This window comes from Schistocerca nitens, chromosome 8, assembly GCF_023898315.1.
Source record: "Schistocerca nitens isolate TAMUIC-IGC-003100 chromosome 8, iqSchNite1.1, whole genome shotgun sequence".
Classification (NCBI taxonomy): Eukaryota; Metazoa; Arthropoda; class Insecta; order Orthoptera; family Acrididae; genus Schistocerca; species Schistocerca nitens.
The window spans coordinates 622,501,529-622,644,775 of NC_064621.1; the positions used below are offsets into that span (position 1 = coordinate 622,501,529).

General features: G+C 42.4%; 1 protein-coding gene and 1 non-coding gene across 2 annotated transcripts; both read left to right on the forward strand.

Annotated features, from left to right (window-relative positions):
- The first annotated feature begins 10,433 nt into the window (after positions 1-10,433).
- On the forward strand, positions 10,434-114,215 carry LOC126198818 (T-complex protein 1 subunit gamma). The gene is made up of 12 exons (XM_049935389.1): positions 10,434-10,565; positions 10,640-10,701; positions 11,378-11,554; positions 37,953-38,107; positions 38,188-38,374; positions 39,447-39,596; positions 39,708-39,866; positions 80,529-80,672; positions 81,203-81,400; positions 81,822-81,978; positions 113,584-113,696; positions 113,776-114,215. Exons 1-12 carry the CDS (start codon positions 10,529-10,531, stop codon positions 113,887-113,889), a joined length of 1,653 nt encoding a protein of 550 aa, XP_049791346.1. The 5' UTR covers positions 10,434-10,528; the 3' UTR covers positions 113,890-114,215.
- Positions 114,216-137,095: 22,880 nt separating this feature from the next.
- On the forward strand, positions 137,096-137,170 carry Trnas-cga (transfer RNA serine (anticodon CGA)). The gene has a single exon. It is a non-coding gene; the product is annotated as a tRNA-Ser (tRNA).
- Positions 137,171-143,247: the final 6,077 nt, after the last annotated feature.

Sequence of the window (143,247 nt, forward strand, 5' to 3'; positions counted from 1 at the left end):
AGTGATATGGGACCCCTGATACGTCTAAATACGGTTCTGACAGGTGAAATACATAAGCATCCTGTCTGATCACCTGTGTCCATTCATATCTGTTGTGCATTTCTACAGACGTGGGCAATTCCAGCAGGACAATGTGCCACCCCAGAATAGCTACAGAGTGGCTCCAGAAACCCTCTTCTGAGTTTAAACGCTTCCCCCAGCCACCAAACTCCCCAGACATGAACATTATTGAGCATATCTGGGATGCCTTCCAGTGTGCTGTTCAGAAGAGATCCTCACCCCCTCATACCCTTACGGATTTGTGGACAGCCCTGTAGGATTCATGGTGTCAATTCCTTTAGCACTACTACAAATATTACTCAAGTCCATGCCACATTGTGCTGCAGCACTTCTGCATGCTCACGGGGACCCTACATGATATTAAGTAGGTGTACCAGTTTCTTTAGCCCTTCAGAGTGTGTGTGTCTATATATATATATATATATATATATATATATATGACAGGGCTGAATGAAAGACAATGAATGAGTAGAGTTTAACAAATAGATTTATTTGTTCACAGAAACAGATGGCAGATATTTTGTTTTTCTTCCAAAAAATACGTCTAAATGATAAAATCTCTTTAACCACTGTAGGCTGTCAGTTTTATGCCCTTAACGCACAATGAATATAAATTACATTACTGGTCGGTTTCAGACTTAGGCCATTATCAAATGTATAATATTGGTGATGTGGGTGTCACATTTACAACTTGTTTGTCACATGTTAGGTGGGGAGAGATACATCCCCACATAATATGCAACAAACATTTGTGCTGATGGGATTGAAACCCTACTATGACCACACTATTCATTTGGGTGATAGAGAGAGAGAGAGAGAGAGAGAGAGAGAGAGAGAGAGAGAGAGAGAGAGAGAGAGAGAGAGAGAGTGTGTGGGGGGGGGGGGTGGGGGGGGTGTACTTTATTCCATTTGTGTGAGTGTATGTCATATGCTTGAGTTAAACAGCGTTCTGCACGTTTTGTGTATATTATGTGTAGAGCAGGTTAAGTTTTGCTACTGCTGCCAATACTAAAAGAGATCGCATCTAGGTTAGTGTTATGTCTCACAGGGGTGAGCTGTAAATAAATATTCCACACCTAAGTTTAGCTAAAAATGCAAAAGTCGTTCAGCTGTGTTGAGTATTCCGTGCTGTTGGAATAATAAAACATCAGCTGTTTGTACCTGTAATTTATTTTTGTCACATGGTTTTGTTTTTATGCATTATTGCGTGAAACAAATGAAATAGTGGAACATATTTTTTATAAAAAAATGTTTGTCATCTATTATGGTGAGCAAATAAACAGATTTGGAAAACTTTATTTGTCTTCTTTGATTTAACACTATCATATGTATGTATGTATATAGACTACAGTTTACGATGCACAGTTACATCTTCATTGAATGTGTCCTTTCTATAACAATGGACACATTTAAAAATTTTTTACTATAGACGGAGACAACTGCACAAAGTGTTGAATTTTTTTTACAATAGTCAGACTTTCTACAAGGAGGAATGAATTAAAACTATCAAAATATGAACCCCCATACTTAAACATTACACAAATGGAGTAGTGGACTTCGTGACAGCTCTGCAGAGAGAGTTACATGCGAGATGCCAGCTGGCAGTGCAGTGCATGCTGATTGCTGGGCTGTGGTGACTCAGCACAGACCCATCAGTTACTGCAGGGTAACAGCAGAGGAAGCAACAGTGGCACGAGATCAGTGAGCCCTCAACGGTGTTTGTTTAAATAAATAAGCAGCCAAGAGTATGCACTGACCATACAACTCTGCGTGAACATGGGGTGCGGCACGTTACTTTTTACCGCCCTGCCAATGTCCAGCAATGTTCATTTGTCTAGCTAAAAGCTGTAGTAGAAAATACTAGACCACTACTGTCTACTGCAGGTCGCAACATACATAGAATTATCCGGTAAACGGGATGTGGCTAGTACTGAAATAAAAGTTTTAACTTGGCAATGTAAATTTTCAGGTGTATTTTTACGATAAAGATCGCAGTTAATGCTGCCAAGTCCGTACTAAGTGGCTACACAATGTAAATTTCCCACGCACACCACAATCACACACGTAGCCAGTTTATGGTATTTACACCCTTTACCAAAGTTAAGAGTTCACTGGATCGTTTAGTTATGAAAATACTCGCTCAAATGTTGTGCACTCTGCTCTACACGTAATACCTGTTCCAGTCTTAGATCGCACAACACGCCACGCGGTTTTAACTAACAGTCAAAAGCAATAATTTTGATATTCCGTCCGAAATTCCACACGATTTCCACTATACCGTTCACTTAAATACGCTTTGTACTACTTCACGAACTCGTAATTAGCATTTTTCCGCGATTTCACAGTACTTTCGTCGGAGCTGCTTTCAATGAGATGTTACCAGTTCGAACCCTCAGCCCTGACTGACTTAGATCAAACCAAAGGCTTTGTTCCCAGCATAGATTGGCGCGAGCCTGCATTTTTCCGATTGGCTGATATCACAAACAGCAAATCAGGCTGCAGTATTATCCCGCACTAACCTGCGATTTACTTCAAGGACCAATCATAGTAAAACATTTCTTTCTATGACAATAAATTTAGAAAAGTATAAAATATAAAATTACTCCTTCTGAAATTACCGATTAATTTGTGTTCTACTCAGGATTTATTAGTACCATAAACTGACTGCACATTTAATTATAATAAATCCCCTGTATAGTTTAACTGGTACTTCATGAATAAACAAAACAATTTTCATTTACTTCTGTTCTTCTTCATTCATACAACACTCACACTGCTAATTACTACATATATAAAACAATTATAATTATGCAAATACATTAAATATTAGTCAAACATAACTTTACAACATTGGTTTGACTACGACTGCTAGCACTGTCCATCAACTGCTGATCTCTGCCGCCTACTAGTATAACTACGTGCAGCTCTGTAACTCAGATCCATGTCAGCCGGTGACATCTGTCGATGACTCATGCCTATAACGATATCGTCCTAACAAGTGACAGGAGCGATGCGAAGCTGCTACGCCTCAAACAGCAGCTTGTAGCAGGATTGCAGAAGTATCGCAAGTCTGGGCCAGTAAGCTGGTATTCTACACTGTTATACAAATAGCCGAACAGGTGTAAGCTGGATTGTGTCATGAGAGCCAGGAACAGTGTTCCAGCTCTGGCCCAGTATGCCAGAAGTCCTCTTGAACCTTTCTTTTATTTCTGTCATTGCTTCTTTGATGTATAGCTTGAACAGTAGGGACACAAGACTAAATCCCTGTCTTACACTCTTTTTTAATATAGGCACTCGTTCTTGGGCCTCCACTCTTACTGTTCCCTCATAGTTCGGTGTACATATTGTATATTACCTGTCTTTCCCTATAGCTTGCCCCTCTTTTTCTCGGTATTTCAAATTTCTTGCATCATTTGACATTGTTGAACGCTTTTTCCAGGTCGATAAATCCTGTGAAAGTGTCTCGATTTTTCTTCAGTCTTGCTTCCATTATCAGGGTACAAATTGTCAGGGAACAAAATAAAAACAATATGGGATATAGTGAAAGAGCAGACTGGTAGAACCAGAAAGGAACAGGAGCAAATAGCACTAAGGGTAGATGACACATTAGTAACTGATGGGCATAGTGTGGCAAATCTATTTAACAAGTACTTTATATCCGTTACTCTTAGAATGGGACTTTCAGGATCAGTAAATAATGCCCTTGAATATCTGAAACTAGCCTTCACAAATAGCTTAAAGTACATGAATATATCACTCACTTCACCAAAAGAAGTAACGTCCATAATAAAATCTTTAAAAACAAAGCATTCTAGTGGGTACGATGAAATATCAACAAAGTTAATGAAGGCATGTTCTTGTGAGTTTAGTACAATTCTAAGTTACTTGTGTAACCAGTCAATTATAACTGGGACCTTTCCTGACTGGCTAAAATATGCAGATGTTAAGCCTCTATTCAAGAAAGGGGATAAAGAGATACCATCAAACTACAGACCGATTTCACTTTTGCCAGCATTCTCAAAATTTTTAGAAAAAGTAATGTACAGGCAGCTGCTCAACCATCTGACCACAAATAACATATCAAGAACACAGTTTGAATTTCTGAAGGGTTCTGATATCGAGAAGGCTATTTACACCTACAGTGAAAATGTACTTAATTCATTAAATAACAAATTACAAGCAGCAGGTATTTTCTGTGATTTGTCAAAGGCATTTGATTGTGTGAACCACACCATCCTTTTAAGTAAATTAGAATTCTATGGTGTCACGGGCAGTGCTGCAAAATGGTTCAAGTCATACCTCACTAACAAGAAACAAAGGGTGTCAGTGCAAGGGACTAGTGAATTAAGTCATCAGTCATCATCAGAATGGGAAGAAATTACATGTGGTATCCCACGAGGATCCATCTTAGGGCCATTGCTTTTTCTTGTGTACATTAATGATCTCTCATCAGTTACACTGCCAGAAGCAGAGTTCGTTTTGTTTGCAGATGACACAAGTATTGCAATAAATAGTATGTCAAGTGTAGTTCTAGAAAGATCTGCTAATGATATTTTCATGGATATTAATAAATGGTTTAAAGCCAACTCACTGACATTAAACTTCGAAAAGACTCACTATATGCAATTCAGAACCTGTAAGAGGTTTCCACCCAGCATATGCATAAAATACGAAGAAGAGCAGATAGAAGAGGTTGACAGTCTTAAATTCCTGGGATTACAACTTGATAATAAATTCAGTTGGGAAGAGCACACCACAGAACTGCAGAAACGCCTTAACAAACCTGTATTTGAAATTCGAGTGTTAGCAGACATAGGCGACATAAAAATGAAAAAGCTTGCATACTTTGCCTACTTTCATTCAATAATGTCATATGGTATAATATTTTGGGGTAACTCTTCAAGTCAAACAAAAGTTTTCAGAGTCCAAAAGCGTGTAATACATATTATTTGTGGAGTAAATTCACAGACGTCCTGTAGAAACCTCTTCAAAGAACTGGGTATACTAACTACTGCCTCTCAGTATATTTACTCATTAATGAAATTTGTCCTAAATAATATATCTCTTTTTCCAACAAACAGCTCAGTTCATACATACAATACCAGGAACAAAAATGATCTGCACAAGGACTTAAAAGCACTTACTTTAGTTCAAAAAGGGGTCCATTACTCAGGAACACTCATCTTCAATAATTTGCCAGCAAACATAAAAAATTTAGTTACAAATAAATATCAGTTTAAAAGGAGCCTGAAAGACTTACTAGTGGCCAACTCCTTCTACTCCATTGACGAATTTTTTAATAGAAACAAATGATGTATTATATATATTCATACTATTAGTATTGTTATTTCAGCTAAAAAAAAATTACATGTTCCACATCCACGAGGATCCCCTCAGCACGGATCTATGGAACGAAAACTAATCTAATCTAATCTAATCTAATCAACTGTAACATCAGAACTGCCTCTCTGGTACCTTTACATTTCCTAAAGTCAAACTGATCGTTATCTAGCAATTCTCAATTTTGTTTTCCGTTCTTCTGTATATTAATCTTGTCAGCAATTTGGTTGTATGAGCTGTTAAGCTGATTGTGGGATAATTCTCACACTCATCTGCTCTTGTAATCTTTGGAATTGAGTGCGTGATGTTTTTTCCGAAAGTCTGATGGTATATCGCCAGTCTCATACAGCCTATACGCCAGTGTGAACAGTTGTTTTGTTGCCATTTCCCCCAGTGAGTTTAGAAGTTACAATGGAATGTTATTTATCCCTTCTGCCTTATTTGATCTTAAGTCTTCCAAAGCCTTTTTAAATGCTGACTCTGGAACTGGCTCTCCTGTCTCTTCCCTATGGCCACCTGTTTGTTCTATCACATCATCAGACAAGTGATGATACAACTGCTTTAATACCTGACAATACCCAACAATTGCAGCGTTCAAGACACGCAGTTGGGCAAATGCAGGACTCCATTTGAAATGGTAACTCAATAATATCTTGCAGTCGAGCTGTACACTGCCTGCTTTAAGTCCAAACAGATACCTCAGTTCCACATTAACATAAACTGTAATCATTCAGTCTATATTGTTTAACTTTTGGTAACGTTTGTACAATTAATTAAAGTATAGGTTGAATAGTTAAATATTACCAAAACTGATAAAAGGTTGTTTCCCTTCTACAACAGATTGTAAGCAACAACAAAAGATTTAAATTTTATGACTGATAATTTATTCATCTAGTTAAAACACTTAGAAAATTGAAATGGAGGCCCTACATTCAAGCTTGAAGTAAAAATAACAATAACAAATTGATTGCATATGAATGTATCCAGTTGATAGCAGATTCGCCTTAAAAAGTGAAAGATATGTGGTTTGTGAAATACCAAATCAAATTTTGCTAAACAGTTTATAACGTAATCGCCAGTTCACAAATAATTAAAGTTTAATATAGCAATTAATATATCTAAATGCACATAATCACGTTTATATTCTATGAGACTAATCAGCAACAATCGTAAAATGGTGTCAAAATAACTCAATGTCCAACACTGCATATCGCCAGTCACTCACAAAACGTTAGAGTCCGACTGCCTCACAAGTTCTAAGTTCAACTTAGTCTGTAAATTTTCCAAGTTTGAACGAAAGTTGAAGTATTCACTTACCCAATTCTCGCACAAAAACTATCACTTTACAAGTTTTGAACCATGGTAACATGTTTCCAAAATACATGTTACCTCAACGACCACCTGTTGCAGGATGATCAGGAGCAATCATTCGAGCATCTTTATAATCCACTGACAAGCCCACCAGATTTTACAACGATCACGAATTACACAAAATGGACCACCTTTTAAAATATATACAATTCACGAATACAACATATATGTTAAAAGATGTATCTTTATCAGATGGTCCTTCTTAAACTATACACAATGTCCTAAGTCTAATTGTTTATCCAAAACTAATGAAATATGAAATTTGTGCACACACTCAAAAATAATAACAAGAAAATGTCTTTGATACATGACTGATAATAAAGATAGCTTGCTCAACAGAAGTATCTTTCTGCACTCTCTTCACTAGTGGCATCAGATATTACATTCAAAGCACCTCTTTCAAATGACATAGTGTTCATTTAAGGCCCAATTAAAATTTCATCAATAAAACAAAGAATCACTTAATAAACTATATGTATCAATGTGTTTACATAAAAAAGGTCCAAGAAATGTCACTCTACGTTCACTTACTGTGTAAGAGTGGAGAATACGATGTTCTGACACATTTGCACAGTTAAAAATAAACTTCTTCAATAAATAAGTTAGATACAGAAGAGTGATCTTCACTCATGTTAGCTAGTGTCCTCGGCTATCATTTAATACTTTGATTGTGAAGAGCACTCGAAGCATTCAAGAGTTAATAGGTTATTAAAATTTGTTTAATATTATTCAGGGTATCCCTTTCAAACCTCTCACACCTCAAAGACCAAGAAGTAAAAACTGCAGCAGATATGATAATGATATTGAACCATATGCTAGATCACCTCAAAGAACTGATTTAATAATCATCTGTAAACCATCTGTAGTATGAAGAATATTCAGTCTGTATTCAGTTTCTTGCCATGTTCTTCGTAACATCCTCAGTTACTTTTGCAGTAGCGGCAGTGATATGACGTCTTAACGAAGGAATATTGTCCACATTGTTCACATACATAGGATTCTTCGCTAATCCCCACAAGAAGAAATCCAGTGTGGTAATTTCACGGGAATGTGGTGGCCAGGCACCTGTATCCTCCCCATCCATTCCAGCAATTGGGAAATTTTGGTTCCAGGAACTTGCAAACATCTGTTGACCAATGTGGCCGAGCTCCATCTTGTTGAAAGATAATGTTCGGCTGCAAGTCTTGTACCTAAGAGTATACAAATTGCTGCAACATATCCAGATACACTCACCCATTCACTGTGTTTGAAGAATGGTGCAACAGTCGTGTCGTGTATTAGCCTACACCAGACATTCGGTTTAGGACTATCACAAACATGTTCAATGATAGTATGCAGATGTTTCAAGCCCCTAATCTGAATATTATCCTGACAATAAACATATTTCTAGGAAGCTAGCATTCATGTCAGTAAACTGCAGCAAATCCATAACACATTGTTATTGGTGTGGTTTGTCATTTGGCTGCAGTTTTTGTAGAATTTGCACTTTGTAAAGATACACATGAATACGCTGATGTGCTACACAGTCTTGCACAGGGTAGATAAAGGTGCCTAGATGCCTGGGCTTCTATGAAACACTTGTCTGATGTCCATTGTATCTTTCAAAACACTATGACATGCATTGTCATAATGCTTCAGAGCATTTCTAGTAGAGAGAAACTTACAATACTGTTCCCTAATTGTTTTCATTCAGATGAATCACGTCCATACAACCTACAATAATTTCTTTGCACAGCAATTGGTGACCTTGCTTCCGAAAACCACAGTGCTGCTTGTGCACCCTGTTGTGGAACAGCCATTTTCACTTCATTCGATCATTCTGAACTCTGGCAACAATAGATGGCCCATCTGATGTGAGAATATAATTTTTAGATAATGTAGCATATGGTGCAGTTTAATTATAATATGTGCTGTAATTTTTTTCCTGGGGCTTTGAAATGTGGGAGGTTTGAAAGGGACACTCTGTGTACATTCAGTACAGTGTAATTTTTATAATACAATTGGTATTAAAGTGTCAATACATGCACCTCAGTCCTGTGATTGGCCTACTGTGCTTGAATTTGTGATGCAATGAAACCATGGATTACCACATAATTTCAAAGTATTATTTAATAGTCATAGTCTGCCATTTTGCGAAATCCGCCATGTTTGGTGCCTTCGCCTCCTCCACATGCTGGCTCCCAATTCAACTGCCTTACTGCAGCCACAGGGCTAGGCCACTGAGGCCACTGCTCACTTGCCGGCAGCCCCTAAGTCTTGGCCGGTGGCTACCGTGGCGGCTTGCCTCACCTCGACCCCCTCAGCTATACAGATACGATACATAATTTCAATAATTTTACCCAGATTACAGCTCATCAGCATATGTTTCATCTTACAAATTGTTCATTGCAATATCTTGCTACTGAATTAGCACATGAATTACTGTCTACATCCCCACTTCTACAGTGTAGTCTATATTCGCAGTATCTACTAACTGAAGGGCCATATTCAAATACAGAGATAAGTGAAAAGGCAGAATACAGAACTGCGGTCAGCAACACCTTTATAAAACAACAAGTGTCTGTCGTTGTTGTTACATCGGTTACTGCTGCTGCAATGGCAGGTTATCAAGATTTAAGTGAATTTGAACATGATGTTATAGTCGGCTCCTAAGGTGTGGTACTTCACAATACAGTGTACATCTGCTGGAGCCATTAAGGTTCTGCTGAGCTATTTTTTCGACAATCTACATAACCTGTCACCATACTGTCTGCCCCGTTACCAAGTTTTTTGTAGAGCGTTTTGTGTAGCCCATTTAAGGCCAACTGCTGGAAGTGGACCCTTAGTAGCGACAACTGTCAGCACAGCAAGGTCGGGCGTCATGTCTTCCTGCAACATGGAACATATGAATTCCTAAAGGAAAGCAACATCACGTTCACCTGTGTCTAGTGGGACTACTGCCAGATACAGAGAGACACACTGAGTGGAAGGATTTCAATTCATGCAGGTTACAGTCAAAACGACACAGCTCTTGCCTTCCTACAGATGTGGATCACATGTTTTGGCTGCCCCAAATTGATAACCAATGAGAAGGGCCTTCAGTTTGCGTCCCACCTATTCACTGAGATTTGCAAATTGTGCAGTGTCCAATGGTTTAGAACTATGGCAACCACGCTGAAAATAAAGGACTCATAGAACGTTGGTACCACACTCTTAAGGCTATTCTCATGTTCCATTCCAAGTAGTAGACAGAAGCCCTGCTATGGGTATTTCTCGGTATCTGTATTGCTTAGAAAAATCACGTGACCCGAACGCGGTAGTGGCGTCCTCATTTTAGTTGCTCATGTACAAAAGGCTGACTCAGTAGCTGACTCGCGCCCCAGATATGCGGCGGTTTCCAGACTATACGCTATGATTTATGTGTGCATATGTGATTTCCACCCAAATGTCTGAGCAATTTTGCTCGAACCCGCGGCTCCAATTTCCAGATTTGTGCAGATCTAATACGTTTTGCCTGCCTATATGTGCTCTATCGATTTTTTTGGACGAAAAATAAATAAAATGGACCGAAAATGTCGAAAATCAACAATTACAGTAAAAAATTGTTTTTCTGTGGAAATATTAAACACTGTTCATTCTTCAGATTGTTGGTCTAAAGAAGTGGTGTATCTTTGGTTGTTCAGTGATGTACTATCATTGCGATCTATCTTTGTTACGCACGCCTGCTGAGACAGTTGAGTCTTTGCTGTGTAACTTAACCACAAAAAAGGAGTGAAACATGTTTGGGGCAGGAGCGGCACCGATCTTAGTTCTAAGTAAGCATTTTTATTGCAGTACTTCAAAATTTCTTGTTTATTGTTCTGTATTAACTCATTGTTGTGATCCGCAGGCCAAAATACGAAGAGGGATGCCGGCAGAAAGGTTCAGGTGGAGAACATAGGAGCTGGAAAGGTAAAAAGACAAGACACCACGAGGATTTTATGATACTTTAGAAGTGATACATTGTGTTTCATGAAATTATGTATGTTCAGACACGATGATGAGTTTTTCTCACTAGTCGCTGTTTAACGAGAACTAACTGAAGAATCAAACAAGTCATACTCGTAGTAGGGAGAGTGTGATCATATAGTTATCTGCGCGAAGAATATAGTGGTGTATCAAATATCCGACGCTTTGAATTACGCCTCTCAGTCCGCGTTTTGTGAAATATCCCCAGGTGAAGAAGTCAGTGTAGACAGCGATATTGTGTCATACGATCCTTACAACTTTCTGTGATTGTGAATTGTGTTAACGGCTTTGATTTCACGCAACACCCAATAATGTAACATCTCGGCACGCAGTGTGAAATCGGCCATGATTCGCAGTATAAAACTATACGTTTATGCAGTAAAGGTGCAGGAAGTTTCTATGTTTGACACACCCATTTTAGCGGTCAGATAATTCATCTTCCATTGAACTTAATCCACAGTTTATGATGCAAGGCTGGACTCATTTTCGTCGGAACTCACTTATGTGAAGTCAGACCTAAGTCGATGATAAGGAACGTCATAGAATGTGTGTGTGTGTGTGTGTGTGTGTGTGTTGATCATCAAAGAGTTACTAACTAATTACGTTTATTTTATTGCAGGCAATAGCTGATGTTATAAGAACATGTCTTGGGCCGCAAGCAATGTTGAAAATGTTAATGGATCCAATGGGAGGAATTGTTATGACTAATGATGGCAATGCCATTTTGAGAGAGATAACGGTGCAACATCCAGCTGGCAAGTCTATGATAGAAATAGCACGTACACAGGATGAAGAGGTATTTCTGCTATAGTATCTTATATGTACTACTGGCTTCATAGGCCACATATATACAGTGTGTAAATTTTCTTCTTTGGAATAAGATCTTTAAGCAAAAATGATAAATTTATATTTAAATTATGTAGCATTTGTAACAAGCTTAACTCGTGTTGTGTGGGTTAGGTTTCTGGGTTATACTGTGACTTAAACAAATAATATTTTTAAAAAATATACAGCATTCTGCTACACCAATAAAACCACAGAAATGAAATAGTTCCCTTGACCTACATAGGTCTATCACAGCCGTTGATACCAAAGCACCAACACCTTCAACTTCAAAAAGTGCAACCAAAACCTCAAAAACCCAAATACTCTATATTCACTAAATCAATTAAAACACAACCGACCAACTGTAAATATACAACACATGAAACATCACAATGACTATAGAATGATACAGAAATTACTTACCAACAAAAGCCTCTGGTATGGCCGCCGCCACACAGACACAGACCTCATTTTGTTCCCACAAACGTGACACCTAACATTCAGCAATAAGACTGAACACCTGCAGAAACTGTATGACAAGACATCATATCATCGCCCATTTCAGAACATAGTGATGCAGTCATGAGCTTCACTGTCATATCATACTTAACAAAAACGCAATTTAAAAATTAGACTTCTTTCCACGCAACAGATAACAAACTAATCAGACTTAACAAAAATGCCAAACACATAAACAAAAATAACCTTGATAATGCGCTACCTAAATTCAAAACCACGTTAGCATGATGGCAACCAAAGCTAAAATGAATGCATATCACACGTTAAATTCAGCATGTCAACATACACCACCGGAGGGCACCATCAAATACAGCAACATGACATCTACAAACACAACCAACTCAAAGACTCCCTGCTGTAGTGATGTCACATACCGAAACACGATTACGCCACGGGTCAAAGCAGATTGGTGGAATCACACACTTCCATTGACCTGTACATATAAACTATGGCAACATTGATGTAGTACAGTCACACACGTCATAATTGCCAAAGTACCAAGAACCTAGTGGGAATATGGAGTCTTTTGGTGTGAGTTTTCTTATCATTAATATCTTAAAACTTGTTAACAATTTTGAAAATATAAGATTGCAGGAAGGGAGAGGTTTTCAGCAGGGACTAAAATGCAGTTACAGAATATGCAACACATTACAAAAATTGATTGTTGGGACAGAATTGTTGCCATCCCAAATTCACAAATCACTTTCCTACATAAACCAGACTTAAAGCTACACTACAGAGCGTGCCGACATTTCAATCCTCACTCTAGAAAAATTGTACAAATATCAATGTCACTTCTCATAGAATGGTAGTATTGTGAACATTGTTACACCTCCTGTTTGGCAATCACATTTAGGTTTCCTGCGATTTCACTGTAGCCTGTAGTTCAAAGAAAGTTCGTATCTTTGCAAAATATACGGCTCATATCCTTCACCAACTCAGCTTCAACTTGGTGACGCTTTGGCAAGATGGTAAACTCTAATCATCCTTCCTTGTAACAATGGTAGTATAAACGTGTCTTTGTTTAGTGACAATGTTTAAGGGCTAATCTTGTTTCTGCCATTTTTATGATTGAGGTCTACAAAATCTGTAGGGTCGACAGAAGCGTCCGATCCCACGCGTCTGCTTTGACCCGTGACATACGGGTGTTGTCGTGTGTGACGTCATGACGGCGCGGAGTTTGGCTTGTGAGTGTGGCGTGTTTGTAGATGTCTTCGTGTTGTGGTTTGTTGTGCCCTCTGTTAGTATGTACAGGGTTTTCGTTTGTGTAGTATAATGGGCTCTATTTGCTTTTGCTCATTATCCAGAATTGTTCGACTGTCGGCTGTGTTTGTAGTGGAATTCGTTTCAGTAAGTTAACGATTTTGTGTGAAGGTTAATTTAGTGTTGTTCGCTGTAGATCGTGTGCTAATTTTAGTAAAATTAATTGGTTGTTGTTTTTGTTCAGGAATGGATACGACGGATAAAATTAACAGTGCGCAGGTCAAGGGAAGTGTTCGATCCCAATGTGTGGCTGTGTATGTTGATATTGGTATCGGGAGATGTTTTTGTGCTATATAGGCCAAGGGAAGTGTTTGATCCTAATTTATGGGATCGGGAGCTGCTGTTGAACTATATAGGTCAAGGGAAGTGTCCGATTCCAGATGATATTGTGTTTAGTGGTATTTGGGGAATTTGTGATTTCGGTTTTTTCGTCATTTTGTGTGGTTTTGTATGGGGGTGGGTGTCTAAATTTGTTTATATTTAGTTTGCCCCCCCCCCCCCCCACCCAAAAATACCCCTTTTCCCGCACTTGTGCCGTTAGTGTCATCAAGCTTTTCGTGGAAATGTGTGTGTTTGTTTTTCGATGTATTTTCGTCCTCATAATGTGTACGTACCGACTTTATATGTGCCATGTTGGAATCGTGGTTTATGGTCGTTTCCACCATATTTGTGACGTCATGGGTCAAAGCAGACGGGCGGGATCGGACGCTTCCGTATTTCCAATCTGCAATTACTCATGATTTACTAATTATTTCATTGTTTTAATGGCTGTGATGAACATTCCCTTCGAAAATGGTCTGTATTGTGTATCAAATCTCGTTTCACTTTCCAAATTTATCTTTTTAGGGTTTTGGTCGAAAAAACTAATTGGACAAGCTACCAGAATATCGTCATTCAGTTATAAGTGGCTCTGTAAAGTACCTGTTTCCAACAGATTGGTAGTAAGTGATATTACCCATACACCTCAGTTGTCCAATGCTGCACATCAATTCGGATGAGGTTATCGGATGCAATGAGTGAGAGTAAGAAGTAATAATTTAAGGAAGCAACTGGAGGGTAGGAAGTGTTGGGGAAACAGGTTAGGAATTTGGGCACAGTGAGAAGACCTGGCTCAGACGGGAGATGTGTGTGTGGCTCATAATGATGTGGAAAAGTGAAAGCAAGGGGGAACAAGATAGAAAAGTGAAAATAGGAGGTTGTGGGGTATGGGTGTAGCTTTAACAGATGGATTGAATAAGAGTGAAGTGGTGAGGAGGGGAGAATGGAAGGATGGACGTGTGTGTGGTGAAGATTGAGAGACAGAGCTCAGGAGGATTGCAGTACAGAAGGGTATGATGTAAGGAAAATTCCCATCTACATATGTCAGAGAAGCAGGTAAATGGGACAGAGGAGCCATATGGAACAGATTTTGAAGCATCCATTGGAATGAAACATGTTGTACTTCACCTCATGCTCTGTCACTGATTGGTTGAATTTCCTTGTGGTCAGGCAGTAGTGGTGGCTACTCATTTGCTGGACAGCTGCTTGGTGCTTGTGCCCACATAAAAGCCTGTACAGAAGTTACAGCAGAGTTGATATGGTGCTACTGCTTTCACATGTGGCTCTGTTGCTAACAGGCTATGATATCTGGGTAGTTGCACAGGATACATCACACTCTTTTGGGTCTTCCATGGAGGTACTAGCCCAGTAGCAAGGTGTTTTGTGTAGGCATGGCATAAGGACGGCACATGGTGTTCCGCAGATTGGGTGACTACAAAATATTAATTTTGAGAGATGGAAAGGATTTTGGGGTCAACAGAAACATCCGATCTCACGCGTCGGCTTTGACCCGTGACGTAAGGGTGTTGTGGTGTGTGACGTCATTACGGCGCGGAGTTTGGTTTGTGAGTGTGGCGTGTTTGTAGATGTCGTGTTGTTGTTTGTTGTGCCCTCTGGTGGTATGTTCATGGTTTTCGTTTGTTTGGTGTGTTGGGCTCAGTTTGCTGTTGCGTAGTGGTGAATGCTGCGTGCGTCTTTTTGAAGCGGAATTTGTATCAGTGAGTTAACGGTTTTGTGTGATGGTTAATGTAATGATGATTGCTGTACATCGGGTGTGTTTGTTATTAAGTGTGTTCGGTTGTGGTTTTTTGTTCAGGAATGGATATGAAAGACCGGATTAATAGTGCTCGGTTGAGGGCTATGATGGGGGAGACAGCTTTAGAGCTGATCAAATTTCTTCAGCTATTTGGCTTAATTGCCGAAGTCGTGAAGTGCGGTGTGTGCCGCGAACCAATGAAATTGGTTAAAGTTCCGGCCTCTCGGACCAGGGATGGTTACATGTGGCGCTGTCGCAAAGATGACATATGGCGTTCTATACGGCGCGGTACCTGGTTCGAGAAGTCTAGATTGGGCATGCGTGAGATTGTGCTTGTTACATATTATTTTTGTTATAGGTCCCCACAGAGTTTTTGTGCGCATGAGACTGGTGTGAGTGAGAGGACTGTTTTAGATTGGTATTCCTTTTGTCGTGAAGTGTGTTCGGAATTTATTAAGTACAGGGGTAAGTTGGGGGGGCATGGGGTGGTTGTGGAGGTGGACGAGTCACAGTTTGGGAAAAGGAAGTATGGGAGGGGGAAGTCTGTGGCTGGTCTTTGGGTGTGGGGGGCTGTTGTTCCGGGGGATGGGGGTTCCGAATGTGTTTTTAGGGTTGTGGAAGGGAGGTCGAAGGCTGAATTAGTGGGGTTAATTGAGGAATATATAGAGCCGGGGTCCACAATAGTTTCTGATGCTTTTTCTTCTTATAGGGGGTTGGGTGAGAGGGGAGTTAATCATTTAGTAGTGAACCATAGTTCAGAGTTTAAGAATTATGATACAGGGGCTTGTACTAATACAATAGAGGGGATGTGGGGGGCGGTTAAGTCAGTTATTGGGAGGGGGAAGAGGCGCTCTTCCAACCTTCAGTCTCATTTAGATGAGTACTGTTGGCGGAAGAGTGTCCCAGAGGGCTATTGTATTGTTTGTGTTTTTTTAAGGGCTGTGGGTAAAATGTATAGGCCGAAAGTGGTTAGTTAGGGGGGGCTGGGTGGGTGGGTGGCTGTGGTTCAGGGTGGGGTGGGTGGTTTATTTTGTTGTATAGTGTTTGTTAAGGTGGGGGGGGAGGGGGAGTGTGTGTGTTTTTTGTTTCAGTTGTGGAGGATCTTGTTGAAGTTTTTGTTGAGTTGTAGTGTGTGATTGAGATGTTTTTTATTTTGTATTTGGTTTTTGTTTGTGGGTTTTTTATTTTGGGGTTGTGGGGGTGGAGGGGGAGGGGGTTGAGGTGTGGATGGGTTGGGTTTTTCTTTTGGTTCAGTATTTTTTCGTTGGTTTTTGTGTGTGTGTGTGTGTGTGTGTGTGTGTGTGTGTGTGTGTGAGATTGTGGTGGCCAATCTAGTTTGTGGGGCTGGAACTTTCTTTTGGTAAGTTCTCTTTTTTTTGTTTTTGGCGTATGTGTTGTGTATTGGGGTATAGGGAAGTGTTTCAATGAAATTTGTGGCTGTGAAGGTTGGTATTGGTATTCGTATTGGGAGATGTTTTTGAGTTACATAGGTCAACGGTAGTGGTCGATCATAAGTTATGGGATTTGTATCTGCTGTTGAGCTATATAGTTGGAGGGAAGTGTTCAATCTCAATGTTTGCTGGAGTATATTGATTTTTGTAATGGGAGATGGGATCGGGAGTTGCTGTTGAGCTATATAGGTCAAGGGAAGTGTTCGATCCCAATTTATGGGATCGGGAGCTGCTGTAGATATATGTAGGTTAAGGGAAGTGTTTGTTTGCTATGTTTTGCGGTGTATTTTGATTTTTGTATTGGTGGATGGGATCGGGAGATGCTGTTGAGCTATATAGGTCAAGGGAAGTGTTCGATCCCAATTTATGGGATCGGGAGCTGCTGTAGATATATGTAGGTTAATGGAAGTGTTTGTTCGCTGTGTTTTGCAGTGTATTTTGATTTTTGTATTGGCGGATGGGATCGGGAGATGCTGTTGAGCTATATAGGTCAAGGGAAGTGTTCGATCCCAATGTATGGGATCGGGTGCTACTGTAGATCTATGTAGGTCAAGGGAAGTGTCCGATTCCAGATAAGAACGTGTTTTGTGGTATTTGGTGAGTTTTGTGATGTCGATTTTTTTCGTCATCTTACGTGGTTTTGTATGGTGGTGGGTGGCTAAATTTGTTTATATTTAGTTTCTCCCCACCCAAAAACCCCCAGTTTCCCACGCTTGTCCCGTTAGAGTCACTAGGCTTTTTGTGAAACCTGTGTGTGTGTTGTTTTTCTATGTATTTTCGTCTTTATGATATGTATGCAATGTGTTTATATCCGCCATATTGGAATTGTCGTTTTTGGTCGTTTCCGCCATATTTGTGACGTCATGGGTCAAAGCAGACGGGCGGGATCGGACGCTTCCGTATTTCCGGATTTTGGGTACAATGTTTTTCATTTCAGGGGCAATGAGAGGTAGTAAACTCCCAGCAAAACATGTAGTTAATTTATTACAAATCAGAGTGATATTGGGTAATAGTGGGTGCTCTTTTGCCGCTGTATTTTGGGAGTGACTGGAAAGTCTCAGATATTTGTCGATACGGCACAGTAGACATGTTTGTAGACTAGGTTTTGAGGGTAGTGCTACTCTGTGAAGGCTCAGTGGGGCCTTGGGCATACTGATCAAGATATTGCTCATCACCGCATATGTGCTATCCATGGGCAGCTAGACTTTATGAGAAAGCCTTTTTGGTGTTGAAGGGTCAGCAGCTATCAAAGTGGCGGAGGTTTTCGTGGATCCTTTGGAGAAGTGGTCAGTCTCCAAGAGTGTGGCGTATTGAGTTAAAAACCACCTGAATTGGATATGTTAGAAGCTGTGGAAGGTTTCTCCCAGATATCCAGTAAACATGTTGATATATGAGTGTGCGAGATGAATGCCCATGGGCATCCCGCATATCTGTTTATATGTCTTTCCTTCAAAGAAGAAGAAGTTAGAAGAGGAGATGTATTAGAAAGGCTAATGTATGGGTGGAAGTGGTGGGACAGTATGGCTGGAAACTTGATGCAAGTAAGTCTGAATGGTGGTGACACCAAGGAATAATATAAGAGTAGTGATGGATGTAAGTATTAGAGAGAAGTGTGCTGTTCAAGACTTTCCTGGCGTGATAAATGCTTCATTGGTTCATGGGTGTCTTATCAGATAATGTTGCTGCAATGGCTTGCCAATATATATGCTGACTTGCTAGAAACATGCAAGCACTAAGGGGTGGGGCTATAACGTCATTTTAGACAAATCATAGAACACGGTGACATCCAGTAGCCCTCCCTCGGCTGGGGAAACAGCCCCAGTCTTCGCATTCACAATGAGGGAAAAGTGTGGCAGTGTGTTGGTGCCCAGTTCAAGTGTGCGGACTTTTGATACTCTGTCTGTGGTGACGCAAACTCTTTCGTATCCGGCCAACGATGCCTTAGTACCGTCAATGTTGGTTCCTATGCCTTGCTGAGTTGAAATCCTGTGTGTCTATTGATCAGGTTGTCACTTTTTTGGATTTAGATTGCTTCTTTAATGATGAAGTCCCAGTACGTGGAAGCGGATAAAAGGATCTTTGTCTCTTCGTTATTCATGCTTTGTCCTGTGTCAATTTCTGCATCTACATGGATACTCTGCAAATCACATTTAAGTGCCTGGCAGAGGGTTCATCGAACCACCTTCACAATTCTCTATTGTTCCAATCTCGTATAGGGCATGGAAAAACAAACACCTATATCTTTCCATGCAAGCTCTGATTTCCCTTATTTTATTATGAAGATCATTTCTCCCTATGTAAGTCAGTGCCAACAAAATATTTTCACATTCGGAGGAAAAATTTTGTGATTGAAATTTCGTGAGAAGACTCCTCCGCAGCAAATAATGCCTTTCTTTTAATGATGTCCACTCCCAAATCCTACATCATTTCAGTGACACTCTGTCCCCTATTTTGTGGTAATATAAAATGGCTGCCCTTCTTTGAACTTTTCAATATACCCCGTCAATCCAATCTGGTAAGGATTCCACACTGCGCAGCAGTTTTTTACCGTATGTTGGTGGCGTGTCCTTTAAGATTGGCAGGTTGTTCAAAAAACGTCAAATGAAATGTGTCTTCTGCCTCCAGCACAAGTGTAAACTGTGCTGGGTTTTGTAAGTAAAACCTAGGTCTAAAGAGACTGGGGATATATTAAATCCCGTGCCAGTGTGGGAAATCATATACTGGCCAGATGTGTGACACTGTTATGGATAGATGTCAGCCAGAAAAGTCTGCTGTGGCTGAACGCTGTCTTGACACAGGACACAGCGTAAACTAAGGAGAGACAGAGATCATTTCATCCGCTTCCATGTACTAGGCGTCATCATTAAAGAAGCAGTCGAAATCCGTATAGGTAACGACCTGCTCCATAGAGACACAGGATTTTAACTCGGCAAGGCATGGGAACTAGTATTGGTGGTACTAAGACATTGTCGGCTGCAGACAAAGGAAACAGAGTCAACACAGACAGAGAATCAAAGTCCACACACTTAAGCTGGGTGCCAGCGCACTGCCTGCTCGCACGCTGGGCAGCTATTTGCGTCCGCACTTTTCCTGCATCGCAAGTGCAAAGGCTGTGGCCCGCTTCACCAACAGGGGGCACTGGATGTTGCTGTGCTCTATGATTCATCTACGATGACTTTATAGCCCCACCCCTTGGCGCCTGCACTTTTCTAGTGAGTCAGCATGTATATTGGCAAGCCATTGCAGCAACACGTCAGTAAGCCTCTGAAGATGATGATCAGCTGTCCCATTGAAATATTGTGCTGCTTCAACGTTATATGACGCAACACCAGTGAACCAATGGAGCAATTAGAGAACAATGTTTCAAGTACCTTAGGAGCACAGTAGAAGACAGGAGGGGGAATGGTTAAGGGATTAGTGAAAGGAGGAGGTAAGCCCTTGGATTCCAGCGGAATGTTAGGAGCCTGTTATGGAGTAAAGATGTGCCACCCTCACATATGCATAAGAAACATTCTAATGAAGTGCAGGTAGACAGGATGTGGGCTTGAGAGATAAAATTTCAAAGCAGCAGCATTGGACTTACTATGAAGGATAGAATAAGTAATGAGGTGCTGTGAGAAATAGTGAAAGAGAAGCCTTTGTAAGAGCGCATAGAAAAGACAAGACTGAGATGGTACGGGCATGTGAAAAGAACAGGCAGGAGTTGGTTGGATATGATGTTAGACATCAGAGCTTGATAAAGACCAAGAGATAGTATTGTTGGACTGAAGGAATGTTGGAAGAAGAGAGGAGGAGACAGGAACAGAGTGAAAAGAGAAATTAGATGGGAGTACAGAAAAACTTGGATGGTCTCACATTCCAGACAGACACACCGAGGGGCTGCAAAATGTAAATGATGACAATGACGAAGACAATGTCGACTCACACTTCCCCCCGCCCCCTTCACGTGCAGCTTCATGCCCTTCTTGGGCCGCTTCAGTAGTATTGTCATCCAGTTTGTCTCAATAGGGCGAGTTTGAAATGAGTGACGACATGATGCCTGTCATTTCAGCCTGTCCTAGGGGTGACATATTCAGTGTCCAGAAATGTCATAGTATGCCATCATAAAACAAGTTCCATAATTTTTCAACAGATTGACATCAGAGATACATGGCTATACTTTTTTTTATCTGTCTATTCTGTGACCCTTCTTGAAAACAGGAAAGACCTGCACTATTTTCCAGTCATAGGAATTCTTTCCTCCTCAGTTACCTACGGCACACTGCTGCTTATTTCACATCAGATTAAAAAAATATGAGGATTTTCTGGCAAGGCAGCAGATATAGAATTTGACTTTGGAATTCAATTAACACTTCATAAGATGGACTCTTTTTGCTTTTACAGCATCTTTAACATAGCTGTCGAACCACAGAGGGCCTTTCCCATCCGTCACACCTTTACTCAGCTCCTACCTGTCAAGGATATTGTACAGTACTCTTGTACCTTGTCCAGTTTGCTTAACATTTTCACTGCTGAATGTGAGTTTTACATGTTGAACCTTCAGGTAATCAGCAATGTGTTTTTTTGTCACTTGCTATGCAGAAATAGCTTCTTATTTTTCTGTACAATCCTATTCATAGCTGTATTCAGTGATGCTATAACTGCTTTATGACACTGATCCCATTTCTGTGCTAATGAACATGAAAAGTTTCAGGCTGTTGGTGACATGGAGATCTTATATGTTATATTCATAATGCTGTTAAGGTAACATCTGGTTTCAGCCACTTTTCTGTCCCTAGTGCTAGGGGGCATTATTACTGTTCACAAGTGAGACTAGTTCAGGGACCTTTCCATACATGCTCCTCCAGTTAACTGAATACCATGTTAACATTTAATTTCTCCTATATGCCATGACAAATTCTGCTCTAACTAATGCTGATTGTATTCTTCCTGCCTGAAATTAGAACCTATATTATAAGGCCTTTGGACGGATTTCTCTGTATTATTTCCAAAATTAGCGATAACACTTTGCAATAAAGATTTTAGTTAGAAGTAGAAAACAAGTTCCTTTAAGCAATTTATTATGGCTGTGAATCATTGCATCAGTAAGATTATAAAATTGTTTGGAAATACTGTTGTACAGTAGCAATTTCAGCTCCATTCTCCCAATGGGATGGCAGCACCTTGTGAAAGCAGTCTTGTGCAAGACATCTCCCTCCCCCTGTTTGCCTTGTGGGATAATCACTATGATCATAAAATTATTCCAGTAAATTATTATGAACAATGTCCTTCGAGAAATCATCCAAGTGAGTGACAGTTCTTCTTCCACTAGTATCATTTCCTCAGAAATGAAAATTGTACTTCAGGATCACAAGTTTACATTCTCTGTACTGTTGCACATATTCTCTGCAATGTTCTGAGTGAAACACCGCACACCTGTTTTGTTACAATCTGCAATGCTCATAAGATTTAATCACTGGTAGAATTGCCTTTAAAGTTGCAAAGACATTTGTTTGTCTTGTATATGACTCCATTTGCTTGGCTCCATGTGTGTTATAACTTGAATCATATTAACACACAAACAAGAGTAGCAGCAATATGCGTTGAAAATCAGCTCTCTTTAAAAACATACAACACTTCCATACAATGAATGATCAGTAGCAGAGAAGTTTCGAAATCGTGTCAGTGGTAGCATGAAGTGCAGTGTTGTCACATGGAACTTTTCAGTGTTAGATGCATTTGTAGTAGTTGCTTTGTATGATGCTATCTGGGTGGCAGCTGTAATTGAAATGACAATATAGCAACAGTGTGTGCTAAAAGTCATGTACCAAGCTGGTCTGGGCCAAAGGCTTCTCATTGCCAATTACAAATGAAGGGAAGGCAGTGGGTGGGCTGTCTGATATTTACCTCAAAATTACCAGTTTCACTGCTGTGTAGAGCAGAAAGTTTTGAATCCAGTCACATAATTAGTTTAATATTCTGTAAGCTCATATTTTGCTCACTAAGTAACACTGTGAAACTGTATTGGATACCTTTCACAAGTCAAGAAATGTATTGTCAAACTATTTGATGTTATGTATGGTCATCTGAAGAGAGCAAACCGACTGCCACAAGAACTTTGTTGGCAGAATCGGTGTTGATTCCTGTAGAGGAGACTTTTAGTCTCCATAAAGATCATTGCTGTAACTACCAAATTTGTGTGTGTGTGTCACTTCATAGTTTGCGCATGAAGTTTGTGCTTAGTTCAGCCACTAGAGGCCACCTGGCCTGCTAGTATGAAAGCAGTTGCATGCACAGCCTGTCGGCTGTGCCCCCAGTTAGAAGTAATGACTATATAGGTCGGAGCGCAAGGCTCTGTCAGCCACTTGTGTGTTGTCTGTTGTTTGTACTTTGTCTCTCATGTGTTTATGCTTTTTCATGTAATAAATTTACAGTGTTCTTGGATTAGAGCAGTCAAGATATGTGAACCATCAGATGACACTTCTTGAAAACAGGTTTTACATGGGTCTTTTCCAGTTGCTTGGTACCCTTTGTTTCTCCAGCAGCTTACAAGAAACTGCAGCCAGAAGGACATAAAATTCTCTCACTTAACCTGTATAAAATCATTTAGGTGTCTCAGCAATGTAGAAAAAGATAGATTGCTACTTATCATAAAGCTGACATGTTAAGTTCAGGGTGTATATTCCCGGGAGATCCGGGAAAAACCCGGGAATATTTTCATCCGGGAGAATTGTTTAGAATTCCGGGAATTTTTCATTGTTTTAGTTTTCAGTTAATTTTTTGTGATTTTGACTGGTAAGAACCAATACTCTAAGGATATTATTGTATCCCACTACTGCAGAATAATACTACAGCAACAAAACTTGAATGGGAGGGGAAAAAAGAAAATAAAACTTGAGTTGCAAAGGAAATCCGCCGTATACAACAACAAAACAGTGCTCATACAAGTGTCTGCCAACAGTAAAGTGTTTCAAAGGCTTTAGGAACACTATGCAATGCTTTATAACAACAAATTGCCTCTGATGAGTGTGACATGACAACTGTTTAAATTAGATCTGTTTGAACAGTTGCGGGCGGGCTTGTGCGCATTCGCAGTTGAGTCGCGTATGAGTAGTACTTCTCCCGCTTCTAGTTATGGAAGTGTGGCTGGGCGCCACTACTTAATATTGCCCCGGTTCGGAAATATCGTAGATACAGGGCTGATACACAGAGCAGTCAGAGTTGTAGTGGGGAGGTGGGTCGTCTCCACGTGACCTGTGTTTACGTTCAGTGATTTTGTTGTTTCCTCTTCGTTTATTGCTCTCACATTAAATATTTAAAAAAAGGATTTTTGTGGCCGGGAGCTATCAAATGAATTAAAATACCTTCGCATAATTACGGCAGGCTAAAATATGTTAATAGTTTCAGATTTTATTTCCACCTTTGACAGTCAAGCATTAATCGCCTTACAGAACAATGAAGTTATTTTTATCGGTTTGCTAAAGAGATTTGGCTTTTATTAATCCTTTCTACTGAGGCAGTCAATTTATTTGAAACGAAGTGTTTAATTTCTCACTATTGGCTAGTTTCAACAGTTCGCTGCATTTCAGGTGCACGTATGGCATTATGCTATATTAAAGAACCAAACATGAGTACTGATACTCCAAGGAAATTTACATACAGATGTGCATTTTAAGCCGAATTATGCGAAATCCCAACGCTCTTGAAGTATCCTTTGAAGTCTTGTTTCTTTTATGACATAATGTAAGATCTTCTAATGTTTTACACATACAAACGTATGGGCTTCCTGCGTCATCGTAACTGTGCAAGCGCCGTGACGCCAGTTATCTGGCGCTTTTCTTGCAACTGCTGAAACGAACCTATTTCTAATAGGTCGCGGGAAAATATTGTGAATGGTGGTTTCAAAAGCGTTACATTCAAAGCAGATTTACTTTTACGCAACATGAACTATGTGCGAGAATGTACAATGAATTTCTTAAATCACAAAACGTTTGACTCTCATTTAAAAATCAACTCTTTGAGGACGACCATTTAGAAGAATTTCGAGCCCAGAAGATGAGACATTTGCGTTGTTGTTAAAAATTTTACTGGCACATTTGTGTGATGTATCTTTAAGTGTAACACGCGCAGAAAGATTAACATTATATGTGGAAGCTTAGCTTCCCTTCCAAATTATCAATTGTCGAGACCAATATTATATGTGGATGCTATGTGTATTATTTTACACCATTAACTTTTCTTATTTGTGTATTCGCGCTACTTAAGAGTGATCTTGCTATTGGCTGACTACATCACGTGTCCTATGGCTGTCATCAACTGGCGAGATCACATGAATGAGCTATGACGCTTACAAAAGCGCATCGCAATCTCGATTTCAATGCTTCGGAAAGTGACATGTGTTGTTTGGTGGAATTCAAATTTATACCTTCATAATACGAAAATATGCAGCGTACATGTTGCTGCACATCAAAGGTCTCTCAAAACTTGTTTTTCCCCCTGAGTTTCGCTTTCTAAAGTTCCGGGAAATTCTACGTCGGTATATAAAACCATAAACATTCAAAGTATTGATGACTTTTACAGTGCCGAGGAAGAGTATACTGTCACTTAACACGGAAAAAGTGTATTTTCACCCGGGAGAAAGTGTATTTTTAACTGGGAAATCCGGGAATGTTTTTTCCTTGTCCACGTATACACCCTGTAAGTTGCAGACAGGCACAATTAAGACACTTAAATATAACCTTTCGGTCACAGCCTTTTTCAGCAAACGAAAGAGACACACACACCATTCGTTCACACAAGCAAGCGCACATCATGCACACAACCGCGAGATCCAGCAGCTAGGGCCAGGCGTTCTGGTTTGTATGTTGTGATTTCTGAGGTTGTGGTTACCCTGAGAACACAGCTGTTTTTATCTGAATACATATCGGATTTATCTTCTGTGTTGATGTTACAATTTCTTGCTTTCAAGCTTATCGTCTGACCACCACTCTTATTGACTGCATAGAACTGGAAGCTAATTCAACCCCTTTCATTGCTGTCACACATCATGGCAAGCATTGACAACATTTCAACACGAAACACCTGAGCACACCACTCCCCTTATCAAGACTCACAGTCTGCTGTAGAAATGAATACTGTTGTTGAGTATTTGTCCAATTTTAAAGTCAGTTCAATTTCAGTTACAAATTGAGTCAGACAAACTCCAATTTAAATGTGGTAGAAGTTCCTAAAATGCCAAAGTACGCAGTTTCGAGTCCCGTGGTTGGCAACATGATATAATTTGCTTCCAGTTCACTGTTCCCCTCCCTGCACTCATCGATTTCTCAGCCAAGCTGATATCACTGTTCCCCCACCAATCCTTCCATAGCGCTGTGCTTGAGCAAGTGTGATACATGGAATGCAGTATCTTCTAGGTTGAAATTCATGTAACAGCTGCAACTAATACATAAATTAAAGATTGGAGTCACAATTCAGTCCAATTTTCCAACTTTCATTTGTCCCGCTGCCTACTAATGTCTGTTGGTATTACCCCCATAAAAGGGCTTGCTGCTGTAACTTCTTCTCGCAATAACAGTTAGTTTAATATGATTTATTTTGTGTGTTTGATATTTCGTTCTAGATTAATTTTCCTTCATGTTTCATCTTAATGCCACCATCATGTGCTCCAGTATTCTGGATATGTTAACTGCAACTGAATCTCTCATTTGCAACCGACTTAGTAAATCACTACTATCTCATAATCAAACAAAGTATTGATCTAGGTTCCAAATCGAGTAATATTTTTTGAAAGACAGCATTTCTGCTTATCAACGTTACCTTTACTTAAAAAGCAGGATTAATGTTTGTATGTGGTAATTAAACATGTATGAGAACTTTATTGCAAATCTGTTCAAATACAACAAGAGCTTGTAAGTCGATAGAATTTAGTGCTGTTTCCTCTTTTTTTTTTCCAAAACTGTCAAATTTTAAGCAGTACAATAGATTGTTGTAGTGGCTAGTTCATAGTTTCTTGCATATCCTTTACTCTAGCACTGTGTGAGTCAAATGTCATGTTATCGTTCAAGCAATATCAATACTGTATCGAGCACTTTGGCGTAACAGGAAATCTTGAGTCTGTTCGTACACAAGTATCATTTGCTCAGCTCATTCCAACTGAATTCTTCAGAATAAATCTGCATGTGCCACAATAGCCAAAGCTTCATCTACAAATGTAAAATGGCCCCTATGTACCCTATTAAACAACATAAAAATATTAACCTAAGTAGCAGTAGTTTAATCTACGAATATGACGACAACCCAGTATTTTTTGAATGATGAATTTGGGAAAAAAACTCATTTTTTTTATTGGGTAAATACAGTATGTTTTCTGCCACATTTGCTGAACTGACTGTTGGAAGTCTGCTTCTTCAACAATGTATACATAATGTACGAATAAATCACAGGAAAATAATAATTTCTGAAACTCCTGGAGGTGGATACATTGTTGTTGTTACAGTGCTTTGGAAGCTTGTTGAAAAGAGCACACAGTAGTGTAGAACAAAACTATTTGTAGGTTTGACTGGGAAGAACTGTAATATGAACCACACTCTCGTCATATCCGTATGCTTTCAGTTCATTCACTGAAGACACAACCATTGGTTGAGAGGTGAATGAAGACAGTACCACAGTAGGCGAACAAGTGAGGTCATAGACCAGTGAAACAATTTATGATAAGCTACAACAAAGTCCAAATACAGCCTAGGGGTAAACAATGTAGCACTGGTCATTGCTACACTGGAGAGCTTGCTGTCAACTTCGATTGGTTGACAAGTGAGGCTGTGACGGTCCACAGTAGCCCATAAAGCTTTCACAGGTGTTTTGCCACATGCCTCAATACTGGCAGATGTATCCTCTCACACTGTGCCTTGCGATCTTGATGGACTGTGCATATTTACATAGATTGATCAGTTGATATGTCAAGTGGGATTACAAGACTGGCTATTGAGAAACCATTTTCAGTAAATAGTTTACAAAAATCCACTGTGATGATCATTCTAGTCATTTGCTGTTGGGATTACTCTTCAACTGTCTATTTCTTTGTTCTTAAACTTAATGACTAGCTATATTTTGCAACTCTTCTTTTAAAACTTTCTTAGTTATCCAGTTGTAAGATTCACTGGCTGCACCTGGTGGCAGTTGGGTGGCATGGTGCTACCATAGCAGCTTGTAGCTGATTCTGAATTGTAGTCTATCCATATTTATAAGTTGGTGGTTGTCTCTTCATAATTTACATTGTGTTACCAGCTGGTTGTCAATATTAAATATCTTTATCCTATGGTTCCTTGTGGCCATTTCACAGTTTTGCAATTTAGTGGGAATGTAAGGATACCATTCACATAGCTGTGATAATTCCTACATTACTCCCCACCTAGTTCTGGGAGAGATCTGATATTTCTCACTTTGTTTATACAATTCAAATAGTTTCTTGATAGTAATCCAGCATTTAAATGAAACACACAACACATTTGTAATTGTCTCGTGTCTAGTGATAGTGTTTTACAGTGTATTTGAAACTTACTGTAATACTGCTTATTGCAGGTTGCCTGTCTGCCAAGATGACAGAACTGCTTCAGTGTCTTGCTTTCCTTTATTGATTGCACACCTCATAAATCTTCTTCTACTTTTATTTTAACGTCTCGGTAGTGGCAGAGATTTTCTCAATTTGTCATATTTCCTTCACAGCTTAGCCACTTTCCAGTGTGTGGTAGAGTACCTCAATTTTCCCCATTCCATTTATGAGTGGGTGTGGCTAAAACTCATGAGCTTTTAATTCACAGTAAGTTATGTTTATTTATATTGAGTGCCAACAGCTAGTCTCTGCGCCAGTGGTATATCTCAGCAGGTCTTCCTGGATTTCACTAGTCTTCTCGCATTGCAACCTTCCTATGTGCAACTACATCATCTGTGAACAGATTCACAGCACTTCCAACATTATCCACTGGATCGTAAAGAGAATTTGAAAGCAGTAACGACTTTATAACTCTCACTATGGATAGTCTCAAAATTACCTTTGCATCCATCCACTTTGTTCCATTAAGAGTGATATTGTGAGTTCTGTCTTCAGAAAAGTTCTGAATCGAGTAAAAAATGTGATCTATTACTTGGGAAAGCTTTTATTTTGTTCACTACATGGCAGCATGGAGTGCCTTTCAGAAGTCAAGGAACAGTGGATCCACCAGGTTGTCATTATATATGGTGCTCTGTCCTGTAGGCTAAGATGACAAGCAGAGTTTCACGAGATCTCTGTTTGTGAAATCTGCGTCTATTTTTAAGAGATATTTTCATTCTCCAAAAACCTTCATGTTTGAGCATAAAAAAAGTTCTGTGATTTTGAAAGAGATTGATGTTAGCAAGGAAGGCCTAGAGTTATGTTTATTTGTCCAACAACCATCTGTGAAACAAGCAGTTGTTAAAAGTGGAGCAAGGTCTTTTGCATTATCTCTGTCCATCTTGTCCAGGCACCTTTCAACTGTTGAGAGAAGTGATTGTGTGGAATAGAAAATTAACCAAAATTGCTCAGTATCTGCCATTTCAGCATCCATGTGGTGATTGGTAGGAGGAACCATATTCAGATCTTTCACGGAGAAACATTTTCAGAAACCAAATTCACTTATTTCTACCTTCATTCTGTCATCTTCTACGCAAGTGCCAATTTTGTCCCTATGGTGACTGAGAAAATAGCACTTAGTTCTGGACAATATGTTCCTGCTCTGCCTTTAGTTTTGTGGGAGCAGAATTTATTTTGTCATGTATTGTTCCATAACGCTGCACTTATCGTATCTAATTTATTCCATGAAATGTGTAAATTGCCTATTTGCTGCCATGGTAACGTGATATAGTCAAAGTGAGTGTATTCTATATGTAATATTTCCCACCAAAATCAATGCTGGTAACTAGCTGTGCTACGATCAACGCATTGTATCAAAACAGTCTCGAGGCATTCAGTGAACCAGGTGCATACATGCGAAAACCAACACTGAACTGAATGGTCTTAATTAGTGTAAATTCATTGGCAAAATAAAAAGAATTAATTCTGTAATTTTTGAAACTGAAATGCTTGTTTGGTGGGTGGAAATTTTATAGCAAATTGACTATCACCGAACTTGCTTGATTTCCAGCAGTGAATCTGGATTTTTCCATTGTTGAGCAACTTTTTATCTTACCCCAAGTTCTTTTTAGGTTCAGAATCCACATTCACTTTTGTCTTTAGGTTGTGGTGCTCAAAACAAAATTACAGATACAGTTTATGAATCTGGAGATTGCACAAAATCTATCATGTCTATAGTCCTAACTTCTCTTTGTTGTTGATATAGTTCAAGTAGCAAGTTGTTCATTTTAATGTGGTGTTTAAATAATATACACAACACAGATTTATAATTCTCATCTGGTGTATTCGATACTTAAAATGTTACTTCTTATTGCCTCTCACCCACTCACCAAAATGGCAGGAAAAAGCTTTACTCTTACTCTAAGAGCTACTTGCAGGCTGGGTGAGAGGTGAACATCACTTACCAGCAATGTCTTAATGAGAATACTGTCATTATTTTATAGTGCTTAGTGAGTGCACTCTTAAACAAACACAATCACTGGCGTCTCAAAATGATGTATGAAAACGTCAGTGAATTCTACATCGACATTTTGGAAGACACTGTATGGTGCACGAGTACCCTGTACCTCTGCTAGTCATTTCCTTTTCTGTTCCACTCGCAAATAGACAGAGGGAAAAAAAAGACTGCACATATGCTTCAGTATGAGCCCTAATTTCACATATCTTATCTTCGTGACATGCAATGTATGTTGGCGGCAGTAGAATGATTCAGCAGTTAGCTTCAAATGCCTGTTTTCTAAATTTTCTCAATAGGGTTCCTTGAAAAGAACATCACCTTCCCTCCTAGGATTCACATTTAAGTTCGCAAAGCTTCTCCATAACATGTTGTTCGAACTTACCGGTAGCGAATCTAGCAGTCCGTCTCTGAATTGCTGCGTAACGAATCTCTGAATTGCTGCGATATCCTCCTATCCGACCTAGTACTGATCCCAAACACTTGAACAGTATTCAAGAATATGTCGCATCAGCACCCTATCCCCCCAGGGGGTCCACTACTCTTTTGTGGACACGTGCGTAGCGAGCACGGGACCCCGAGCTAATGTGGCCCTCCTTCCTTTCCGGGCTGCATACCTTCCCTTTCTGCATCCTTCCCCTTCCCCCATCTTCGCCCCCCCCCCCCCATCACCTCTGGCTCTTTCCTTCCTTTTCTCACCCTCTGGGAGTATGGTTTGTGCCTACGTCCGGAGACAGACGCTCGAAACTGTTCCAAATTCCTTGCTTTCTACACTTGCAAGTCCTCGTCCTTCCTCTGTCCTTCTCTTTTCCTTCCCTCTTCTCTTTGCCCTTTTCTCCGCTGCGGCGTTTGAGACCCCCTCTTCTTTCCTTTCCCTTTCTCTTTTTTCCTCCCTGTGCGTGTCTGAAGGCCGACCCACGCACTTCCATGCGTAGCCGGTGACGGGGTAACGCGTAATTCCCCGCCCCGGGTAGACAGGTAGGACGCGTACGTACCCCCTGGTAACGGCCAGGCCCAGGGAGGGGTGATTACCCGAGCTGATACCTTCCGAAAGTGCTGATTGGTCCCTCCGTCTGTTTCTCGGGAGGTGTGACCTGAGGTGTGAACAATCACCTAAGGCGGGTGTGCCCTCAGTGAGGGCCCCCACAAGGGAGGAGCGAGCCATCGGAGACGCCGGTAATCATGGGGGATTCTTCCGCAATGGTTTCCTCACCTTCCACTATGTCTGCTCACAAACGTAAGTTCACTGAGTCTCAGCCACAGACAGTTCTTCCATCGTTGCCACAGTTCCTTGTTGTTTCTCGGTCTGACGAAGGTCACGACTTCTCCACGGTCAACCCTTTCATTATTCAGAAAGGTGTCGACGCAATTGCAGGTCCTGTAAAGTCATGTTCCAGATTACGGAATGGCACCCTGTTGTTAGAAACACACAGTGCCCTCCAGGCACAAAAATTGCTGCGTACTTCTCTGCTCCACACCTTCCCTGTCCGGGTGGAACTGCACCGTACCTTAAATTCCTCGCGTGGAGTCGTTTATACACGCTTCCTCGATGGATTGTCTGACGAAGAAATTCAGCACTACCTGTCTGACCAGGGCATAACGGCTGTTCATAGAGTTATGAAAAGGGTTGACACAAACATCATTCCAACCCGCACTGTCTTCTTGACATTTGACAAAGTTCAACTCCCATCGAAAATCAAAGCAGGCTATGAGATAATTTCCGTTCGCCCTTACGTCCCAAACCCTACGCGTTGCTATCGATGTCAGCGGTTCAATCACACCAGCCAGTCCTGTTCCAACCCGGCCAAATGTGTTACGTGTGGCAAGGATGCCCATGAGGGTGCTTGTCCACCTCCATCCCCTCGCTGCATCAACTGTATGGGTGACCACGCTGCTTCCTCTCGAGATTGCCCCGTTTTTAAGGACGAAAAGCTCATCCAGGAAATAAGAGTGAAGGAAAAGGTGTCGACCTTTGCTGCTCGAAAGTTATTCGCCAGTTGACAGCCCACCGTGCCTCAGACAGGAAAATACAGCACTGTCCTTGCTTCTCCTCGGCCAACAAAGGAGGCGGCCACGCAGGCTTGCGACCTTACCTTTAGTACCACGGTCGTCAGATCGGCCAGCGCAAGGATCGCCCGTTCAACCTCACCACCTTCGCCTGCCCACTCTATGGCTCACCCTTCGTCGGGTTCTGCTAAATCTCGAGCCCAAAAGTCAGACGCCAAGTCTTCGAAAAAAGAGCATACTCGTGAAGAGTTTTTACGTACCGCAACTTCACAACCATCGGTTCCTCCTTCATCTAAACATCATACTTCCAAGAAGGCTACAAAGAAACACAGTTCCTCTCCTTCTCCGCCAAGGCGTGTCCAATCTACAGCACCACCTGGCGGAAATCGCCCTCGGCCGTCTTCTGTGTCGCCGAGGCGCACTGCTGGTGGCCGGTCAACCGGCCAATCGCTGGTGGCAGGAGCTGCTCCTGACCAACCTATGGATCAGGATCTTCTGCCTTCGGCTGAATGCCATTCCATGCTGTCGGTCGCAAGCTCTGAGCAGTCGTTGAGTTGACAGCACCCTTGGTCACATTCCTCCATTTTCCGTTCACCCTATGTCCATTATCCACTGGAATATCCGCGGCATTCGAGCCAATCGGGATGAATTGTCGATCCTCTTACGATCCTACTCGCCGGTCATCTTCTGTCTTCAGGAAACAAAGCTGCGTCCCCATGACCACTTTGTTCTCCCTCATTTTCAGTCCGTCCGATATGACCTCCCCTCTGTTGAAGGCACTCCAGCCCATGGATGACTCATGATTCTTCTCCATGATACTCTCCATTATCGCCCAATCCCCTTAAACAGTTCCTTCCAAGCTGTCGCCGTCCGTCTTTCCCTTTCTGGATACACGTTCTCTCTTTGTACTGTATACATTCCATCGTCCACACCAATGGCACGAGCTGATCTCCTTCATCTTCTTGGTCAGCTTCCTCCCCCCTATTTGCTGGTTGGGGACTTCAATGCCCACCACCCGCTTTGGGGATCTCCACATCCTTGTCCACGTGGCTCACTATCGCTAGACGTCTTCCACCAAGCGGATCTAGTTTGCCTCAACACTGGGGTCCCCACATTTTTGTCTGCCTCCACGACAAATTTATCTCATTTGGACCTTGCGGTCGGTAGTGTTCCGCTAGCTCGGCACTTCGAATGGTTCGCCCTTGATGATACACACTCGAGTGACCACTTTCCATGTGTCCTTAGACTGCAGCCTCAACTGCCATATATGCGCTCGCGACGCTGGAAGTTTGCCCAAGCCGAGTGGACACTTTTTTCGTCTCTAGCGACATTCGATGACCGTCGCTTTGCCAGCGTCGACGATGAGGTCACACATATTACCGACGTAATTCTTACAGCTGCGGAACGTTCAATACCACGCACCTCCGAATTGCCCCGGCGCCCCCCAGTTCCTTGGTGGAACGATGCATGCCGTGACGCAATACGTGAGCGGCGACGTGCTCTTCGCATTTTCCGTCACCATCCTACTTTGGCCAACTGTATCCGCTATAAGCAGCTCCGTGCGCGATGCCGTCACGTCATCCGCGATAGCAAGAAGGCAAGCTGGAAATTCTTTATTAGCTCATTTAACACCTTCACTCCCTCCTCGGAAGTTTGGAGTCGGCTTCGACGGTTCTCAGGCGCGCCTAGTTTCTCCCCGGTCTCTGGGCTCACTGTCGCGCATGATACCTTAGTGGACCCCGTCGCAATTTCTAACTCATTGGGTCAGCACTTTGCTGAGATTTCGAGCTCTTCAAATTACCCGCCAGCGTTTCTCCCGAAGAAACGTGCAGCGGAAGTGCGACATCTTGCTTTCTCCTCTCAAAATCACGAAAGCTACAATACTGTTTTCTCCATGCGGGAACTCCAACATGCCCTCTCTTCTTCTCGCTCCTCCGCCCCAGGACCGGATGGTATCCATGTCCAAATGTTTCTGCATTTATCAACCCATAGTCTGCGTTACCTCCTTCCCCTTTATAATCGAATTTGGACCGACAGTACCTTTCCCAGACCATGGCGGGAAGCTATTGTCGTTCCCGTTCCGAAACCTGGAAAGGACAAACATCTCCCCTCTAGCTATCGCCCCATTTCTCTCACGAGTAGTGTCTGTAAGGTTTTGGAGCGTATGGTGAATTACCGTTTAGCTTGGTGGCTGGAATCCCGCAGTCTTTTAACACCAGCCCAATGCGGATTCCGAAAGCATCGTTCTGCAGTTGACCATCTTGTTGCTCTCTCCACTTATATCATGAACAATTTTCTCCGGAAACGCCAAACAGTAGCTATATTTTTTGATCTGGAGAGAGCATACGATACCTGTTGGAGGACAGGCATCCTCCGCACACTGTTCTCTTGGGGCTTTCGAGGCCGGCTGCCCCTTTTTCTTCGCGAATTTATGGCAGAGCGCACATTTAGGGTGCGGGTGAACACTACTCTCTCCCGTACTTTCTCCCAAGAAAACGGGGTACCCCAGGGCTCCGTGCTGAGTATTGTACTGTTTGCCATTGCCATAAATCCAATTATGGATTGTCTCCTTCCTGATGTCTCGGGCTCCCTCTTTGTGGACGATTTTGTGATCTACTACAGCTCTCAACGGACCAGCCTTCTTGAACGACGTCTTCAAGGATGTCTCGATCGCCTCCACTCGTGGAGTATCGAAACCGGCTTCCGTTTCTCACCCAGTAAGACCGTTTGTGTTAATTTTTGGCGACGTAAGGAGTTTCTTCCGCCCTCCTTACATCTAGGTCCTGTCAACCTTCCGTTTTCAGACGTCGCTAAATTCTTGGGTCTTATGTTTGACAGAAAACTGTGCTGGTCCTCCCACGTTTCCTATCTTTCGGCTCGCTGTCTGCGCTCCCTTAACACCCTCCGTGTCCTGAATGGTACCTCCTGGGGAGCGGACCGAGTGGTCCTTCTCCGCCTCTATCGCGCCTTAGTGCGCTCGAAATTGGACTATGGAAGCATAGTCTACTCCTCTGCTCGGCCGTCTATTCTTCGGCGTCTCGACTCTATCCACCACCGTGGATTACGTTTAGTGTCTGGAGCTTTTTACACTAGCCCTGTGGAAAGCCTTTATGCTGAGACTGCTGAACCTCCGCTGTCCAATCGGCGAGCACTCCTTCTGAGTCGTTATGCTAGCCATCTGTCTTCCATGCCTGCTAATCCAGCCCATGACATTTTTTTCGACGCCTCCTTTGATGTAGGGTATGCAGGCCGCTCCTCCTCCCTACTACCCCCGGGAGTCCGCTTCCGTCAACTGCTCCATTCTCTTTCCTTCCGCTTTCCTAAAACCTTCTTGACAACTTGGGGTACAACACCGCCTTGGCTCCGTCCCCGGATCTGCCTGCTCCGTGATCTTTGTCGATTTCCCAAGGATGGTACCCCTACACTTGTTTATCGTCGGGCATTTGCTGCTCTCTGTGCGCAGATGACAGACGCCACATTTATTTACACCGACGGCTCGAAAACATCGTTAGGTGTAGGGAGTGCCTATATTGTTGGCGACACCCCAAATCACTTTCGGCTTCCCGACCAGTGTTCGGTTTATACTGCGGAGCTTTACGCTGTTCTCCAGGCTGTCCACTACATCCGCCGCCATCAGCGGATACAGTACGTAATCTGCTCAGATTGTCTCAGCTCTCTCCTCAGTCTCCAAGCTCTTTACCCTGTGCACCCTCTGGTCCACCGGATTCAGGACTGTCTGCGCTTGCTCCACCTGGGGGGCATCTCGGTGGCGTTCCTCTGGCTCCCGGGACACGCTGGTATCTGTGGGAATGAGGCAGCCTATATAGCGGCCAAGGCTGCAGTCTCTCTTCCTCGGCCAGCTATTCAGTCGCTTCCCTTCACCGATCTACGGAGCGGTTTATGTCGCAAAGTTGCTCATTTATGGCATGCGCATTGGTCAACACTTCCCCGTAATAAATTGCGGGAAGTGAAAGCCCTTCCTTGCGCTTGGACCTCTTCCTCCCGAACGCGTCGTCGGGAGGAGGTAATTTTAGCTAGGCTCCGGATAGGGCACTGCCTTTTTAGCCATCGACATCTTTTAAGCGGCGATCCTCCCCCACTCTGTCCCCACTGCTCTCAGCTGTGGACGGTAAGACACCTTTTAATTGAATGCCCCTATTTTAATCCGTTACGCTCCCGTCTACAGCTATCGCCTGCTCTATCGTCGATTTTAGCAGATGACACGCGCTCAGCCAACCGCGTTCTCCAGTTTATTAGTGACTGTGAAATGACGTCAGTCATTTGAAGCTTTTTGTGGGGACAACCAACCCCTTTCTGTAGTGGATTTTTAAGCATTCCTTCTGCTTTTAGTTTCTCCAATTTTATGACTTTGTTCCCATTGCTGCTGGTTTTCAATTTCGGTTTTTTACTGTTTCCTAAGTCACGGGCTGGGCGCTAATGACCATAGAAGTTTTGCGCCCTAAAAAAAAACACCAGCACCCTATATGCTGTCTCCTTTACAGGTGAACCACTCTTGCTTAAAACTTGCCCAATAAACTGGTCGACCATTCGTCTTCCCTACTACAGTTCTCACATGCTTGTTCCATTTCATATCACTTGCCACATTATGCCCAGATATTTAAATGACATGACTGTTCACAAGCAGGATACTACTAATGCTAAATCTGAACATTACAGGTTTGAATTTCCTACCCGTCAGCATTCCATTTCATATTGCTTTGCAACATTATGCCCAGTCATGTAAACAGCATGACTGTTTACAAGCAGGGTACTACTAATGCTGTATCCAAACATTACGGGTTTGTTTTTCCGACTCATCTGCATTAACTGATGTTCTTCTACATTAAGAGCTAGCTACCATTCATCACACCAACTAGAAATTTACTCTGTCATCTTGTATATTCATACAGTCATGCAACTTCAACATCTTCCTGTACACCACAGCATTATCAGCAGACACCCACAGATTGCTGCCCACCCTGTCCACCAATTAATTTGTGTATATAGACAACAATAGTAGTCCTGTCACACTTCCCTGGAGCAGCAGAACAGAAGGCTACATGTGATATCACATGCTTCTAGTTTGCAGTTGTGCTGTTCATATACTGTCTGCTGTTTTCAGTTGATTGTTATAGTTAATAGCTACTTATTGCGAATATTTCCATACAGGCGAGAACATGTAAATGCAGTGAATCATTAATTTATAGAGCTACTGGTTTCGTATTGCAAAGTTTTGATAGTGTCCACAGAGTGTGGGAGATGAGTGCATCAATAATTGAGTGCGTTGTCGTGTTGTAAATAGAAATTGATCAAAAGGAGAAAAAATATTATATTAGTAAGTAAGCTGATTAACAAAAGAAATGAGTCTGCAAACCATGTCAGGTGTTACGTGTTTCAGATGTTTTTAGAACAACTTTTTTGTCTTTATTTTTATTATATGTTCCGTAATTAATTCTTTAAGTTTCATTTGTTAAGGTTGGAGATGGAACCACATCAGTCATTGTTCTGGCAGGTGAAATGCTTGGTGTAGCTGAACAGTTTTTAGAACAGCAGATGCATCCAACAATTATTATTAGAGCATATAGGCAAGCATTGGAGGATGCCGTGTCAATACTGCAAGAACGCATAAGGTTGGTTAGTAATATCTCTTTAAAATGATGGATGAAAAGTTATTTGGCTTATTTTTAATTTATCTTATTTGTGTTTATAGTGTCCCAGTTGATACAAATGACCGCAAGAAAATGTTGGATGTCATAAAGGCGTGTGTTGGGACAAAATTTATTGGTCGGTGGTCTGATTTGGCATGTTCTATAGCATTGCAGGCTGTAGAGACAATAACACTGGAAGAAAATGGTCGCCGAGAAGTTGACATAAAGCGTTATGCAAAAGTAGAGAAGGTAATATGTCTAATACTTTCCAGATGTAGTTAAATAGGTATGCATTGGACATCTTTGATAGATTGTTGTTAAGCCTCTGTGTCCTCTCTCTCCAGCATTACACCCTCTCCCCATGACTTTTTGGGGTGTAGTTGGTAATGGGAGAATATCTGTGTGGAAATTGTGAAAAATGTAAGGAAGTGAGAGTTTAAAGTTTTTATGAGGTCTAGTGGCATGTTTAGATAACTCACTCAGGTGAACACTGCTTGTCTAAGATGGGTTCCACTTCAAGTGGGTCAACAGAAAGGTCCGATCTTACTCGTCGGCTTTGACCCGTGACGTAAGCGTGTTGTGGTGTGTGACGTCATTACGGCGCGGAAAACCTAATACATGGTTTGATGTACTCTTGTTTAAAGAACATGTATACGTAATATGAAGCAATTTGATGAACATATTGATCTGTAGCGTAGCCCACTTGAGGTTAGGTTGGGAGTTTTTTTTTTTTTTTGGAATGCGGCCGCGGCAGTGGCCGCCTATGATTCGAAAATATTGATTTGACACTAATGAAGCCTGTGGGGGGATGGGGGGGCACTGCAGACTCCCCCCACCGCATAACGACATATTTAGTTTCTCCCCACCCAAAAACCCCCAATTTCCCACGCTTGTCCCGTTACAGTCATTAGGCTTTTTGTGAAACTTGTGTATTTCAGTGTTTACAATACGTATTCGATGTTTTTATATCCGCCATATTGGAATTGTTGTTTATGGTCGTTTCCGCGGTATTTGTGACGTCATGGGTCAAAGCCAACGGGTAAGATCGGACACTTCTGTATTTCCCTTCAAGTACATCATAAAGTTTGTTTGCCCTAAATAATCACTGTGTATGGAAATAATTCCAAGTGTTTAACATAGGGAGTATACCACTAGAACGTCATAAATTTGTCAATTGTTGTCAAAAAAACTTTTAGAGAAAAAGCTCTATTTTCTTAAACATTGAGGGGGGGGGGTAAATTTTAGTGAGTAATATGTTACATTCATTATCATCATCGAAAGGATTTTCTGCAATAATAAATTTAAATTTTGTATCCTGTAGATTCCAGGTGGAAGTATTGAAGAGTCTCTTGTTCTTCGAGGTGTTATGGTGAATAAAGATGTTACTCACCCAAAAATGCGACGCTATATAAAAAACCCCAGGATTGTGTTACTTGACTGTGGTTTGGAATACAAAAAGGGTGAAAGTCAGGTAAGAGCCATTATATTACTCACAAATATGTTCAGATCTTTACAAAGGTTATTTCTCTGGTGTAGTTATATCTCTGTTAAATGTAAAGCTACATGATTGTGAATCTTACAGACAAGTGTTGAAATCATGAAGGAAACTGATTTCACAAGAATTTTGCAACTGGAAGAAGAGTATGTGCAGAAGTTTTGTAATGATATTATCGCAGTAAAACCAGATCTGATATTCACAGAAAAAGGAATCTCTGATCTTGCTCAGCATTATCTTTTGAAGGTAAGAGAAGCCGATTTGCCTCATTTCTGAAGAATAATCTGACATATAACAACTAAGGGCAAATAGTTTTAAATATCAGATAGCATCAGCTGAAGGTGAATAGGGTGTAAAATGTTAAAGCTTTACGGCATTAAGGTCTATTTGCATGCCACTGTAAGATGTATTTTGGATTTTAATGTGATCGAATGATATAATGTGAAAAGGATAGATTGCTACTCGCCATACAGGCCTAGTGGAGATGTTGAGTTGCAGACAGGCTCAACAGAAAAATTGCAAAACAAGTAAGCTTACAGCTGAAAGATCTTCTGAATTACACCACACCACACAACACAACACACAGTGTCTGGTAGCTGGAGACAGTGGTTTTGTTTTGTGTGTGTGTGTGTGTGTGTGTGTGTGTGTGTAAAATTCAGAAGAGCAGCTTTTCGCCGAAAGCTTACTTGTTTAGCAGTCTTTAGTTGTGCCTGTATGCAACTATACACCTCCATTGTGTGGCGAGTAGCAATTTATACTTTTCATAATATTGTCATTATTCCATCCTGGATTTTCCATTGTTTGACTGATATAGTAAATTAATATAATGCTGGACGTTCTTGGTGCTCAACCTGAGCCATTTGTTAACTATTACTGTGCGTGTGGTGTGTCATGGACTCAGCATTGAAAGAATTGGGGGGAGGGGGGTGCATTCACTGCCCAACCACCATCCACATTTCTACAAGACAGACATAGGGTGCATATATCTTGCATGGTGGCATGCCAAATAGAGGAAATAAGATTTGGATTGTATGACATGGGGGGGGGGGGGCAACACATAATACATAATCTATAGTAAATTACAGAATTCTCACTGGTTAGTGACATTAGCTGATGCATGTGGAAGCTCATTTCATCTCAGTTAATGTCCCCCACATGATAATGCCACTACTAAATGCCTCACTAGTGCTCTGTTGGCTTGGAAGTTGCATTGTTTCATGTGGTTATCAACACACTTGTACCCTGCCATTAGTGTACCAACAGTTCAGACAACCTTTTTCCATGCTAGAGCATTTGGTGGTGGTGGTGGTGGTGGTGGTGGTGGTGTAGTACCAGTACTAATCTCTGTGGCCTGTTGTGTACAGTGAACAGAGGAACACGTATAGACCATTGGCTTTAGTATTTCATAGCAGAGAAGTGGCCATCGGCATGGTGTTCCTGATGACAGTTGAGTCTGTCAGCTGCAATTTTGCCCAGATCGAAGTACTCCTGATACACCCTTGAAATAGAGGCACATGAAAATTCAAGTGAACACCTGATCTCTGAGAATGAGTGTGCCTAGTGATCGTGATCTAATCTTTGTCAAAGGCTCTGATATTGTCTCTCTTAATTATTGTGCAGTGATATTGATTGTCTGAGATCATTATTGATACTTGCACAATGTATTGAAGAAGACTGCAGCACTTTAAAAATATTGACACTCATTTTCAATGCATTGTGTAGTACGTTGTGCTATGTAAGGGTGGTATTGCACAATGTGTGTCAGTTCCTGCTAAGACCGAGGGAAATTCAGTTCACTCCAAATGAATTCTCACAAACAACTGAAAAAAGTAAATTACTAAGGAAACTAAAGCTTGGAATATAAACACTATCAGGGAAAGGGTAGCCTGCTACTCATTGGAAAGACTATAACAGTCTTCTTGTTGTGCTTGTCTGCAACCCAATGGGTCATCTTTACGGTGAGTAGCAATTTATCCTTTTCCTAATATTGTTAAAAGTAAATTAAAGACAGTTAGGACATGGTCTGGAAAATGTATATGGAAGCACCAGGTAGTAACTTGAAGAAAAGGAGTTCTCAGTCAATCAGAAAACACCAAATACCTCATTATCCATAGTATCAAAGATAACTGAAGATCATGATTGAAACAAACATTTGGAATTATGTCAAAAATTATATTAAGAAGTATCCTTTATTTATTGGCGGTGACCAGTTTTTGTTTCTGCATGTGTACTCTACAAACCATCATGAAGTACATGCCAGATTGTCACGTCCCTTTGTACCTGCTTTTAGGGTTCTTTCCATTCCTTTCACAAATTCAACATGGGAAGAATGTTTCTTTGAATGCCTCTGTGCGTTCTGTAATTATTCTAATTTTATCCTCACGATCCCCACCTCTGTGTCGCTGCGGCTCCGTTTTCACTGTGGTGCACATTTTATTGGAGTGTCCGCTTTTAGCTGTGCTCAGGCAGACGTTCGCACTGCCTGACACGCTCCCTGCCCTTTTATCTGATGACCCTGCTATGGCTGGCTTAGTTTTATGTTTTATTCGGGCAGGGGGTTTTTATCATTTAATCTGAGTGTTTGTGTTTTATTTTATTGTTTTGTGTTGATTCTGGCTTTTGGCCTACGGTTTTAAACTCGGTTTTTAATGTGTTCTTGGTGGTTGGCTTTTCCTTTTTTTGTTCCTATGGTCGGCCAACCACCGTCACACTCTGTGTGATTTAATTCGTTTTGCCTGGTCTTTATCTCCGTTTCTCTTGTTCTGTGTCGTCTGTGTTCTGTTCTGTTAATCGTTTTTATTCTCTGTGGGTGTTTTTAGGATTTGGAAAAAGGGACCGATGACCGTAGCAGTCTGGTCCCTTTAATCCCACAAACCAACCTATCCTCATGATCCCTATGTGAGTGATACATAGGGGGTTGTAGTATATTCCTAGAGTCGTCATTTAAAGCCTGTTCTTGAAACTTTAAGAGATTTTCTCGGGAGAGTTTTACATGCATCTTCAAACGTGTGCCAGTTCAGTTTCTTCAGTATCTCTGTGACACTCTTCCATGGATCAAACAAACCTGTGACCATTCTTGTTGCCCTTCTCTGTATATGTTCAGTATCCCCCATTAGCCATATTTTATATTGATCCCACACACCTGAACAATACTCGAGAACTGGTCGCACAAGTGATTCATAAGCAATCCCCTTTATAGATTGATTGCATTTTCTGAGTATTCTACCAATAAACCAAAGTCTACCACCTACTTTACTCACCTGAGCCTATGTGATTTTTTGTCAAGTGCACATTTTTACATTTCTGAACATTCAATGCATGTTGTCAATCTTTGCATCACTTTGAAATCTTATCAAGATATGATAGTGTGTTTACACAGCTTCTTTCAGACAGTACTTCACTACAGATAACTGAATTATCTGCAAAAGTCTGAGGTTACTATTAATATTATCTGCAAGGTCATATATAAAATGAGTAGCAAGGATCCAAACACACATCACTAGGGCATACCCAAAGTTCCTTCAACATTTGACGATGACTCTCGATTGAAGATAACGTGCTGCATCCTTCATACCAAAAAGTCCTCAGTACAGTCAGAAATTTCACTTGATACCTCATATTATCACACTTTTGACAGTAAGCGTAGATAAGGTACGAGTCAAATGCTTTTCGGAAATCTTCCTGCCTTGATCCAAAGCTTTCAGTATGTTATGTAAGAAAAGTGGGAGTTTATATATCTAAAAAGAAAGATGATGAGACTTACCAAACAAAAGCGCTGGCAGGTCGATAGACACACAAACAAACACAAATATACACACAAAATTCAAGCTTTCGCAACAAACTGTTGCCTCATCAGGAAAGAGGGAAGGAGAGGGAAAGACGAAAGGATGTGGGTTTTAAGGGAGAGGGTAAGGAGTCATTCCAATCCCGGGAGCGGAAAGACTTACCTTAGGGGGAAAAAAGGACAGGTATACACTCGCACACACACACATATCCATCCACACATACAGACACAAGCAGACATATTTAAAGACAAAGAGTTTGGGCAGAGATGTCAGTCGAGGTGGAAGAGTAGAGGCAAAGAAGTTGTTGAGAGACAGGTGAGGTATGAGTGGCGGCAACTTGAAATTAGCGGAGATTGAGGCCTGGCGGATAACGAGAAGAGAGGATATACTGAAGGGCAAGTTCCCATCTCCGGAGTTCGGATAGGTTGGTGTTGGTGGGAAGTATCCAGATAACCCGGACGGTGTAACACTGTGCCAAGATGTGCTGGCTGTGCACCAAGGCATGTTTAGCCACAGGGTGATCCTCATTACCAACAAACACTGTCTGCCTGTGTCCATTCATGCGAATGGACAGTTTGTTGCTGGTCATTCCCACATAGAATGCATCACAGTGTAGGCAGGTCAGTTGGTAAATCACGTGGGTGCTTTCACACGTGGCTCTGCCTTTGATCGTGTACACCTTCCGGGTTACAGGACTGGAGTAGGTGGTGGTGGGGGGGTGCATGGGACAGGTTTTGCACCGGGGGCGGTTACAAGGATAGGAGCCAGAGGGTAGGGAAGGTGGTTTGGGGATTTCATAGGGATGAACTAACAGGTTACGAAGGTTAGGTGGACGGCGGAAAGACACTCTTGGCGGAGTGGGGAGGATTTCATGAAGGATGGATCTCATTTCAGGGCAGGATTTGAGGAAGTCGTATCCCTGCTGGAGAGCCACATTCAGAGTCTGGTCCAGTCCCGGAAAGTATCCTGTCACAAGTGGGGCACTTTTGTGGTTCTTCTGTGGGGGATTCTGGGTTTGAGGGGATGAGGAAGTGGCTCTGGTTATTTGCTTCTGTACCAGGCCGGGAGGGTAGTTGCGGGATGAGAAAGCTGTTGTCAGGTTGTTGGTGTAATGTTTCAGGGATTCCGGACTGGAGCAGATTCGTTTGCCACGAAGACCTAGGCTGTAGGGAAGGGACCGTTTGATGTGGAATGGGTGGCAGCTGTCATAATGGAGGTACTGTTGCTTGTTGGTGGGTTTGATGTGGACGGACGTGTGAAGTTGGCCATTGGACAGGTGGAGGTCAACGTCAAGGAAAGTGGCATGGGATTTGGAGTAGGACCAGGTGAATCTGATGGAACCAAAGGAGTTGAGGTTGGAGAGGAAATTCTGGAGTTCTTCTTCACTGTGAGTCCAGATCATGAAGATGTCATCAATAAATCTGTACCAAACTTTGGGTTGGCAGACCTGGGTAACCAAGAAGGCTTCCTCTAAGCGACCCATGAATAGGTTGGCATACGAGGGGGCCATCCTGGTACCCATGGCTGTTCCCTTTAATTGTTGGTATGTCTGGCCTTCAAAAGTGAAGAAGTTGTGGGTCAGGATGAAGCTGGTTAAGGTAATGAGGAAAGAGGTTTTAGGTAGGGTGGCAGGTGATCGGCGTGAAAGGAAATGCTCCATCGCAGCGAGGCCCTGGACGTGCGGAATATTTGTGTATAAGGAAGTGGCATCAATGGTTACAAGGATGGTTTCCGGGGGTAACAGATTGGGTAAGGATTCCAGGCGTTCAAGGAAGTGGTTGGTGTCTTTGATGAAGGATGGGAGACTGCATGTAATGGGTTGGAGGTGTTGATCTACGTAGGCAGAGATACGTTCTGTGGGGGCTTGGTAACCAGCTACAATGGGGCGGCCGGGATGATTGGGTTTGTGGATTTTAGGAAGAAGGTAGAAGGTTGGGGTGCGGGGTGTCGGTGGGGTCAGGAGGTTGATGGAGTCAGGTGAAAGGTTTTGCAGGGGGCCTAAGGTTCTGAGGATTCCTTGAAGCTCCGCCTGGACATCGGGAATGGGGTTACCTTGGCAAACTTTGTATGTGGTGTTGTCTGAAAGCTGACGCAGTCCCTCAGCCACATACTCCCGACGATTAAGTACCACGGTCGTGGAACCCTTGTCCGCCGGAAGAATGACGATGGATCGGTCAGCCTTCAGATCACGGATAGCCTGGGCTTCAGCAGTGGTGATGTTGGGTGTAGGATTAAGGTTTTTTAAGAAGGATTGAGATGCAAGGCTGGAAGTCAGAAATTCCTGGAAGGTTTGGAGAGGGTGATTTTGAGGAAGAGGAGGTGGGTCCCGCTGTGACGGAGGACGGAACTGTTCCAGGCAGGGTTCAATTTGGATGGTGTCTTGGGGAGTTGGATCATTAGGAGTAGGATTAGGATCATTTTTCTTCGTGGCAAAGTGATATTTCCAGCAGAGAGTACGGGTGTAGGACAGTAAATCTTTGACGAGGGCTGTTTGGTTGAATCTGGGAGTGGGGCTGAAGGTGAGGCCTTTGGATAGGACAGAGGTTTCGGATTGGGAGAGAGGCTTGGAGGAAAGGTTAACTACTGAATTAGGGTGTTGTGGTTCCAGATTGTGTTGAAAGGAATTTTGAGGTTTTGGAGGGAGTGGAGCTGGAAGTGGGAGATTGAGTAGATGGGAGAGACTGGGTTTGTGTGCAATGAGAGGTGGTTGAGGTTTGCTGGAAAGGTTGTGAAGGGTGAGTGAGTTGCCTTTCCGGAGGTGGGAAACCAGGAGATTGGATAGTTTTTTGAGGTGGAGGGTGGCATGCTGTTCTAATTTACGGTTGGCCTGTAGGAGGATGCTCTGGACAGCCGGTGTGGATGTGGGAGAGGAAAGATTAAGGACTTTTATTAAGGATAGGAGTTGACGGGTGTGTTCATTGGCTGAGTTGATGTGTAGGTGAAGGATTAGGTGGGTGAGGGCAATGGATTGTTCAGTTTGGAACTGGTATAGGGACTGATGGAAGGAAGGGTTGCAGCCAGAGATGGGAACTTTAAGTGTGAGGCCTTTGGGGGTAATGCCAAATGTCAGACAAGCCTGAGAAAATAGAATATGGGAGCGTAATCTGGCTAGGGCGAAGGCATGTCTGCGGAGGGAATGTAAATAAAACTTAATGGGGTCGTTGTGGGGGTGTTGTGCGGGTGACATGGTACTAGAAGGTCGAAAGTGTAACGTGAGGCTGAAATGAAAATGAATGTAAAAATATGTGGGGAGAGATAAAGGTGAAGTAGAAAGCAAATGGAGATCTGGTGTGAAAAGAGGCGAAAAGGGGTTGGTTGGAGCTGGGTTATGTTGATCCTGTGGTGAAATAGTGTAGGTAGAAAACGATGTGAATAAAGGTTAGGTGGTTGTGTTGCCGCCAAAACACGTTAAAGGGTGGAGAAATTCGGGAAAATTTCGAAAAAACTACGTGAGGATGTATTAAAAGTAGTGGTATGGTGGTGGCAGATTATGGAAATGAGGCTAACAATTGTCTGGTGGAGAAATAATAACGTTAAAACCTGTGGGAAGCGGCTAAAAATGATCGGTGACGTGAAAAAACGGAAATCGAAATAAAGCAAAAGTTATTAAAACTAGCCGAAAAAGGTTGTTTAATAGCTGAAAGGAACTGTTTGTGAACTGGAAACGGTGGATTTTATAGCAGTAGCGGAAGGAAAAAATTTTTGTTATGGTTTGGAAGTGGGTTACGTATTATTACGTATTGTTGAGTATATATCGGCGGGATAAAATTGTATAGTGGATTACGGTAAAAAGGAGAAGGTGAATACAAAGGGAAACTACTGGCAAAAACAGAAGGAGGAAATAAGACGACAGAAAAGACTTCGAAATGTAACAGTGACAATAACAAACGTCATTGTTGGGTTCAAATTAATGATATGAATATAACAGAGGGAAACATTCCACGTGGAAAAAATATATCTAAAAAGAAAGATGATGAGACTTACCAAACAAAAGCGCTGGCAGGTCGATAGACACACAAACAAACACAAATATACACACAAAATTCAAGCTTTCGCAACAAACTGTTGCCTCATCAGGAAAGAGGGAAGGAGAGGGAAAGACGAAAGGATGTGGGTTTTAAGGGAGAGGGTAAGGAGTCATTCCAATCCCGGGAGCGGAAAGACTTACCTTAGGGGGAAAAAAGGACAGGTATACACTCGCACACACACACATATCCATCCACACATACAGACACAAGCAGACATATTTAAAGACAAAGAGTTTGGGCAGAGATGTCAGTCGAGGTGGAAGAGCAGAGGCAAAGAAGTTGTTGAGAGACAGGTGAGGTATGAGTGGCGGCAACTTGAAATTAGCGGAGATTGAGGCCTGGCGGATAACGAGAAGAGAGGATATACTGAAGGGCAAGTTCCCATCTCCGGAGTTCGGATAGGTTGGTGTTGGTGGGAAGTATCCAGATAACCCGGACGGTGTAACACTGTGCCAAGATGTGCTGGCTGTGCACCAAGGCATGTTTAGCCACAGGGTGATCCTCATTACCAACAAACACTGTCTGCCTGTGTCCATTCATGCGAATGGACAGTTTGTTGCTGGTCATTCCCACATAGAATGCATCACAGTGTAGGCAGGTCAGTTGGTAAATCACGTGGGTGCTTTCACACGTGGCTCTGCCTTTGATCGTGTACACCTTCCGGGTTACAGGACTGGAGTAGGTGGTGGTGGGGGGGTGCATGGGACAGGTTTTGCACCGGGGGCGGTTACAAGGATAGGAGCCAGAGGGTAGGGAAGGTGGTTTGGGGATTTCATAGGGTTTTTACCGTAATCCACTATACAATTTTATCCCGCCGATATATACTCAACAATACGTAATAATACGTAACCCACTTCCAAACCATAACAAAAATTTTTTCCTTCCGCTACTGCTATAAAATCCACCGTTTCCAGTTCACAAACAGTTCCTTTCAGCTATTAAACAACCTTTTTCGGCTAGTTTTAATAACTTTTGCTTTATTTCGATTTCCGTTTTTTCACGTCACCGATCATTTTTAGCCGCTTCCCACAGGTTTTAACGTTATTATTTCTCCACCAGACAATTGTTAGCCTCATTTCCATAATCTGCCACCACCATACCACTACTTTTAATACATCCTCACGTAGTTTTTTCGAAATTTTCCCGAATTTCTCCACCCTTTAACGTGTTTTGGCGGCAACACAACCACCTAACCTTTATTCACATCGTTTTCTACCTACACTATTTCACCACAGGATCAACATAACCCAGCTCCAACCAACCCCTTTTCGCCTCTTTTCACACCAGATCTCCATTTGCTTTCTACTTCACCTTTATCTCTCCCCACATATTTTTACATTCATTTTCATTTCAGCCTCACGTTACACTTTCGACCTTCTAGTACCATGTCACCCGCACAACACCCCCACAACGACCCCATTAAGTTTTATTTACATTCCCTCCGCAGACATGCCTTCGCCCTAGCCAGATTACGCTCCCATATTCTATTTTCTCAGGCTTGTCTGACATTTGGCATTACCCCCAAAGGCCTCACACTTAAAGTTCCCATCTCTGGCTGCAACCCTTCCTTCCATCAGTCCCTATACCAGTTCCAAACTGAACAATCCATTGCCCTCACCCACCTAATCCTTCACCTACACATCAACTCAGCCAATGAACACACCCGTCAACTCCTATCCTTAATAAAAGTCCTTAATCTTTCCTCTCCCACATCCACACCGGCTGTCCAGAGCATCCTCCTACAGGCCAACCGTAAATTAGAACAGCATGCCACCCTCCACCTCAAAAAACTATCCAATCTCCTGGTTTCCCACCTCCGGAAAGGCAACTCACTCACCCTTCACAACCTTTCCAGCAAACCTCAACCACCTCTCATTGCACACAAACCCAGTCTCTCCCATCTACTCAATCTCCCACTTCCAGCTCCACTCCCTCCAAAACCTCAAAATTCCTTTCAACACAATCTGGAACCACAACACCCTAATTCAGTAGTTAACCTTTCCTCCAAGCCTCTCTCCCAATCCGAAACCTCTGTCCTATCCAAAGGCCTCACCTTCAGCCCCACTCCCAGATTCAACCAAACAGCCCTCGTCAAAGATTTACTGTCCTACACCCGTACTCTCTGCTGGAAATATCACTTTGCCACGAAGAAAAATGATCCTAATCCTACTCCTAATGATCCAACTCCCCAAGACACCATCCAAATTGAACCCTGCCTGGAACAGTTCCGTCCTCCGTCACAGCGGGACCCACCTCCTCTTCCTCAAAATCACCCTCTCCAAACCTTCCAGGAATTTCTGACTTCCAGCCTTGCATCTCAATCCTTCTTAAAAAACCTTAATCCTACACCCAACATCACCACTGCTGAAGCCCAGGCTATCCGTGATCTGAAGGCTGACCGATCCATCGTCATTCTTCCGGCGGACAAGGGTTCCACGACCGTGGTACTTAATCGTCGGGAGTATGTGGCTGAGGGACTGCGTCAGCTTTCAGACAACACCACATACAAAGTTTGCCAAGGTAACCCCATTCCCGATGTCCAGGCGGAGCTTCAAGGAATCCTCAGAACCTTAGGCCCCCTGCAAAACCTTTCACCTGACTCCATCAACCTCCTGACCCCACCGACACCCCGCACCCCAACCTTCTACCTTCTTCCTAAAATCCACAAACCCAATCATCCCGGCCGCCCCATTGTAGCTGGTTACCAAGCCCCCACAGAACGTATCTCTGCCTACGTAGATCAACACCTCCAACCCATTACATGCAGTCTCCCATCCTTCATCAAAGACACCAACCACTTCCTTGAACGCCTGGAATCCTTACCCAATCTGTTACCCCCGGAAACCATCCTTGTAACCATTGATGCCACTTCCTTATACACAAATATTCCGCACGTCCAGGGCCTCGCTGCGATGGAGCATTTCCTTTCACGCCGATCACCTGCCACCCTACCTAAAACCTCTTTCCTCATTACCTTAACCAGCTTCATCCTGACCCACAACTTCTTCACTTTTGAAGGCCAGACATACCAACAATTAAAGGGAACAGCCATGGGTACCAGGATGGCCCCCTCGTATGCCAACCTATTCATGGGTCGCTTAGAGGAAGCCTTCTTGGTTACCCAGGTCTGCCAACCCAAAGTTTGGTACAGATTTATTGATGACATCTTCATGATCTGGACTCACAGTGAAGAAGAACTCCAGAATTTCCTCTCCAACCTCAACTCCTTTGGTTCCATCAGATTCACCTGGTCCTACTCCAAATCCCATGCCACTTTCCTTGACGTTGACCTCCACCTGTCCAATGGCCAACTTCACACGTCCGTCCACATCAAACCCACCAACAAGCAACAGTACCTCCATTATGACAGCTGCCACCCATTCCACATCAAACGGTCCCTTCCCTACAGCCTAGGTCTTCGTGGCAAACGAATCTGCTCCAGTCCGGAATCCCTGAAACATTACACCAACAACCTGACAACAGCTTTCTCATCCCGCAACTACCCTCCCGGCCTGGTACAGAAGCAAATAACCAGAGCCACTTCCTCATCCCCTCAAACCCAGAATCCCCCACAGAAGAACCACAAAAGTGCCCCACTTGTGACAGGATACTTTCCGGGACTGGACCAGACTCTGAATGTGGCTCTCCAGCAGGGATACGACTTCCTCAAATCCTGCCCTGAAATGAGATCCATCCTTCATGAAATCCTCCCCACTCCGCCAAGAGTGTCTTTCCGCCGTCCACCTAACCTTCGTAACCTGTTAGTTCATCCCTATGAAATCCCCAAACCACCTTCCCTACCCTCTGGCTCCTATCCTTGTAACCGCCCCCGGTGCAAAACCTGTCCCATGCACCCCCCCACCACCACCTACTCCAGTCCTGTAACCCGGAAGGTGTACACGATCAAAGGCAGAGCCACGTGTGAAAGCACCCACGTGATTTACCAACTGACCTGCCTACACTGTGATGCATTCTATGTGGGAATGACCAGCAACAAACTGTCCATTCGCATGAATGGACACAGGCAGACAGTGTTTGTTGGTAATGAGGATCACCCTGTGGCTAAACATGCCTTGGTGCACAGCCAGCACATCTTGGCACAGTGTTACACCGTCCGGGTTATCTGGATACTTCCCACCAACACCAACCTATCCGAACTCCGGAGATGGGAACTTGCCCTTCAGTATATCCTCTCTTCTCGTTATCCGCCAGGCCTCAATCTCCGCTAATTTCAAGTTGCCGCCACTCATACCTCACCTGTCTCTCAACAACTTCTTTGCCTCTACTCTTCCACCTCGACTGACATCTCTGCCCAAACTCTTTGTCTTTAAATATGTCTGCTTGTGTCTGTATGTGTGGATGGATATGTGTGTGTGTGCGAGTGTATACCTGTCCTTTTTTCCCCCTAAGGTAAGTCTTTCCGCTCCCGGGATTGGAATGACTCCTTACCCTCTCCCTTAAAACCCACATCCTTTCGTCTTTCCCTCTCCTTCCCTCTTTCCTGATGAGGCAACAGTTTGTTGCGAAAGCTTGAATTTTGTGTGTATATTTGTGTTTGTTTGTGTGTCTATCGACCTGCCAGCGCTTTTGTTTGGTAAGTCTCATCATCTTTCTTTTTAGATATATTTTTTCCACGTGGAATGTTTCCCTCTGTTATATTCATATCATTAATTTGAACCCAACAATGACGTTTGTTATTGTCACTGTTACATTTCGAAGTCTTTTCTGTCGTCTTATTTCCTCCTTCTGTTTTTGCCAGTAGTTTCCCTTTGTATTCACCTTCTCCTTTTTACCGTAATCCACTATACAATTTTATCCCGCCGATATATACTCAACAATACGTAATAATACGTAACCCACTTCCAAACCATAACAAAAATTTTTTCCTTCCGCTACTGCTATAAAATCCACCGTTTCCAGTTCACAAACAGTTCCTTTCAGCTATTAAACAACCTTTTTCGGCTAGTTTTAATAACTTTTGCTTTATTTCGATTTCCGTTTTTTCACGTCACCGATCATTTTTAGCCGCTTCCCACAGGTTTTAACGTTATTATTTCTCCACCAGACAATTGTTAGCCTCATTTCCATAATCTGCCACCACCATACCACTACTTTTAATACATCCTCACGTAGTTTTTTCGAAATTTTCCCGAATTTCTCCACCCTTTAACGTGTTTTGGCGGCAACACAACCACCTAACCTTTATTCACATCGTTTTCTACCTACACTATTTCACCACAGGATCAACATAACCCAGCTCCAACCAACCCCTTTTCGCCTCTTTTCACACCAGATCTCCATTTGCTTTCTACTTCACCTTTATCTCTCCCCACATATTTTTACATTCATTTTCATTTCAGCCTCACGTTACACTTTCGACCTTCTAGTACCATGTCACCCGCACAACACCCCCACAACGACCCCATTAAGTTTTATTTACATTCCCTCCGCAGACATGCCTTCGCCCTAGCCAGATTACGCTCCCATATTCTATTTTCTCAGGCTTGTCTGACATTTGGCATTACCCCCAAAGGCCTCACACTTAAAGTTCCCATCTCTGGCTGCAACCCTTCCTTCCATCAGTCCCTATACCAGTTCCAAACTGAACAATCCATTGCCCTCACCCACCTAATCCTTCACCTACACATCAACTCAGCCAATGAACACACCCGTCAACTCCTATCCTTAATAAAAGTCCTTAATCTTTCCTCTCCCACATCCACACCGGCTGTCCAGAGCATCCTCCTACAGGCCAACCGTAAATTAGAACAGCATGCCACCCTCCACCTCAAAAAACTATCCAATCTCCTGGTTTCCCACCTCCGGAAAGGCAACTCACTCACCCTTCACAACCTTTCCAGCAAACCTCAACCACCTCTCATTGCACACAAACCCAGTCTCTCCCATCTACTCAATCTCCCACTTCCAGCTCCACTCCCTCCAAAACCTCAAAATTCCTTTCAACACAATCTGGAACCACAACACCCTAATTCAGTAGTTAACCTTTCCTCCAAGCCTCTCTCCCAATCCGAAACCTCTGTCCTATCCAAAGGCCTCACCTTCAGCCCCACTCCCAGATTCAACCAAACAGCCCTCGTCAAAGATTTACTGTCCTACACCCGTACTCTCTGCTGGAAATATCACTTTGCCACGAAGAAAAATGATCCTAATCCTACTCCTAATGATCCAACTCCCCAAGACACCATCCAAATTGAACCCTGCCTGGAACAGTTCCGTCCTCCGTCACAGCGGGACCCACCTCCTCTTCCTCAAAATCACCCTCTCCAAACCTTCCAGGAATTTCTGACTTCCAGCCTTGCATCTCAATCCTTCTTAAAAAACCTTAATCCTACACCCAACATCACCACTGCTGAAGCCCAGGCTATCCGTGATCTGAAGGCTGACCGATCCATCGTCATTCTTCCGGCGGACAAGGGTTCCACGACCGTGGTACTTAATCGTCGGGAGTATGTGGCTGAGGGACTGCGTCAGCTTTCAGACAACACCACATACAAAGTTTGCCAAGGTAACCCCATTCCCGATGTCCAGGCGGAGCTTCAAGGAATCCTCAGAACCTTAGGCCCCCTGCAAAACCTTTCACCTGACTCCATCAACCTCCTGACCCCACCGACACCCCGCACCCCAACCTTCTACCTTCTTCCTAAAATCCACAAACCCAATCATCCCGGCCGCCCCATTGTAGCTGGTTACCAAGCCCCCACAGAACGTATCTCTGCCTACGTAGATCAACACCTCCAACCCATTACATGCAGTCTCCCATCCTTCATCAAAGACACCAACCACTTCCTTGAACGCCTGGAATCCTTACCCAATCTGTTACCCCCGGAAACCATCCTTGTAACCATTGATGCCACTTCCTTATACACAAATATTCCGCACGTCCAGGGCCTCGCTGCGATGGAGCATTTCCTTTCACGCCGATCACCTGCCACCCTACCTAAAACCTCTTTCCTCATTACCTTAACCAGCTTCATCCTGACCCACAACTTCTTCACTTTTGAAGGCCAGACATACCAACAATTAAAGGGAACAGCCATGGGTACCAGGATGGCCCCCTCGTATGCCAACCTATTCATGGGTCGCTTAGAGGAAGCCTTCTTGGTTACCCAGGTCTGCCAACCCAAAGTTTGGTACAGATTTATTGATGACATCTTCATGATCTGGACTCACAGTGAAGAAGAACTCCAGAATTTCCTCTCCAACCTCAACTCCTTTGGTTCCATCAGATTCACCTGGTCCTACTCCAAATCCCATGCCACTTTCCTTGACGTTGACCTCCACCTGTCCAATGGCCAACTTCACACGTCCGTCCACATCAAACCCACCAACAAGCAACAGTACCTCCATTATGACAGCTGCCACCCATTCCACATCAAACGGTCCCTTCCCTACAGCCTAGGTCTTCGTGGCAAACGAATCTGCTCCAGTCCGGAATCCCTGAAACATTACACCAACAACCTGACAACAGCTTTCTCATCCCGCAACTACCCTCCCGGCCTGGTACAGAAGCAAATAACCAGAGCCACTTCCTCATCCCCTCAAACCCAGAATCCCCCACAGAAGAACCACAAAAGTGCCCCACTTGTGACAGGATACTTTCCGGGACTGGACCAGACTCTGAATGTGGCTCTCCAGCAGGGATACGACTTCCTCAAATCCTGCCCTGAAATGAGATCCATCCTTCATGAAATCCTCCCCACTCCGCCAAGAGTGTCTTTCCGCCGTCCACCTAACCTTCGTAACCTGTTAGTTCATCCCTATGAAATCCCCAAACCACCTTCCCTACCCTCTGGCTCCTATCCTTGTAACCGCCCCCGGTGCAAAACCTGTCCCATGCACCCCCCCACCACCACCTACTCCAGTCCTGTAACCCGGAAGGTGTACACGATCAAAGGCAGAGCCACGTGTGAAAGCACCCACGTGATTTACCAACTGACCTGCCTACACTGTGATGCATTCTATGTGGGAATGACCAGCAACAAACTGTCCATTCGCATGAATGGACACAGGCAGACAGTGTTTGTTGGTAATGAGGATCACCCTGTGGCTAAACATGCCTTGGTGCACAGCCAGCACATCTTGGCACAGTGTTACACCGTCCGGGTTATCTGGATACTTCCCACCAACACCAACCTATCCGAACTCCGGAGATGGGAACTTGCCCTTCAGTATATCCTCTCTTCTCGTTATCCGCCAGGCCTCAATCTCCGCTAATTTCAAGTTGCCGCCACTCATACCTCACCTGTCTCTCAACAACTTCTTTGCCTCTACTCTTCCACCTCGACTGACATCTCTGCCCAAACTCTTTGTCTTTAAATATGTCTGCTTGTGTCTGTATGTGTGGATGGATATGTGTGTGTGTGCGAGTGTATACCTGTCCTTTTTTCCCCCTAAGGTAAGTCTTTCCGCTCCCGGGATTGGAATGACTCCTTACCCTCTCCCTTAAAACCCACATCCTTTCGTCTTTCCCTCTCCTTCCCTCTTTCCTGATGAGGCAACAGTTTGTTGCGAAAGCTTGAATTTTGTGTGTATATTTGTGTTTGTTTGTGTGTCTATCGACCTGCCAGCGCTTTTGTTTGGTAAGTCTCATCATCTTTCTTTTTAGATATATTTTTTCCACGTGGAATGTTTCCCTCTGTTATATTCATATCATTAATTTGAACCCAACAATGACGTTTGTTATTGTCACTGTTACATTTCGAAGTCTTTTCTGTCGTCTTATTTCCTCCTTCTGTTTTTGCCAGTAGTTTCCCTTTGTATTCACCTTCTCCTTTTTACCGTAATCCACTATACAATTTTATCCCGCCGATATATACTCAACAATACGTAATAATACGTAACCCACTTCCAAACCATAACAAAAATTTTTTCCTTCCGCTACTGCTATAAAATCCACCGTTTCCAGTTCACAAACAGTTCCTTTCAGCTATTAAACAACCTTTTTCGGCTAGTTTTAATAACTTTTGCTTTATTTCGATTTCCGTTTTTTCACGTCACCGATCATTTTTAGCCGCTTCCCACAGGTTTTAACGTTATTATTTCTCCACCAGACAATTGTTAGCCTCATTTCCATAATCTGCCACCACCATACCACTACTTTTAATACATCCTCACGTAGTTTTTTCGAAATTTTCCCGAATTTCTCCACCCTTTAACGTGTTTTGGCGGCAACACAACCACCTAACCTTTATTCACATCGTTTTCTACCTACACTATTTCACCACAGGATCAACATAACCCAGCTCCAACCAACCCCTTTTCGCCTCTTTTCACACCAGATCTCCATTTGCTTTCTACTTCACCTTTATCTCTCCCCACATATTTTTACATTCATTTTCATTTCAGCCTCACGTTACACTTTCGACCTTCTAGTACCATGTCACCCGCACAACACCCCCACAACGACCCCATTAAGTTTTATTTACATTCCCTCCGCAGACATGCCTTCGCCCTAGCCAGATTACGCTCCCATATTCTATTTTCTCAGGCTTGTCTGACATTTGGCATTACCCCCAAAGGCCTCACACTTAAAGTTCCCATCTCTGGCTGCAACCCTTCCTTCCATCAGTCCCTATACCAGTTCCAAACTGAACAATCCATTGCCCTCACCCACCTAATCCTTCACCTACACATCAACTCAGCCAATGAACACACCCGTCAACTCCTATCCTTAATAAAAGTCCTTAATCTTTCCTCTCCCACATCCACACCGGCTGTCCAGAGCATCCTCCTACAGGCCAACCGTAAATTAGAACAGCATGCCACCCTCCACCTCAAAAAACTATCCAATCTCCTGGTTTCCCACCTCCGGAAAGGCAACTCACTCACCCTTCACAACCTTTCCAGCAAACCTCAACCACCTCTCATTGCACACAAACCCAGTCTCTCCCATCTACTCAATCTCCCACTTCCAGCTCCACTCCCTCCAAAACCTCAAAATTCCTTTCAACACAATCTGGAACCACAACACCCTAATTCAGTAGTTAACCTTTCCTCCAAGCCTCTCTCCCAATCCGAAACCTCTGTCCTATCCAAAGGCCTCACCTTCAGCCCCACTCCCAGATTCAACCAAACAGCCCTCGTCAAAGATTTACTGTCCTACACCCGTACTCTCTGCTGGAAATATCACTTTGCCACGAAGAAAAATGATCCTAATCCTACTCCTAATGATCCAACTCCCCAAGACACCATCCAAATTGAACCCTGCCTGGAACAGTTCCGTCCTCCGTCACAGCGGGACCCACCTCCTCTTCCTCAAAATCACCCTCTCCAAACCTTCCAGGAATTTCTGACTTCCAGCCTTGCATCTCAATCCTTCTTAAAAAACCTTAATCCTACACCCAACATCACCACTGCTGAAGCCCAGGCTATCCGTGATCTGAAGGCTGACCGATCCATCGTCATTCTTCCGGCGGACAAGGGTTCCACGACCGTGGTACTTAATCGTCGGGAGTATGTGGCTGAGGGACTGCGTCAGCTTTCAGACAACACCACATACAAAGTTTGCCAAGGTAACCCCATTCCCGATGTCCAGGCGGAGCTTCAAGGAATCCTCAGAACCTTAGGCCCCCTGCAAAACCTTTCACCTGACTCCATCAACCTCCTGACCCCACCGACACCCCGCACCCCAACCTTCTACCTTCTTCCTAAAATCCACAAACCCAATCATCCCGGCCGCCCCATTGTAGCTGGTTACCAAGCCCCCACAGAACGTATCTCTGCCTACGTAGATCAACACCTCCAACCCATTACATGCAGTCTCCCATCCTTCATCAAAGACACCAACCACTTCCTTGAACGCCTGGAATCCTTACCCAATCTGTTACCCCCGGAAACCATCCTTGTAACCATTGATGCCACTTCCTTATACACAAATATTCCGCACGTCCAGGGCCTCGCTGCGATGGAGCATTTCCTTTCACGCCGATCACCTGCCACCCTACCTAAAACCTCTTTCCTCATTACCTTAACCAGCTTCATCCTGACCCACAACTTCTTCACTTTTGAAGGCCAGACATACCAACAATTAAAGGGAACAGCCATGGGTACCAGGATGGCCCCCTCGTATGCCAACCTATTCATGGGTCGCTTAGAGGAAGCCTTCTTGGTTACCCAGGTCTGCCAACCCAAAGTTTGGTACAGATTTATTGATGACATCTTCATGATCTGGACTCACAGTGAAGAAGAACTCCAGAATTTCCTCTCCAACCTCAACTCCTTTGGTTCCATCAGATTCACCTGGTCCTACTCCAAATCCCATGCCACTTTCCTTGACGTTGACCTCCACCTGTCCAATGGCCAACTTCACACGTCCGTCCACATCAAACCCACCAACAAGCAACAGTACCTCCATTATGACAGCTGCCACCCATTCCACATCAAACGGTCCCTTCCCTACAGCCTAGGTCTTCGTGGCAAACGAATCTGCTCCAGTCCGGAATCCCTGAAACATTACACCAACAACCTGACAACAGCTTTCTCATCCCGCAACTACCCTCCCGGCCTGGTACAGAAGCAAATAACCAGAGCCACTTCCTCATCCCCTCAAACCCAGAATCCCCCACAGAAGAACCACAAAAGTGCCCCACTTGTGACAGGATACTTTCCGGGACTGGACCAGACTCTGAATGTGGCTCTCCAGCAGGGATACGACTTCCTCAAATCCTGCCCTGAAATGAGATCCATCCTTCATGAAATCCTCCCCACTCCGCCAAGAGTGTCTTTCCGCCGTCCACCTAACCTTCGTAACCTGTTAGTTCATCCCTATGAAATCCCCAAACCACCTTCCCTACCCTCTGGCTCCTATCCTTGTAACCGCCCCCGGTGCAAAACCTGTCCCATGCACCCCCCCACCACCACCTACTCCAGTCCTGTAACCCGGAAGGTGTACACGATCAAAGGCAGAGCCACGTGTGAAAGCACCCACGTGATTTACCAACTGACCTGCCTACACTGTGATGCATTCTATGTGGGAATGACCAGCAACAAACTGTCCATTCGCATGAATGGACACAGGCAGACAGTGTTTGTTGGTAATGAGGATCACCCTGTGGCTAAACATGCCTTGGTGCACAGCCAGCACATCTTGGCACAGTGTTACACCGTCCGGGTTATCTGGATACTTCCCACCAACACCAACCTATCCGAACTCCGGAGATGGGAACTTGCCCTTCAGTATATCCTCTCTTCTCGTTATCCGCCAGGCCTCAATCTCCGCTAATTTCAAGTTGCCGCCACTCATACCTCACCTGTCTCTCAACAACTTCTTTGCCTCTACTCTTCCACCTCGACTGACATCTCTGCCCAAACTCTTTGTCTTTAAATATGTCTGCTTGTGTCTGTATGTGTGGATGGATATGTGTGTGTGTGCGAGTGTATACCTGTCCTTTTTTCCCCCTAAGGTAAGTCTTTCCGCTCCCGGGATTGGAATGACTCCTTACCCTCTCCCTTAAAACCCACATCCTTTCGTCTTTCCCTCTCCTTCCCTCTTTCCTGATGAGGCAACAGTTTGTTGCGAAAGCTTGAATTTTGTGTGTATATTTGTGTTTGTTTGTGTGTCTATCGACCTGCCAGCGCTTTTGTTTGGTAAGTCTCATCATCTTTCTTTTTAGATATATTTTTTCCACGTGGAATGTTTCCCTCTGTTATATTCATATCATTAATTTGAACCCAACAATGACGTTTGTTATTGTCACTGTTACATTTCGAAGTCTTTTCTGTCGTCTTATTTCCTCCTTCTGTTTTTGCCAGTAGTTTCCCTTTGTATTCACCTTCTCCTTTTTACCGTAATCCACTATACAATTTTATCCCGCCGATATATACTCAACAATACGTAATAATACGTAACCCACTTCCAAACCATAACAAAAATTTTTTCCTTCCGCTACTGCTATAAAATCCACCGTTTCCAGTTCACAAACAGTTCCTTTCAGCTATTAAACAACCTTTTTCGGCTAGTTTTAATAACTTTTGCTTTATTTCGATTTCCGTTTTTTCACGTCACCGATCATTTTTAGCCGCTTCCCACAGGTTTTAACGTTATTATTTCTCCACCAGACAATTGTTAGCCTCATTTCCATAATCTGCCACCACCATACCACTACTTTTAATACATCCTCACGTAGTTTTTTCGAAATTTTCCCGAATTTCTCCACCCTTTAACGTGTTTTGGCGGCAACACAACCACCTAACCTTTATTCACATCGTTTTCTACCTACACTATTTCACCACAGGATCAACATAACCCAGCTCCAACCAACCCCTTTTCGCCTCTTTTCACACCAGATCTCCATTTGCTTTCTACTTCACCTTTATCTCTCCCCACATATTTTTACATTCATTTTCATTTCAGCCTCACGTTACACTTTCGACCTTCTAGTACCATGTCACCCGCACAACACCCCCACAACGACCCCATTAAGTTTTATTTACATTCCCTCCGCAGACATGCCTTCGCCCTAGCCAGATTACGCTCCCATATTCTATTTTCTCAGGCTTGTCTGACATTTGGCATTACCCCCAAAGGCCTCACACTTAAAGTTCCCATCTCTGGCTGCAACCCTTCCTTCCATCAGTCCCTATACCAGTTCCAAACTGAACAATCCATTGCCCTCACCCACCTAATCCTTCACCTACACATCAACTCAGCCAATGAACACACCCGTCAACTCCTATCCTTAATAAAAGTCCTTAATCTTTCCTCTCCCACATCCACACCGGCTGTCCAGAGCATCCTCCTACAGGCCAACCGTAAATTAGAACAGCATGCCACCCTCCACCTCAAAAAACTATCCAATCTCCTGGTTTCCCACCTCCGGAAAGGCAACTCACTCACCCTTCACAACCTTTCCAGCAAACCTCAACCACCTCTCATTGCACACAAACCCAGTCTCTCCCATCTACTCAATCTCCCACTTCCAGCTCCACTCCCTCCAAAACCTCAAAATTCCTTTCAACACAATCTGGAACCACAACACCCTAATTCAGTAGTTAACCTTTCCTCCAAGCCTCTCTCCCAATCCGAAACCTCTGTCCTATCCAAAGGCCTCACCTTCAGCCCCACTCCCAGATTCAACCAAACAGCCCTCGTCAAAGATTTACTGTCCTACACCCGTACTCTCTGCTGGAAATATCACTTTGCCACGAAGAAAAATGATCCTAATCCTACTCCTAATGATCCAACTCCCCAAGACACCATCCAAATTGAACCCTGCCTGGAACAGTTCCGTCCTCCGTCACAGCGGGACCCACCTCCTCTTCCTCAAAATCACCCTCTCCAAACCTTCCAGGAATTTCTGACTTCCAGCCTTGCATCTCAATCCTTCTTAAAAAACCTTAATCCTACACCCAACATCACCACTGCTGAAGCCCAGGCTATCCGTGATCTGAAGGCTGACCGATCCATCGTCATTCTTCCGGCGGACAAGGGTTCCACGACCGTGGTACTTAATCGTCGGGAGTATGTGGCTGAGGGACTGCGTCAGCTTTCAGACAACACCACATACAAAGTTTGCCAAGGTAACCCCATTCCCGATGTCCAGGCGGAGCTTCAAGGAATCCTCAGAACCTTAGGCCCCCTGCAAAACCTTTCACCTGACTCCATCAACCTCCTGACCCCACCGACACCCCGCACCCCAACCTTCTACCTTCTTCCTAAAATCCACAAACCCAATCATCCCGGCCGCCCCATTGTAGCTGGTTACCAAGCCCCCACAGAACGTATCTCTGCCTACGTAGATCAACACCTCCAACCCATTACATGCAGTCTCCCATCCTTCATCAAAGACACCAACCACTTCCTTGAACGCCTGGAATCCTTACCCAATCTGTTACCCCCGGAAACCATCCTTGTAACCATTGATGCCACTTCCTTATACACAAATATTCCGCACGTCCAGGGCCTCGCTGCGATGGAGCATTTCCTTTCACGCCGATCACCTGCCACCCTACCTAAAACCTCTTTCCTCATTACCTTAACCAGCTTCATCCTGACCCACAACTTCTTCACTTTTGAAGGCCAGACATACCAACAATTAAAGGGAACAGCCATGGGTACCAGGATGGCCCCCTCGTATGCCAACCTATTCATGGGTCGCTTAGAGGAAGCCTTCTTGGTTACCCAGGTCTGCCAACCCAAAGTTTGGTACAGATTTATTGATGACATCTTCATGATCTGGACTCACAGTGAAGAAGAACTCCAGAATTTCCTCTCCAACCTCAACTCCTTTGGTTCCATCAGATTCACCTGGTCCTACTCCAAATCCCATGCCACTTTCCTTGACGTTGACCTCCACCTGTCCAATGGCCAACTTCACACGTCCGTCCACATCAAACCCACCAACAAGCAACAGTACCTCCATTATGACAGCTGCCACCCATTCCACATCAAACGGTCCCTTCCCTACAGCCTAGGTCTTCGTGGCAAACGAATCTGCTCCAGTCCGGAATCCCTGAAACATTACACCAACAACCTGACAACAGCTTTCTCATCCCGCAACTACCCTCCCGGCCTGGTACAGAAGCAAATAACCAGAGCCACTTCCTCATCCCCTCAAACCCAGAATCCCCCACAGAAGAACCACAAAAGTGCCCCACTTGTGACAGGATACTTTCCGGGACTGGACCAGACTCTGAATGTGGCTCTCCAGCAGGGATACGACTTCCTCAAATCCTGCCCTGAAATGAGATCCATCCTTCATGAAATCCTCCCCACTCCGCCAAGAGTGTCTTTCCGCCGTCCACCTAACCTTCGTAACCTGTTAGTTCATCCCTATGAAATCCCCAAACCACCTTCCCTACCCTCTGGCTCCTATCCTTGTAACCGCCCCCGGTGCAAAACCTGTCCCATGCACCCCCCCACCACCACCTACTCCAGTCCTGTAACCCGGAAGGTGTACACGATCAAAGGCAGAGCCACGTGTGAAAGCACCCACGTGATTTACCAACTGACCTGCCTACACTGTGATGCATTCTATGTGGGAATGACCAGCAACAAACTGTCCATTCGCATGAATGGACACAGGCAGACAGTGTTTGTTGGTAATGAGGATCACCCTGTGGCTAAACATGCCTTGGTGCACAGCCAGCACATCTTGGCACAGTGTTACACCGTCCGGGTTATCTGGATACTTCCCACCAACACCAACCTATCCGAACTCCGGAGATGGGAACTTGCCCTTCAGTATATCCTCTCTTCTCGTTATCCGCCAGGCCTCAATCTCCGCTAATTTCAAGTTGCCGCCACTCATACCTCACCTGTCTCTCAACAACTTCTTTGCCTCTACTCTTCCACCTCGACTGACATCTCTGCCCAAACTCTTTGTCTTTAAATATGTCTGCTTGTGTCTGTATGTGTGGATGGATATGTGTGTGTGTGCGAGTGTATACCTGTCCTTTTTTCCCCCTAAGGTAAGTCTTTCCGCTCCCGGGATTGGAATGACTCCTTACCCTCTCCCTTAAAACCCACATCCTTTCGTCTTTCCCTCTCCTTCCCTCTTTCCTGATGAGGCAACAGTTTGTTGCGAAAGCTTGAATTTTGTGTGTATATTTGTGTTTGTTTGTGTGTCTATCGACCTGCCAGCGCTTTTGTTTGGTAAGTCTCATCATCTTTCTTTTTAGATATATTTTTTCCACGTGGAATGTTTCCCTCTGTTATATTCATATCATTAATTTGAACCCAACAATGACGTTTGTTATTGTCACTGTTACATTTCGAAGTCTTTTCTGTCGTCTTATTTCCTCCTTCTGTTTTTGCCAGTAGTTTCCCTTTGTATTCACCTTCTCCTTTTTACCGTAATCCACTATACAATTTTATCCCGCCGATATATACTCAACAATACGTAATAATACGTAACCCACTTCCAAACCATAACAAAAATTTTTTCCTTCCGCTACTGCTATAAAATCCACCGTTTCCAGTTCACAAACAGTTCCTTTCAGCTATTAAACAACCTTTTTCGGCTAGTTTTAATAACTTTTGCTTTATTTCGATTTCCGTTTTTTCACGTCACCGATCATTTTTAGCCGCTTCCCACAGGTTTTAACGTTATTATTTCTCCACCAGACAATTGTTAGCCTCATTTCCATAATCTGCCACCACCATACCACTACTTTTAATACATCCTCACGTAGTTTTTTCGAAATTTTCCCGAATTTCTCCACCCTTTAACGTGTTTTGGCGGCAACACAACCACCTAACCTTTATTCACATCGTTTTCTACCTACACTATTTCACCACAGGATCAACATAACCCAGCTCCAACCAACCCCTTTTCGCCTCTTTTCACACCAGATCTCCATTTGCTTTCTACTTCACCTTTATCTCTCCCCACATATTTTTACATTCATTTTCATTTCAGCCTCACGTTACACTTTCGACCTTCTAGTACCATGTCACCCGCACAACACCCCCACAACGACCCCATTAAGTTTTATTTACATTCCCTCCGCAGACATGCCTTCGCCCTAGCCAGATTACGCTCCCATATTCTATTTTCTCAGGCTTGTCTGACATTTGGCATTACCCCCAAAGGCCTCACACTTAAAGTTCCCATCTCTGGCTGCAACCCTTCCTTCCATCAGTCCCTATACCAGTTCCAAACTGAACAATCCATTGCCCTCACCCACCTAATCCTTCACCTACACATCAACTCAGCCAATGAACACACCCGTCAACTCCTATCCTTAATAAAAGTCCTTAATCTTTCCTCTCCCACATCCACACCGGCTGTCCAGAGCATCCTCCTACAGGCCAACCGTAAATTAGAACAGCATGCCACCCTCCACCTCAAAAAACTATCCAATCTCCTGGTTTCCCACCTCCGGAAAGGCAACTCACTCACCCTTCACAACCTTTCCAGCAAACCTCAACCACCTCTCATTGCACACAAACCCAGTCTCTCCCATCTACTCAATCTCCCACTTCCAGCTCCACTCCCTCCAAAACCTCAAAATTCCTTTCAACACAATCTGGAACCACAACACCCTAATTCAGTAGTTAACCTTTCCTCCAAGCCTCTCTCCCAATCCGAAACCTCTGTCCTATCCAAAGGCCTCACCTTCAGCCCCACTCCCAGATTCAACCAAACAGCCCTCGTCAAAGATTTACTGTCCTACACCCGTACTCTCTGCTGGAAATATCACTTTGCCACGAAGAAAAATGATCCTAATCCTACTCCTAATGATCCAACTCCCCAAGACACCATCCAAATTGAACCCTGCCTGGAACAGTTCCGTCCTCCGTCACAGCGGGACCCACCTCCTCTTCCTCAAAATCACCCTCTCCAAACCTTCCAGGAATTTCTGACTTCCAGCCTTGCATCTCAATCCTTCTTAAAAAACCTTAATCCTACACCCAACATCACCACTGCTGAAGCCCAGGCTATCCGTGATCTGAAGGCTGACCGATCCATCGTCATTCTTCCGGCGGACAAGGGTTCCACGACCGTGGTACTTAATCGTCGGGAGTATGTGGCTGAGGGACTGCGTCAGCTTTCAGACAACACCACATACAAAGTTTGCCAAGGTAACCCCATTCCCGATGTCCAGGCGGAGCTTCAAGGAATCCTCAGAACCTTAGGCCCCCTGCAAAACCTTTCACCTGACTCCATCAACCTCCTGACCCCACCGACACCCCGCACCCCAACCTTCTACCTTCTTCCTAAAATCCACAAACCCAATCATCCCGGCCGCCCCATTGTAGCTGGTTACCAAGCCCCCACAGAACGTATCTCTGCCTACGTAGATCAACACCTCCAACCCATTACATGCAGTCTCCCATCCTTCATCAAAGACACCAACCACTTCCTTGAACGCCTGGAATCCTTACCCAATCTGTTACCCCCGGAAACCATCCTTGTAACCATTGATGCCACTTCCTTATACACAAATATTCCGCACGTCCAGGGCCTCGCTGCGATGGAGCATTTCCTTTCACGCCGATCACCTGCCACCCTACCTAAAACCTCTTTCCTCATTACCTTAACCAGCTTCATCCTGACCCACAACTTCTTCACTTTTGAAGGCCAGACATACCAACAATTAAAGGGAACAGCCATGGGTACCAGGATGGCCCCCTCGTATGCCAACCTATTCATGGGTCGCTTAGAGGAAGCCTTCTTGGTTACCCAGGTCTGCCAACCCAAAGTTTGGTACAGATTTATTGATGACATCTTCATGATCTGGACTCACAGTGAAGAAGAACTCCAGAATTTCCTCTCCAACCTCAACTCCTTTGGTTCCATCAGATTCACCTGGTCCTACTCCAAATCCCATGCCACTTTCCTTGACGTTGACCTCCACCTGTCCAATGGCCAACTTCACACGTCCGTCCACATCAAACCCACCAACAAGCAACAGTACCTCCATTATGACAGCTGCCACCCATTCCACATCAAACGGTCCCTTCCCTACAGCCTAGGTCTTCGTGGCAAACGAATCTGCTCCAGTCCGGAATCCCTGAAACATTACACCAACAACCTGACAACAGCTTTCTCATCCCGCAACTACCCTCCCGGCCTGGTACAGAAGCAAATAACCAGAGCCACTTCCTCATCCCCTCAAACCCAGAATCCCCCACAGAAGAACCACAAAAGTGCCCCACTTGTGACAGGATACTTTCCGGGACTGGACCAGACTCTGAATGTGGCTCTCCAGCAGGGATACGACTTCCTCAAATCCTGCCCTGAAATGAGATCCATCCTTCATGAAATCCTCCCCACTCCGCCAAGAGTGTCTTTCCGCCGTCCACCTAACCTTCGTAACCTGTTAGTTCATCCCTATGAAATCCCCAAACCACCTTCCCTACCCTCTGGCTCCTATCCTTGTAACCGCCCCCGGTGCAAAACCTGTCCCATGCACCCCCCCACCACCACCTACTCCAGTCCTGTAACCCGGAAGGTGTACACGATCAAAGGCAGAGCCACGTGTGAAAGCACCCACGTGATTTACCAACTGACCTGCCTACACTGTGATGCATTCTATGTGGGAATGACCAGCAACAAACTGTCCATTCGCATGAATGGACACAGGCAGACAGTGTTTGTTGGTAATGAGGATCACCCTGTGGCTAAACATGCCTTGGTGCACAGCCAGCACATCTTGGCACAGTGTTACACCGTCCGGGTTATCTGGATACTTCCCACCAACACCAACCTATCCGAACTCCGGAGATGGGAACTTGCCCTTCAGTATATCCTCTCTTCTCGTTATCCGCCAGGCCTCAATCTCCGCTAATTTCAAGTTGCCGCCACTCATACCTCACCTGTCTCTCAACAACTTCTTTGCCTCTACTCTTCCACCTCGACTGACATCTCTGCCCAAACTCTTTGTCTTTAAATATGTCTGCTTGTGTCTGTATGTGTGGATGGATATGTGTGTGTGTGCGAGTGTATACCTGTCCTTTTTTCCCCCTAAGGTAAGTCTTTCCGCTCCCGGGATTGGAATGACTCCTTACCCTCTCCCTTAAAACCCACATCCTTTCGTCTTTCCCTCTCCTTCCCTCTTTCCTGATGAGGCAACAGTTTGTTGCGAAAGCTTGAATTTTGTGTGTATATTTGTGTTTGTTTGTGTGTCTATCGACCTGCCAGCGCTTTTGTTTGGTAAGTCTCATCATCTTTCTTTTTAGATATATTTTTTCCACGTGGAATGTTTCCCTCTGTTATATTCATATCATTAATTTGAACCCAACAATGACGTTTGTTATTGTCACTGTTACATTTCGAAGTCTTTTCTGTCGTCTTATTTCCTCCTTCTGTTTTTGCCAGTAGTTTCCCTTTGTATTCACCTTCTCCTTTTTACCGTAATCCACTATACAATTTTATCCCGCCGATATATACTCAACAATACGTAATAATACGTAACCCACTTCCAAACCATAACAAAAATTTTTTCCTTCCGCTACTGCTATAAAATCCACCGTTTCCAGTTCACAAACAGTTCCTTTCAGCTATTAAACAACCTTTTTCGGCTAGTTTTAATAACTTTTGCTTTATTTCGATTTCCGTTTTTTCACGTCACCGATCATTTTTAGCCGCTTCCCACAGGTTTTAACGTTATTATTTCTCCACCAGACAATTGTTAGCCTCATTTCCATAATCTGCCACCACCATACCACTACTTTTAATACATCCTCACGTAGTTTTTTCGAAATTTTCCCGAATTTCTCCACCCTTTAACGTGTTTTGGCGGCAACACAACCACCTAACCTTTATTCACATCGTTTTCTACCTACACCATTTCACCACAGGATCAACATAACCCAGCTCCAACCAACCCCTTTTCGCCTCTTTTCACACCAGATCTCCATTTGCTTTCTACTTCACCTTTATCTCTCCCCACATATTTTTACATTCATTTTCATTTCAGCCTCACGTTACACTTTCGACCTTCTAGTACCATGTCACCCGCACAACACCCCCACAACGACCCCATTAAGTTTTATTTACATTCCCTCCGCAGACATGCCTTCGCCCTAGCCAGATTACGCTCCCATATTCTATTTTCTCAGGCTTGTCTGACATTTGGCATTACCCCCAAAGGCCTCACACTTAAAGTTCCCATCTCTGGCTGCAACCCTTCCTTCCATCAGTCCCTATACCAGTTCCAAACTGAACAATCCATTGCCCTCACCCACCTAATCCTTCACCTACACATCAACTCAGCCAATGAACACACCCGTCAACTCCTATCCTTAATAAAAGTCCTTAATCTTTCCTCTCCCACATCCACACCGGCTGTCCAGAGCATCCTCCTACAGGCCAACCGTAAATTAGAACAGCATGCCACCCTCCACCTCAAAAAACTATCCAATCTCCTGGTTTCCCACCTCCGGAAAGGCAACTCACTCACCCTTCACAACCTTTCCAGCAAACCTCAACCACCTCTCATTGCACACAAACCCAGTCTCTCCCATCTACTCAATCTCCCACTTCCAGCTCCACTCCCTCCAAAACCTCAAAATTCCTTTCAACACAATCTGGAACCACAACACCCTAATTCAGTAGTTAACCTTTCCTCCAAGCCTCTCTCCCAATCCGAAACCTCTGTCCTATCCAAAGGCCTCACCTTCAGCCCCACTCCCAGATTCAACCAAACAGCCCTCGTCAAAGATTTACTGTCCTACACCCGTACTCTCTGCTGGAAATATCACTTTGCCACGAAGAAAAATGATCCTAATCCTACTCCTAATGATCCAACTCCCCAAGACACCATCCAAATTGAACCCTGCCTGGAACAGTTCCGTCCTCCGTCACAGCGGGACCCACCTCCTCTTCCTCAAAATCACCCTCTCCAAACCTTCCAGGAATTTCTGACTTCCAGCCTTGCATCTCAATCCTTCTTAAAAAACCTTAATCCTACACCCAACATCACCACTGCTGAAGCCCAGGCTATCCGTGATCTGAAGGCTGACCGATCCATCGTCATTCTTCCGGCGGACAAGGGTTCCACGACCGTGGTACTTAATCGTCGGGAGTATGTGGCTGAGGGACTGCGTCAGCTTTCAGACAACACCACATACAAAGTTTGCCAAGGTAACCCCATTCCCGATGTCCAGGCGGAGCTTCAAGGAATCCTCAGAACCTTAGGCCCCCTGCAAAACCTTTCACCTGACTCCATCAACCTCCTGACCCCACCGACACCCCGCACCCCAACCTTCTACCTTCTTCCTAAAATCCACAAACCCAATCATCCCGGCCGCCCCATTGTAGCTGGTTACCAAGCCCCCACAGAACGTATCTCTGCCTACGTAGATCAACACCTCCAACCCATTACATGCAGTCTCCCATCCTTCATCAAAGACACCAACCACTTCCTTGAACGCCTGGAATCCTTACCCAATCTGTTACCCCCGGAAACCATCCTTGTAACCATTGATGCCACTTCCTTATACACAAATATTCCGCACGTCCAGGGCCTCGCTGCGATGGAGCATTTCCTTTCACGCCGATCACCTGCCACCCTACCTAAAACCTCTTTCCTCATTACCTTAACCAGCTTCATCCTGACCCACAACTTCTTCACTTTTGAAGGCCAGACATACCAACAATTAAAGGGAACAGCCATGGGTACCAGGATGGCCCCCTCGTATGCCAACCTATTCATGGGTCGCTTAGAGGAAGCCTTCTTGGTTACCCAGGTCTGCCAACCCAAAGTTTGGTACAGATTTATTGATGACATCTTCATGATCTGGACTCACAGTGAAGAAGAACTCCAGAATTTCCTCTCCAACCTCAACTCCTTTGGTTCCATCAGATTCACCTGGTCCTACTCCAAATCCCATGCCACTTTCCTTGACGTTGACCTCCACCTGTCCAATGGCCAACTTCACACGTCCGTCCACATCAAACCCACCAACAAGCAACAGTACCTCCATTATGACAGCTGCCACCCATTCCACATCAAACGGTCCCTTCCCTACAGCCTAGGTCTTCGTGGCAAACGAATCTGCTCCAGTCCGGAATCCCTGAAACATTACACCAACAACCTGACAACAGCTTTCTCATCCCGCAACTACCCTCCCGGCCTGGTACAGAAGCAAATAACCAGAGCCACTTCCTCATCCCCTCAAACCCAGAATCCCCCACAGAAGAACCACAAAAGTGCCCCACTTGTGACAGGATACTTTCCGGGACTGGACCAGACTCTGAATGTGGCTCTCCAGCAGGGATACGACTTCCTCAAATCCTGCCCTGAAATGAGATCCATCCTTCATGAAATCCTCCCCACTCCGCCAAGAGTGTCTTTCCGCCGTCCACCTAACCTTCGTAACCTGTTAGTTCATCCCTATGAAATCCCCAAACCACCTTCCCTACCCTCTGGCTCCTATCCTTGTAACCGCCCCCGGTGCAAAACCTGTCCCATGCACCCCCCCACCACCACCTACTCCAGTCCTGTAACCCGGAAGGTGTACACGATCAAAGGCAGAGCCACGTGTGAAAGCACCCACGTGATTTACCAACTGACCTGCCTACACTGTGATGCATTCTATGTGGGAATGACCAGCAACAAACTGTCCATTCGCATGAATGGACACAGGCAGACAGTGTTTGTTGGTAATGAGGATCACCCTGTGGCTAAACATGCCTTGGTGCACAGCCAGCACATCTTGGCACAGTGTTACACCGTCCGGGTTATCTGGATACTTCCCACCAACACCAACCTATCCGAACTCCGGAGATGGGAACTTGCCCTTCAGTATATCCTCTCTTCTCGTTATCCGCCAGGCCTCAATCTCCGCTAATTTCAAGTTGCCGCCACTCATACCTCACCTGTCTCTCAACAACTTCTTTGCCTCTACTCTTCCACCTCGACTGACATCTCTGCCCAAACTCTTTGTCTTTAAATATGTCTGCTTGTGTCTGTATGTGTGGATGGATATGTGTGTGTGTGCGAGTGTATACCTGTCCTTTTTTCCCCCTAAGGTAAGTCTTTCCGCTCCCGGGATTGGAATGACTCCTTACCCTCTCCCTTAAAACCCACATCCTTTCGTCTTTCCCTCTCCTTCCCTCTTTCCTGATGAGGCAACAGTTTGTTGCGAAAGCTTGAATTTTGTGTGTATATTTGTGTTTGTTTGTGTGTCTATCGACCTGCCAGCGCTTTTGTTTGGTAAGTCTCATCATCTTTCTTTTTAGATATATTTTTTCCACGTGGAATGTTTCCCTCTGTTATATTCATATCATTAATTTGAACCCAACAATGACGTTTGTTATTGTCACTGTTACATTTCGAAGTCTTTTCTGTCGTCTTATTTCCTCCTTCTGTTTTTGCCAGTAGTTTCCCTTTGTATTCACCTTCTCCTTTTTACCGTAATCCACTATACAATTTTATCCCGCCGATATATACTCAACAATACGTAATAATACGTAACCCACTTCCAAACCATAACAAAAATTTTTTCCTTCCGCTACTGCTATAAAATCCACCGTTTCCAGTTCACAAACAGTTCCTTTCAGCTATTAAACAACCTTTTTCGGCTAGTTTTAATAACTTTTGCTTTATTTCGATTTCCGTTTTTTCACGTCACCGATCATTTTTAGCCGCTTCCCACAGGTTTTAACGTTATTATTTCTCCACCAGACAATTGTTAGCCTCATTTCCATAATCTGCCACCACCATACCACTACTTTTAATACATCCTCACGTAGTTTTTTCGAAATTTTCCCGAATTTCTCCACCCTTTAACGTGTTTTGGCGGCAACACAACCACCTAACCTTTATTCACATCGTTTTCTACCTACACTATTTCACCACAGGATCAACATAACCCAGCTCCAACCAACCCCTTTTCGCCTCTTTTCACACCAGATCTCCATTTGCTTTCTACTTCACCTTTATCTCTCCCCACATATTTTTACATTCATTTTCATTTCAGCCTCACGTTACACTTTCGACCTTCTAGTACCATGTCACCCGCACAACACCCCCACAACGACCCCATTAAGTTTTATTTACATTCCCTCCGCAGACATGCCTTCGCCCTAGCCAGATTACGCTCCCATATTCTATTTTCTCAGGCTTGTCTGACATTTGGCATTACCCCCAAAGGCCTCACACTTAAAGTTCCCATCTCTGGCTGCAACCCTTCCTTCCATCAGTCCCTATACCAGTTCCAAACTGAACAATCCATTGCCCTCACCCACCTAATCCTTCACCTACACATCAACTCAGCCAATGAACACACCCGTCAACTCCTATCCTTAATAAAAGTCCTTAATCTTTCCTCTCCCACATCCACACCGGCTGTCCAGAGCATCCTCCTACAGGCCAACCGTAAATTAGAACAGCATGCCACCCTCCACCTCAAAAAACTATCCAATCTCCTGGTTTCCCACCTCCGGAAAGGCAACTCACTCACCCTTCACAACCTTTCCAGCAAACCTCAACCACCTCTCATTGCACACAAACCCAGTCTCTCCCATCTACTCAATCTCCCACTTCCAGCTCCACTCCCTCCAAAACCTCAAAATTCCTTTCAACACAATCTGGAACCACAACACCCTAATTCAGTAGTTAACCTTTCCTCCAAGCCTCTCTCCCAATCCGAAACCTCTGTCCTATCCAAAGGCCTCACCTTCAGCCCCACTCCCAGATTCAACCAAACAGCCCTCGTCAAAGATTTACTGTCCTACACCCGTACTCTCTGCTGGAAATATCACTTTGCCACGAAGAAAAATGATCCTAATCCTACTCCTAATGATCCAACTCCCCAAGACACCATCCAAATTGAACCCTGCCTGGAACAGTTCCGTCCTCCGTCACAGCGGGACCCACCTCCTCTTCCTCAAAATCACCCTCTCCAAACCTTCCAGGAATTTCTGACTTCCAGCCTTGCATCTCAATCCTTCTTAAAAAACCTTAATCCTACACCCAACATCACCACTGCTGAAGCCCAGGCTATCCGTGATCTGAAGGCTGACCGATCCATCGTCATTCTTCCGGCGGACAAGGGTTCCACGACCGTGGTACTTAATCGTCGGGAGTATGTGGCTGAGGGACTGCGTCAGCTTTCAGACAACACCACATACAAAGTTTGCCAAGGTAACCCCATTCCCGATGTCCAGGCGGAGCTTCAAGGAATCCTCAGAACCTTAGGCCCCCTGCAAAACCTTTCACCTGACTCCATCAACCTCCTGACCCCACCGACACCCCGCACCCCAACCTTCTACCTTCTTCCTAAAATCCACAAACCCAATCATCCCGGCCGCCCCATTGTAGCTGGTTACCAAGCCCCCACAGAACGTATCTCTGCCTACGTAGATCAACACCTCCAACCCATTACATGCAGTCTCCCATCCTTCATCAAAGACACCAACCACTTCCTTGAACGCCTGGAATCCTTACCCAATCTGTTACCCCCGGAAACCATCCTTGTAACCATTGATGCCACTTCCTTATACACAAATATTCCGCACGTCCAGGGCCTCGCTGCGATGGAGCATTTCCTTTCACGCCGATCACCTGCCACCCTACCTAAAACCTCTTTCCTCATTACCTTAACCAGCTTCATCCTGACCCACAACTTCTTCACTTTTGAAGGCCAGACATACCAACAATTAAAGGGAACAGCCATGGGTACCAGGATGGCCCCCTCGTATGCCAACCTATTCATGGGTCGCTTAGAGGAAGCCTTCTTGGTTACCCAGGTCTGCCAACCCAAAGTTTGGTACAGATTTATTGATGACATCTTCATGATCTGGACTCACAGTGAAGAAGAACTCCAGAATTTCCTCTCCAACCTCAACTCCTTTGGTTCCATCAGATTCACCTGGTCCTACTCCAAATCCCATGCCACTTTCCTTGACGTTGACCTCCACCTGTCCAATGGCCAACTTCACACGTCCGTCCACATCAAACCCACCAACAAGCAACAGTACCTCCATTATGACAGCTGCCACCCATTCCACATCAAACGGTCCCTTCCCTACAGCCTAGGTCTTCGTGGCAAACGAATCTGCTCCAGTCCGGAATCCCTGAAACATTACACCAACAACCTGACAACAGCTTTCTCATCCCGCAACTACCCTCCCGGCCTGGTACAGAAGCAAATAACCAGAGCCACTTCCTCATCCCCTCAAACCCAGAATCCCCCACAGAAGAACCACAAAAGTGCCCCACTTGTGACAGGATACTTTCCGGGACTGGACCAGACTCTGAATGTGGCTCTCCAGCAGGGATACGACTTCCTCAAATCCTGCCCTGAAATGAGATCCATCCTTCATGAAATCCTCCCCACTCCGCCAAGAGTGTCTTTCCGCCGTCCACCTAACCTTCGTAACCTGTTAGTTCATCCCTATGAAATCCCCAAACCACCTTCCCTACCCTCTGGCTCCTATCCTTGTAACCGCCCCCGGTGCAAAACCTGTCCCATGCACCCCCCCACCACCACCTACTCCAGTCCTGTAACCCGGAAGGTGTACACGATCAAAGGCAGAGCCACGTGTGAAAGCACCCACGTGATTTACCAACTGACCTGCCTACACTGTGATGCATTCTATGTGGGAATGACCAGCAACAAACTGTCCATTCGCATGAATGGACACAGGCAGACAGTGTTTGTTGGTAATGAGGATCACCCTGTGGCTAAACATGCCTTGGTGCACAGCCAGCACATCTTGGCACAGTGTTACACCGTCCGGGTTATCTGGATACTTCCCACCAACACCAACCTATCCGAACTCCGGAGATGGGAACTTGCCCTTCAGTATATCCTCTCTTCTCGTTATCCGCCAGGCCTCAATCTCCGCTAATTTCAAGTTGCCGCCACTCATACCTCACCTGTCTCTCAACAACTTCTTTGCCTCTACTCTTCCACCTCGACTGACATCTCTGCCCAAACTCTTTGTCTTTAAATATGTCTGCTTGTGTCTGTATGTGTGGATGGATATGTGTGTGTGTGCGAGTGTATACCTGTCCTTTTTTCCCCCTAAGGTAAGTCTTTCCGCTCCCGGGATTGGAATGACTCCTTACCCTCTCCCTTAAAACCCACATCCTTTCGTCTTTCCCTCTCCTTCCCTCTTTCCTGATGAGGCAACAGTTTGTTGCGAAAGCTTGAATTTTGTGTGTATATTTGTGTTTGTTTGTGTGTCTATCGACCTGCCAGCGCTTTTGTTTGGTAAGTCTCATCATCTTTCTTTTTAGATATATTTTTTCCACGTGGAATGTTTCCCTCTGTTATATTCATATCAAAAGTGGGAGTTTGTTTCACATGATTGATGTTTACGGAATCCATGCTGATTGGCATGGAGGAGGTCATTCGGTTCGAGGTATCTCATTAGGTTTGAGCTCAGAATATATTCTAAGGTTCGTAAGATTTCAGACAATATGTCCCTTTTCAAACTATCTATCTTTGTATGTAATTTAAACACAGTCAAGTGTACATGCTTGGAAATGGCCACAGCAGACAATCTAGAATGGTCATACAGGCAATTAAACATACAATAAACAAACTATGCTGAGCAGTACAGAGGGAACTGTACAATGTTGAACTATCTGTGTAGCCATTCTAGTACCTGTTTTCAATAAGGCGTATTTTACTGTATTTAAATTATGTACAAAGATGATGGTTTTAAAATGGACATAATGCCCGAAACTAGTCACCACCAATAAATAGAAGATACTTTTTAATGCAAATTCCGGCAGAATTACAACTGTTTATTTCGGTAAAGGAAAAGTTGTCTACCTGTTTTGCCTGCAGAATGCTGGATGTCAGTGAAGATCGTGATGTCATAACAGTAATCAGGCATGTTTATTTTATTTGTAACACTTCTCATAATTGGCAGATGGGAGCAGGTCAGCTGTCCAACAAGCATACATATCTACTTTTCTTGCAGCAGTTGTCACAGTACAGACATGGGATCATGAAAGCTTTCAATCAGTATAATTGTTTTATTTGGTTTGCAACAGTTGTTAAGGTAGAAATACATAGAAAACAGCACGTGTAGACTACGAAATAATTCTACAATCACTTGTTAAATTTGTAATTAGTTGTTGTTGTGGTTTATGAACCTGTGAAGATACAAAATAGTCCTCAGTCTGTTGAAACATTTGAACAAAGCATCTCAGGCATGTTCCATACATTCTGTCCAATTTCTGCCTGTGTTTCACAAGGCAAGCAACTGTCGCGATACACAGTCCCATCGTTGAACACTGACATGTTCACTATGAAGGCGGAGTTATAACTGATGCATCCTAGAAGTATGTATTGCACGGTGATATTGTGCCATTGTTTGCCTTACACTGTCAAGCAGCATACTGCCACAATTGTGTCAGTAACATTTAGATTTAGTGAGGAAGGCCACTTGTATCCATCGTGCTCTGGGCTATCAGTGAGGAGAATGGAGACATCACAGCCATGTGCCACACTGAACTATTCCAACAGGACCAATGTCTAGAATTGTAGCTGCCTCTCATTCAAAATTGCTTTTTGTTGCAGTAGGCTCATTTAATCTTTGCAATAGTGGAAAGTAGGAATAATTAATAGGAAAGCTTTGCTTTCCATATAAACTGCTGTTGTACAAATTTAGAGATGCAGTATTTCAAATTAAATCTTATGTATATGTCGTCCTGTATATAATGCAGTTGCTTAAATTATAAGATTAGTACATGTAGGACCACATTTAGGTCACATACTGAGGTCTACAGTCTCTGGGCACTGTGAAAAGTTTAAGCTTCTAAGTCAACACAGTCGGAAGGTATGGCCATTTTTGTCACACAATTTGATAATCTTTTAAGTCACTCGTCAAAATGTTTAGGGTACTTCCTATTGACCTAAAATCATGAAGTTTGTTAAGGAGCTTTGTTTCACAGTACAAGTAAAGGGGAAAAATCCAAAAATTATTAATTTGTAACTATATTATACGATAAAAACATTTTCTTGTCATTCTCAAAATTCTTGGAATTCACAGGACATGTACATTGCTAGTATTGATACTAATCTTAAGCAAAAATCATAAAGATTCTCGATTCCCAGGATGGATGAACTATTTGCATACATTATTAACCCTCAGTGTGTAGGTGCTACTCAAAGTTATCTAGATATATATTCACTCAAATTGTACAATATTTTTATTATTAGTAAAGAAGGGCAGGCAGTTGAAATAAAACATTGTACTAAATCATTTATTAATTTGTGTGTGTGTGTGTGTGTGTGTGTGTGTGTGTGTGTGTGTGTGTGTGATTGATGTGAAAATGTCACTCTGGTACGAAAATTTTCAAAACGCTCGTCTGCAAGAAACTGTTACAGAGCCACTAGTGACATCTAGTCTCTACTTCACTACCTTTCCTTCAACTTTGCTTCACCCATTAAACTTGATGCTTCAAAAAAACTCTTAGGCCTTTTATTTCTGCAGCATAGTTTCCACTCTTCAGTTGATATGAATATTTATTTTGTGGTGATTTGCTAATTTCCTCAGGAAAGTAGTCTATTATACCAATTTTCAAGTTTGAAGAACAATGTTTGTGAGCTACGTTACTTGAATTTCATTATTTAATTTTTTACAGACACAAGAATACAGGAAGGATACATAGGATACATACCTATTGAATCTAACACAGAATGAAATATAACTTCAAAAATACTTTTTGAAGATACATAAATTATGTAGCACTGACACAGTTCACAAGATAGTGACAGTGACACTTGTGTCAAACAAAAAACATTGAATGAAGAAATTTTCCTCCTGGCCACATGCAGCACAATGATGACATGGCGAGTGACTACCCTTACAACCTAGTATAACCTGCATTTCCATAAAGGAAAAAGGTTGCCCCTCAGTTTTAAAGTAAATAACAGCAAATCTAATTTTGTGCTTATTTTTATGTAGGTAATTGATGTTCCCCATTCCTGGTTAGTATTATTCGTTATAGGGTGAAATCAGTAATTGTTTCGTAATTTAAATTCTATTGTTGACATATAAACAAATATAAATTCTTTAATAATTGCAAACATTTGGAAGACGAAATGCTAGTAATCTTAAAGTATCTATTTAGCTCTATTCGTAAACATGTTAGTAAAACCAGCCCTTCATTAATTCCAAAGTAATTAACAGTTCTCTTGCAGTAGAAGAAACTGTTAAAAAGATGCAGTTTTACGATATATTCAGTTAATTTAATGTGTTAAAGTTTTAATTGTAATTTCTGTAAATTTAACTTAGAACAATGTGTAGTTTCAGTACCTATTATTGTGATGATATATAAGGGCCCGATTTTTGGTTGCAAGACAGTTCAGACGAGTAACCTGTGCTGGTTAGAACAGCAGCAATGCTTCAAAATAACTGTGGAATAAGTTTTAAACAATTAGGCTGTGTGTAAAAACAGTGACAGTGTCTGCTTCATGCCTACCTGATTATTCTTCAAGAACTGTGAACTTTGTGGTTAGGCTTTTAGTGCTCGTAGATGTTCAACAGTAATCTATTGTAGCAGTATGTGGATGATTTGCCTGCTAACTATTAGTGTGGCTTATTGGAAGTTTGAACAATAGTGCCCTGGCCATATATAACTGTGTATTATTTGGGGGGGGGGGGGGGGTTGTGAACATAAAGTAAAATACATCGAAACGTAACTGTGCATTTGTCAGCTACATTATTTACAGTAGTCAGTGTCGGAATCCACAATCCAATTTTTCAGCCAGTGTAGCAACACAGTACGTCGACACCAAGGACAACAAACAAAGAAAATAAAGTAGGCAGAACCGCTATGTGCTGTGTTTACCTAGTGATGTAACTGCAACTGGTAACTGTCTTGGAAGTAGAAATGTTGAACTTAATTTCATTCATCATAATCAGTGGTTCAGCAAGCCTGCAACAGTGTCATTCATTATTTTAATGAGCAAATGCTGCATCAGGTGCTTATTATAGCATTCCACTTTCCAGAAATTTATTTTCGTTGTCAAGTGTAAATATTTACATACATGTGTTGTGATGTTTGCATGTATGTGCTGTTGTGCCTCTCTTACACTGTAGTCATCTTTTTGAGGTTGTTAGGTGTACCATGCCTTCTCCATTATGCAGAAAACCACTCGTACACAAACCATCACTCGCACTGCTTATTTGTGAAATGCCACAAAAGATACTTACATAAATATTTGCACATGACAGTAAGAATAAATTCTCAGCGTATGACATGCTGAGCGTGGAAAAATATGTAACTCATGCAGGGTTTAAAGTTACTCCCATCAGCCACCCTGCCAAGTAGAATGGTGACAGGTGACAAAGCATAAATTGTTCCAACTTTTACAGATTCAGATCTGCTGAGTAGAGCACACTGGTGTCAAGAAACTTTACCACTTAACTTTTGTAAACACTGCTTTAAGGTCAGCACTGTGCCGACATCATTTTGTGTAAATTACTTCAGTTTTTCCTTCACAAACATTGTTTCTTAAAGCGCAAATCGTGGGAAAATAACGTAAATGTTAATGCAAAAATGGGCTGGGAATCAATTTTGTGAACATAGGAAATTTGGCAGGATCCATAAAAATTGTAAGTTGTGGGAAAACATTAATTACAGGAACTTAAAAAGGGATTATACTGTATTTTTGTTTAACGTACCCATGTAACTGTAAAACTGTGTTTAAATTTCAGGCAGGAATATCAGCAATTCGTCGTGTTCGAAAAACTGATAACAATCGCATTGCGCGTGCATGTGGTGCTACTATTGTGAACCGCACTGATGAACTAAAGGAAGATGACGTGGGAACAAAAGCGGGTCTGTTCGAAATTAAAAAGGTAAAGTAATTCTCAGATGCTAAATTTACTGATGTAGCCAAGACTGTAAGGCAAACTATGAATTACTGTATATTCTTTAATTTAGCAGTGAATATTATCAAAATTTTTGTTCAAAACTGTTGAGGCTTTCGTGGCCACTTGTTGACAAACTGCCTATTGGCTTCTGTCTCGGGTTCTTCGGCCGACGTTCATCTAATGATTTTTCTGACGTTTCGCCAGCACGAGTAGCTGGCATTGTCAAAGCTTCACCCTCCATTGCCCAGTTCACCACTGGCAATGGAGGGTGAAGCTTTGACAATTCCAGCCACTCGTGCTGGCGAAACGTCAGAAAAATCATTATATGAACGTCGGCCGAAGAACCCGAGACAGAAGCCAATAGGCAGTTTGTCAAAAATTTTGTTGTTTACTGTCTTTCTTCAGAATATATTCATCAGCATTTCATCCCTCTTCTTTGGTTTTAAATTAATATTATGTTTTTATTTTTTTGGTGCTATATTTGAACATTAATATACCCTTTTTCATTTTCTCAGTTTGGGGATGAGTACTTCTGCTTTATCACTGAATGTGAAGACCCAAAAGCTTGCACAATATTGTTAAGAGGTCCAAGTAAAGATATTCTAAATGAAGTGGAACGAAACCTTCAAGATGCGCTCCATGTAGCTCGTAATATTTTGATTGAGCCAAAGTTAGTACCAGGAGGTGGTGCTGTTGAAATGGCACTCTCTCAGGTAAGTTTCTTATCTTTGTAAATATTTGTCCTGGCCATCAACTTGGTTTCCATTGATCCATTTATGAAGGTAAATCAAATTCTAAATCGAACCTTCAAATTGGAATTAAATTCTTTGTTTAGCTTTGTATGTAACAATACATGATCTGATTTCATTGTCATATGTTACAGAGCTATAAATACTACATGTAGTTGCATTTGATGGATAGCAGCATTCTCACAAATAATTGGTCTACATTAGTAGTTAAAACTTCAGATGAATATGCTAGTGGTGGAGGTGGACTTTCATTTCCAGCTAGCTATTTGTGTTCTCCTTCTTCTCCTCTTCCAGAAAATTTGTAGTGCTTTTTTTTTTTTTTTTTTTTGGCTTTATTTACTCCTGAAATATGTGAAGAAATTATGACCATTTTTGTTGTTCTCAGGCTCTTACAGAGAAAGCGAAGAGTGTACAGGGTGTTGGTCAGTGGCCGTATCAAGCAGTTGCCCAGGCTCTGGAAGTCATTCCTCGAACTTTGGCACAAAATTGTGGTGCAAACACAATTAGGACACTGACTGCGTTACGAGCTAAACATGCCACAGGTACAGTTCAAACACTTACTATAACAAGATACCAAAGTTGAATATAGTTAATTTTATATACTCTGTATGTAACTCAGTAATTGCCCTCTGTTTGTTAGCAATCCCAATCATCAATTTATACATTATCTGAAATTGTCTGTATTATATACATACTCCCCCTCTCCCTCCCTCCCCCCTCTCCCTCCCTCCCCCCTCTCCCTCCCTCCCCCCTCTCCCTCCCTCCCCCCTCTCCCCCTCCCCCCTCTCCCTCCCTCCCCCTCTCCCCCTTCCCCCCTCTCCCCCTTCCCCCCTTCCCTCCTCCCTCCATCCCCCTCTCCCTCCTTCCCCCATCGCACTCCCTCCCCCTCCTCTCCCCCCCCCTCTCTCTCTCTCTCTCTTTCTCTCTGTCTGTGTGTGTGTGTGTGTGTGTGTGTGTGTGTGAGAGAGAGAGAGAGAGACATTTTCTCCAAGCAGTTCTTCATTCATGTGTCAAGGTTCGTTACCTGACTGTAAGATCCAAAGTTCTCCATGGATGGCAATCCTCACTTTTGCTTGGATACTGTCTTGGAGAATAGATTCGTAACAGTCAACAGAACTGAATGTTTTAGACAATTCCACAAAAACATATTCTTGATCATGAAAGTACCTCGACAGTGTTTGTCGTGCTGCAGTTGCAGACTTTTTGTCTGCTGATGTTGGTTGTTGCTGGATACACTGAGTTCATGTTAAACAGATGAACCACACATTGTGCCAGCTGATAAAGCAAAGGCCGGCTGTAGTGGCCTAGCAGTTCTAGGCGCTACAGTCTGGAACCGCGCGACCGCTACGGTCGCAGGTTCGAATCCTGCCTCGGTCATGGATGTGTCTGATGTCCTTAGGTTAGTTAGGTTTAAGTAGTTCTAAGTTCTAGGGGACTGATGACCTCAGAAGTTAAGTCCCATAGTGCTCAGAGCCATTTTTGATAAAGCAAACATTCTAGGATTCTAGAATTGCCAGAATATATTGTGAATATGGCTGAATGTCTGCGGAAATATGAGAAACAGTTTTTGCTTAGATATATTTTCCAATTCCAAACCTGTGCTTCTAGTCCTGTGTTCCAAATATCTGGCCAAATGAAAACTTTTGGCATACATGCGAGGTTGATGAATATTCCATCAAGTGATAAGCACAGTTCTCCTCCAATGTAAAACAGTGTAACATCTGCAAAGTTAAGTCTATTGCTAATGGATGATGATGACTGCAACTATGAGACCTTAAGATGTCAAAATGGTGGTGGTGGTGGTGGTGGTGGTGGTGGTGGTGGTGGTGGTGGTTGTGGTGGTTCATTACCTTCAACCTCTTCAGCTGCACTGTCTCAACAGCTAAACTTCCTATGACTGCAGAGAAGTTATGGAAAACGTGTGTTCCTATGTAATGGGCGTCTTTCTGGACCAAAATGACTATAAATTTTTCTGAAGATTATTATTTCAAGTATTGATACGATAAACTGAACTGTTGATTTGAAAAAAAAAAAGACAAATCGAACTTAATTAAGAAATAAATATATTGTAAAACAGCAGTTAGTGCCCCAAGTTCCTTGAACTAAAGCCCTGCAGGATGTTTTTGAATTCGTACCATATGACGCTGGACAAGGAAAACCTTAGTTCGATTTGATGAGTAACCCCAAAGAGAGTTCTCTTTGAGGGTATGGAATGAAAGTATGCTAGCTGTTTTATTTTTGTCACCTATATCGATCAACATCTATGCTGCAAATAAATATTTTGGTTAGGCACTTCAGCAATCATGTGGCATGCTCCTGCCAATTGAAGTTGTGATCCCAAGAATTTAACATTGTCCCCCTCTCCTATTTGCTTGCCATAATACATGAACTTTTGGTTACTTATTTATCAGAGTTCATGGGACATACGATCCAAAGCTACGTGTTTGTGGAACAAGTCACTAAATAGTTCATAAAATGAGAAAAATTGTTAATAAAAAAATTAAAGTTGTCGTAGACTAACATAACATTTCCTAACTCTTTAACACAACCAACCCTATTGAAAACAGCATGTTACCTTTGCAGACAGTGAAATCAAATTGCTGTATTTGTTTCTGTCAAGTAATCTTAGCACCCTGCACATGATCCCATCAGCCAACTGCAGCACAGGACATGTGACAGAGGTTGTGGTTAGGTGGGACCTAATGACACATCTTAGATTACTGTGAGTGAAATGAGTAGCAATTAATTAATATATTTAGTGTCTGGCACGTCAGTCACATGTCCTGTGGTACGATTGGCTGGTAGAAGCAAACCAAGCAGCCACCATTATTAATTTCAGTGTTTGCAATGCTAACACCCCATATTTGGTGGTTTTAGAATTTATACTTGTGTATTACGAAAATATGCAGTTCCCAGGATACACCACATAAGTCACTCCAAAATGCATTGTTTTTTAGTACACCTTATTGGCTAAAGTGGTGTGCAATGTGACACTGGTCTATTGTTCTGGTACTGACATAAAATTAATAAAACATGAAAAAATTGTGAGTATATAAATAAGACATTTGATATGGAGAAGTTCTCTCAGTTACTCTGAGTAGCCCCTATGCAGAATTGCAGTGTTTCACTGATAAGCTTTCAACATGGATTTGAATACAATTTTTTTCCCCCTAGTGTACACCTATCTGTACAGTGATTAAGGAAGTGTTGTTCAAGCACAAATCATTTTTCTGTGTAGTGTTCCCTGAATGACTATCGCAGTTCCTTCTGAAAGAGTCAGTATTGGCAACAAAAAATCCCATGATGTACTATATGCATAGGGATGCCAGAGTTAGTTGAGACACACCTAAATGACAGCCCACACGAAGTTTGCAAACTGACTCTGGATATCAGTCTGACGGCTCTTTTCTAGACTGATAAAATTCTTGGTGAGTGCACAGAGTAGACCCAAAAAATAACACCATGTGAAATATGGGAGTGAAAGTAAGTGAAGTAAACAGTATTATGTACTGTGGGGAAGACTCTTCAGCTTCTCTCTGCATATTTATTTATCAAACAGTTCATGGACGTACACCTGGTTCGTATTGTCTGTGGATACAACATTTCAGCAACCGACCGGACATGTCGCAATTATCATGTGCGCTGATGAACTGAGCTCTTGGGGATGCTCAGGTGACTTGTATTCCTTCCCTGTGCGGCTCGCACCTGACATGTGCATAAGCGCACCTGACATGTGCATAAGCAGTTGTGGAAGTAATGGCATCAATGTCTGTGGTAGTATAGGGTAGTCATTCTGTCCACCCTCGCCACCAGGTTATTGTGATTGCTGAGTTTATCAGTTGGACGCAGTGCTGGTTCTCAAGCCTGCTGAGATTATAGCCACAGTCCAAGTTCATGAGATTGTCCCTGGTGAAAATTACAGTGGTCTCTTTAATGACACTGAGTCAATATTTTTGGTCAGTGCTAAAATCTTGGTACATACGTATACAGAAGATACCGTCGACGTTCTCGTCAAACAGTCTACAAAACCATCGAGAACATTGAAATGACCACATCTGCTGCTGACAAGAAGACTAACAAGCTGAAGAATATATCTGCCAGTGAACTCCTCGAAGGACCCTGTATGTTTCGTGGTTGCAGATTGAATTTTAGTATTGATGTGAATGATACATTTACCCATGGCAATGGATGGCTTACAGTAGCCATTGTAAGAGGTGGATCTGGTGTTCCTGCAGTTATCAGACAAACTGGTCGGCAGCTGCCGACTTCTTATGGTACATTCCTCACATGTGCCCCTGGTGTTCTCATCAATGATCTTCATTGCTGCGCACTGCTTGCTGGCCTTAAATAAAAGGTTATCTTGGGTGCTCCCCAATAATGCCCGTGTTTTATTGGCTGGGCAAAAGACAGGTTTTACTTGGTGCTTTTGTGTGCCAGTGTACAATATAAAGGCAGTCTCCAACTCTTCCTCCTTGACTTCTTCTGTCTGCTCAGGTTGTACCATAGTGGTGGTGTGCCAAATGTGCCTAATCTGCCATTCTGAGTAACAGTTTTGTTTTCATTCAGGACCTGAGATCGTTGTTTCACTGTGGACAGAGGCAACACTACTTTCTTTCTCTCCCGCAAGGACTGTACTGAGTAAATGCTCAGGAAGATTAACGCCATCCCCACTAAGAAGAAGAGAAAAAGACCACTTTTTGTTGGGTTTGTGCTTGGTTACCATGGGCCCCCAGCCTTTGCAGCATCTTTTCCCTTTCATGCTGCATGTTATCTTCTTGCTATTCTTTTTCCCCTCCCTTGCAGGATATGTCAGGGATGTTGTTGGAAATGTGTTCTGCATATTGCACTGCTGATATCAGAACAGTCTCTGCACCGTATTTTGTTACTTTTTTCTTTTTTTCATTCCCCTTCTCTTATCCTTCCTCCCTTCCCCCATGAACCATGGACCTTGCTGTTGGTGGGGAGGCTTGCGTGCCTCAGCGATACAGATGGTCGTACCGTAGGTGCAACCACAACGGAGGGGTATCTGTTGAGAGGCCAGACAAACATGTGGTTCCTGAAGAGGGGCAGCAGCCTTTTCAGTAGTTGCAGGGGCAACAGTCTGGATGATTGACTGATCTGGCCTTGTAACATTAACCAAAACAGCCTTGCTGTGCTGGTACTGCGAACGACTGAAAGCAAGGGGAAACTACAGCCGTAATTTTTCCCGAGGACATGCAGCTTTACTGTATGATTAAATGATGATGGCGTCCTCTTGGGTAAAATATTCCGGAGGTAAAATAGTCCCCCATTCGGATCTCCGGGCGGGGACTACTCAAGAGGACATCGTTATCAGGAGAAAGAAAACTGGCATTCTACGGATCGGAGCGTGGAATGTCAGATCCCTTAATCGGGCAGGTAGGTTAGATAATTTAAAAAGGGAAATGGATAGGTTAAAGTTAGATATAGTGGGAATCAGTGAAGTTCGGTGGCAAGAGGAACAAGACTTTTGGTCAGGTGATAACAGGGTTATAAATACAAAATCAAATAGGGGTAATGCAGGAGTAGGTTTAATAATGAATAAAAAAATAGGAGTGCGGGTTAGCTACTACAAACAGCATAGTGAACGCATTATTGTGGCCAAGATAGACACAAAGCCCATGCCTACTACAGTAGTACAAGTTTATATGCCAACTAGCTCTGCAGATGATGAAGAAATTGATGAAATGTATGACGAGATAAAAGAAATTATTCAGGTAGTGAAGGGAGACGAAAATTTAATAGTCATGGGTGACTGGAATTCGTCAGTAGGAAAAGGGAGAGAAGGAAACATAGTAAGTGAATATGGAGTGGGGGGAAGGAATAAAAGAGGAAGCCGCCTTGTAGAATTTTGCACAGAGCATAACTTAATCATAGCTAACACTTGGTTCAAGAATCATAAAAGAAGGTTGTATACCTGGAAGAATCCTGGAGATACTAAAAGGTATCAGATAGATTATATAATGGTAAGACAGAGATTTAGGAACCAGGTTTTAAATTGTAAGACATTTCCAGGGGCAGATGTGGATTCTGACCACAATCTATTGGTTATGAACTGCAGATTGAAACTGAAGAAACTGCAAAAAGGTGGGAATTTAAGGAGATGGGACCTGGATAAACTGAAAGAACCAGAGGTTGTAGAAAGTTTCAGGGAGAGCATAAGGGAACAATTGACAGGAATGGGGGAAAGAAATACAGTAGAAGAAGAATGGGTAGCTCTGAGGGATGAAGTAGTGAAGGCAGCAGAGGATCAAGTAGGTAAAAAGACGAGGGCTAATAGAAATCCTTGGGTAACAGAAGAAATATTGAATTTAATTGATGAAAGGAGAAAATATAAAAATGCAGTAAATGAAGCAGGCAAAAAGGAATACAAACGTCTCAAAAATGAGATCGACAGGAAGTGCAAAATGGCTAAGCAGGGATGGCTCGAGGACAAATGTAAGGATATAGAGGCTTGTCTCACTAGGGGTAAGATAGATACTGCCTACAGGAAAATTAAAGAGACCTTTGGAGAGAAGAGAACCACTTGTATGAATATCAAGAGCTCAGATGGCAACCCAGTTCTAAGCAAAGAAGGGAAGGCAGAAAGGTGGAAGGAGTATATAGAGGGTTTATACAAGGGCGATGTACTTGAGGACAATATTACGGAAATGGAAGAGGATGTAGATGAAGATGAAATGGGAGATAAGATACTGCGTGAAGAGTTTGACAGAGCACTGAAAGACCTGAGTTGAAACAAGGCCCCGGGAGTAGACAACATTCCATTAGAACTACTGATGGCCTTGGGAGAGCCAGTCATGACAAAACTCTACCATCTGGTGAGCAAGATGTATGAGACAGGCGAAATACCCACAGACTTCAAGAAGAATATAATAATTCCAATCCCAAAGAAAGCAGGTGTTGACAGATGTGAAAATTACCGAACTATCAGTTTAATAAGTCACAGCTGCAAAATACTAACGCGAATTCTTTACAGGCGAATGGTAAAACTGGTAGAATGGGACCTCGGGGAAGATCAGTTTGGATTCCGTAGAAATGTTGTAACACGTGAGGCAATACTAACCTTACGACTTATCTTAGAAGAAAGATTAAAGAGAAAGCTTTTGACAATGTTAACTGGAATACTCTCTTTCAAATTCTGAAGGTGGCAGGGGTAAAATACAAGGAGCGAAAGGCTATTTACAATTTGTACAGAAACCAGATGGCAGTTGTAAGAGTCGAGGGACATGAAAGGGAAGCAGTGGTTGGGAAGGGAGTGAGACAGGGTTGTAGCCTCTCCCCGATGTTATTCAATCTGTATATTGAGCAAGCAGTAAAGGAAACAAAAGAAAAATTCGGAGTAGGCATTAAAATTCATGGAGAAGAACTAAAAACTTTGAGGTTCGCTGATGACATTGTAATTCTGTCAGAGACAGCAAAGGACTTGGAAGAGCAGTTGAATGGAATGGACAGTGTCTTGAAAGGAGGATATAAGATGAACATCAACAAAAGCAAAACGAGGATAATGGAATGTAGTCTAATTAAGTCGGGTGATGCTGAGGGAATTAGAATAGGAAATGAGACATTTAAAGTAGTAAAGGAGTTTTGCTATTTAGGGAGTAAAATAACTGATGATGGTCGAAGTAGAGAGGATATAAAATGTAGACTGGCAATGGCAAGGAAATCGTTTCTGAAGAAGAGAAATTTGTTAACATCGAGTATAGATTTAAGTGTGAGGAAGTCGTTTCTGAAAGTATTTGTATGGAGTGTAGCCATGTATGGAAGTGAAAAATGGACAATAACTAGTTTGGACAAGAAGAGAATAGAAGCTTTCGAAATGTGGTGCTACAGAAGAATGCTGAAGATAAGGTGGGTAGATCACGTAACTAATGAGGAGGTATTGAATAGCATTGGGGAGAAGAGAAGTTTGTGGCACAACTTGACTAGAAGAAGGGATCGGTTGGTAGGGCATATTCTGAGGCATCAAGGGATCACCAATTTAGTATTGGAGGGCAGCGTGGAGGGTAAAAATCGTAGAGGGAGACCGAGAGATGAATACACTAAGCAGATTCAGAAGGATGTAGGTTGCAGTAGGTACTGGGAGGTGAAGCAGCTTGCACAGGATAGAGTAGCATGGAGAGCTGCATCAAACCGGTCTCAGGACTGAAGACCACAACAACAACATCCTTCCTCCACTTTGGCATTTGAGGTTCCACTGTCTCTTCTTTGTCCCTGTGTACTCCTGAAGACCAGCCCTTGCATCTGATGCACAATTGACTGAGTAATGAGTAATTTCCAGCGCCGGGTTGAAATGTAGGGTCCACATGAACCCCCCGGTATAGGTCCAGGGAGGGTTGATTTCCTGCACTGCTACCTTTCTAAATTGCCAATTGGTGCCTCTGTCAGGTTTTTGGGAGATGTGAACAATCACCTGAGGAGGGTGTGCTCCCTTCTTGGGGGGTTGCCCAGTTGGAAGGAGCACTCCATCTGAGGCACTGGCGATCATGGAAGATTTTCTCGCAGTCATATTTTTCACCACCAACATCTACCAAATGTAAATAGGATGAAGCTAATGACTCAAAGGCCCTCCCAGCTGAACCACGGTTCCTCATGGTGTCGCATACTGAAGATGGTCAGTCCTTTGTTTCAGTACATCCGTTTATTATTCAGAAAGGTGTTGATGCAATTTCTGGCCCTGTGAAATCCTACTCCTGTTAACGAAATGGCACTTTGCTTTTGGAGCCGGATTTCATTTACTAGCTCTTTTTAACAGTTCCACTCCCTCTTCCGTCATGTGGGCCAACCTCTTGACGGCTCTCTGGGACCAAAATCCATTCCCCAATTTCTGGTCTGACAGTGGTAGATGATGTCATCATGGACCCTATTACTGTCTCCAACACCTCGGGCCGCCATTTTGCGGAGATTTCGAGCTCCACCCGCTATCACCCTGCCTTCCTCCATCGGAAGCGAGCTGAGGTGGTTCAGGTGATGCCCTTTGCTTCCCAGAATAGTGACTGCTACGTTGCTGTCTTTACTATGAGGAAGCCAGATCATGCTCTCACTTCATCCCAGTTGTCCATGCCAGGGCCAGACAAGGTTCACATTCAGATGTCACAGCACCTTTCTCTTGCAGGCAAGCATTTTCTTGTTCATACGTAAAATCGCATCTGGGCAGAGAGCACATTTCCAAGATGGCGGCGGGAAGCCACTGTCATGCCCATACCTAAGCCCGCTAAGGACAAATACCTTCCTTCTAGTTGTAACCCTTTTCTCTTGCCATCTGTGTTTTCAAGGTGATGGAACATATGATTCATGCCTGGGTGCTACGGTGCCTCGAATCTCGCAATTTACTAACCACTGTACAGTGTGGATTTCCAGCACACAGTTCTGCAGTTGACCATCTCATCACTTGGTCCACTCATATCATGAATGGTTTTCTGCAGAAATCAGACTGTGCCTGTGCTTTTGGATTTGGCGAAATAGGAGAACACCTGCTGGAGGTCTGGTATCCTCTGTACTCTCTACATATGGGGCTTCCATGGCCACATGCCCCATTTCCTTCAGGAATTTTTAAAAGACCGAGTTTTCAAGGTATGTGTGGGTTATGTCTTGTCAGACACATTTATACAGGAAAACAGTGTGCCTCAGGGTTCTGTCCTGAGCATTGTCCTCGTTGCTATCGCCATTAACCCTATAATGGCCTGTCTCCCACCGTGCATCTCCGGCTCCCTTGTCTTTGAGAATTCTGCCAACTTTTGCAGTTCTCCACCGACCCCTCTCATTGAGCGGTGTCTCGATCGTCTTTACTCGTGGAGCACTGACAACTGCTTTCGCTTTTCCACTGACAAAACTGTGTGTATGAATTTCTGGCAGTGCAGTTGGTTTCTTCCACTGTCTTTACATCTTGGTCTTACCTGGCGGCCCACTGTATGCAGTCCCTCAGTGTCCTACTTGTCCTCAGTGGTATTTCCTGAGGAGCAGATCAAACCACCCTCCTCCATATGTACTGGTCCCTTGTCTGTTCGAAACTCGACAACGGATGTTTCGTTTATGCATCTACCTATTAACCCTCTCACACCGCCGCAATATTATCCACCATTGTGGCATCCGTTTGGTCACTGGCACCTTTTACATTAGCCCGGTTGGGGGTCTGATTGCAGAAGGTGGGGAACTACCGCTCTCCTGTCACGGTGACTCTCTAGTCAGTAAACAAACATGCTGCTTTTCTGCCATGTATAGCCACCCATCCTGTGCCTCGTTCAGTGACTCCATTGATCGCCAGTATGGGGCATGTGCCTTTTCTCTATTACCTCCTGGCGTTCGCTGTTGTCTCTTGCTCCAGCAGCTTAACTCCCCGCTACCTGCAACTTTCCCAATGGGTGTGAACCCTTCACCACCTTGGCTTCATGCGGTGGTCCATATTCACCTTGGCCTTCAATTCGCTTCTTAAGGAACTGCAGCTTCAGTTTCGCGACCTTTGCACGGAACTACGCAGCAGTACCTTTGTTTACAATGTTGGTTCTCAGACTGACTGTGGTGTCGGGTGTACCTTCGTAATTAGCACTGACATTTTTCAGTAGCAGCTTCTGAAACACTGCTCAGTATTTACAGCAGAGCTTTTCAACTGGTATCAGGCCACACAGTACATCTGGTGACACAGGCTTTTCAATTGCATCATCTGCTCCAACTCTGAGTGCCCTTCAAAACCTCTGTGTGCTGTTCACCATCCATCCCTTAGAGCAACCGGTCCAGGAAAGGTGTCACTTGCTCCCTCTTGATGGAGCAACTGTGAAGTGTATGTTAGTTCCTGGTCACGCCGGTCTTCACAAGGCACAGTCATGGGCTCTAATCCACTGCTCCCAGTTTTCTGCCACAAAGTCGTGCCTCGTGCACTTCTGTCGGCACAGTACTATTCAAATGGAACTAGAACTTTACCATGATCCACTCACTGCAGTGGAGACATATTGATTCTTAGGACTGGTTTTAGACACCCGATTGACTTGGCTTCCTCATCTTTGCCAGCTTAAGCGGAAGTGCTGGCAGCACCTTAAAGCTCTCTGCTACCTGAGCAACACCAGTTGGGGTGCAGATCACTCTACACTGGTGCAGCTCTACAAAGCCGTTGTTCAGTTCCGCCTTGACTATGGGAGGCTGGTTTATGGTTCAGCAGCACCGTCTGCGTTGCAGTTACTAGACCCAGTACACCACTGTGAAGTTCGACTAGTGACAGGAGCTTTTAGGACGAGTCTGGTGATCAGCCTACTGGTGGAGGCTGAAGGTCAGGCACTAACAGTTGCTCACCAGTTATATTGCACACATTCATAGCTCTTTTGAGCATCCAAATTACCATCTCATTTTCCCAACCACAGCAGTTCATCTCCCGTATCTGCGGCCCAGGTCAGGGATTACAATCACTGTTTGTGTCCGATCTTTCTGTCTGAACTGGAGTCCTTGCGTATGCCATCTCTCCTACAGGTCCATTCACATACACCTACGCCGCAGTTTTGGATGGACCTTTTGCATGATCCTAAGGACTTAGTTCCTCCTCAGGCTCTACACTGTACTTTCTCTCAATTCTTGACGCAACCCAGGGCTCTGAAGTAGTCTACACTGATGGCTTGATAGTTGAGGGTATGTGGGCTTTGCTTATGTTCATACTGGACACATTCTTCAGTGTTTTCACTGCAGAGCTGGTGGCCATTGCTCTGGAGCATATCTGTTTATGCTCTGGTGAATCCTTCCTTGTCTGTAGTGACTCCTTGAGAAGCTTACAAGCCATCGATTAGTGCTACCCTCACCATCCTTTGGTAGCGACCAACCAGGAGTCAGTCTATGCCCTGGAAGGGGTCTGATCATTCAGTGGTGTTTGTTTGGATGCTGGAATGTGTCGGAATCCCAGGAAATTAGCTTGCTGACAGCCTGGCCAAGCAGGCTACTCGGAAAGCGCTTCTGGAGATTGGCATCTCTGAAACTGACCTGCGCTCGGTATTACATCGCAAGGTTTTTAGGATTTGGGACACGGTATGGCATAATCTACAAACGCCCAATAAACTGCGTGCCATAAAGGAGACTGCAAATGTATGGCAGTCCTCCATGCAGCCCTCACACAGGGACTCAGTGGTCCTCTGCTGGCTCCGCATAGGCCACGCATGGCTAACCCCTGGCTATCTCCTCCACCATGAAGACCCACCACAGTGTCGGTCTGGTGTCCGGTTGATGGTGGCCGACATTCTGTTGCACTGTCCTACTTTATCTGCCCTGCGATGGAATTATCAGTTACCTGACACATTACCACCAGTCATAGCTGATAGTGCCCCAACAGCTGATTTAGTTTTATTTTCTACATGGGGGGAGGGCCTTCATCGTTCTAAGTTTTAGTGCATGTCCTTTGTCAATCTGTGTTCTCCACCCTAGTGCTTTAAGGCTGAAGGTTTTAATGTGCTGCAGAGTGGCTGGCTTATCTTTTTTATTTTCGTGATCAGCCAGTCCCGGTCATCTGCCCTCTTACTTTAATCCCTTCTACCTGTTTTTGCATCTCTCTTTGGTTTTCTTGTCTTATTTTGCCCATTGTAATGTTTGTTGCCCTCATGTAGTTCTTATGGTTTTCTTTTCTCCATGCTTTGTGCAGTATTTTATTCTATCCCCCGTGGACTTGTTTTATAGGAACAAAGGGACCAATGACAAAGCAGTTTGGTCCCTTTGCCCCCTCCCCTTCCTCCGTTAAATCAACCAACCAACCAGCTGACAAAAAAACTAAGACCTTACATAGGTACGTGCCCACATTTCTGCAATGCTATGTAAAATACATCAACATACTTCAGGCTGAAGGACGTAGATATCCTGGCAAGGTTTAATGTCATTCTGTTATTCACCAGGGTGCCCCCACGAGTGTCGTTACACATAGAACTCATTCCTCAGAAATGTGATGGGAAGCCACACACCTTTTCAGACATATCCTGACATCCATGTATTTACTGTTTATTGGAGAATACTATTAACAAAAGGAGGGAATCGTAATGGTTAGCCCACTCTCACCTGTCACAGCAAATTTGTGTATAGAGGACTTTGAGGAAGAAGCCCTGATGTCATCCATACGGAAACCCACTTACATTTTCTGTTATGTGGATGACACATTCATCATCTGTTCCTGTGGAAGGAACAAACTGCTTGGCTTATGGAGACTGAAGCAGAAGGAAGATAAATGTCCCTAGAAATCATGGCCAAAGGAAGAGCTGATGGCACCTAGACCACAGCATATATCAGAAACAACAGACTGATGTGTATTTGCAGCAGACAACAGCCACCACCATGTGCAGAGAAATGCAGTACTAGAAACTCATCTATACTCTACACTGGCACATAAAAGCAGTGAGTAAAACCTGTATTTTGCCCACCCAATAAAATACGGGCATTATTGGGGAGCATTAAAGATGACCTCCGTTTGCGCAAGGCCAGGTTATATCAGATTCCGTGCCAATGCGGCAAGATAGATATTGGACGAGCATTGCACATCATCAAAGACCAGTGCAGAGGACAGCACACTTGAGTAATTTATCACAAGAAGTCATCATTGGAAGAGCACTGTTTGTGTGAGAATCATGCGTTGGAATACAAACATACCATGATTTTTAGCACAGGCTTAAAAATACTGGGGTGGTGGTGTTAGAGAGGCCATCATAATTCATGGCTATTGTAATTTGCACCAGAGACAATATCATCAACCAGAGATGAGGCTACAATCTCAGCAAGGCTTGGGAACCAGCACTGGGTCCAAAATAAAACGCTCGGCTATCACAACGATCTAGAGAACAGAACAGGTTGGGTAACTACACCCTGACTACCATGGAAGCTGACACTGCCTTTGTGGGCACCTATGCATGTCCTTGTGTGTGGACCCTATAGGGAATGTCTGGGTCGAGGGGGGGGGGGGAGATATGAGTTGTCCACATGTCCCCTGGAGCTCCGTTCGGCGGTGCACCTGGTGATTTTGTCATCCTAATAGTCAAGATAGAAACATTCAGTTTCTGCACAAGATCTTGAATTTGATACTTCCAAGAATGCATTGCGGCTACGCTAACTTCTAAGTATTTAAGGCGATTGACTTAAGTGAGTGTTTGGCCATTTTTTGACAGTAAAACTTTGCTTTCACAAGAGTTCTGTGTCAGAAAATGTGTGCATTTTGTGTTTTTACAGTTAAGTCTACTCTCAGAAGCCCTTATACTGATTTACTGACTACCTTATTATCTTTATCATTTATATGAAGTTCCTCTTGTTTCACAGGCATACTTGTCATCATCAGAGATGATAAAGAAATTTAGTCATGTACCATGTTTAGTAGCTTATCACTGATAATACAACAAGAAGCACAATAGACCCAGAACAGAACCCTTTGGCACAACTCACTTGAAATAATACCTGTCAAATTCAAACCTTATCTCTGTTTACTAACAGTTGACTACAACCTTCTGCTTTGTTTTCCATACATGAAATGACCTATGCTGGGTTTTTTCCTTGATAACACAATGTTCTAACTTGCACAAAAGTATTGCTTGGTCCACACAATCAGATTATTTCTTTAAATCAAAGATAATACCTACTGCCCTCAATTTACTGTTTAGCCATGCTGATGCCTCAAGCATAAAAGAATAAATTCTGTTTTCTGTGGTGACTCCTTTCTGTAAGCCAAATTACAAACCTGGACAGCAAATTATGTGTACTAAGAAGCCATAACTCTCATACACATTGCATTCCCAAAAACTTTTGAAAACACTGTTAGCAAACAAATTTGCCTGTAATTGTCTGCTTTCTCTCTTCACCCCTTTTATAAGTGATTTCACACCAAAGTATATTTTGATCTGTCAGGAAATTCGACTGCACATGGCAGACTCATTGCACAGGGGACTGAGCAGATAACTAACATATGGTGCACTGATCCTCATAATCCAAGCAGAAATTTCATCGTACTCTTGTGAGACTTTACACTCTAATAATTTAATAACTGGTTCAGTTTAGTCTTCATTTTTTTCCTATAGCTGCATGTGACGTACTTATATCAGAACACTAGCTTTTAGAAGTCGTGCCTATTTACTTGTACCAAAAAATTATAATTAGACTCCCTGATTATTGACAAGAAGTGGTTATTAAATATTTTGCACAACTCTGGTGTATCACAAACCATTTCACTCTCACACAAGAAATGTGTAGTATCTTTAGCACCCATATTATGGCCTGATACCTCTCTCACAATTGACCACATAGTTTGTTTTCCTCTGAGACCTTTCTGTTCTATTGGTGTAATGCATTGTGTTATCCCATCTGATGATGATCTTTGGCACTTTGCAGTATTGTTTGTACTAAAATTCCCTTACGGGCTCTGACCATCTTCCAAATTATAATACAGCTAGAGTGGAACTTTGATTTTACATTCTCTGATTTTACGTTTTTCGCGATTCTACATCATAAATTTGTAGCGCCAGTGAAAAACTCGTCAAATTAATGCTAAAATTCCTTGTTTTTACATTTCTTCCTAGTAATATTTACTCGTTCTACATTCTTTCTTGACATCTCGCTTGACTTTGTCCCGATAAGTCAAGTACGTTTCACACTACTTTTTGCAGGAACTGGCATAATCATAATGTGGTGGTGCTGTGTTGGTGACCAGGAATGATTTGTCCATTGCTATAGCGTCAAGTTGATAGTGACAGGAGAATCTCTGTTGTAGCAAGTACTCTTTAGGGAAATATGTTTGTGGTTGTGCAATGTGTTAAATATTTTGGACAAGGAAGAATATGAATGTTATTGCTCATCATTTCATTTGAAGTAATTTAAGCTTTCCTCTTAGGTTTCTGCGTAACCACATACTCGGAAATCGCCACATATTTGGAAATGAACAGCAAAGTATTTGTGACAAGGAACAATATTAATTTTACTGTTGCTAGTTTCCCTCGCAGGAATGTAAGCTATCTTCTCAGGTTTTATGCCTATCCTCACACTCGAGAATTGCCACACATTCAGGAATAAACAGGCAAATGTTTATTTCATCCTTGATTCTCTAATCGGGTAGAAATGTTTAACATAGAGTATTGCAGGATATATTGTATTACGATCATAACAAAAGTGATAACAATGCTAAGTTGAAATGAAAATACTGGCATGCAGCAGGTTGTTCACCTATAACCTCGGAGTCAACTAACCATGACATTATCCATTATGCTACAGGTTTCTCAGTTGAATTTTGTATTGTGCATTATCTCTTGAAGCCATGCATCGTTGATGCTTTATTAATTGACATTTGATGATTTGAACCATGGACCTTGTCGTTGGTGGGGAGGCTTGCGTGCCTCAGCGATACAGATAGCCGTACCGTAGGTACAACCGCAACGGAGGGGTATCTGTTGAGAGGCCAGACAAACGTGTGGTTCCTGAAGAGGGGCAGCAGCCTTTTCAGTAGTTGCAAGGGCAACAGTCTGGATGATTGACTGATCTGGCCTTGTAACAATAACCAAAACGGCCTTGCTGTGCTGGTACTGTGAACGGCTGAAAGCAAGGGGAAACTACGGCCGTAATTTTTCCCGAGGGCATGCAGCTTTACTGTATGATTAAATGATGATGGCGTCCTCTTGGATAAAATATTCCGGAGGTAAAATAGTCCCCCATTCGGATCTCTGGGCGGGGACTACTCAAGAGGATGTTGTTATCAGGAGAAAGAAAACTGGCGTTCTACGGATCGGAGCGTGGAATGTCAGGTCCCTTAATCGGGCAGGTAGGTTAGAAAATTTGAAAAGGGAAATGGATAGGTTAAAGTTAGATATAGTGGGAATTAGTGAAGTTCGGTGGCAGGAGGAACAAGACTTCTGGTCAGGGACTACAGGGTTATAAACACAAAGTCAAATAGGGGTAATGCAGGAGTAGATTTAATAATGAATAGGAAAATAGGAACGCGGGTAAGCTACTACAAACAGCTTAGTGAACGCATTATTGTGGCCAAGATAGATACGAAGCCCACACCTACTACAGTAGTACAAGTTTATATGCCAACTAGCTCTGCAGATGACGAAGAAATTGAAGAAATGTATGAAGAAATAAAAGAAATTATTCAGATAGTGAAGGGAAACGAAAATTTAATAGTCATGGGTGACTGGAAATCGAGTGTAGGAAAAGGGAGAGAAGGAAACGTAGTAGGTGAATATGGATTGGGGCTAAGAACTGAAAGAGGAAGCCGACTGGTAGAATTTTGCACAGAGCACAACTTAATCATAGCTAACACTTGGTTTAAGAATCATGATAGAAGTTTGTACACATGGAAGAACCCTGGAGATACTAAAAGGTATAAGATAGATTATATAATGGTAAGACAGAGATTTAGGAACCAGGTTTTAAATTGTAAGACATTTCCAGGGGCAGATGTGGACTCTGACCACAATCTATTGGTTATGACCTGTAGATTAAAACTGAAGAAACTGCAAAAAGGTGGGAATTTAAGGAGATGGGACCTGGATAAACTGAAAGAACCAGAGGTTGTACAGAGTTTCAGGAAGAGCATAAGGGAACAATTGACAGGAATGGGGGAAAGAAATACAGTAGAAGAAGAATGGGTAGCTTTGAGGGATGAAGTAGTGAAGGCAGCAGAGGATCAAGTAGGTAAAAAGACGAGGGCTAGTAGAAATCCTTGGATAACAGAAGAAATATTGAATTTAATTGATGAAAGGAGAAAATATAAAAATGCAGTAAATGAAGCAGGCAAAAAGGAATACAAACGTCTCAAAAATGAGATCAACAGGAAGTGCAAAATGGCTAAGCAGGGATGGCTAGAGGACAAATGTAAGGATGTAGAGGCTTATCTCACTAGGGGTAAGATAGATACTGCCTACAGGAAAATTAAAAAGACCTTTGGAGAAAGAGAACCACTTGTATGAACATCAAGAGCTCAGATGGAAACCCAGTTCTAAGCAAAGAAGGGAAAGCAGAAAGGTGGAAGTAGTATATAGAGGGTCTATACAAGGGCGATGTACTTGAGGACAATATTATGGAAATGGAAGAGGATGTAGATGAAGATGAAATGGGAGGTACGATACTGCGTGAAGAGTTTGACAGAGCACTGAAAGACCTGAGTCGAAACAAGGCCCCCGGAGTAGACAACATTCCATTGGAACTACTGACTGCCTTGGGAGAGCCAGTCCTGACAAAACTCTACCATCTGGTGAGCAAGATGTATGAAACAGGCGAAATACCCTCAGACGTCAAGAAGAATATAATCCCAATCCCAAAGAAAGCAGGTGTTGACAGATGTGAAAATTACCGAACTATCAGTTTAATAAGTCACAGCTGCAAAATACTAACACGAATTCTTTACAGACGAATGGAAAAACTAGTAGAAGCCAACATCGGGGAAGATCAGTTTGGATTCCGTAGAAATGTTGGAACACGTGAGGCAATACTGACATTATGACTTATCTTAGAAGAAAGATTAAGGAAAGGCAAACCTACGTTTCTAGCATTTGTAGACTTAGAGAAAGCTTTTGACAATGTTGACTGGAATACTCTCTTTCAAATTCTAAAGGTGGTAGGGGTAAAATACAGGGAGCGAAAGGCTATTTACAATTTGTACAGAAACCAGATGGCAGTTATGAGAGTCGAGGGACATGAAAGGGAAGCAGTGGTTGGGAAGGGAGTAAGACAGGGTTGTAGCCTCTCCCCAATGTTATTCAATCTGTATATTGAGCAAGCAGTAAAGGAAACAAAAGAAAAATTCGGAGTAGGTATTAAAATCCATGGAAAAGAAATAAAAACTTTGAGGTTCGCCGAGGACATTGTAATTCTGTCAGAGACAGCAAAGGACTTGGAAGAGCAGTGGAACGGAATGGATGGTGTCTTGAAGGGAGGATATAAGATGAACATCAACAAAAGCAAAACGAGGATAATGGAATGTAGCCGAATTAAGTCGCGTGATGCTGAGGGAATTAGATTAGGAAATGGGACACTTAAAGTAGTAAAGGAGTTTTGCTATTTGGGGAGCAAAATAACTGATGATGGTCGAAGTAGAGAGGATATAAAATGTAGACTGGCAATGGCAAGGAAAGCGTTTCTGAAGAAGAGAAATTTGTTAACATCGAGTATAGATTTAAGTGTCAGGAAGTCTTTTCTGAAAGTATTTGTATGGAGTGTAGCCATGTATGGAAGTGAAACATGGATGATAAATAGTTTGGACAAGAAGAGAATAGAAGCTTTTGAAATGTGGTGCTACAGAAGAATGCTGAAGATTAGATGGGTAGATCACATAACTAATGAGGAGGTACTGAATAGGATTGGGGAGAAGAGGAGTTTGTGGCACAACTTGACCAGAAGAAGGGATCGGTTGGGAGGACATGTTCTGAGGCATCAAGGGATCACCAATTTAGTACTGGAGGGCAGTGTGGAGGGTAAAAATCGTAGGGGGAGACCAAGAGATGCATACACTAAGCAGATTCAGAAGGATTTAGGTTGCAGTGGATACTGGGAGATGAAGAAGCTTGCACAGGATAGAGTAGCATGGTGAGCTGCATCAAACCAGTCTCAGGACTGAAGACCACAACGACAACGATAAGTATGACGTATTTGTGATGTACTTTCAATGCAATGTTGCTTTGAAATGACATACATCACGCATTATGAAGGCATTTGTTTGCCCACTGCTTGAATACTGCTCACTGGTGTGAGATCTGTACCAGATAGGGTTGATAGGAGAGATAGAGAAGATCCAATGGAGAGCAGGGCGCTTCATTACAGGATCATTTAGTAATCGCGAAAGCGTTACGGAGATGTGGAGATGATAGGTAAACTCCAGTGGAAGACTGCAAGAGAGACGCTCAGTAGCTCAGTACGGGCTTTTGTTGAAGTTTTGAGAAAATACCTTCACAGAGGAGTCAAGCAGTATATTGCTCCCTCCTACGTATATCTCGCGAAGAGACGATGAGGATAAAATCAGAGAGATTAGAGCCCACAGGGAGGCATACCGACAATCTTTCTTTCCACGAACAATACGAGACTGGAATAGAAGGAAGAACAGATAGCGGTACTCAAGGTACCCTCCGCCCACACCACCAGGTGGCTTGCGGAGTATGGATGTAGATGTAGAAATGAATAATCAAAATGCACACAGTGGTTGTTCACAAGTGCTTGCAAAAGCCTGTGTTTCCAACTTTGTTTCTTGTCTCTGTTTCTGTCCACACTGGAAGTAAACATTTATCAGTGTATTTGCATCATGTGCAACACTATTTGTCGCATTGTTTTCGTATTGTCTGCCACATCATGTCTAGAGACGAGGAAACTATAATTTGTGTTGCTGCATTATTAATACTCGAAGGTTCATGCAGACACTATAAAAGGCATCAGTCAGTCATTCATTCATCTTTTTTGTATTATTTATTTATTGTGACTTGGGAGCTGAAGGCCATAAGCATCTCTCAGTGTTTCGTATTTTTACGGAACAAGGTAGCCTTAATCAAAGGATTTCGGAATTGGTTTTAAAACTACAATATTTTGATGGAGAGTTTGTATAATAGTTGGTAATGACTGATGAAACAGTATTAGTTGTTGTAAGAAATCGAAATCAATTTGTTGGTTTGCATACAGTTGTCATCTGTGGTGAGATAAAACATACTGTAGAACAACTAGTGGGAAAAACTTTCTGTAATTTCACTTGTATATCATCTAACGATTTTGAATTTCTGCAAATATGGTATCGCCGTTTCTTGGATAGAAATTTCAAGAAAGTCACCAGATATGCTATTAGTCTTAGTCTTTTGTCTACGAGAAATTCATTCCAAAGCCCTGAGTATTTATTTCACATTTAGAAGCAAGCTATGACAAACAACCTTATTTTGTCTTCTACACAGTCTTTCTCAGTATTCTACCAAATTTAGCAACAGTGTCTGCAGAGTGTCTAGTTTTATTGCTGTTCTTGTACTACTTGCTTCATATATTCCACAAGCAGCCATTAGCCTGGTGCAGTGATGATAACTCAACAGTCTGCTGCCTCTTCCACTGCAATTATTATTATTATTATTATTATTTCCACCCAGCCCCTGGAAACAGGAGGAGGAAACAAAACACCTAACAACTCGATACAACAGATTACACAGTGTGGAATGTGACATAAAAACATACTTGCACCGTGAGCAGTGGCATGTGGTAGCTGAACTGAAAGATTGTTTCCTTTGATCTTTACCGACACTGCTACAAATAGATGTGTTCTTGTTTCGAAAGGTGTTTCTAAACAGTGTCCAAATCAAGTAGCCAGAAACATGTTTCAAGCTTGGTGTGTACCGTATTTACTTGAATCTAAGCCGCACTTTTTTCCAAGTTTTGTAATCCAAAAAAAGCCACCTGCAGCTTAGAATCAAGTGCAAAGTAAGAGGAAGTTCTGAAAAATGTTGGTAGGTAGCGCTACACAGGCATGCTTTTGCAGGCACAAAGATAAATACTGGTACCAAAACTTCTGCAGTAAATAAATTAAAAGGAAGACAAGCTTTTGTCCTCCTCTCTGAGTTTAAACCACTGCATTTTCATACATTATCCATCGAAGGAAATACAAATTCCGTATTGTTCATCTTCGAATGTTGCAGTGTTTCAATGTACTACGAAAATCCGACTGGCAAGACTGTTAGGGATGTTTGTCGATATGGCCAACTCTACGTTCTGAATTTTTTCCTACCTGTGAGAAGAGATGGTTGCTAATAGGAACTTTTATGAATTGTGAATAACGTGCAGTATTCTCACCATAAGAATAATATGAATATAAACATTTTGCCACGTATTCTTTCGTGTTTGCTGCTATCTCATTTAAATTCTGTCTGCCTAATAAACTACGAAACTAGAGTGAGACAACAGCAAACGCGGAAGAATATACATATCATGTCATGTTTATATTCATATTATTCTTATGTGTAATCGTGATGCAGTCAGAAATGAAGCACGGCAATTGATTATATTTTTAAATCTAAGATGACTCTAATTTCTGTGCGGAATGTAATGTACTAAAGAGGCGTCCGCAAAGATTTTCAAACGGAGAAAAATTTTCGCTTAACTCTTGTTCAGAACATCTTCTATCATACACAGTATATTATTTGGTTCTTGTTGATCATTAACAAAGAAAGCAGCAGTGTAAGTAACAACAAATAGCAGTCTCTTGCCATTGTTTCGCTAATGAGACGATTCCTCTTTTAAAAAAAAAAAATTTGTATGCGGCAGTAGCACGCACAAAAGCAAGCTATGCCGTGAGCGGCGACAGGCCGTAAACACTCATTATCAGAATGCGACAAACAATGCATGACACAGTACAGTAATGCATCTTCAGCTTAGAGTGACGTAAACACCTATAACAAAAGAGAACGGCACTTATCAGATCAAAGAAAAATGCACAATCAATTCAAACCAGACGAAGCACATGAGAAAGGAAGGGTACCCGTATAAATACGGACGGACACTTAGCAATGGTTACCTGGTAAAGCTTATCTGCTAAGCTTACGTCTCGAACCAAACTACTGTAGCTGTATCGTCATTCATTCGACCTAAATTGTGTCTCATATTACAATGGACCAACTTTGTTTTGATTTGGAGGTGCGGCCTAAAACTTTTCTCTCACCTTGAATTTCGAATCTCATTTTTCAGGTGCAGCTTAGATTTGAGTACGACTTATATTCGAGTAAATACGGTATGTGGCTTGATGTCCGCTCGACCCAATTTAATGCTGTTGGCTACAGAAGGAAAACACCGCATGTCAGATTGTGTCGCCTTTCAACGTACTTCACAGTTTTTGGTTTAATTTACCATGTTCATCAATTTTTGCTTTTTTCTGGGTGAACACAAAGGAAAGATATATCAAAAATGTGTGTTTTGATAATTTGTTGTTGTAGCATGTCAGAAAGTAGCTCGATTACCTTGTATTCAGATACCAATTTCAATTTTTTTTACAAGCTTTTACCTACTGTTATAAATCGGTGATTTTTTTAAGAACTGATGACATTTATTACAACAAATTATTGTATAAACATTGTATTTACATTTAATTTCCTCCACTTACACAGATTTTATACAGTTGGTGAGAATTAAGATATTTAATCATATATGTCAATTATATATGTTTTTCCTGGTATTTTGGGCGTTTTAACATTTTCCTCGATTCTGCATTTTCCTCAGTTTTACGGTTTTTAAGTCTGGGCCCCACGAAAACATAAAATATGGGTTTCACTGTAATTGCTTCCTACATGATATTCTAGTGTTATTGGTTATCCAGATGGATTGCTTATTAATACTGCATATTGGGCTGAAATTTTTTAAGGGAAGGCACTATCAAAGAAAATGATGAAAGTTTGAAGAAATGTACTGCATTTGTCATTCAGGTTGTATGTATTGCAGCCTTCTTGCCAATTTTGCCCTTTGAAATTGGCTTCAAATGCCTGTATTGCAAGAACTCTTTTTTTTCATATCTTCTTTTCACTACTAACCACAATATTATGGAAAGGCTAAATCAAACAATGGAAAATCCAGGATGGAATAGTGGCAGTATTATGAAAAGGATAGATTGCTACTCACCATATAGTGGAGATGCTGAGTCCCAGACAGGTGTAACAAAAAGACTTCTGAACAAGTAAGTTTTCAGCCAAAAGGCCCTCTTCTGAATTATACACCCATTCATGCAAACACAACTCTCACGCACACATTCCCACTGTTTCTTACTGCCGAGGCCAAGACTATGAGCAGCAGTGCGTGATGGGAGAAGCAATCTGAGTGATGTTGGTGGTGGTGAGGAGGAAGCGGCTATTGCGGGAAGGGGGAGGGATAGCAGGGTAGGAGAGAAGTTAAGACTGTGGGAACACTGGTGGAATAGAAGGCTGTGTAGTGCTGGAGTGGGAACAGGGAAGGGGATACGTGGGTGAAGGACAGTGACTAACAGAGGTCGAGACCAGGAGGGTTACAGGAACATAAGATATATCACAGGGAGCTATTCTACCTGCACAGTTCAGAAAATCTGGTGTTGGGAGGAGGAAGGCTCAAGAAGATGGCATAGGTTGTGAAGCAGTCATTTAAATGAAGGTTGTGTTGGGCAGCATGTTTAGTAACTAGGTGGTCCAGCTGTTTCTGGGCCACAGTTTGTCGATCATGCGAACAGACAGTGTGTTGGGTGTCATGCCCACGTAGAACGCAGCACATTGGTTGCAGCTTAGCATGTGCTGGTATCAGTGACGATGATGCAGCTGTGACTACAGTGATTACAAAAGAACAGAGGAAAACTATATTCTGGAAACTACTCAGAGAAAGAACAGGACAGGAGCATGTAGATGAAGTATGGCTCAAGTTTAAAATAATAGTTGACCATGCACTGGATAGATACGTACCCAGTAGAACATGGGGAGGGGACCCTCCATGGTATAGTGTCACTGTTAAGAAATTTCTGATGAAACAGAGACTATTGCTTAATAGGTGAAAAACAAAGCATAGAGTTATAGATAAAGAGATGCTGAATGAAATGCATTTGGCTATGAAGAGACCATTGCATAAAGCCTTCAGTGACTACCGTAGCAGAATATTGTCAAATTATCTTTCATAAAACCCAAAGAAATTCTGGTCCTGTGTAAAGGCTGTTGGTAGACAAAAGTTAATGTCCAGTCACTCGCAAATTAGGTAGGAACTGAAATTGAGGGTTGCAAAGCAAAAGCAAATGTTCCTTTACAAAGGAAAATGCGGAAGCACTGCCCCAATTTAATTCTCGTACCACTGAAAAAGTGAGTGAAATAAGTGCAAGTGCCAGTGTCAGTTGTGTTGAGAATCAGCTGAAGCATTTAAAACTGGTCCCGATGCAGTCTCTATCAAATTCTAAATTGATGAAATTATTTAATTGGATAGATAAAAAATCTACTCACCAAGTGGCGGCAGAACACACACACACATAAAGACTATAGTGATTGGCAAGCTTTCAGAGCCAGTGGCTCCTCCTTCAGGCAGAAGGGTGGAAGGGGAAGGAAGAAGAGTGAAGGGAAAGGACTGGAGAGCTCTAGGAAGAGGGATAGATTTTTGGAAAGTCACCCAGAACTGCAGGTCAGGAGAGATTTACTATACGGAATGAGAAGGAAAGAGTCTCTCCTTCTCATCCCGTATGGTAAGTCTCCCTCGAGTATTAATAGTATCTTGCAGATACTATTAACCTCAGACTTTTTGCAGAGGACACAGTTATCTGTAGTGAAGTGCTGTCTGAAGGAAGCTGCATAAATATACCTTCAGATCTTGATAAGATTTTGAAGTGATGTAGAGATTGGCAATTTGCTTGTTCAGAAATGTAAAAATGTGCACTTGACAAAATGAAGGGGCAAAAAAAAAAAATAGTGTCCAATGACTGTAATATGAGTGAATCACAGTTGGAACTGGCCAACTCCTACCGGTACATGGGTGTAACACTTTGTAGGAATGCTAAATGAAATGATCACATGGGCGCAGGTGGGTAAAGCAGAAGGTAGACTTAGATTTATTGGTAGAATACTGGAAAAATTCAGTCAGTCTACAAAAGAGATTGCTTTACAAATCACTCAGGCAACCCATTCTGGAATATGAGGTGTGTTCAAAAAGAAACTGAACTTTTGCTGTATCAGCTTTGTTGCTTATTGTAAAACATTTTAAGCACTGCCCTCTTCAAAATAGTCCATGCTACTGGCAATACACCATTCCCATCATTTCTTCCAGTTCTGGAATCCCTCCTGGAACACATTTTGTGGGATGGGACGCAGATTTCTTGTCGCATTGTCCTGTATCTCCTCTATTGTTTGGAAATGACATCCTTTCGACGTGTTTTTCATTTTGGGAAACAGGAAAAAGTCTGAGGGGGCTAGGTCTGGAGAATACCGAGGATGGGGCACAACGGGAAGGTGATGTTTTGCTATATAGCTGCAGACAAGGAGTGATGCATGAGTTGGCACATTATCATGATGCAACGTCCAACTCTGGTTTTCCCACAGTTCAGGCCTCATCCTGCACATAGCATCCCTCATGCGCAGTAGGATGCCCTGGTAGACTTCCTTGTTTACCATCTGACCATGTGGCACAAATTCATGATGGATAATGCCTTGTAGTCAAAAAACACAACCATCACCACCTTGATCTTAGACTGACTATTGTGTTGGTGATCCTTTGCCCACCCATTTGGATGACTGCATCTTTGTTTCAGCATCATAGTGTAGTGTAACGACATATAGATTTGTTTATAAATGATTTTCATCTGACATATGACCATGTGTAGACTTCGTCACCTACGTCAGTTACAACCCACTTCAAAATTATTTATATTCTTTTTAAATTGTCTCAGAATGGTTCTTAAACGAAACTGTAAAACATCATTTGAGTCGTATGCACAGAATTACGTCACTCGGGCCAATTGGTTTTCGTAAGCTTTTTCAATTCTAGATGTCGTAGGTTTCTCCTCAGAAATTATATTGATACACGTTATCTGATTTAATCGATATTAGAACCACATTGAATAAACTTTTGAGATTCAAAGTCACGATGAACGCTGTCATAATTCAATAATCTTGTCAAATATATTATTAATTCATTCACATAATTCTTCGTAAATAAATCCTCGGAACACGTATTTCAACTTTAGTAGCATCCACTAGTTTATTATCTTCCTACATACAGACGTGAACCTGAGCCTTGACGAGACAAAACTAACATTTTCAATAAGATTAAACTTCCTATGATATCATTGTTGTACAAAACATTGCAAATTCTCAATTATTAGACTTTTAGAAGCACGACGCAACAACTCGGTTTCAGGATCTTCTGTTGCTCTCTGGCTGTCAACCCGCGACGTATAGTGGCCAGCAATTTTCTCTCTGGTCCCGGCAGCGAAGATGCTGTCTCTGTTCGTTGCGCCACCCTCTCCGTACATGAAACATAAAAAAAATACAAAAACTTTAGACAATTTACAACCATTACAAATATTACAAAAATACATAAACAAACTAAATTAAACTTATATTCACCTGCAAACTGGGCTGACACTGGTGGCTGGGTGACGCTTCAATTTTGCGTCGCACTACAATAGCCGTACGCCCATGACTCATCGCCTGTTATGATGTTCTTAAGAAAGTTTTCACTGTCATTAACAGCGCCAAGCAGTTCCTCGCACATTTCAACATGGGTGTTTTTCATCTTCAGTCAACAAACACGGTGCGAATTTTGCACTGATATAACGCATCTCAAATTTTCCACCCAAAATTTGATGGCATGATCCTACGGTGATGCTCACCTTCTCAGCAACTTCCCGAACAGTTAAATGACAATTTCCACAAATCACAGCACAAACACTATCCACATGGCCATTATCTGTTGATGTGGAAGGATGTCCAGTCACACACACACACACACACACACACACACAGTGTCTGATCACTGACGCTGTAGCAATCTATCCTTCCCATAACATTGCCATCATGGCATCCTGGATTTCCTCTTGTCTGATTTTGTTCACTACTTTGGGATACGACTCTGTCGTGATTCTTTTCAGTATTACTATCTGTGCATCATGATCTGACAGGCCTTACCATTTTTTTCTCAGTGTGAAGATCAACAAGAGAAAAATTTACAAAGATATTTTGAAAGATATTTCCCTGAACTTTAGATGGAAAGTACTGCTTGTTTCAGGTTGTAAAATTCAAGTAAATCCATTAACATTTTTTCTCTGGTGAATGTCAGATTGTTTATTTTTTAATCCTCATACAAAATTAACTTCATGTAATTTTAAGACGTTGTTTTGATATGTAAACTCTTTTGAACAAAACTTTGCATTTGGTACAAATAGCCACTTCTCCCTCCTGCAACTATCTGCTTACATAGAAATTTGCATCCCCCCAAAGGAACTCGGTGTGCTACACCGGTACATAAATCACAATATATACTGCCAGGGGATAGTTCACCAGCCTCTTTGCCCCCACCTCTGACGGAAACACAGGTGTGAATTCTTGAATACAAATCATCGTAAAGGTGCCAGATGGTATCCTGCAGTAATGTCCCAGTTATCTTGCACCTTTTTTTGCAATTTGGTGGTGGTTCTTACAGGCTCCAGACAACTAGTAAGTTCAGATATCATCATGTCCCAGACATGTTCAGCTGGCAAGAGGTTTAGTGATCTTGCTGACCAAGGCAGTTGCTGTACACTACCAAGAGCACATTGCGTCATAGGAGCCATATGTAGACGTGCATTGTCCTGCTAAAAAAGCATAAGACCTTTCTATCAAAGAAATGATAGTAGCAAAGAAATAAAAACTTGCGCATTGTTGTGAGCTCGGGTTACTTTACTCTGCAGAAACACGAAATTTGTCTGCAACATGTGCCCACATTTCTTCCCTGGATGATATTCCATCAGCTGCTGCTGCTGCCTGCCTGTACAGGTTTATGTATAGAGTGATTATGATTAAACTTTCAAAACACTGTAGAAATAACACCACTGGTCAGAATCACATAAAATTGCAACGGAATATTGTCGGAGGAGGAGGAAAACGTATGGCAAAAGAAAAATAAATAGTTACGAAAGGTAGCAATAGATGGTGCTGTATGTGTCAGTATATGTAAATGGAAACACCTGTCACGCGCATGACCCATTGAAGTATAAACACACCGGATACACAGCTTTTCCTCCTTTCGTGTCTGCGACGTTCATCGTGACTGTCTCAATGCAGGATCGTACTCTGCTTGTAAAGCTGTATTACAAGAATGATGAGTGTGCACACATTTCTCTGCAGAAGTTCTGGAGAGTGGAGCGTTTGAAAAAAGACACTGGTCCGATGACTGCCGTGGGTCTGGAGAAAATTATTCGGAAATTCGAAAAGACGGGTTCTTTTGGTGTAAAACCTGGTAGGGGGAGGAAACGAATTGATTCGTCGTCAGTGGTTGCAGTGCAGGAGGAAACGAATGGTGGTGTGCAAACGTGTAGTGCATGGAGAATTGCCCAAACATTGGACATACCCTTGAGCATGGTGCGTAAAATCCTACGAAAGATCCAAAGATCCTTCTTTGCTATTCATTAAAAATTACCCATGTGCACAAGTTGCTTCCTGTTGACCTGCCAGCAAGAGAGACCCGTGCTTTAGAATTTCTTGCTCACATGGAAGCGGACAATGATTAGCTGTGGAAGATTTTGTGGACAGACAAAGCCCACTTCTGCCTGACAAGATATGTCAAAGAATTGTCAAATATGGGCAACAGAAAATCCACACACAATTCAACCAGGACCACTTCATCATTTATCATAGGGCCATATTTTTTCGAAGAGACGGGTTCTTCCATCCTGTTATCTGTAACGTCACTGGTAAGCGCTATGAGTGTCTATTGCACAACCACGTCATTCCAGCTCTCCATCAGTGTGGATGTGTGGAATCATTTTTATGCAAGAAGGCGCACCTCCACACATGGCAAATAAAGTTAAGCAGCTGTTGAAGCGCCATTTCGGAAATCCTAGAATTATCAGCCACCATTTCCCTACAGCCTGGCCATCCCAATCACCTGATCTTAATCCGTGTGACTTCTGGCTGTGGGGCAATCTGAAAGATGGTGTGTTCACTGTTCAGATTGCAAGCTTATCTGCATTGAAAGCATGCATTGTGCAATATGTTCTGAATGTAACCCCGGAAACACTTCGATCAGTTGTGGAATGTGCTGTTTCTAGTTTCAACTTGTTGCAAAAAACAGTGGACAGCATATTGAACACATTTTGCGCCAGTCACACGGAAATTAATAATCCGATTTGATTTTGATTGATGCGTTTTATGGGGTTTTTGGCCTCAGGACAATTAAAAGCTGATTTTTCCCGTTCAATGTGATATGACCTAGCTGTGGTGGATAGGCTTACATTACTAGCAATATCACACCTGTACACCCATACACACTGATAGTACAGTTTGTTTAATGTCAGATGTGTACCTTAGGCATTTTTGTATGACTCATTTGTCATTTGTAGTCGACCACTATTAAATTATGATGCTTACAGTGCCATCTATTGCTATATTTTGTAACTATTTATTTTTCTTCTGCCATATGTTTTCCCCCTTCTCCGATAATATTCCATTGCAATTTGTTGTCATTCTGACCAGTGGTGTCATTTCTACAGTGATTTGAAAGTTTACCTTTAATTATAATAACTCTGTACTATGCGGACATCCAGAACATGGGCTGTAGAGGCAGGAATGCTCCACAGACCATTGCTGAAAGCAGTGACAGACCATCACTACATTGTGTCCAACATATGCAGCAACTTCCTGCAGACCCACAATGTGACCTCATTTAAATGGTTGAAACAGTTTTCCACAAGAGTACATACTCACGAGTGGGACATGGTTGTATGCTAGAATGAATGTTGCAGATAGGCCTCCTGAGCGCCATCCAGGCAGTGATGATCATGACAAATGAATCACTAACACTACAACCCCTCATATGCACGTAGTAGTAGTAGTAGTAGTAGTAGTAGTAGTAGTAGTAGTAGCTTTATTCATCCATAGATCTCTTTTTTACAAGGATATAGGACATGTCAAAGTATTAACAATTTTAGACCAATTTAAAATAAGCTAATTTGTATACACATGTATTTACAGACTTCTAGTTAGAGACAATGATTAGATTTACTTCTGGTATAGAATACTTAAGTGTTAGTGCCATTTTAAATAGGTGTATTGTTGCAATTTGGTAATTTATTGTTCAATTTTATTACTTGGTAGAAAATGCTGTTTTGAGTTTCATGTTTATTTTTTCTTCGTAAATGTAAGTTGAGTCTCTCTCTTGTTGTGTGGTCAGGGACAGAACTGTTTGGTAATTACTGCACAATGTTATTTTTGATGTGTCCAACTGACTGGTAAATGTATTCACATGGAGCAGTTAACATCACCAGTGTTTTGAACAGATCTTTACAATGAGCTCGACTATTATTTTTTGTTGTTATTCTTATGGCTCTTTTCTGGAGTTTGAAAATTGTGTTCATATTTTGTGTGTTTGTTCCCCAAAAAAGAATGCCATAGCTAAGAACTGAGTGTGCGTATGAATAATATGTAACTAAAAGGCACTGCATGTTGCATTTTTTCTCACAATGTATTAACAGTTCATCCACTTTACCTTTTATTCCAGTAACATTTTGATGAAATGAGCTTACTGCACCTTCTGATTTGCACCACCAAAACATGTGGCTTGTCAGCAGTCAACAGTGCCCTTTTAAGTCTCATATGAACTCTCCTCCCAACATTATCAAGACGGGCTTGATCGTAATGCTGGAAAAGTTGTAAAAAGTGAACATTAAGTGGTCTTTGTTTGAGTAACTATTCTGTCCAAGGCACAGCCTATAGTGTAAGCTCAGTCCCCACCAACAATATTATTCGCAGTTTCTCCCAATATTGTTACCTAATCCTCTTCTGTAAAATCTAATAAAGTCACCAAGTATACTGTTAATAACTTATGCCTGTTGGGTGTCTGCTGAATCTCACCTGCTCCTGCAACTACTGGAAGCCCCTATCCCCAAGAATTTGACAGGTGGCTAAACCTACTCTCAGCATTCAAAATCTGTGTTGTAGGGCATCCTCTTACTAATGACCACTTTGCTGCCTGCCAGTTCCCACTTTTCCACTCTTGCCCTCTGTAGCCACCCCAGTTCCTGTCTAGCTTCCCTCAACTGTGCCTGAAGAGCACATATTTTCAATCCTTGCTCCACCATTAGTCTATTCCTACTATGTCTCCTATCTCATGCAGCTCCAGCCCCAGGAGAGGGTCTTGCTAGATGCCCCACTACTATCCCATTACATTCATTCCAGTGAAACCACTTATTACACAACTCGCAATGTACCCCGCAACTCAGTGAGTCATACGCTTCTCTCTCCCTGGTAGAAAACCTCTTAAATATCCTAAACTGGATATGCTGTGTTCTTTCAAAATTTAGTGAATTGGGTAAGAAGCCCTTTTTACTGTCAGTGAAAATCTCATTAACCAATATTTCTAAATCTGTACTTGATTTTCGGTTTATTGCAATCTTTGTATCATCTGCCAATGAAACGAACTTGACATGTGGTTGTGTTAGTGAAGAAATGTCATTAATATACACAAGAGAAATTGTGACTTAATTGCATAAAATACTTGTATTGTTGAAGGAGGTTCAACGTGGGGTATAAACGGTGACACTGGCGAGCTGGCTGACATGCATACCCTGGGAATATGGGAACCTCTAAGTGTGAAACTTCAGGTCTACAAAACAGCAGTTGAGGTATGTTAAGTATACATCCTTCCTCCCCCTCCTCCTTGCTGCTATTCACTATTATTATTTTGTTGTCTTGTATTTACAGACGGCGATATTGCTGCTCAGAATTGATGATATTGTCTCGGGGTCAAAGAAGAAGGATCGTGATAGTGAAGTCAAGAAGACTGCTGAACCAACAGAAGAATCGATGAAAGAATGAAAACTCGTTTTTTGCACAGTTTGGAATGCTAGATTTCCTGACAGAAGGTTCTAATTCCTGGTACTGCTTTCTTAGCAGTCTCTTACAGTATGGAGGAGGACTAATTCAACTTAATTTTTATTGAATTTGCTTAATAACTGATTTTGATTTGTAAGAAGTTGCAGATTAGCATTGTTCGAAATTGCTTGGATGTAATTTAATGAAAGATGGGAACAGACTTTTAAAAACCACTTTAACCCAGCTTAACATCAGCGAGTTGAGTTATTGAAATGTAAGTTGAATTTACATGGCAACATACTACAATAATAAAATTTTCTCACATAAAAGGATGTGCTTCATTGTGATAACCTGGTGTTTGTGTTGTGTACACATAATAAGATAAACTTTTGTGTATCCTGTAGGTGAAATCAAAATTAATACTGCAAGAACGAAATTATTTTAAAACTGGGCTTTTACCTATGGTTTCATCCATGGAAGCAGACAGAACATACCTCCTTTTCACCCTTGTCTGTCTGTCTGTACTGGCTCTATGACCACTCCCACATACAGCCCTTGGAACACATTCCAACACGACGTGCTCCAATTCTCTAAAGAATCAATTTCTCATATATAAAATAGCTTCAAACGTCTGGTTACAAATAAGTTAATGTGTTACATATACGACAATAAGCATGTAAGTGAGGAAAGGTTTGAAATTATGCTTAAAGTTAGTTGGAAGTTGACAAGTGCTCCCATTATGAAAGACCAGGTGAATACAGTCTGTGTAATTTTAACATCATTTTAATCAGAAGCTAGTTTTTCATGCATCTAAACATTTATGATGACATGTTTCCTGAACTGTGTGTCGTACGATGACATAATTTTGTGGGTACATTCAGTAGTATATGTGGATATTATCTGCATACTGTTGTGAATAGTTGGTAGTAAAAAAAGTAATAAATTAAAACATTATGTCTAATGCTGAACTTTTACTTCAGGACCAACAAAAATGTGAGCAATAATTTTTTTCTTTCATCACTTTGTGTGTGCACCATCAGTTAGGCTGCATCAAGACAAATGTAAAATTTCTAGCTGTAATATTTATTGTGTCAAACTTGAAACTTTATTAAAGAGTATATCTCTTAATGAGTAGATTATGGGAGCATTTTAAATTTTTTAAAATTTGTTGCCCTTGGAAGCTCTTACATAAGCGACTTGAAAATAGTTGTACCCGGGATGTTAGCTTGATAATATAGATATGATGTTTTTTTGGAGAGGTTGTGCTGTAATGAATAATTTTACCTCGTCTGCAATTTTTCTGTCATTATTTGTGGGCAAGATAGTAGATAATAGTAACACAGATAAAAGGTGTGACAGTTGGATAGCTTTCATAGCCAGTGGCTCCTCCTTTTGTCAGAGGGGACTAAGGGTAGGAAGAGGATGAATCAAAAGAACTGGTGAGGTTTAGGAAAAGTAGTAAAGTTCAGTAAAGTCACCCAGAACCCCAGGTAAGGGGAGACTTATTACTGGACATGATGAAAAGAGAAGATTGATTGTTGGAGACTGCACCAGATGAGATCTGAAAATTGGGAAGCTTAAGGAGGTACACTGGTTAAAACAATTACAGGATCAGTTGAGATATCTAGGTTCTGAAGTACTTTCATCGGCAGAATGAACTAAAATGGTTCGATGTTTTTCTGCCATTCTACGGAGTGCAGAAAACAACATTATGATCACTGAGATAGTGTTAATAACAAAAAGTTCCTGCAGAGGGTGTTGCTATTGATTTGTGTTTACTCTACCAAACCAATTACCCAAGCAGTTGGGTTCAGATAGTGTAGTGAGCAGTTAGTGCAATGCAACAACAACATGACTTACCCGAAGCTATGACATGGAGAGCCATAGGATGATTGGAAGCGGAACAGGCACAGAGGGAGGTGGCTGCAGCTATTGGAGTGTCCCAAAGTGTAATTTCCAGGACGTGGACACAATTTCAGACAACAGGAACCGTTAAAAGAAGGCAAGGCCAAGGTTTTTCATGGGCAACATCAGCAAGAGATGACTGTTATCTCCTGTTAACAGCCCATCAAAAGAGAGAGGCTGAATGCAACTCAGCTGCAATGCACCGTCCAGGCAGCAACAGGACACTCAATATCAAAACAAACCGTCCAAAATTGCTTTCAGAAATGTGGCCTCCACGCACAGAGGCCTATGGTGTGTCCCATTAAAATCGTGACACCATTTAGCCCGCAGAAACTGGGCAGAAGAGCATCAGGACTGGAGTCATAACAAAGGGCGCCGGGTGCTGTTCACAGATGAGTCAAGATTTCAACTTCAGCTGGACAATCGTCGTTCTTTCATCTGGAGAGAACATGGAACTTGGAACAATCCTGCTTATGTGCAGCAAACATCACCATATCATGATGGTGGACGAATTGTGTGGGCAGGAGTCAGTATTGGTGGATGTAGGGACCTCTATGCCATTCAGAATGGCATTTTGATTGCTCAGAGGTATAGAAACGAGATCCTTCGACCTTTTGTTGTGCCCTACACTGGAGCAATAAGAGATGGATGATAACACTCGTCCCCACAGAGCTGCACTGGAGGACATCATGCTTGTATCTGAGGGAATTGAACAAATGGCGTGGCCAGCTTGTTCACCGGACTTAAACCCAATTGAGCATATCTGGGATGCACTTAGCAGATGCATTACAGCCAGACCAGCACCTCCCACAACGGTTGCAGAGCTTAATATTGCACTTGTGGAAGAACGGCCAAATATCCCTCAAGAGCTGATTGATAACCTCATACTGTCCATGCCACCCAAGTGTGCAACTGTACTGGCCATCCCAGGTGATCACACACCATATTCGAGGTCAATGAGAATGACAGTTTCACTATTATGGCAGCCCCATGTTGCCTCACTCTACGTAAACGCCATGTAAACCTCAAGTAAGGAATTGTGACGGCAAAATATCGTACTGTATCACACACAAATTACAATTGTAACTGATATTTACAGGGGCAGATGTGGACTCTGACCACAATCTATTGGTTATGAGCTGTAGATTAAAACTGAAGAAACTGCAAAAAGGTGGGAATTTAAGGAGATGGGACCCGGATAAACTGACTAAACCAGGGGTTGTACAGAGTTTCAGGAAGAGCCTAAGGGAATAATAGCAGAGGATCAAGCAGGTAAAAAGACGAGGGCTAGTAGAAATCCTTGGGTGACAGAAGAAATACTGAATTTAATTCATGAAAGGAGAAAATATAAAAATGCAGTAAGTGAAGCAGGCGAAAAGGAATACAGACATCTCAAAAATGAGATCGACAGGAAGTGCAAAATGGCTAAGCAGGCATGTCTAGAGGACAAATGTAAGGATATAGAGGCTTATCTCACTAGGGGTAAGATAGATACTGTCTACAGGAAAATTAAAGAGACCTTTGGAGAAAAGAGAACCACTTACATGAATATCAAGAGCTCAGATGGAAACCCAGTTCTAAGCAAAGAAGGGAAAGCAGAAAGGTGGAAGGAGTATACAGAGGGACTATACAAGGGCGATGTACCTGCGGACAATATTATAGAAAGGGAAGAGTATGTAGATGAAGATGAAATGGGAGATAGATACTGCGTGAAGAGTTTGACAGAGCACTGAAAGGCCTAAGTCGAAACAAGGCCCCAGGATTAGACAACATTCCATTAAAACTACTGACAGCCTTGGGAGAGCCAGTCCTGACAAAACTCTACCATCTGGTGAGCAAAATGTATGAGACAGGCAAAATAACCTCAGTGTAGAAATTTGTTAACATCGAGTTTAGATTTAAGTGTCAGGAAGTCGTTTCTGAAATTATTTGTATGGAGTGTAGCCATGTATGGAAGTGAAACATGGACGATAAATAGTTTGAACAAGAAGAGAATAGAAGCTTTTGAAATGTGGTGCTACAGAAGAATGCTGAATATTAAATGGGTAGATCACATAACTAATGAGGAGGTATTGAATAGAATTGGGGAGAAGAGTAGTTTGTGGCACAACTTGACAAGAAGAAGGGATCAGTTGGTAGGACATGTTCTGAGGCATCAAGGGATCACCAATTTAGTGGGTAAAAATTGTAGAGGGAGACCAAGAGATGAATACACTAAACAGATTCGGAAGGATGTAGGCTGCAGTACGTATTGGGAGATGAAGAAGCTTGCACAGGATAGAGTAGCATGGAGAGCTGCATTAAACCAGTCTCAGGACTGAAGACAACAACAACAACTGAAAAAAATACGTTACCATAGGTCTGTTGTGTATGATACCTCACCTGATCCCCTAATTGTTTTGTGCAGTGTATATGCAACACAGATATTATTGCTAAAACATCATGCACAAGTTAATAAGAGTGAAAAGCTAAGAGCATTGTATGTGATGGAGGTGGGAAGAGGACATCAAAAAATAGCCAGGTCAGAAAATGAAAGATGTAGAAAACTAGGAGTGAAGAAAGGAATAGTTGCTGTGAAGGAGCACTGAGACCAAAGAAATTAATGTAAACTGAGGCTAGGTGGGTGGCAAAAACCAGGGACATGTTGTAGTTCCAGTTACCACCTGCAGAATTCTGAGAAACTGGTGTGGGGGGGAAGGGGGCCACATTTGGTAAAACAGGCACCAAGGTCACGACTGCCCTGTTATAAAGCATGCTTTGCAATAGGATATTGTATGTTGCCAGTATACACCCTCTGGTTATGCCCATTCATCCAAACTGATAACATGGTGGTAGTTAAGCCAATGTAAAAGGCTGAACAGTGTTTGCAATAACCGGTATATGACGTGTCATATCACGGCTGGCTCTCCCTTTGTTAGTATACGTTTTGCCAGTTACAGGTTCGGTATAGGTGATGGCAGGAGGATGCATAGGGCAAGTCTTGCAGCAGAGGTGGTGAAAGGGGTTAGAGCCATAAAGTAGGGAGGTGGTGCAGCAGCAGCTTAGGGCCTGACAAAGATATTGCGGAGTTTGGGAGGGCAACAAAAAGCTGTTCTGTGTGTGGTGAGCAAAATATTGGACAGAATAGACCTCACTTCAGGGCATAATTTTAACAAGTCATAACTGATAAATACATTAAAGACCAGGATAGTATTGAGTGAAAAGAGGTGTATTCCTAAGTCGTTTTTGGGAGAGGTCCACAGTAACAAGACTGGATATGATGGCCCAACAAATCTGCTTTTGAACTAGGCTGGTGGTGTAATTTGTCCAGTGGAGGATAAGATGAGAATTGTTGTGTATTGCTATAAAGAGTCTGCATCTGAACAATATGTTTGCCTCAACTGACAAGGCTGTACGAAAGGGAAAGTTTGACATGGAAAGGATGGCAACTGTCAAAATGTAAGCACTATAGCTAGTAGATTTAATGTGGACAGAAGTGACATCAGGATATCAACGTCAAGGAAAGCTGCATGGGGTTCAGAATATGACCATGTGAAATTTAATAGGGAGAATGTATTTAGAGATTCCAGGAATTTTAACAGATCACACTCACTATGAGTCCATATGGCAATGTCATCAGTGTATCTAAACCAAACCAGGAGCTGAAGGCATATGACTACCAGGAAAGACCTCTCCAAGTGACCCATGAAAAGGTTGGCAAAAGAAAGACCCATCCTGAATTCATTACATAGAAATCACATACGATGTGCTCCTCCAAAGGAACCCTTCATACTTCTTCGGTACATAAATGATGTGTAATAGGATTAAAGTGTTAAAATATATACTGCCAGCAGAAAAAAATGTAACACACTTGAGGACTTGGTCTTTTTGTATTGACAAGTGAGGTGATAGTTTATTAATGTGGAAGTATATGATAACAAATTAAGACCAAATGAAACACATCCCAGTAAGCGGTGCCCAAACAATTGCATCTATACACACTGTCACCGCCTCCCTCCCAACCACCACCACCACCATATCTGGTGGCAATGCAAGCACATATTCTCAAATACAAATGATCATAAAGATGCTAAACGGCATCCTGCAATAGTGTCCCAAGCATATTTCACATTTTCTTGCAAATTGGCAATGAGCAGGCCCCAGACAACTAGTAAGCTCAGATTTCATCATATCCCATGTGTGTTCAACTGGTGAGAGATCTGGTGGTCTTGGTGGCCAAGGCAGCTGTCGTACACCACGAACAGCATGTTGTGTCATAGCAGCCATATGTGGACATGCATTGACCTGCTGAAAAAGCACATGACCTTTCTGTCACTGTAGTGGACCCTGGTTACTTTACCCTGCAGAAACACAAAATTTGACTGAGTTGTAACTGATGGCTCCTACACCATGAAGCTTGGGGAGAGCCCTGATGGCATGGGTGAATGCACTCTGGAATACGCCGTTCACCAACTCTATGCCCTACATGTCTGTGCCCATCAGTTGCACACAGACAGAACCTACTCTTACCACTGAAGACAAAAGAGTACCATTCCACTCTCCATTTGACTCTTTCGTGACACCAGAGTAGCCATGCTTGTTGTGGTTTCAGTGGTGGCCAGGCAAGAGGCACACACAGGCAGCTAAAGGCTTATGAATCCCAGTAAAGCCCTCTCCAAGCAACCCATGAAAAGGTTGGCATGGGTGTACCCATGATCTGTTTGTGTGTCAGCCCCTGAAAGGCGAAGTAGTTTGGAAGTATAAAATTAAGGCCAGCAGCAAGTATGCAACAGGTTTGGAATCAGGTGGGTGCTGACAGAGGCAATTTTCTGCAGAAGATAAATATTTTATGACATTACAAATTCATTTTACAAAATCAATAATGGAAATAGTGACAAAACAAAAATTACTATGAAACTCAACTAAAATTTTCCCCCCCAGGGGGTCCACAACTCTTTTGTGGATATGTGCGTAGCGAGCACGGGACCCCTAGCTAGTGTGGCCCTCATTCCTTTCCGGGCTGCATACCTTCCTGTTTCCACATCATCCCCTCTTCGCGTTTTCCGGCACCATCCTACTTTGGCCAACTGTATCTGCTATAAGCAGTTCCGTGCACGATGCCGTCGCGTCATCCGCGATAGCAAGAAGGCAAGCTGGGACTTTTTTACTAGCTCATTTAACATCTTCACTCCCTTATCAGAAGTTTGGAGTCTGATTCGACGGTTATCTGGCGCGCCTAGTTTCTCCCCGGTCTCTCGGCTCACTGTCGCGCATGATACATTAGTGGACCCCGTCGCAATTTCTAACTCATTGGGTCAACACTTTGCTGAGATTTCGAGCTCTTCAAATTACCCGCCAGCTTTTCTCCCGAAGAAACGTGCAGCGGAAGTGCAACCTCTTGCTCTCTCCTCTCAAAATCGTGAAAGCTATAATACTGTTTTCCCCATGCGGGAACTCCAACACGCACTCTCTTCTTCTCGCACTTCCGCCCCAGGACTGGATGGTATCCACATCCAAATGTTGCTGCATTTATCATACCATAGTCTGCGTTACCTTCTTCGCCTTTATAATCGAATTTGGACCGACAGTACTTTTCCCAGAAGGTGGGGGGGAAGCTATTGTCATTCCTGTTCTGAAACCTGGAGAGGACAAACATCGCCCCTCTAGCTATCGCCCCATTTCTCTCACGAGTAGTGTGTGTAAGGTTTTGGAGCGTATGGTGAATTGCCGTGTAGCCTGGTGGCTGGAGTCCCGAAGTCTTGTAATACCTGCCCAATGCGGTTTCCGAAAGCATCATTCTGCAGTTGACCATCTTGTCGCTCTCTCCACTCATATCATGAACAATTTTCTCAGGAAACGCCAAACAGTAGCAATATTTTTTTTATCTGGAGAGAGCATACGATATCTGTTGGAGGACAGGCATCCTCCGCACACTGTTCTCTTGGGGCTTTCGAGGTCGGCTGCCCCTTTTTCTTCGTGAATTTATGGCAGAGCGCACATTTAAAGTGCGGGTGAACACTACTTTCTTCCATACCTTCTCCCAAGAAGGGCTCCGTGCTAAGTGTTGTACTGTTTGCCATTGCCATGAATCCAATTATTGATTGTCTCGTTCCTGATGTCTCGGGCTCCCTCTTTGTGGACGATTTTGCGATCTACTACAGCTCTCAACGGACTAGCCTTCTTGGACGACGTCTCCAAGGATGTCTCGATCGCCTCCACTCTTGGAGCATTGAAACCGGCTTCCGCTTTTCTCCCAGTAAGACCGTTTGTGTTAATTTTTGGTGTCGTACGGAGTTTATCCCGCCTTTCTTACATCTAGGCCCTGTCAACCTTCCGTTCGCGGACGTCACTAAATTCTTGGGTCTTATGTTTGACAGAAAACTGTGCTAGTCCTCTCACATTTCCTATCTTTTGGCACGCTGTCTGCGATCCCTCAACACCCTCCATGTCCTGAATGGTACCGCCTGGGGAGTGGACCGAGTGGTCCTTCTCCTCCTCTATCGCGCCTTAGTGCGCTCGAAATTTATTTACACTGATGGCTCAAAAACATCGTTTGGTGTTGGGAGAGATATTGTTGGCGACACCCCAAATCGATTTTGGCTTCTCGACCCGTGTCGGTTTTTACTGCGGAGCTTTTCGCTGTTCTCCAGGCTGTCCAATACATCCATCGCCATCAGCGGATACAGTATGTTATCTGCTCAGATTCGCTCAGCTCTCTCCTCAGTCTCCAAGCTCTCTACCCTGCCCACCCTCTGGTCCACCGGATTCAGGACTGCCTCCACTTGCTCCACTTGGGGGGCATCTCTGTGGCGTTCCTCTGGATCCCAGGACATGGTGGTATCTGTGGAAATGAGGCGGCCAATATAGCGGCCAAGGCTGCAGTCTCTCTTCTTCAGCCTGCTATTCGCGCGATTCCCTTCGCCGATCTACGGAGCGTTTTATGTCGTCGTGTTGGTATTTTATGGCACGCACATTGGTCGACACTTCCCCATAATAAATTGCGGGACGTGAAAGCTCTTCCTTGTGCTTGGATCTCTTCCTCCCGAACGCGTCGTCGGGAGGAGGTAATTTTAACTAGACTCCGGATAGGGCACTGTCTTTTTAGCCATCGACACCTTTTAAGCGGCGATCCTCCCCCACTCTGTCCCCACTGCTCTCAGCTGTGGACGGTAAGACACCTTTTAATTGAGTGCCCCTATTTTAATCCGTTACGCTCCCGTCTACAGCTATCGCCTGATATATCTTCCATTTTAGCAGATGACACGCGCTCAGCCAATCGCGTTCTCAAGTTTATTAGTGCCAGTGAGATGACGTCAGTCATTTTAAGCTCTTTTTGGGGACAAACAACCCCCCTTCTATAGCGGTTTTTTAAGCTTTCCTTCTGTTTTTAGTTTCCCCACTTTTTTGAGTTTCGCTCCCATTGCTGCTGGTTTCCAGTTTCATTTTTTTAACCTTTTCCTAAGTCACAGACCAGGTGCTAATGACCGTAGCAGTTTTGCGCCCTAAAACCATAACAACAACAACAAAAATCTACTAAAATTTCAAGTAGGGCGTCTTGAAGTTAGTGACCATGATAATTGTGCAAAAAGGTTTTTCAAATTGCTATTGCAATTCACAGTAACACTGGATGGCCAAAAAATGATGAGGTGTCTGCTTGAGTGAATTTCATTTGTGTGCATGTGGAAGCAAATGAAGAAGAATGGCAGTCCAGATTCATTAACATTTTCTGAACAAAATGGATACTTCCAAAGATCAAGACAATACGAGAAAAAAAGCTGTTCTAAAAGTTCTCTGAAGATTTGTCATTCCTTGGAAAAATAAATCAGCACAAGAAAATATGCATCTGAAACATAGGCTATTCTATCTTATCTGACTTGTAGTACGAGACCAGAATCAAAGCCCAACAATAGGAACACATCTGAATTGTTGAAACTGCTACTGTAATCCTGGAGGACCTTAGAACACAAGTTCATGAACTGGAGCATCACAAATTTTCTTGGATAAAATTGACATCCAGTAACTGGAAGAACATCTTAGAACGATAGTTTATCCAAGAGAGAGAAAGAAGACTGTTCAAAGCTAAAGACAACAATCAGCTGGCTTTCACATTCTATTATTTCAGCTGCAACCTAAGGTATCTAACAGTAAGTGTATCAGTTTGCAAGGAAACAGGGTGAAAAAGGCAAGTGGCATGAATACTGCTTCCCTCAAACTTAGTTGAAACAAAAAGATATGGGTTTTGTGTTGTAATGAACACTGTGCCAGAAGGTCCATCAATCGCACAGTCAGGGCACATCCAGAATAGACTGGTTGTGAAAGAGTACTGGATTTTGAATAAAAGAATCATTTTTGATAGAAATGAACAGTTCAACAAACAGCAAGAAGCACTGAATATGAATAAAGGAGTTCCAAATCAAATAACGTTAGGATACCCCACATGTATATCACATGAGGATCATTAAATAAGGAGGTATAAAAGCAGCCTTTTTTCCCACATACTGTTACTGTCCATGAGTGGAGCTGCTGGGGAGCGAGTGATGCTGATGCTGATGCTGATGCTAAGTATGATGCCTTACATACCATTTTGTAGCTCATGGAGTACAAAGATACAAAAAGGAGAAAAAATAAAAACACAGAGCTTATAATATTTCATGCACTAGCTCTTCCTCTCTCCTGCATAACATTCCTTTAAATAAATATTTAAAAAATACCATAACAACAATAATAATTTCTGAGTTTCCTGGAAGCAGTTTGCTACTGACAGTAGTGCTGCTGTGTGAATGAATGTCTTCTCACTGCACCCAGCGTCAGCAACTGTGACACTCAGGGTAGCCCTCATGCAAGGACAGTGCTTCGTGGACCACTCCCTTGGCTATGCCGATATTGGAGACTGTTGGACTTGAGTATGAAAGCTCTGCAGAGAGAACATTCTTCATTATTAAATATACCTGATCTTGTGCATAATAGGAATATGTGTGTCTCATACTTTTCAAATGTTAAAATTCCTCAATTATTAAACTGAAAATGTCCCTTTGAAACAATAACACAAATTAGTATCACTTCATTTTATTGTCGATTTTGCATATAAAACAGTCCCTAGCAATGCCTAAACTTGTCCACTCGCATGTTAACAATTAAGCTCAATACACACTTGTACTGAAGAAACAATTGCTGTAATTGCACTTTCATACAAATTTAACAGGTAATCATTTATCATGGAAGCCCTTTTCAATTATGTACTAATTGCTATGTGTCCCTCCTCCATACTTTCTAGCAAATTCTTCCAACCATTATGCATGACAAGTCTGGGCATGACTGCTCAGTACATAATCCTAACTATGACACTCTTCACACTCATACTGTGCCTGTCCATTTGCACTTGGGCATTGCTATCATTAAAAACAAGACAATGCCCCCACCAGAGAGAAGTATGCTCAGCTTCGAAAATTCTAGAAGTCAGCATTAATTAAAGGGGAAAATGTAACTACGTCATAACACAAAAGATAATGGTCCCCTTTACATACCCCAGTAGCATTTTTTCAAAGAGTGCCAGGATTTTTTAAACCCCAAGAAGAAACTTGAAATACCAGACAAAATTTTAAACCAGTAACAAGATCTCCAGAGAACAAATAAATGCATACTAATGAGCAACTCAGCAACGACTTCCCCAAGTCATCATACTGTAATACAACAAAATACCAACCGTTCTTCAGATTCTCACTTCCCTGCACCAAGAATTACAATCTCTGTACATATCTGTTTATACATTACAAGTAGGCAAAGAATGTACATTGAAAGTAAATTGGTTAAATAACTATATTAAACACCAATAAAAATATCAAAATTTCTTTGTACACATGTCCATGAAAATAGTGCTGAAAAAGTTAATAATGCAGTCCGTTTGAATCTCTACACGAAACAGCTCATCCCTATCATTAACTTTTCCTACGAGAAAAAAAAAACATATTTTAAGATTTAACACGTCTTCGTATAAATCTGCAGAAGCTGTGTTCACAGAAAAAGTGCCATTACCAAATCATCACTTTTCAAGCTACTCAAAGCATTGTCTGCTTTTCTTTCTATCATGAAAATACTTTGATATCGTAATGATGTATGTCTTTCACCTCCATCCAACATATTTCCACAAAATCAGAAATTATAATGTCCTCCATAAGTAAACATTGATCAGGCTGACTTTTATCTCAGCTATACATATAACTGTAGCTTAGTACATAGAAGTGATCAAAGAAAATGTAAATATTTATGAAAATGGAAACTAACTAGTTACAATCCATTCAGCTAATATGTTAAACCTGTACATCAAATAGAATGTCATTACTCAAGTGGTAATGAAATTACAGGAATCTTTACTATTCACTTCAATACTTCTAATCATAGAAAAGACCTTGCCACACCTATATGTCAAGAGTAAACAGTATGACATAAGTAAATATAGTGTGAATTATATTACTTAGCATAAGATAAAGAAATAAATAACAGTTTGTATCCTTTGTTTAAGTAACATATGACAGACAGAAAATGTAGAATATATGGTTGAAAAAAAAATCAAGAAATACAATTGTCTTTCCTTCTCATCCCATCTGGTAAGTTTCCCCTGATCTGCGGTTCTGGATGCCTTTCCCGAAATCTACCCCTTTTCCTAGACCTCTTCCTTCCCCTTCAACCCTTCTGCCTCCAAAAGGAGCCACTGGCTCCGAAAGCTTGCCTAATTATAACTTTCTTTTTGTGTGTGTGTGTGTGTGTGTGTGTGTGTGTGTGTGTGTGTGTGTGTGTTTTTCTGCCACCACTTGGTGAGTAGATTCTTTTATCCATCCAATTAAATTATTTTGTCAAATATTGATTTTTTTCGTTGTTATAAGAAATCACACGTGTGACTGGTGTTTCACTTTTCCACTCAACGCTTTAAGAAATACTCACGCTCACTGACAGATGGTCGTAGCAGCTGACATAGAATTTCCATACTGTTGAGAACACCATGTGAGCCCTTTAGGTGTTGACTGTTGCAAGCAGGCACCAATTTTTACTAGCTAGCTAGGCAGGCTGAGGTCAGCGGCCTCCTGTGCTAAGGCGAAGAGTAAACAGACTGAGCACTCTGCTTGACATGCACAAGCATCTCTGTGGAGGCACACCACCTGGTGCACCAAAGAGCAACTGTGGTGCTAGCCTTCCGCTTGTAGTGAATGTGGCCAAGTGGAAGGGGAAACTGCGTTACATCATAGCCCCATTCCACTGTTGTCTTGGCAGCTTGTGAGACACGTAAATAACAAAGTGGATCAGCATCCATACATGCGACGACAAATCAAAACGTGTAGCACATACTACTACTACTTTTCAGTTCCTACATTTGTAAGTGTTGCAATTGCAAGATGCCAAAAGAAAGAAAATTTCAGTTTTCAGTAAAATGACAGTCTATATTGTGTCTAGCATCACACATACATGGTATTAACGCAAATACTAGACACATCAGTTCAAAAATATTTGACAGTTCTGTTTATTTTGTGGGTATCACTTGGTATTTTCTTTCCATCTACATCATGCAGAAAAAATCAACAACTTCCTTGTCTTCTTCCGATTCATCTTCTATTGTTTAATATTTATGTCTTTATAAGTGTTCAAAAAATGGAAAGTCCAGGTTGGAATATCAGTAATATTATGAAAAGGATAGATTGTAACTCGTCATACTTAAGACACAATGAGTTGCAGACAGGAACAATGTAAAGACTGTTACACATTTGACCTTTCAGCAGAAGACTTTTTCTGAAAGGAAGACGTGTTCACACAACTGCTGTCTCCAGCTAGAATGCAACAGTGTTACATCAGATGGAAGCAGCAGTCGGGAGTGGGCAGGAAAGGGGGAGAAATAGCAAATTACAGCTGGAAGAAAACAAGTCATCGCTCCCTGATGGAGTGTGCAGGGACTTGATGGTGGCAGGACAATGTTGCCATATGCAGCATCAGGAAGATGTGGGAGAGGGGGAAACAGGGAGCAGAGAAGGGGGAAAGACGGATGGGAGTGCTGGCAGAGAGTGGTGCACAATAAGGGGGAGGAGACAGAAACTGTTGGCCGGAGGGTTTGAAGACGGTAGGTTACCACAGGTTGAGGACAGGATGATTTGGGAGTGGGGAATGTGTTGTAAGGGTAACACTCATATGTGTAGTTCAGAAAAGCTGGTGGTGGAGGGGAGGATCCAGGTGGCCTGGGTTGTGATGCGGCCATTGAAATCGAGCTTGTTATGCTCAGTTGCATGTTGTGCCACAGGGTGGGCACTTCGCTCTTAAACACACACACACACACACACACACAGGGTGGTCCATTGATCGTGACCAGGCCAAATATCTCATCAAATAAGTGTCAAACAAAAAAACTACAAAGAACGAAACTTGTCTAGCTTGAAGGGGGAACCAGATGGCGCTACGGTTGGCCCGCTAGATGGTGCTGCCATAGGTCGAACGGATATCAACTGCGTTTTTTTTATATAGGAACCCCCAATTTTTTATTACAAATTCGTATAGTACGTAAAGAAATATGAATGTTTTAGTTGGGCCACTTTTTTCGCTTTGTGATAGATGGCGCTGTAATCACAAACATATGGCTCACAATTTTAGACGAACAGTTGGTAACAGGTAGGTTTTTTAAATTAAAATACAGAACGTAGGTGCATTTGAACATTTTATTTTGGTTGTTCCAATGTGATTCATGTACCTTTGTGAACTTATCATTTCTGAGAATGCAAGCTGGTACAGCGTGATTACCTGTAAATACCACATGAATGCAATAAATGCTCAAAATGATGTCCGTCAACCTCAATGCATTTGGCAATGCGTGTAACGACAACAGGGAGTAGTTCACCTTCCGTAATGTTTGCACATGCATTGACAATGCACTGGCACATGGCCTATCCTGCATCTGCATGCTAACCGCATCATTGAACTTGGAAGAGCTCACCCAACTTAAGGCTGAAGAGGGTGATATACAGCGATTCATTTTGGACAGTGTATCATCACACACTGTGTAACCCCACATCCTACACAGGTTGACGACCCCGGTCCTTCGCGACATCTCTACGGGCACTCCCCGCCCCCTGGTCCCTACCGCTCTCTGACACGGTGTCTTTACTGCTTTGCAAGGCTTGGCCCACCTGGGAACACGGACCATGACGAGGCTGGTTACTGAGCACTTTGTCTGGCCCGGCGTGAAGCACGACTGCGACGCTCGGACCCGTGTGTGTGTACCTCGTCAGCGTAGCAACCTCCATTAGGCAAGCTTGACATTCCAAGAGGATGCCTTTGGCACATCAACATTGACATCATTGGCCCTCTCCCCCCCCCTTTCGATGGGTACAGATACATCTTATCAATCGTGTAACCCGCTGCGTCAATGCAGTCCCTCTTGTTGACATCACAGCCAAGACCATTGCTCGTTCTTTCGTATCCACGTGGGTCGCGTGATTCGGTTGTCTTCTTTCCCTCACAACTGACCAGGGATGACAGTTCAAGTCCATCCTCTTTGCACGGCTGTGCAAACTCTGCTGTGTTGCTAAATTCCACACCGAGGCCTGCCACCCGCAGGTGAACGGCCTGGTCGAACGATGGCACCACACCCCCGAGGCCGCGCTTATGTGCCATTGCGGCTTATGGTCTGAGGGCCTCCCTTGGGTCCTGCTGGGCATCCGCTCGGTACGTAAGGAAGACTCGAACGCATCACCCACTGAGATCCTATACGGCAAGCCCCCCCTCCTTCCAACAGAGTTTGTGGAGGACTCACCATCGGCTGATACCGTGGACCTTCTGGCTCTGGTTGAGTGGATTCGTGTGCACATCACATGCCTCCGCACCCCCCTGCCTCACCCTCATTCCACCCCACCTGTGTTCGTCCACAAGGACCTCGCATCTCGTTAATTTGTGATGCTGCACGGTGACTCCGTGCTAGCAGCCTTGCAGCCACCATATTTTGGGGCCTCACCGTGTGTTATGTCAAGGTGTGAAAATGTTCGTAATTCGTCCACACGGATGACCACAGACCGTGTCTGTTAGTCACCTGAAACCGGCGTGGTCACAGTCCGGTCTGCCTTCCATCACTGCTGCCCTGCCTCCTGATGCTGCTGACCTGCCCTCGACCGATGCCTCTCTGCATAAGCACTAGTTGGCTGCGAGGACTCTTGCAGTGCAGTTTCCGACGCACCTACTTCTTGCACCGGCTGTCGCTTACAACAAATGCGCTGGAACAAGGATTACAATTTTGGGCGATGAAGCTTCCCTCTGCCGTACTCCGCACTGCCGGGGAGGAGGAGGGGGGGGGGGGTTGTCTCTGTGGCGTCTCTAGTGCCGAGCACCTTATCTTTGACTCTGAACTCTTTGAACTTCTTTGTTCTTTGTCTCACTCGGTGCACAGCTTGTGTACTGCCATGCTTTTTTCTTCTTAATTCGTGTCTAATAAACACATTTATGATATTTAAAGTGTGTTATTATTGACCAGCATAATGTGATAACCACAAGGGTAAAGCCCTCAGTGGAAGATTGCAGGAGGAATTTTGATGACAATACTCAATCAGTGAGAGAATTCCAGGTGCACAGAATAAACAGGACTAATTACAATAGAAATTCAAGGAATGGTTGGGTGGGGGATAGCCAGTATGGGCACAGAAACAGTAGGTGAATTGCAAGTAAAAGAAATGGAGGAGATGACTAATTCTGGATCAAACCATTTAAACTAGATAATGCTCCAGTTTTGGCTCGCACTTGAGCAGGTAGTGATGAAGAGTCACTTATATATAAATGTGCTGCAATCACAGGTAAGAGTAATGTAAATGATAGTAAAAAGACAAGTGCGATTTCTAATTCTAGTGAGATGTTGGATGATGGAGCATGTAGCAGTGGTTATCGTGTAAAAAGAGAGGAGGAAGTTACTGTAATAAAGATTAATGATGAAACAGTGTGTGTTGCTGTTGCTCAGGATGTCCTAAGTGTCAAAATGGATGTTAAATTTTTAAGAGAACATAAGGAATTCAGGTGTTTTGCTTTGTGGTCTGATACTGGAAACAAGGATCAACTAATTAGCCAAATATTTGAGAACAGTGAAATTGACAGTGGGTCTGATTCTGACAGTAGTGATGAATCCAGTAGTGATGAGGACTAGGTATTTGAATTTATAACTGATAATGATGGCCATGTGGTAAGTAAAGAAAGAATAAAGGAGGATAATATTAGGCCTAATGAAGAGTTAGAGTTTGAGAGTAGTAATGAGGAAGAGGACCATGCTGTCATTTGACTGTGTCTGAAAATCATTTTGGTGAGCATGTTGATAGTTTTTCCAGGGAAAGGATTAATGAGGATTTGTTGTATGAAGAAGATCACATGGTAAGTAAGAAGGAAGTGTGGCTCCCTGTAATAACAGGACATGCACAAGGTATACAGGTTAAGTGTGTACTGGACAGTGGTAGTGATTTGAATGGTGTTTCACAGGCATTATTTGAGTCTCTTAAGAACACAGAGAGTGTAGTAGTGCTGCATGTTTCTGTAATAAAAATTATTGGTGCTACTGGTAAGCTATCAAAGAGTGTGAAACAAGAGGTACTATTAACTGTGGAATTGGCAGGACAGCTTTGGGAGTGCAGTTTCTTGGTAATTCAAAATCTTAGCATTGAGGTAATATTTAGGACTAATTTCTTGTGCAAATGGTGTGTAAATATTGATTTTGCTAGTGGTAAGTTTTGTTTTAAGTGCAATGGAAGTAGGTTCAAAGTATCATTTTTGGGAGGTATGGACAAGTGTGTGAAAACTGAATTAGATTTGCCATTAAGAGTTTTGACCACTGAGCAGGTTACTGGGGCAGAAGAGGAGGAGAGAGTAAGGTTGGAAATAATAAAGACAGTTGAGGATATTGAAGGTATTGCAAATTAAAGGGAGGAATTAAAAGGTATTCTCCTGAGCAACTGTAAGGCATTTTCAGACAGGTCAGGTCTGGTGAAAGATTCTGAGTGCAAATTAAAGTTTAAGGAACTTGAACCATTTTTCAAGAAACCTTATATTATTCCATTTAAAAAAAAGGAAGCAGTGAGGGAAGAAATTCAAAAGATGGTCTCATGGGGGATTATTGAAAGGTCAACCAGCAGATATAATAAACCACTTGTGGTTGTAAAGGAGAAGAACAGTGGTGTCAGGTTGGTTCTGGATGCCAGGAAGTTAAATTGTAGTAGGGGAGAGTGACAGACCAGATAACACGTATGAAATTTTGCAAAAGTTCCATGGATGTAAATTTCTGACTTCTTTTGATGTGGCTATTGGAATATTAGTTTGGCCAAGTAGTCTAGGCCAAGTACAGCATTTTTACATGAAGGCAAGTGTTACCAATACTGTGTGGTGCCATTTGGTCTGAACTTACCTGTGTGTGTGTGTGTGTGTGTGTGTGTGTGTGTGTGTGTGTGTGTGTGTTTATCAGAGCTATTGACAAGGTCCTAGGTAAGATATTAACCAATGAAATAATGGTCTATGTAGATGATATCCTAGTAGCAAGTGCAGAATGTTTCAAGCACTGTAAGATTCTAAATAAAGTACTGAGAGGTATGTACAGAGGAGATGTGAAACTAAAATTAAGTAAATCTGTATTTGTAATGAAGGAAATTTCATTTTTGGGTCACAGGGTTAATGAGGAAGGTATACAGCCTGATCCAGAAAAGCTTCCTGCTATTGTGGATTTCCCACCCCCAAAGAACAAGAAGGATCTTAAAGCTATGTTTGTCTTTTACCGAAAGTTTGTATCAGATCAGTCATTCAACAGTCCTTACCTTGATAATTTGTTGAAAAAGAATGTTGAGTGGAATTGGACAGAGGAGTGTGAAAAGGCATTTCAGAGTTTGAAAAAAGAATTAGTAAATAGTAAGAAGTTAGCACATCCAAATTTTTCACTGCCTATCTGTATGAGTACTGACACAAGTTTTTGTGGTTTGGGGGTAGAAATTTTCCAATTAGTACCTACTGAGGCGGAGGTTAAAACACAAAAGTATTGCTTTTGCTAGTTGAACATTACAGCCACATGAAAAGAACTATTACATTTCAGAATTAGAGGCTTTGGCAATTACTTTTGGATTTCAAAAGTTTGAGTACTATTCGCTTGGACATAAGACCATAGTGTATACAAATCATAAGGCTTTGAGTTACCTTAAGAAGTGCAGGCTGAAACACACCAGGTTAACTAGGTGGTCTTTGTATTCGCAGCAATTTGATTTGGAGGTCAGGTATGTAAAAGGAAAGGACAATATTGTGGCTGATGCATTATCTAGGATGCCAACAGGGAAGAAGGATATTGATAGTAGTGAGAACTGTGAAGAATAAGTAAGGTTGTTTTATTTGCAGGGAGTGAAGGATGAGAAGCTTATTTGGAAAATCTGCAACCAAATGAGAAGTGGGCAGAATGAGGATCCAAATTTAAGGGTGGTTAAGCAGTATTACAATTATGACAACATGCCAAAGGTGAAACAGTACTATACTATACATAAAGGGTTGTTGTTTAGGAGGAAAAATTTGAATGATCAGGACTGGAAGTTATGGTTTCCTGGTCAACATGTTGATAAATTGACTACTTGCATGAGAGTTATGGACATTATGGGACCAGGAAAATAGTAGCTAAGATACAGGAGACAGTAATATTTAATAACTTGTGGAGAAAGGTTAAGCAGAGACTAGAAAGGTGTGATAAATGTCAGAGTTTAAAGACAACAGGGGTGCCATCAAAAGGCTTAATGCATTCTGACAATGGTCCACAATTTGTTTCAGAGAGGTTTGAACACTGTATGGCAATACACAAGATTAAACACACAAAGATTTCTACCTATTTTCCACAAGGTAACATGAGTGAAATGATTATGAAGGAGATTAATAGGCTGTGCAGGACTTATTGCTGTAAGAAACACACCGATAGGGCAGGTCATATTCGGCATTTTGAAAATGTTATTAACAACTTGTGGAATGAATCAACAGGATATGCCCCCTGTGAGCTTATGTTCAATGAGAGGCCCAGTAACATCATCAGAGAAGAAGTGGATTTCCCTCAGGTAAGTGAAGTAACACAGGACGAAAAGATCACATCCCATTGGCTAAAGAGATGATGAAAAGCAAAGAAGCAGAAAGGAAGAGAAGGTACAACAAAGGAGTGATCCAACGAGTTTCAGAGTAGGTGACCTTGTCCTCATCAAATCCAAAGAAAAATATAACAAAGTAAATGACGAGATTAAGAAATTTTTGCATGTGTATCATGGTCCTTTGAGAGTGGTACACATGGCCATGACAACTCTTACGAATTGGCCGACACAAAGAGTAACAGGACTTTTGGGTTAAAGAATATTATCGACCTGAAACCCTATGTATCACCAATTAGATACTTGAGTATTGATGCACAACAGTTTGAAACGTTTCTGAGGTTGGGTACTATTGATTTAGTTAGGAGAATGGAGTGTGCATTGAACCAGAAGTAAGACCTAACAGCAAGTAGGGGGTTGAATATTCTGTGTTAGATTCATTACGTGGCAATAATGCTTACCCCAGCTGTCTGTCTCATTTTTTGTGTTTCTTGAGGCAGTCAAACTAGTTTGTAAGTCAATCAGAAACATTCTTCTATCTTTGACTTTCATGTAATTTTGTACAATAGGATTATTTTAGAAAAGATTTCTATGTATATATTGGTACAATGGTTAAAGAATTTCTGCCAAAGAGGTATGTTAAACAGAGAACGAAAGGTGTCAGCATATATGGAGGATAATTAGCATCTGAAGTAATCAGCTCATGGGTGCAGCAGCAGAGGCAATATGCAGTAAAAATCATCTTGAATACTAGATCTTAATATTACTTGTGATATAACAGAAGTGCTTGTGTCCAGTGCAATCAGTATATGGAGATAACTGTCTACCTATAGAAGTGTCTCATGGTACAGCCTTTTCTAACATTAAGGAATTCCAACTTTAAACGTAGTTGCCTGATGTAATGTATGCAGAAAGAATAAGCAAGGTTTTTATGTATATCGCCCTTCAGGCTAGAATCTCAAGCAAATTGATAGAATACAGTGAAATAATAGTTTTTCTGAGTGATAATTTTGTCTTACCAGTAATGAGCGTTAAGTTTGCCTTCGCGTAAGGATCTGATGCAGTGGAGTGTTTTTCAGTAGTCAATTTTGCATTAGATAAGCAGAGCAGGTGTTTATTTATTAGATAATGAAACAATAAAATAATGAATAATGTTAGGGTCTTAATGGTTAGGGAGCTTGTCTCTGCAGCAGGGATATTTTTGGAGAATGCACTCCTTTAGTTAACTAGGTAAAAATGTCGTGTGACTAGGGCCTCTCGTTGGGTAGACCATTTGCCGGGTGCAAGTCTTCCGATTTGACACCATTTTGGCGACTTGCGTGTTTATGGGGATGAAATGAAGATGATTAGGAAAACACAACACCCAGTCCCTAAGCAGAGAAAATCTCTGACCCAACCGGGAATCGAACCCGGGCCCTTAGGATTGACATTCTGTCGCGCTGACCACTCAGCTACCGGGGGCGGACAGTTAACTAGGTAAGATATGTAAGTAAAATAATGGAGCTGGCAGACATGAATGAGTAATGAAAAGGATAAATGTATACAAATGAACGTGGTGTAAATGTATTGAAGATCTAAATTTGTGAACTAGGCAACAGTGGGTACTGTATGTATTGCACAATTCATGACACTGCATCTGGGAATGAGAGCTCAACAGAAAGAGCAATATTTTTGTGAGGTACAAGTCATGTAATGCTACATTACTGGATCTATAAGTTATCTGAAAAACATTTATTTGTGTTCTGAGGAGTTATGAGATTGAAGTGTTAATACTGAGATGAAGAACATTAAGTTTGCTGATTAACTGATAACTGTGGTGCTAGACTGATGTGAATATTTGGACAGGTCAACTATTTGGTAACATTTTGTGATTTTCTGTTTGAATGAGAGCAGTGCTCAGAGTTGAATGGAGAAATAGGGCAATGATTTGGTACAACTTTCATCCCCTTAATTTTGATTTGAATAGTAATTAAGTTATGTGATGGTGACTCTATTCTTTTTTTTTTCACAACGTAAATTTATGCTACTGCACATCTTGAGTTTTTGCTATTTTGCAAATGGAAAAAGAGATCCAAATTTTTCAAGTTTAACCAGTTTCAGACAGTTATGACTTAGAGTAATGTATTGTGGTGTAATGTGCACTTGATTTTAAAATTTTAATAGTCCACACCTTTCATAGTGTAGTCAATTTTAGTGCTAATTATTGTAATGTTATGAGAACTATGCAATGTATTTATTTATGATGTAATGACTATCATTTGCCATTAGTGTTAAAACATTTTTTTCTTAGAGTTAAGTTAGAAGTGTAAGTGTATTAAAGTAGGGTACTTTGTTCCATTTTATCATTTACTGTGGTGGAGGAGAACCACCTCCAAGGGAACTGACAGCAGTGCATTTCCTTGCCTACTGCCACTTGGACCTGTTGAAGGCATGGACACTTTGGTGAGAAAGTGTGTAAAATCTCATTAAAAGTGTGAAAGTGCTAGTGAAAAATACCAAACACTGAGCAAGTGAAATTTTCTGTCAAAAAAAAAAAACAGAACTGCGCAGTGTAATTTAACTTTTTGCAACCCATGAGGATTTATTTTGTTTAGAAAGACAGAACTTGTACAAAGTGGCATGTGTTTTAAACTGTAATCTTTGTTTACCCAAAATGGTCATCACTTATGATGAAGATGCATAATTTCTGTTAAAAGTATAACTTGTGGATATTCTGTGCAAATGTACAATACACTGTATGGGGATTTTCATATGGCTAGTGTATATAAGTTAAAATTTGAAAACACATATGTACTGTAGTTTTTGATAAGATTTCTTATGTGATTTTTTTGTGCATAGATTTTAAACCCAATTACTGGCGTCACTTGTGGTCATTGAATTGTTTAGTTAGCTATTTGCAATATCTATCTGGTCAGTCCAATGAGGGGGGTGGTGTGATGAAGCAAGCTGGGATATTTTTACTTCCCCTCTTTTTTTGCCATCTGCCTCCTTAAAATACATTTTTTCATTTTTGAATTAAGTGCCATTAACATACATTAATATATTTCCAGAATGAGATTTTCACTCTGCAGCGGAGTGTGCGCTGATATGAAACTTCCTGGCAGATTAAAACTGTGTGCCCGACCGAGACTCGAACTCGGGACCTTTGCCTTTCGCGGGCAAGTGCTCTACCAACTGAGCTACCGAAGCACGAATCACGACCGGTAGCTGTGAGTACCGGTCGTGATTCGTGCTTCGGTAGCTCAGTTGGTAGAGCACTTGCCCGCGAAAGGCAAAGGTCCCGAGTTCGAGTCTCGGTCGGGCATACAGTTTTAATCTGCCAGGAAGTTTCATACATTAATATAATCTGCATTTTCATAAAAGAGAAAGGCTGGCCCTCAGTTTTAAAGAATATTAACACCAGATCTAATTTTGTGCTTAGTTTTATGTATGTAATTGATTTTCTAATTTATTTTGACTATTTCTAGTTAGTATCTTTCATTATAGACTGAAATCAGTGCTTGTTTCGTAACTTAAATTCTATTGTTGACTTATAAACAAATATAACTTCTGTACTAAGTATAAACATTAAGGAGACGAAACAACAGCATTCTTGAAGGATCTATTTGGCTCTATTTGAAAACTTGTTAGCGAAACCCGCCCTTAATTAATCCCAAAGTAATTAACAGTTTTGTCAGGAGCATTGTTTGTGCAATGATATTTGCTAATTTCATCATTTAAACAAAGAATTCAGTTTAACCCTTGTAGGAGAAGACACTGTTAAAAAGAACAAATTTTTTGATGTATTCAGTTAATTTAATGAGTTAAGTTTTAATTGTAATTTCTGTAAGTTAAACTTCGAACAGTTTGTAGTTTTACCACCTATTATTGTGAAGATATATGAGGGTCATCCACAAAGCAAGTTCCATTTCTATTTCTATACGCGGCAGCGCTACGATCGCAGTTCCGAGCATGCACAGCAGTTACTCTGACTCAAGGAGAAGACATGTACACCATTTTCAGATCGCTGCTGCAAATGTGTGCTTTGTAGTGCTTCTTTAAAATATCAGCCGTAACTGAAAATGCCACTGCTTGTGAAATCAGATCTGTGATTCATTTTCTAAATGCCAAGAAAGTTAAACCAAAGGAAATTTATCAGTAAATCTGCAAGGTTTACGGACAAAATGCTATGAGTGATTCAATGGTTAGAAGATGGCTCAGACTGTTCAATGGAGGACATGATTAAGTGCATGATGAAGAACAAACTGGACGCCTTTCTGTGGTTACTGATGAACTGGTTCAAACAATTGAAGAGAAGATTAAGCACAACTGCTCCTAGTGACTTTCATCTCTTCTTACAACTAAAATCTGTCCTTGGTGGTTAACACTTCAGCATTGCTGACGAACTGAAAGAACATGTTACCACTTGGTTGAATACACAGGTGGCAACCTTCCATGAAAAAGGCATACAAAAACTTGTGCCACACTGTGACAAGTGCCTACAAATTTTCGGAAGCTATGTAGAAAAGTACAGCGTGTTTGTAAATGAATATCAGGGTTTTAATGTTTTATAACATTTTATTACATTAAACTTACGGTTATAAATGATATGTCAAATTAAAGAGCAACTCAAACAATTGTGTTTGGCACCAGTGCGCATGCGCAACGCGCAATGTTTCCGCCGCAATCCTTTAAACAGTGGTAGTGGCGAAGATGGCAACTAGTGAACAGAAAGCATTTTGTGTTTTGCAGTTTGCAAAGACCAAATCTGTAGTTACTGTGCAACGTGTGTTCCGGCTGGCGCTCAGTTGTGATCCTTCACGTGATAATAACATCCACAGATGGTATCATCAGTTTGAAGATACCAGCTGCCTTTGTAAAGAGAAGAGTACAGGACGACCAAGAGTTAGTGAAGAGACAGTTGAGAAAGTGAGAGAGTTGTTCACTCGTAGCCCAAAGAAATCAGTCCGGGAGGCTAGTCGTGCATTACAAGTTCCCGTGTTGACTTTTTGGAAAGTTTTAAGAAAATGCATACAACTGCGTCCTTACCATTTACAGTTATTACAGGCTCTAAAGTCAGCAACCATGGATTACGTGCCAAATTTGCAAATGAAATGTTGTTTCATGATGATGAAGTTTTTCTGCATCATGTTGTCTTCAGTGATCAATCAACCTTTCACCTTAGTGGACATGTTAACACTCACAATGTGCACATCTGGGGCTCAGAAAATCCTCACGAGGTGGTACAAATGCAACGAGATTCCCCTAAAGTAACTGTTTTTGTGCCGTATCCCAGCAGAAAGTTTATGGGCCTTTCTTTTTTTGTGAACCTACTGTAACTGGCTCTTCTTACCTTGATACACTAGAGCAATGGCTCTTCCCTCAGTTGGAAGAAGATGAGCCAGAGAACTTCATTTACCAGCAAGATGGTGCGCCACCTCACTGGCATAGCGAAGTACACAATTGGTTGAACTTCACTGTACCCAAGAGTTGGATAGGCCACAGGGGGCCCAGTGACAGGGCTTGCTTAGCATGACCTCTGCGTTCACCCGATCTAATGCCATGTGATTTTTTCCTTTGGGGCTTCATCAAGGATCGTGTGTACCTGCCTCCGCTACCAGCAGACCTCCATGGATTCAGAAACCGGATTGATGCAGCTGTTGCTATAATCACTGAAGACACACTCATCAATGTATGGGAAGAACTCAGATATAGACTTGATGTGTGCCATGTGACAAATGGTGCTCACATTGAACATTTATAAGGTTCTTGGTAAAACTGTTTGAGTTGCACTTTCATTTACATATCATTTATAACTGTAAGTTTAATATAATAAATATTATAAAGCGTTAAAACCGTGATATTCATTTATAAATACCCTATAGTTTAACAGTTGTAGATTTTTGTACAACAAATATTTTTTTCTGTATCTGTACATGTTTGTTTTGTATAACCAAACGGAACTTACTTTGTGGACGATCCTCGTATAAGGGCTTGATTTTTGGTCCCGAGACTGTCAGTCCACATCTAAGTTTCAGACAAGAAACCTGTGTTGATTAGAACAGCAACAGTGCTTCTACTTAACTGTGAAATAAGTGTTACACAATTAGGCCATGTGTTAAAACAATGACAGTGTCTACTCCATATGTACCTTTCTATTCCTCAAGAACAGTGAACTTAGTGGTTAGGTTTTTACTGCTCGTAGATGTTCAATAGTGAACTATTGTGGCAGTATGTGGAGGTTTGCCTGCAAACTATTAATGAGGCTTATGGAAAGTTTAAATAATAGTGCACTGGCCATATATATAACTGTGTATTATGGGAGGAGGGGGGAGTATGAACAGTGAAAGTAAAAGACTGTGAAATGCAACTGTACATCTGTTGGCTACATCATTTACAGTAGACAGTAGTTGCTCTTCCACAACCCATTTTTCAGCCAGTGTAGCAATGCAGTATTTCGACACTGAGGACAATCAACGAAGAAATAAGAGAAGGCAAAACTGCACATAATGAACAGGGATCGAAAACAGTTTCAAGAACTTACACCACTTACTGCCCGTTTCTGAGCCAAAAATACCCTTTGAGAATGGGAAGGGTTACCCCAAAATAAAATACTGTACGTCATAAGCAAGTGAAAATAAGCAAAGTAGACTTCAGATACCGTTCAAATAGCAGAAATGGCAGCAGCATTAAGTCTTTGAACTAGATCCTGAACGTGAACGTTCCATGACAGTTTAATATCTATCTGAACACCTAGAAATTTGAACTGTTCAGTTTTACTAATCATATGCCCATTATGTGAAATTAAATCATTGGGTTTTGTTGAATTGTATGTTAGAAGCTGTAAAAACTGAGTCTTACTATGATTTAGCATTAGTTTATTTTCTACAAGCCATGAACTTATGTCTCAAACTGCATTACTTGAAACAGTGGCAACATTGTACAGAATGTCCTTTAATACCAAGTTAGTGTCGTCAGCAAACAGAAACATTTTAGAACCACCTGTAATACTAGAGGGCATATCATTTATATAAATAAGGAACAGGAGCACCCCCCACCCAGACCCCCCCCCCCCCCTCATAGCCATTCTCAACACTGTGGAGAATAATCTTCGGCTGTCTGTTATTAAAGTAAGAGGTGAACCAGTTGTGAGCTACTCCCCACATTTCATAATGGTCCAACTTCTGGAGCAGTATTTTGTGATCAACACAATCAAACACCTGATTTCTATTAAAAATGAAGCCTATCATTTTAAACCTTGTGTTTAATCTACCTATTAATTCACAGAGAAAAGAGAATATAGCACTTTCAGTTGTTAAACCATTTCTAAAACTGAACTGTACTACATACCTCACATCTTCCCCTGTCTGCTGCAAAAGTGGCCAAATAAATACCTTTATTTCCTAATCTCACATCCCTTGGGACTAATTTCTTCCTTTTGTTGCTTTCTGTGAAACTGGCCCAGTATCTCTGGGACAGGACTGATGTGCTTTGCACCTGTATTTCCCATCAGTCTCTGAGCATCATCTCTCCAAAGTTTCAGAACTGGAATCTTTCTATACATCTCACAGTATAGTTCATAAACATTCACAAATACTTTTTGGATCTTCTTCCCAACCCATAAGCAGTTCTAAGTCAGTCCTTGATCACAGAAGAGCACTGAATGTTGATTTTAGTGCCATGCCTTTGTTTCCTGGACACAAACATTGCTTCTGTTCCGTGATAATTGGAAACCAAACACAAAGTTGTCTTGTCTTTCCACAAAAACACCCCAATTTCAGACACAGTTTAATCAACGTCAGCTCTTTCTGCCCCCCCCCCCTCCCCCCAACAAGGTGAAAGGCCTGATGGGAAACCTTTCCTATTTTTGTCCTCATTAGGCCACAAACTATAGTTTTCTCTATTTTTAGCCTTGACACAGGGTAGCTGTAAGTAAAAAGCTTGGGTAGCTGTAAGTAAAAAGCTTGACAGAGTCCAGTCTCCTGTTTTTGCCTCTAAACTTCTTAGATATACCTAAAACCATCCTTTCTCCCAAAGCATAGTTTCAAATTCCCTCTCCAGAGATTCATTTACCCCTTAATAAATGTCACTGCCCCCACCTTCTGTCACTTTAGATCTACAGCACCTTTCTACTTTTGTGAGGGTTTCCAAGCAATCATGCATTTAACTTTTGTTTTTTCTATTTCACTATAGTTTCGTGTAAACTGGATTCTAGTTCCATTGGCACATTCTATCAAATCTCTTTCACAAATTGCATCAAAATCTGAAGCTTTCCAAAATTTGCATTAAACTATACAACTGTAGCATTACTACAATCACTTGCTTCAGTATAAACATCTTAATCATCCTGTACTTTTGTAACATCATCTGCTCTGGCAAATCTTCAAGAATGCCTGCAACAATTTTGTCATCTGTTAGTATTGTCGACACACAAATAGTGGTACTTTTCTGTAAAACAACATTCACAACAATGAGAATCATGCTAATTCTAAAAGGAGCTTGGCCTTTGTGTAACTAGATCAACAAAGTTAGCAAAATGCAACAAAAAGCACAAAAAATCAACAAACTACTGTTATGTACCTTTGTAGCAGTAATCGAAAAGTGCATCCACGGCCGTATGGAACTCTACAGTATCACAGAGTTTTTTGTTTATTTTGTAAAGAAACACAACAAATTTAACAAAAGAGGCACACAAGGTGAAAATAGGAGTTAATCTTCATGATACCTAGACCAGTAAACACACAAATTGCTAACAGTTGTGAAACAATATACACAACAAATATGGTCTCTCCAAAGCAGATCTTCAGCTGGTACCAAAGATTATACAAACATAATTTTTGAACAGTAAACAAGGTCTAGAAGGTGATGAAATGTTTCTAGCTCAAGATAAACATTTATTTAAACATGTCATCAGCCCAGGATGTGAGAAACATGTGCAATCAGAATACCGTATTTACTCGAATCTAAGCCGCGCTCGAATCTAAGCCACACCTGAAAAATGAGACTCGAAATCGGGGAAAAAAAATTTTCCCGAATCTAAGCCGCTCCTGAAATTTGAGACTCGAAATTCAAGGTGAGAGAAAAGTTTTAGACCGCCCCTCCAAATCGAAACAAAGTTGGTCCATTGCAACGTGAAACACAATTGAGGTCGAATGGATGAAGATACAGCTACAGTAGTTTGGTTCGAGTCATAAGCTTGACAGTTAAGCTTTAGCAAGTAGCCATTGCTGTGTCAGGCACTTCCTTTTTCGCGTGCTTCGTCTGGTTTGAGTCGATTGCTTATTTTGCTTTGATTTGATAAGTGTCGTTCTCTTTGTTATAGGGGTTTATGTCACTCTAAGCTGAAAATGCATTATTGTACTGCGTCATGCATTGTTTGTCGCATTCTGATAATGAGTGTTCA

Excerpts from the sequence above, each read along its gene's own strand:
- LOC126198818 (XM_049935389.1), top strand. The coding sequence starts at position 10,529 with ATGTTTGGGGCAGGAGCGGCACCGATCTTAGTTCTAA. Across the intron at positions 39,597-39,707 it reads ACAAAAAGGGTGAAAGTCAG|ACAAGTGTTGAAATCATGAA; the intron begins GTAAGAGCCATT and ends TGAATCTTACAG. Across the intron at positions 81,979-113,583 it reads ACGAGCTAAACATGCCACAG|GAGGTTCAACGTGGGGTATA; the intron begins GTACAGTTCAAA and ends GTATTGTTGAAG.